Source organism: Cheilinus undulatus, linkage group 17, assembly GCF_018320785.1.
Source record: "Cheilinus undulatus linkage group 17, ASM1832078v1, whole genome shotgun sequence".
In the NCBI taxonomy this organism is placed as follows: domain Eukaryota; kingdom Metazoa; phylum Chordata; class Actinopteri; order Labriformes; family Labridae; genus Cheilinus; species Cheilinus undulatus.
Window position 1 is genome coordinate 6156678 of NC_054881.1, and position 144179 is coordinate 6300856.

The 144179-nt window shown below is 39.9% G+C and overlaps 4 protein-coding genes across 8 annotated transcripts; 2 read left to right on the forward strand and 2 right to left on the reverse strand.

Annotated features, from left to right (window-relative positions):
- Nucleotides 1-13496: 13496 nt before the first annotated feature.
- arhgef28a (Rho guanine nucleotide exchange factor (GEF) 28a) lies at nucleotides 13497-96651 on the reverse strand. Of its 4 annotated transcripts, XM_041810375.1 has the most exons (36): nucleotides 96475-96651; nucleotides 87584-87638; nucleotides 75754-75898; nucleotides 75279-75656; nucleotides 71297-71483; nucleotides 70298-70487; nucleotides 69008-69074; nucleotides 66397-66443; nucleotides 64836-64908; nucleotides 58789-58895; nucleotides 56101-56372; nucleotides 55814-55991; nucleotides 55588-55699; nucleotides 54959-55045; nucleotides 53820-53862; nucleotides 51618-51722; nucleotides 50897-51020; nucleotides 50229-50364; nucleotides 47012-47067; nucleotides 46829-46889; nucleotides 45823-45958; nucleotides 45627-45736; nucleotides 43225-43365; nucleotides 42784-43034; nucleotides 42582-42707; nucleotides 42370-42487; nucleotides 42030-42284; nucleotides 39156-39232; nucleotides 38872-39050; nucleotides 38674-38765; nucleotides 38381-38566; nucleotides 37875-38080; nucleotides 37095-37142; nucleotides 34466-34984; nucleotides 28292-28571; nucleotides 13497-18091 (listed from the first exon to the last, which is right to left on the reverse strand). In XM_041810375.1, exons 2-36 carry the CDS (start codon nucleotides 87614-87616, stop codon nucleotides 17916-17918), a joined length of 5301 nt encoding a protein of 1766 aa, XP_041666309.1. In that variant the 5' UTR covers nucleotides 87617-87638; nucleotides 96475-96651; the 3' UTR covers nucleotides 13497-17915. The 4 variants fall into 4 exon arrangements, with proteins under 4 accessions (XP_041666309.1, XP_041666310.1, XP_041666311.1 ...); XM_041810376.1 differs by lacking the exon at nucleotides 54959-55045; XM_041810377.1 differs by lacking the exon at nucleotides 51618-51722.
- Nucleotides 96652-104661: 8010 nt separating this feature from the next.
- ankra2 (ankyrin repeat, family A (RFXANK-like), 2) lies at nucleotides 104662-113003 on the forward strand. Its single transcript, XM_041810238.1, has 9 exons — nucleotides 104662-104760; nucleotides 105020-105364; nucleotides 107384-107542; nucleotides 107624-107689; nucleotides 109520-109617; nucleotides 109737-109862; nucleotides 109953-110019; nucleotides 110181-110261; nucleotides 112089-113003. The coding sequence occupies exons 2-9, from the start codon at nucleotides 105088-105090 to the stop codon at nucleotides 112142-112144; spliced, it is 930 nt and encodes a 309-aa protein (XP_041666172.1). The 5' UTR covers nucleotides 104662-104760; nucleotides 105020-105087; the 3' UTR covers nucleotides 112145-113003.
- A 2139-nt stretch (nucleotides 113004-115142) lies between these two features.
- btf3 (basic transcription factor 3) lies at nucleotides 115143-125263 on the reverse strand. 2 transcript variants are annotated; one of them, XM_041811651.1, is made up of 6 exons: nucleotides 125192-125263; nucleotides 121936-122004; nucleotides 121420-121533; nucleotides 121123-121324; nucleotides 119176-119232; nucleotides 115143-115650 (listed from the first exon to the last, which is right to left on the reverse strand). In XM_041811651.1, the coding sequence occupies exons 2-6, from the start codon at nucleotides 122002-122004 to the stop codon at nucleotides 115604-115606; spliced, it is 489 nt and encodes a 162-aa protein (XP_041667585.1). In that variant the 5' UTR covers nucleotides 125192-125263; the 3' UTR covers nucleotides 115143-115603. The 2 variants fall into 2 exon arrangements, with proteins under 2 accessions (XP_041667585.1, XP_041667586.1); XM_041811652.1 differs by having other exon boundaries at nucleotides 125129-125247.
- A 13109-nt stretch (nucleotides 125264-138372) lies between these two features.
- On the forward strand, nucleotides 138373-140398 carry foxd1 (forkhead box D1). Its single transcript, XM_041811302.1, has one exon. The coding sequence runs from the start codon at nucleotides 138603-138605 to the stop codon at nucleotides 139632-139634; it is 1032 nt and encodes a 343-aa protein (XP_041667236.1). The 5' UTR covers nucleotides 138373-138602; the 3' UTR covers nucleotides 139635-140398.
- The last annotated feature ends 3781 nt before the right edge of the window (nucleotides 140399-144179 follow it).

A 144179-nucleotide genomic window follows, 5' to 3' on the forward strand; every position in this document is an offset into this window, starting at 1 on the left:
GCTAATCATCCTCACTCACAGACTGACATGATACCCTCGTCCTCCATGTCTGCAGCATTGCTGGCATGCACCAGAGAGACCAGAGTGCATGCAGTGGAATTGAAAAGAGCAGTTTTCACTTCAGTGGGTGCGTGTTTGCTGCGTGACTCCTGCAGTGCGTGCTTACTTTGGCTTGCAACAGCTTTCACCGAGCATCCCAGCCAACATGCCCCCACATGGGTTATATGTGGGGGTCCCATGTGGGTTTATCCATGGGTTCCATGGTGGCCCCACCTGTGATTGCCCATGTGAACTGCAAGTGTGGATCAGCTTATATAGGCCCCATCTAGAGATCCTTGCAATAGCCTATGTTTACCAAAAGTGGAATTTATCTTGACATAAGAACTCATACATTTGTGCTAAAACAACATACAGTCATGGGGAATTTTTCCAGAAAATACACCATTTCCAGAAGTTGTTGCAATTACAAATGTTGTTGATATACATGTGTTGATTTCCTTTATGTGCATTGAAACAACACAAAAAAGCAGAAGAAAAAAGCAAAAATTGATGTAATTTTACACAAAACTCAAAAAATAGGCCAGACAAAATTGATGGCAACCCTTAACTTAATATCTGGTTGCACACCCTTGGGAAAAATAACTGAAACCAATCACTTCCTATAACCATCAAAAAGCTTCTCAGATTTGAAGGGTGCTTCTTGCAACAGCAGCTTTGAGATCTCTCCATAGGTGTTCAATGGGATTTAGATCCGGACTCACTGCTGGCCACTTCAGAACTTCAGCCTCTTCAGCTTTGTCTCCAACCATTTCTTGGTGCTTTTTGAGGTATGTTTGGAGTCATTGTCCTGCTGGAACACCCATGACCTCTGAAGCAGACCCAGCTTTCTGACACTAGGCCCTTCATTGCAGCCCTGCATCTTGTTAGAGTAAATATAAAACCCAGTGGCTGATACATTTAGAAGTTTAGGACATTTTACTCCAGGTCCACCTGCTTTATGATACTTTTTAACTTTAAGGGTGCTTTCACCCTAGGGGCCCGGCCCCGGATCCGAGTGCACTTGAGCCCAAAGTCCTGTTCGTTTGGGTAGTGTCAAGTGGACTCTGGCTCGGTTCGGATGAGACGCGAATACAACCGTGCCCGGATATGGGACAGAGTGCCAGATCAGCTTTATGACATAACTGTAACAGCTAAACTTCTTTCCACAGTGCAACAGTTTGTTCACATTTTTTCTTAATAAAGGCGAAGATCATCAGAATCCAGTCAATAAACGGTCTATTGTGACTCACCTTACAGATGAACACTAGTTGGAGTCAGTGAGAGGAGGTGCAAGGGCAATAAAGGTCTCCTGTCACCTAAAAAAACGCCGTATCTGCACAACGCGAGCCCATTTAATCCTCTGAGCTGCACGTAGATGTGCAGATACGAAGAGCGAAATTGCTGGCATCTTTAAAAGTGATTTTAAATCATCCATGGATGCAGGATGGACTTTTTGCCGGGTCAAAACAAAAACAATCTTCGCTCAGGTCATGACCCCAGTGGTTGCCATGGTAGCTTCTTCTTCTTTCTCCTCCTTGGCAGGGTTGTAAATCAGCTACATGCATACCGCCACCTGCTGTTTCAGACTGTTTGTAGTATTTAAGGTATTGCATCATAGTAGTTTTTGCCTAAGGCAAAGCTTCTAGAGGCTTCAAACGCACAAATTGATCTTCAAAGATCACAGTGGTTTTTTCAGAGAACCTTTATACCTCTGTATCTGTTAAACTAAAGTCCTTACAGAGCGGGGATAAGACTACACTACAGTTCAAGCTATTATCGACCTCTGCCGCACAGCTTGGAGTGTCAGAGACTATCAGCGATGGCACAGACAGTAGATTTATCTTTTTAATTCTACTTTTGTATGAGCTTGTGACAACTCTATTCTGCCGCGTGGCCAGAGGTCTCAGAAAGGCGCAGAAATGATCCTCTGTGAAGGTTGTTCCTCGTGTGACGGGGCTGCGGCGCTCCTCTCTTTATTTATCATGGTTGTCAGTGCGGCCGGCTAATAAAACAACTTGTGTGCGGTTCACACAAGGAGTGGATTTCAAAATGAGTGCCATGAAACTGCCTGAATTAAGCTCCACTGGAATAACATATATAAATCCTCCCAGCTGCTGCTTTTACAGCCTTAGGGGACGTTTTTTCTTGTGCGATTACATAAAGCAAGTTTCACTGTCGGGTTTGTGTTTACATGCCAGAAACTGTTTAAACACATTTATATGGAAAATGGGTTTTAATATGAAACACAAGCCGTTTAATTGGATGGTGTAATGTGTTTTTTTTTTAACAGTCGCGCTCTAAAGCTGATCTAACCCATGACTTCATTATCTCGATTCCAGCAATAAGCGTGGATGGTGCGGTGAGGTAATTTGCTGCAATATGGTCTTTATTTGCAGCTGAATTATTAAGACTGTACTGTCAAGCATCCCCAAAGAGACTGTCACACTAGTTCAAGAGAGAGAAGCAAACACCGACGTGTTGGAAATGATGGGTCAGCTCATGAAGTCACCAGATCTGTCAGCTCTCTCCGGGTGACTCGGTAAATGAATCATCCGCTGAGCTTATTTCACACTTTAAAATTTCTGAAACTCTCATGAAATATGGATGGATGGATGGATGGATGTATTTTCCACTCCAGCGCCGCCAGCCTCGGTGTCAGGAGGGACTTGTAAAATCCACGGTCAGAGAGCGAGCTGGTTAAGGTACCACTGCTGAGAGAGGCTGTTATGGATTGTCATTCAGAGAGGAGGATGAAGAAAGTGAGACCCCCCCTAGATAAAAAAAAAGCTCAGACAGTGAGACACGCAGAGATACAGGATGACCTTTCTCACAGTAAAGAGAAGGAGTCTGCAGCTTCTGAGTGACCTTCAAGCTATGCAGGGCTTCATTCATCTCTTTAGTTCTCTGTGTGTCTTTGAGAGGTTTGGTCTGTTCAGAGGAGTCGAGCTGGGTCACCTTCTTTATTTGACAGGAGAGATGAATAAATACATGAACTTGAGAAACCTTTACTCCCAGACAATCAAGGTTTGTGGAGGCAGGATTTATAAATGTAGAGATATTTCTTCTGAAGAATAAAGGGTGTTTTTACAACACTTCAAAATGGCTTAAAGAGAGCTATAAACTACCAGATAATCAGTCCAATCTGGGGCCTTGTTCCCTTTATTATGACCAAAGTCAGCAAACGTCTGATTATCTAACAAGAACAGGGATTTATTGCCAGATTTTCCTGTGGTGTGAGATGTAAGAATGATTTTACACGCTTGAGTTACACTTGAAACAGGCTGACTGAAGGAGGAAGCACAACAAACACAGCCATGGTAAAGTAAACATGAAGTATAAAGTTAAAGGATGTCAGAAATGGAGGAACATTCAATGATGGTAGCAGCAACCTCAGTGTTTATCAGTGTAACCTGTAGAACATGGACAGATGGACAATAAGCGCTCATACAAACAAGGTATCCATCGATAACGCTTGTTTTCAGACCAAGTACAAACACATGGGAACTCACTGGTACAAAATACTGATATGAGCTTAAAGCTGCAGTGTCTAATATTCAGCCTAGTAGCATATTGTTGAGCAAACTTGGTAAAAATAAAAAATTATATCCATTTATATGCCTTTCTGATTTAGCAATAATAATAAGCTTGTTTACTTACCAAAGATGTAGCAGGTAGCTAACAGCTAGCAGGTAGCTAAAAGGTAGCCACATTTAGCTTGTTTACTTATTAAGGATGTTGCAGGTAGCTAACAGTTAGCCATATGTAGTTATTTTACTCATTAATAATGTTGCAGGTAGGTAACAGGTAGCCACATTTAGCTTGTATACTCATCAAAGTTGTAGCAGGTAGTTAACGTTTAGCCACATGTAGCTTGTTTACTCATCTATAGTGTACTAGGTGGCTAACAGGTAGCCACATTTAGTTTGTATACTCATCAAAGTTGTAACAGGTAGTTAACGTTAAGCCACATGTAGCTTGTTTACTCATCAAAATCTAGCAGGTAGCTAACAAGCAGCCACATTTAGCTTGTGTACTCATCAAAAAACAGCAGGTAGCTCACAGCTAGCTACATTTAATTTACTTATTAAAGATGTTGCTGGTAGCTAACAGCTAGCCCCATTTAGCTTGTCATTTCATCATCAAGTGTTGTAGGTAGCTAATGGTTAGCCACATTCAGCTTGTGCACTCACCAAAGATGCAGCATATAGCTAACAGTTAGCCAAATTTAGCTTGTCTACTCATTAATAATTTTGCAGGTAGCTAACAGGTAGCCACTTTTAGCTTGTCTACTCACTGATGAATGTAGCCGGTAGACAACAGCTCACAAAATTTATCTTGTCCACTCATCAGTGAATATAGCTGGTAGATAACAGCTAGCTACATTTATGTCAAAGCACTTTGTAAACCCTTTTTTTAAAAGTTCTATATAAATAAAATTATTATTATTTTGCTTGTTTAGTCATCAGTGATGAAGCATATAGCTCATACATTTAGCTTGTTGACTCATCAATGGATTTCACTAGTAGATATAAGCTAGCCACATTTAGCTTGTGAACCAGATGAAGACGGTAGCTAAAAGCTAGCCAAATTTAGCCTTTTTTTTGTAAACTATAAAAATATTCAGCAGGTAGCTAACAACTAGCCACATGTAGCTTGTTTCTTAATCAACTGATGTAGCAAATAGCTTGTTTACTCATCAGTGAAAGTAGCAGATATCTACAACTAGCCAGATTTAGCTTGTTGACTCATTAATGGATGTAGCAGGTAGCAAACTTCTAGCCTCAATTAACTTGTCTACTTTAAGGATGAAAGCTTTGGAGTTTAGAGAGTGGAAACTCTGTCATCATATGTTGCACCTTTCAAATTTTCAGTGTCATTAAGATTTTGAAAATCTTTGGATACATGTCTGGCATAAATGTAGTTATTGCTGTAAACCACATTAGTAATATTATGACCACAAACACAGGTATTTTGGTGGATGTGAGGCTGACGGTGGTGTTAATTCATACATGAACAAACAACACAAACTCAGCAGCTTCTGTTGTTAAGTATCTAATCTATATTCCAGTTTTAATCAGCCCTCAGTTTCCATTTCCTTCAGTCCTAAAAGAGGAAAGCAGACCGCAGTGTTACATTTCCGAATACAGTCAGAGTTAACCGGGGTCTCCCACCCTTGACCTCAGGGGTCGCGGAGGACTGGTTGTACGTGCAACAGCTATTTATCAGTCCACCCTCTCACCCTTGTTGCTACGCACTCACAGGCTGTTTCCATCCTCCACGCCGGCACTCTTTGTTTGTTAGGAAATGTAATTCATGCAGGAGGAAGACGCTGTTAAGAGTGTGGGAGAGGAAGCTTATTGGGCCTGATGGATGAACTGAGAAGAGGAGGCTGACAGCCTTAGTTTACACACAGAATAACAGATGAACCTCCAATTTCACTTTAACACAGCTGATTTTTCAAAAATCAGATTTGACTCTCTCTTAAATGAAGTATGGGAGATTTTGGCTGAAAACTTGAATATTTTTTTTACTGAATTTATGACAGCGCTGAAGAGGAACTTCAAATCAATAGAAGTCCAGAATAATACAAATTACAGTCTCATATCTGTTCAGCTCGGCTGCTCAACCTTCACATCTTGTTAACTAGAAAACATCCACTTAACTGTCTTTTTCTTCACTCTGTGGAAATGTTTCATGTGATAAATGAGTGAAACCCACAAAAGCTGCGATATGAAAGTTTGATGAAAGACGTGTATTAAACAGCGGCTCTTTTCAGTCCATGCATCACGCATTTTTATGCCTCCATGCTGGCGGTAGCCAAGGCCGTCCAGGCCATTCTTCTGGACAGGATATCTACTGAACACTGTGAAGGATTTTCTCCAAACTTTGCACTCTGACTCAAGGAGGAAATTAATTGATTTTAGAGGTCGTCTGGCTTCTTTTTGATCACTTGCTTTAAAGATTTCTATGAGACACACGACCACAGAAACCACGTCAGCAAACTACTCTCGACCCAGCACTATTCTTTCACTGTCTGGTGAGCTTGCAGAGGCATATGATCATCAGGCTGTATGTTTAGTTCTGCTGTGCTACATGAAAGTTAGAGAGAACTTTAAACCAATTTTGCTCCATGCTTAGATCCAGCAGAAACTCACTATTCTCCTTGGTTCCGTCCCGGAACCCCAATTTGTACTGCACATGTGCAAACGCGTCTACATCCGCATGGCAGCCTACTTGTGCTACTTGCTTAGTTTAAGGTTAACTAAGATTAGTTTAGATAGGCCTTAATTAGCTTTAGGTTAGGTTCAGCTTTTTAATTTCCACTGGTTAGATTTAGGCTCATTGGGGTAGGTTTATACTTGACTTAATTAGCTTCCCGGGGTTAGGTTTAGCATTTATCTTCCACTGGTTAGGGTTAGGGTTAGAACTAATTTATGTAGACGTGTCTGCACATGCGCAGTACAAATCGGGTTTCTGGGATGGATCGGGTAGTGACAGTCACAGATGAACGGTCTGCACCCCTCTCCTGCTTTAGCAAGTAGCTCCTAGCATTAGCCAGGGGGCACTTTTAACCGCTTTTCTCCCTCATGTTAATTATCAACCATGAAATCAAAACATTGGCTTAACGTTTATACATCATGTGGAGTGCAGTTTTTTTTTATGAGCAAGGTCAACAATTCAAACAAAAGATAAGTTGTGAGATAGATGAAGCTAGGCTTGTGTTATCATTTTGATTGAGAGCCCCCTGGTGGCAGAATTTACTGTGCATTCAAACATGCTCAGAAGTTGCAGAAATCCTGTTTAGTGGGGCGAACAACAAAGACAGCCAAGCGGGCATAAGCAGGATTGTCATGTAGAATGTAGCAACAGCCAATCAGGAAGCAAGCTGACCAAAGGAGGAAGCACAACAAACCCAGCCATGGTGGCAATAGGAGACCTGAAGCATGAAGTCAGAATCCAACCTGTCACTGTTATAAGCGCTGTGACGCTCTGCTAATGAGACAGCGAGTCATTAGCATGTTGCTATATTCATGCTAATTAATGCAAAGCATCAAAAGTGGTGCACATGACCATTATTATTCCTGTGGTAGTTTAAGATTGCCGCTGCTGTTGATGGTCTATCACTGGATTGTGATGAGACAACCAGTTGCTGGCTCGATTACATTCTCACTGCAAAATGAACCTCTGGGTTTGATTGAGAGCAAGCTAAGACCACATGACCTCTCTGAAATGATCTATGCTTGTTTTTTTTGCTCTCATGTGTCCAAACGAACTGGGCCAAAGTGGGAACATCCCTTTCTTCCTGAACCACTTCTCCAAACAATCCAGGTGTGAAGCCCCCACATTTGTGCAAAATCCAGCTGTATTATTTTACCTTGTGGCTCCCCACACCATCCATATCCTCTCTTTCTAACAAAAGCTTGCTTTCTATGTGGACAGGGCTTTGTGTTTAGGACAGTTTAGCTCTCAGAGACCCTCTGTCGATGCCAAAGCTGCTTTAACCACCAAAAATAACTTGAAACCAATCATAAACCGGTCGAAGTTATCTTCATTGGCTTTACTTAATTGCCAACCCTTAAATCAGTTTTCTTTTTTCTTGTTTGGTATCTATTTGTTTGAAACTCTGAAATCACTGCAGCACCTCTCAAAAAATATCTTAATCTTTGACTTCAAACAAACCCACACAGCTCCTTGTTAAGACGTCAGATTGATGGCTCCTTTCAAGTTTGGGTAATTACATTTTTCACAAACACGCCGTCCTTTCACTGAGCATAAGCAGTGGAGGGAGTCACTGTGGCGTCTGTAGAGTTGGTTTATATCAAACAGCCTTTCATGGTGCTTCTAACAGAGTTTGGCTTCACTGTGTGCATTAAAATCCTCTGCCTCATTGACTTGAGTGGAGCTGATAAAGTGACGCTGTGTATGAATGTTACTTTGAAGAGTATCAGCACACCATCGCCTCCCTCCGTTACGCTCCGTCTGCATGTGAGTAAATGAACGTATGTCGCTGTATGTGCCATCTGTGTGCTGCAGAATACAGACTCTGTGCATGCTTCTCTGTAATCTTCAGGAATGAGCACAATATATCAAAGAGACTGCAATCTGTGCATTTACATACTTTTACATACATAAAGAACATGCACTCAAGTGTAAGTCAGGCTGTTTTTGCAGCTTGTACATGCAATAGGAGGACAAGGGTATTCAACTGCCTGACCATTACACTAACAGAGACCAAACTAAGAAAAACTCAAAGAGAGTTAGGCCATGGCACCCAAACCCTAAAGGTTTGGGTTAGGGTAAGAGGGAGGGGGATAAAATTGGAAATAACATGCCAAAATTAAGGAAAAACCCAACAAGGGTTAGGATTAGACTCCTGGACTCTAAAGGTTGGAGTTAAGGTCATGGGGAGGGGAAAAGAATTAAAAAAATAACATGCTAAAATACTAAGGAAAAAACCCAAAGAGGGTTCGGCTTAGGCATCTAACCCCTAAAGGTTAGGGCTAGGATAATGGGGAGGGGGACAAAATAAGAATAACATGCCAAAAACTAAGGAAAACCCAAAGAAGGCTAGGCTTTGACACCTGACACCTAAAGGTTAGGGTTAGGCTAAGGGGGCAGGGGATAAAATAAAAGATAACACACCAGAAACTAAGGAAAAACCTAATATGGGTTAATATGCCCCAGAGGTCTTCAACAGACGAGCCTGAAATGCCCCACCATAGAGGGCTGCAGCCAGATGCCTCTCACGAGGGGAGCAAGTTTGCACCAAATTATTGAATATTCCCTCACTTTCATGCATGTAAATGTGACACAGTTCTGTTTGCTCGGCTGAGCAGTTTGCATGCATTTTGTGTGCAGTTAGCGTTGATTTCCTCTTTGCATGTGCTAGTTCTCTTTTTGCACAGCATAAAATATTCTTCAGTGGATCTGCCCCTGAGTGTTTATTCTGTAAAACAGTGATGAGTAAATTAGCCATTTTATAAAAAACCTGCCAGACAACTGCCAGACCGCTTCCTGGCCGGACCTGGACGTTTCCCAGAGTCTGATTTGCCAGAAAAGCTGAGAGCCAGCGTGATCATGTGTTTGGATGTGCATGTTTTTGTTTTACCCTTGAGCGTGCCCATAAACCGCCTGGCCATGACTATAATATCTTATCGTGACCTTGCAGTCTCTTGGCAGCAGGTTGAGTTAGTGCTTCATTATGAAAACCAGCAGCAGCAGGTCCCTCAGTGTTACCCACACTGTCCACCCCGGAGTCTAAATCACCTGGGCCTATAGGAAAAGCATTTAAGCCGTCTTTAATAATGATTAATTCACCTCCACTGCTACACAAAATAGGCCTCCAAACACCACCATCCATCACATATATGAAACCCCATCCTCTACAACGCTTAAATTACATTCATTAGTGAGGCCTGCGGCGCGGCGGCTCCTGCTGCTGAGAGGTAGAGGGAGCGGGCTCGATCGTTCTTATATCAATCAGTGATGTGATTGGAAAATAAAGAAAAATAAATGAGAAAAAATGAGGGTGGGAGCTGCTTTTATGACAAATCCAATAAATTGAGCAGGGGGAGCACAAATAGTCTCATTTTCAGCAATAAAAACCCATGTTTCCAATTCGGAGCTGACCCATAAAAGAGCCTTTAACAGCATATCTGAAGTGATATCACAAGCTGTTATGTTGTCCAACAATGAATCTGTCAATGATCTTTATAACAAGACTGCCGTTCTGCTCACACTGTGATTAAAGGCCTTTATAACTTGGTCACATTCAACATTTATAGTTAAGAATAGAGGTAGACTTATAGAGGAGGACTTTAGAAAACTTGACTGAAGTGATAGTTGGTGCAGAATTTCCTCCAAGCTGTGGTAAACAGATAAATATTGATTTAGAAGAGGTTAGATTCCAGGGCAAACTTCAGAAGATTTTTCCAGATTTATTTTGCAGTGAAAAGGTTGAGACTGGTTTTTCACCGTGTTTTTCTTTAACCTTTCGAGGCCAAACAGTCTCCAGAGGGTTCAGAACATTGAAGCAGATTTTAGTGATTTGTTGCCTTGAGAAAATGTGAATAAAAAATACAGTGTAGAAAAAAAAGTATTTATGAGCAAACAAGTCCAAACTGCAAAAGCCAAAAAGTCATGGTTGATAATACTTTAAAATATCTTTAATTCCAAAATAGGTCTGTGTTATCTTCAGTTACAGATAATTTAATTTAATTTTAATTTTTTTTTTGGAAAAAAAAAAGTGGGAAAAACGTGACATCTTCCTTTAACCAAATGTTGAAGACACACATGCACACACACAAACACTATCTTAAAATAGCCTAATAAGCTAAATAACACAAGTGCAAAAACTAAGGAAATGACAGGTTTTTCATGCATGGGCCCATAATGGGGAAAAGGCTGATTTTAGTGATGAACAGTAAAAATGATAAATTTGACTATTTTTCTCAAAAATGAAACCATAACATTACAGAATGCATGATTATATCATGTAATGGCTATGAGATAAAAAAATTTGGTTTGAATGGGAGTCAATGGGACATTTTTGTCCTTAATGACTCGAAAGGGTAGTAAATTTTAAATCAGATGCTACACAGAAACTAATAATACATCAAAGTCAATACTTTGGCTAATGTTTGACATAACCAGGACATATTAAAAAAACACCCCCACCCCCCAACATTAGTTATCTGGAAAATAATCACTGTTTTGTGTGGTTTTGTTAGAAAAAAAAAAGAAGAAAAGAAAAAACATCCTGTAATCAAACTGGCATTTAAAGGGTTAAAATCCTGAAAATTGTTTTAATAATTGATTGTTTTGATTAGAATTGTAGTTGATTAAAAGATTTGACCAAAAAAAGCAGGAAAAAATATGAATGTATACGATTTTTACTGTCATTTTTGGAAGAGGACGTTTTTGTCCTTTATGACTCGAAATGGTAGTAAATTTTAAATTGGATGCTACACAAAAACTAATGATGCATCAAAAGTCAATATTTTGGCTAATCACTGACATGTCCAAGATGGATTTAGAAATAATGCCCCAGCCATCCAACATTTGGTTTGAGGAAGAAATCACATTTTTTTTGCATTTTTTCATAAAAAACAACATTGTGCTTAAGTAATCAAACTGGCATTTAAAGGGTTAAAATCCTAAAAATGATTGAATGTTTGGTAGTTTTGAACACAGCTGAAGTTGTTTAAGAGAATTATGCAAAAAAAGCAAAAAAATATGAATCTATTAAGTTTTTATAACAGCTTTTTGGAAGTGGACATTCTTGTCCTTAATGTCTTTAAAGGGTAGTAATTTTGTTTCACAGAGTTCTCCTGACCTATCAGAGCAATTGAAATTTGAATTCAAAAATTTGCAAAGAAAGAAACTTTGTTACAAAAAAAAGGCACCATATGCACTAACACAGCCAAAATGGTGAGCAGAGAAAGAGGAAACATTTGCCCAAATGGACAAAAATGTCCCTAGTGATGCCTAAGGGTTAAAAATACAAGCAGAAAAAAAATAGAAATGCAACAGTAAAAATCAACTGCACATTATATGTAAAATGCCATAAATATCATTAAAACTGCTGTTTTAAGCAAATGATAATGGTATTTTCAGTCTGTTAAAGGGAGGCTGTGTAGTTCCTTGTGGAAAAGGTTTTAATTTTGATTCTTGTCTGCCAAAGTATCAACAAAACAGTCTTTTTCAAAGCACTAAGTATAGAAAGCAGGAACTGAAAGATCACAAGAGGACCAAAACCAAAGCCCTGAGGAGCTCCATATGCTTGTTTTTAATGTAGTCATGATAAGTCATTTCAAAGTAAGCCATTTAGTGTTGTTGCTTCCTAATTTTAACGTCAATCTCTTAGTTGTGAGAAAATGTTTAAATCACTGGCCACCCTAGCATAGATCTTAAAACAAAGGAATTAGAAATATAAAAATAAGTGGTTTTTGGCAGGTGATGAGATTTTTAAAATTTGTTTAATTTGACTGTGGACTTCCTGGTCAAAAAAAAGAGAACAATTTTAATTTTTTAAATTAAACTTCGCATTTTTCATAGCTTTAACCTTTTGAGACCTGAGCTTTGTTTTGGAATGCATTTTTAATTTCTCCCAGTTCTTAAGGAGAAGTAGAGTCTGATGACTTAAAACATGTATTGTATGTATGTAATTCAAACTTTAAAAGGACTGCTACCCCCAAATTTTGATATAATTCCTCAAAACTTACAAATAAATTTCCCATGAAGATGTCAAAAAAGTTTCCCCAAATTTTCCAATGAAAGTCTACAAAATATGCAACATATCCCAGAAATTTCAGTGAAAATGCTAAATTATTTCCAAGCAAATTCCCCAAAATATCCAAACAGCAAATATCCCAACATTTAAAGGGAATTACTAACATTCTGAACAATTATCCCAGAAATCCTGACAGCAGAAATGATTACCATACAGTAGGAAAGCCAAAGTGTTGTGTCCTCATATGTACATGCGGGGTCTAAGGAGGTTTAGAAGTGGAAGTAAAGATAAAGTAAAATGAAGAGGGTCTAAAACTGATCCTTGAGTAACTCCAGACTTTTGTTTAGTTTCCTTTAGGTAAGAAAGATCTGAATTGAGTCAGAAACAAAACAGCTTCTTTAGCTCTACTGCCACTAACACGCTGGAGAAACACCGTCAGAAATGCTCGTTACTGAAGTGCCCTGTTAATGGTTAGTGGATGATCTAAATTAAAATGAGAGACATGTAAATGAAGCCCATCCAGATGATGTCTGCTTGTTCTGCTTAATTAAAGCGACTTCTTCACCTCTGCTCTCATTCACTCCAACCTTGTTCATTAGACTGAAGTGGGAGGGATTGATTAATCAAGATTAAGCTTTAATCAAGTTAAATTACAAATGAATACGTGGCAATCAAAACCGGAATAACACTCAATTTCCGAGCATATTATATTTGATGGAGGGAAATTTAATAAGCTGAGTAAAGATGGCTGCTGACAGGGAATGGAGTGGGCGTTTGTATGCAGCACCTCGGTGAACTATTAAGATGCTCGTGAGGTTTCAGATGGCCGGGGTGATTTAAGGGAAATGAAAAGGACAGAGGAGCCCAGGAGCTCAGAATGAGGTGTTTATTCTGACCCTTTTTCAGTGGCCATCATTATTAGATATTTAAAGATTATAAAGACCAACATGTGTTGTTTACAGGCGGTTAGCTGCATCCCAGCATCTTGTGCCTTCAGGCCATCCTGATGTGTTTTTGTGACTGAAAATCAGAGCTGCAGTCAGACAGGAGATCATTGACATTCACGCACCTGGTTCTACCACCTGTCACTGCTGGCAACCGACGCGAGCGCTTCACTCCAACATCTGTTCACACCGCGGGAGACGCTTCACACTCAGACCAGGACCGTAAAACTGAAGTAAAACCTGCACCCGAGCCGAGGGTTGTGTTTGTTTTTAGCCTGTTTTTATTGTCCTGGGCCTCAGTTTATAACTCAAAGAAGCACAAAACGCTGGTTCAAGTCCAGTAAAAGAAGTTTTATCAATACAACACAGAGGAACAAACACCTGGTCGTGTGTTTACACTGATTTTTTTTACACTCAACCCCTCATAAAAGCACAGGGAAACACTGAACCTCATCTGTACTGGAATAAATAAATAAAGCATAAAGTATGTACATGATAGTGAGTAAAATAACATCAGAAACACTGTCACTGCTTTAGGAAACAGTCATTAAACCTTTATAGATTCAAAAGCATTGGCACAGCGACCGTTTTTACATAAAATGTTCACAAGAGATAAATGTGAACAGACAGGATTATATACAGGTTTAATAGTTTAGCTTTTAGCATGACAGACTCAATAAGGACATCATGTTTGTTTCAGATATGAAAGAATGTAAAAGTCCACTGTTGACAGCTCAAAATGAAGGTGGAATTTAAATACAAAAAGATGAAGATTCACAAGAAACAATAAGAGGCGTGAGGCTGTAAGATTTTAGCAATTAGCGTGACCGAATCAATCAGAAATTTCATAAAGTTCTGGGTAGCAAAAAGCTAACTTATAAAAGCTTAAATAAAAATGGACATTATTCAAAAGATCAGGAGAAATAGCCAAACATAACAGATAAGTATGCTAGGGCAGAGTAGCGCTTTGTGCTAAGTCTAATATTAACATGCTAACTTGCAATCTACTCGCACATTTTAGGGGGGTTAGCACTTACAAAGATCACCTTGTTGAGTGTTTTGGAGGCTAGCATGCTATTGTCTGTACCTGAAGTACCATGCTGTCATGATATGCATATTTCAGGTTATTCAGGCATATCAGTGTTAAACCCTGGACTAAACTATGACTAAAAATTTTTATCCTTTTTTCCATGAGGAAGACTCAACTAAGACTAGCCAAACTGGGGATGTTCCAAAACTTTTTTTCCTTCCTGATGAGATTCCGATACCAAGGTGTTGGGTATCAGCTGATACCGAATACCGATCTGATACCAGTGTGGACTTTCTGGGCTGACTGTGCAGACTATCAAATTATTTTAGACCTATATTTGACTCAGAACAAGACTCAACTAATACAATCATAATGAACAGCATCATGACTCTCAAGTTGTTTTTCTGCTGATTATTGAGTTTTACTGATAAATATTAAAATAACAATAACACAGGGGGCTGGCTCACACAGGCTCCATCTCTCTCTTCATTATGCTCTATTAGACAGCATCACATGATTATGGAACAGCCTGCTATTGGCTGGCAGACCTTCACAGAGAGTAAACAAAATGAGGGTTATTATTCCAGCTAGTGGTAATGAATGATTGGAATTGAATTAAATATGATAAAAGCTGTTCAATATCTGGTTTACTGGTGTGGATTTTATCCTTAAAGTCCCTCAAAAGTCACATGAGGTCCAGGCTCACTGAAAATGCTGCTGCTCTAAAAACAGTAGCTCATGCATGCAGTGCTTTCCAGTTTACAGCGCTAACAGTTAGCATGGCTAAACAAAGCAAAATATAAAGTTAAACCAATCGCTATCGGATCAGTGCATAAACTGATAAACTTGCTGATACCAACACCTGCATTTTAAGCAGTATCAGACATATTTGTGATCCTGGTATCGGAATCAGAGCAGCTTTAGTCATGATGTGCATATTTTAAGTACATATACAGGTCTATTTATTTCGTCGACTAAAACTATGATTAAAAATGTTCAACTACCTTTTTTCAATGACAAAGACAAGACTGAGAATAGCTAAAAGTAGATCTTTAATGACTAAAACTAACTAAAAGTAAATTAAGTTTTCAAGATGACTAAAACTAGACTAAAATGTTATTTAGTTTTCGTCATCCATTCAAACCCAGTGATATTTCTCTATTTGTGTGTCAAAATACGATGCATCTGTAGCTATTCTGCCTCTCAGCTGTAGAAAGCAGGGACCCCAGGTTAGGCAGGGTGCTTAAAACACTCCACCATGATTGGTTCCAGATTCAGGCAAGAGAATAAATGCTTGGACTAAAAGTAAAATATGAGGACTTTTATGGACTAAAACTAGACTAAAAGGAATTAATCTAAAGACTGAGACTGGAATTAACACTGGTATATATACACTCAAAGGCCACTTTATTAAGTACACCTTGCTTGTATCAGGTTGGACCTTCTTTTGCCTTCAGAACTGCCTTAACTCTTCCTGGCATGGCTTCAACAAATGCTAAAACATTCCTCAGAGATTTTGGTCCATACTGACATGATAGCATCACGCAGTTCCTGCAGATTCGTCAGCTGCACATCCATGATGAAAATCTCCTGTTCCACCACATCCCAAAGGCACTTTCCTGGATTGAGATCTGGAGACTGTGCAGACCATTGGAGTACAGTTAACTCATTGTCCTGTTTGAGATGATTTGAGCTTTGGTGCATTATCCAGCTGGATGTAGTCGTGAGAGGATGGGTACACTGTGGTCATAAAAGCATGGCCATGGTCAGCAGCAATACACCAGAAGGCTGTGGTGTTCAAACAATGCTTAGTAAGAGGCCCAAAGTGTGCCAGGAAAATATCCCTGTACACCATTACACCACCACAAGCCTGAACCGTTGATACAAGGCAGGATGGACCCATGCTGTCATGTTGTCGACGCCAAATTCTGACCCTACCATCTGAATGTCAAAAATGAAATCCAGACTCATCAGACCAGACGTTTTCCAGTCTTCTTTTGTTGTTTTGGTGAGCCCGTGTGAAATGTGGCCTCAGTTTCCTGCTCTTAGCTGACAGGAGTGGCACCAGCGTGGTCTTCTGCTGCTGTAGCCCATCTGCTTCAAGGTTCTACATGTTCAGAGACGGTATTCTGCATTCCTTGGTTGAGTTTGTGTTGCCTCTCTGTCATCTCGAACCAGTGCACCCTTTCTCCTCTGACATCAATGAATTTTCGTTCACACATCTGCTCATGGGATGTTTTCTCTTTTTTGTGAAAATCCCAGACCAGCAGTTTCTCAAATACTCAGACAAGCAACCATGCCACGTTCAAAGTCACTTAAATCCCTTTCTTCCCCATTCTGATGCTTGGTTTGAACGCCAGGAAGTCGTCTTGACCTTGTCTAAATGCCTAAATGCGCTGAGTTGCTGCCATGTGATTGGCTGATTAGCTATTTGAGTTAACAAGCGGCTGATCATGTGCACCTAATAAAGTGGCCAGTGAGTGTACTTTAACAATTAGCATAACAGGAACAATAAGGTAACTTAATAATTTGTTAATCAAGCAAACAGCTCTGTAATGTGATAGTTAGGGAGGGTGATACTTCGATCTGAATGCTAATCTTAGCATGCTAGCTCGTCAGTGAAAGAAGGGTCAAAGTTCAACATCTACTTTCTTAGATTTCAGCATGCAAGTATTTCCTAATTGGCACTTAACACAAAGTTCTACATAGGCAATGGGAAATTTTTCAGGTATTTGGTCATAAAGAAGTGGACAATTAGCAGACCTTCACGTAAATATCTCTACTTATCATGAATGTTTAATTCCCTGGCTCTGAATTAGCTGCTTTCGCTGCAGCTTGTGTGACTAAAATTGAAAACGGATGAAAGGAAATCCAAAGTTTGGCTGTTGGAATGTGCAGAAATTCACAAATTAAATAATAGCTCTGATTGTTGACCACTTAGCTTCCTTTGTCCACTTTCCTGAATCAGATTTTACATTCAAGGTTGTGCAAAAACACGCCTTCATGTCTTTTTACAGGCTTATAAAAGTTATGCTAACAGCTGCATCATCTCCTTAAACAGCTTCTCTTTTCTAGAATAACATGCTTCAGACAGAGACAAATCAATGGCAGCTATAGGCGGCATGTCTGAAGAGCGTAGGGCTGACACTGTCACTGCTCATCTTTCAGTCCTCATATTTGGAGCTCCTTGGCTCTAATATAAACAGACTGATAAATCCAAGGACATTTTACTTCTTGAGAGGAGAGCTGATGTTTTATTGATATTGACTGTGCACTTTTCCCTCCGTTGTGGTAAATTTAATAAATACAGTGCCCTAGGGACCTGGAAAATAAAGAAAACAGTGAGGAAGGGCAGTAAGAAGAAAGAGAAAGGTTTTGCTGCAGGGACACAGTCAGTGAAGACCACACAGAGAGAGAAAAACAGACAATGAACATCCAGAGGTGCCTGAAGCTAAGGTGCATGACACGTGAGAGTGAAACAACCCTTTTCTTTATCTCCGAGTCTCTCTGTGTCCTCAGTAACTTTACACTTAACAAACTAAAAGACCACCAACATTTATAAAAGAGCACGACAGTGACAGGAAAAGGGAGAAATGCTTTCTGAGGCCAGCCTGAAAGTCTTCATCTTTGTCCAAGTGCTGGGTTGCTATTTTCTTTCGGAGTCCAATGCTCAGAGATACACAATGGTTTCCTCACTGCCCTCTTCTCCTCCGCTGTCAGTCTCCAGGGAAACCAGGGCACTGAGGTCCAGCTGAGCGTCACCAGGATGTGGCATCAGCGGATACGGGTCAGCCCTGCTCGCCGTTGATGACCAGCTCTCCCCGATGTAGCCGTGACTGTTGAGGTCTGAGAGGGAACAGGAGAGATAATTATTCTTCACTGTGTGCTGCAGAGGAAACGCAGCTTCTGAGGCTGATAGGACATCAAACCAAAACTTCAGAGCTGAAAATTGAGCCATTAATGACTAAAAGGAGGCTGGCCTGAAAAGTGAGCCTAACCTGAGTAGGACCTGTGTAAAAATGGCAAACCTAACAGCAGAAATCCACACATTTACAGATGCTTCTAGAACAATTACAGTCTCAGTAACTTGTTTCTCTTTTCCTGGACTTAATGGGGGATAGCTCTTTATAAAACAAACCAGTTTAAATGACTCCTAGACATAATGACAGTGTGTTTACTGGGTGTGTGACATAGTCTCAGTCTTTGGATTAAAATGTTTTTACAAAAATAGCTGAAGCAGCTTTGTAATTGACCAGATAGACACATAGGATAAATTTCACATTTATTGGAGAAACCCTCCATAGAAAGCGTTTGTAAAGTGCAGGAATTTAAAAAAATTCCTAGAGGATGATTGGGCGAACATTCTGTCTGTCACATTCACTGTGGGCCGATCAGAAGGACAAGAAAAGGCTGGTGCTGATGTAGTTTATTAAAGTTGGAGCTCTTTGGTGGATAAAACTCATGCATGGCCGGTTGAGAGAGATGCAAAAACAACATACCCGTAATTTCTACATACACCGCGGTTTTGCACCAACCGAAGGCAGGCGACCTTTCACACTGGAAGCATGTCTTTAACGCTGATCAGCTTGAGGGAAGAGGGCAGAGATTACAGGGGGACTGCAAGTTTACGCAACAGTCAACAGCAGATTATTTTGCCTTTTTAGGTTGATTTGCTTTTCATTTTAGTATGATTCTATGATTTTATCACTTTCAACTGGCCATCAGTTGTAGCTTAACCCATTTGTGCACTTCCATACTCATTTACACAAATTGTCAAATTGGACTATAAAGTGCCTTAGAGAGTTTTTGACTCTTATTTTGTTACCAGGCAAACATTCGCAAACACTCTGCCACAAATTTTCAGGTCCCAACCCACCTGAGAGAGCCAACTCCTTAAACTGAATTGAATGCATAAACTTCAGTCACGTCTTGATTGTTTTATTTCAAACCCTTTGTGGTTGGTAGAAGCAAAATTATAGAAACTGTTCGACCCAACTTAACCTAACTGTACCATAATTTTGTGGGAAATCTTTCCATCCGTCTGTCCACCCATGCTTTATTGTAAGCTACTTTTTCAACAAGATATAGTCCATATAAATATACAAATATATACCAAACATTCACGTATGTTAGAAAAATTAAATGAAAACCACGCTTGTTATCTATACTTTGTAATACATGGACTAAATTCTGATTAAAGCGCCCTCTTCTTTCCCTAACCACTGATAAATAATCACCAGAACAACCATGTAGCCGCTCGTTTAATGAGCTCAGCTTAATTGTTTTACCCTCTTATCTAATCACAAACTGCACACATATCGACCACAGCTGCTGCCGCTCCCGCCTTCACGAGACTGAAAAGTAAAACGATTTTGAAGCTATCCATCATCCCACCTCCCACTTAGAAACGTCACTTTTATTATTATCTTTGTCAGCGCCATCGGACGACACCTGCCTCCTCGCACTTGACGAGAAGAAATGAGGAAACGACGGGACCGGAAAGAAGGAAGGATGAGCAAATATGTCGGTGACAGCAGATAAAAAAGGTTCAAACCAGTGAGACGGCAAACAGACAGCCTGCAGGAGGGTGTGAGCATTACCTCCCTAGATTCATAATTCCACCTTCAAGGATCAATAACTTTATTATTCATTAAAACAATTCTCCGTTTGGGGGTTCTGCAGCCGAGTAAAGGCCAGTGATTTCTTAGATCTTTACATTCGTAGCATGCTGGGTGCTGTCTAACATTAGGGCAGGTGTGCTGTCATGGTAACAGATGGCGTGAACTATAAATTGCCTCATTGTGTCCCTGTAGGAAAGTGTCTCTGTTTGATTAATTATATAAGAGTCTGTTAGAGTAGCTCTGTTAGTCGCTGTATAGGCCTGTCGCTGATAGATGAGACATCAGTGTGCAGCCAGATGATAAAAACACTCCATCTCTGTCTGGAAGCTTTAGCTTTAAAGTGATAAGATTTTAGCATTATTAAGATGTTGGAGCACAGATGGCAGATGCAGCACATTTTAGTCCACACATGGACGCTCATACTGATCTTAAGAGGCTTTATCTGTCTATTTAACTTAAATAAAACATCAGGTATGGAATGTAGGAGTGCAGAAATGTTGATTATTTGCTTTTAATAGATCTATATTTAAGTAGAAGATTCCCAGCACCCGTAAGCAGACATGCACTCCTACTTCAGAAGGTAAGAAAGGACGTAAAAAGCTCACTGTCCATTTCTGTACTGTGTAAGACGAACAAAAGATGTTATTGAAGCAGCAGTTATTAACGCTATTATGGCAATTTCTGCTTTTATGCCACATATTATCCCCTCTGTGTGTTTAAAACTTCAATGGTGGCAAATAGGGCAGGGAATGCACTGGACTATGATTTCTCTTTGTGTTTGCTCTGGTATACAAAAGCTGATGTTTATCTTTTCTGAGAAGCTTAATTATCAGTTAATGTTTCATATTCTAGTGTATCATGTTAAATTTTGTCCTTTTAATGGCTGCAGCACCAGTGAAGAACCCAGGACATAATAATCCCTTTGTGGATCACTGTCTAGATCTTGATATTGGACCAAAATGTTCTTAAGTTTTATCTGATATTTGTTCTTGAGCTCACATGGCATGGATCCATGTCTCAGGCACACCCCTTTGTAAATTGCTTGGTAACTTTTGAACCACAAGTGATCGGCACCAACTTGTTTTTTTTCCCATGACAGCTCTTTGTTGTGCCTTTCTAATTATGTTCTCCAAGCATTCGTAGCTATTCCTCATTTTCTAGTGAGCCTGGAACTTTGCTGACTTTCCAGAGTCTCTGAGGACGTCATTGTCATTTACAACAAGAAGTGACAAGTTTATAAAACGTTGATAACTTTTGAACCATAAGTCATAGACACTCTTTTCCTCAGAAAGCTGACCTCTTCGTTGTTCATTTTCTACCCTTGATGTCTCAGTAGCCCTAAAGGACGCCATTCTAGCTTGCCTGGAACATCTGTGACTTTTCAGAGTCTTTAAAGATTAAATCTTTGCGTTAGATCCGATAATAAGCATCTTTTTATCAATTTTTACTCTATTTTAAGTCCTTTATTTTGTCTTTCTACTACAGGCATCACCATATTGTTTACCCGCAATGCATTGTGGGAGGGGCTGTCAACCAATTGCAAGCTGTTGCATCTCTACTGCTTTGAGGAATGGTATGGACTTTCTTTTGTATATATGTAGATATTTTGAAAACAGAATGTTTATTTTTCACTGTTTTGTCCACAAGAGATGGGAGAACGAGTCTATGCAAAGAAAAGGCTTAGTAATCACTGTGTGTTATCAATACAAATCTTAAAGGTACCAATTTGGATTAGTTTTTTCTTTTGTCTTTAAAGTCCTATAACCTTTTTTAAAAAAATTCAAGTGACATTACTGTAGTAGATTTATTCTTAAAGCCGAGGTTGTCCTGAAAAAAAGGATGTATAGAGCTTGACTGTGCATAACAGGGTTGATGTTTTACAAGCTTTTGAAGACAAAAAGTCCAGACAAGACATGATGGTGAGAAAAAAAGCTGCGGAAATTAAACAGTAAAAAATGATGACTAGATTTTTCTTTTTTTTTTTTCCACAAACTTGTTCTCACATCTCTTTGGGACCAAAGAATTAAAAAAATAACATTTGTATGACAAAATGTCTTCAAAATATTCACATTTTAACAAAAAGAACCATTGCACTTCTAGGAATGCAGTGACTCTGAATCACACATCACGGCCTCTCTGTGTCTCTTTCTCTCTATTATAAGTCATTCAGGCTCTCTTCTACAGTTTCAAAGTCTGTGCACATGCTGTTCAGCAAAGCATAATTTAACAGCGGACCACTCTGCCATTGGTTTTCACAGCCCAATCCCAATGCATTCTGGGATACAAGCAGACAATATGGCAGCAGGCTATCTGCAGGAAGAATCAAAAACTGGATTATAAAATGGATAAAAGATGTTCAACATTAGAGTTAATGGTGTGAGTTTAATCTTTAAAGACCCCAGACAGTCAGCCAAGTTCCAGGCTTGGTAGAAAATGTTCTGTGAGAGCTACGAAGGCTTGGAAAGCATCATTATAATGGCACAACAGAGAGCTTTCAAAGGAAAGAAGCAAGCATATGGCTAAATTTATGCTTCAAAAGCTATTTAGCTTTGAATAGCACGTGTCTCTCCTTGTTGATGGATGCCATGTCCTTGTAAACAGGAATCTCGCACATTTTTCCTGAAAAGCATTGAGAAATGCCCCTTTATGCACATATAAGGGCACAAGACTGCAGGGCTGTGTGCAAACACAGAAGGCTTGCAGGAGTGAGAGGAGAAGCAACAAGACGCCAGTCAAAAAAAACATGAACCATATAAACAAAAGCACTTACTTTGGAGGATAAGAAACACTTAAATAGCTCTAAAGTGGATGTGGTGCTGCTAAAGTTTTAACCGGAAAATGAATATGTTGTAGCATGATTTAGCATTTCACAAGAACTGCCAGGGTTCATTGTGTGCTAAAACAGTGTGTGATCTCAAAAATTCACTTTTTAAAAATCTTAGAATAAAAAGCATGCGTACTATTATTTTCTCTATTGATAAAAATCTACAGGGGGCCTTTTAAGCCTTCCAGAAACAACATAGCATCTCTGTAACACAAACACAGCTCTGTGTGCCACGTTGAATGAGTACAAACAACAAACCGCTCTAATATGTTCTGCAGTTTTTTGATCTTGATCAATGACAAACTTTTTGCTCTGATGGGAAAAATGTCTCTTTTATTCTGCTACTCTCCAGCTTTGATTGCAGTCCTAACCATAATAACCATTATGAAACTATGACTGTGCAGCCTTTGTTCAAAAGTCACAGATCAGGTTTGTGCATCATGCAGCGTTCTCTCCTACAGGTGTGAATTCATGTGCATTCCTCTAAGGGCGCTAGTTTCATCTCTCTCTTCTTTCTCACGGCCCTCTCATTCTCAGCACGAAAAGGTGAGCAACAACCTGATAGGACTCATCAGATGAAACGTCATTTCTGAGGACTGGTTCCCTGAGATTACATTGTGCAGGAGCAAATTATGGAAATCCACTGAATGAAAGAAAGGGTGTGTGTTTGAATGAACGTGTGTGAGAATGCACAGGAAGAAATGTTCACATGCTGAGGTGAGGATTGGAAGTGAGATCTTATTTTTGATTTATGTGACTGCCGGCACAAAAGAGAATTTGCATTTGAAAGAGATTCCTTTTTCCTTTCATGAGAAGAAAAAGAAACCAGGTTCTTCCAGATACCAGGCAAAGTTTAGTACAGTACGAGGATGCAAAGGAGGTCATCGGATCTGTGTTTTGCACATAAAGGTTAAAATGAGTCCTGAAGGGAAAGTTTGTTTGACACTTGCATGGCTCATGTTTGGAGGAGCTGTCTCCTTTGGGCCTTAAGCATCCGTTGCATGACTGACACATAAATTTGAGAGCTGCTGTGAAGCCTTCTGCACCACAATAAAATTTAAAATCTTGATTTATAGCCAATTTCACATTTTAGATTTATATTCACCCAACAAAAGCACAGCGCTGAGTGTAAGAGAATGTGGCTGCAGGTCATCCAGCAGGAGGATGCGTTTTGTTCAACTGTAAAATCCAGAATCAAGCACTTACTTGATTACATCTAACTTTAAAGTTATGTTCTCTCCTTATCCATGTAGTTTTAGATTGTCTCAGGGGTACCATAAAAATGGGATAAATTGATATTACGTACAGTTTCAGCACCAGTATTCACAGCCCATTTTCTACACTGGTAGAGCCCACAACCTCTTTTCAGAGTGCTTTTTACCAGCATTTGCTGTTGCTACTTAACAAAAGCCGACACTGGCGCTTCCGTCTGTATCCATTAGGTTTGTTTTGGATAACTCTGTGCTTAAAATATCCTCTAATCAATAAAAAATAATGGGGAAATTTTATATAATTAGCTGTTTTGAACTGAGAGTGCAGCAACAAAAAACAGCTGATGCTGATGCCGTTTTATCGCTCAGTATGCTGAGTGCTAAAATGCTAGATTGCATAAGGTTTATATTAAAAATGAGCACTGCCAAACTCTATAGGATGAGGCGTGATTTCATCCCTTACCATGTGATACAACCAGGCAGCTCTAGATATCTGAGTGGGATTCTGGTTCAATCTTTTATCAACATGGATGACAAACCGACCCTGTTCTGATAAGTTTATTTACGTATCATCCTTATTAAAGCATGGTATTAATTCAATGTAGGACATCATAGCTTGTAAGCATCAGCATTGGAGTGTAAAATCTGTGCATGTGCAGCCATGCAGGCCAGACGGGAGGATTCTTGTTCCTCAAAATGGGATGCTGACTATTTATACTTTCTTTTCCTTCCTCATATAAAGAGTGCCTGTGATGGTAACCTCATTTAATAGCAGATATTTACCTGCTGGGATCAAAGGTGTGTGATAGTATCATACATATGTGATATGTACAGCCGATATATTTTCAGTTTATATCAGCAGTATGAGTTGAATATCTGCCCTAAATATGACGGAAAATGTAAAACTGTACCATCAGACATAGGTGGTTTCCTAGGGCAGCACTTAAGATAGCCTACTGTGAGCTCTACACATTTTGTATGATCCTGAGCATAAAACATCTCCCAGATTGTCCACTTCCATGTTCCTCTCTCAGCTTCACTTTGCTCCGCTTCTCTTTGCACAGGAGGCACTTAGATGAATAAGGTTTATTGGTATTGGATCAAAATGGTATGGAAATGTCAGCATATCGGATGTCTGCAAAAATCCAAACTTGTGCAACCCTAATTGAGAAAGGCAGTTTCCTCTAACAATGATCTGTCAGTGTTATTGAGTTAATCATGATAAGCTAGATTAATTACAAAAGTAGCATATTTTATTTTTAAATCACATTAAATGCATGCTATTTTTGTCCTTTAGATGCATTGTAGTTAAAGGGATATTTCAGATGTTTTTTAAGTTGGGTTGTCAAAAGTTTTTGGTGATAGAAATTAAACACTCACCAGAGATATTAGACCATGCTGCCCCTTTAAAAAAGAGCGCTCAGAGTACTGCCATGGAGTATATAATGTGTGACTAATGGGTACAATTGTTCCATGTAGTTTGGTGCATAAAATGCAAAACTGGGCTATTGGCTTGAGTGTATGCTATACAACATTATTCTTTCCACTAGAAAGCACAACCTGGTCCTTTTGGAGCCAGGTTTTGATCTTAATATCTGGAAAAGAGATAAAATGTCAAAAGAAACAGTGAAAAGGTTGAGGATAATGTTTAAAAAACAATTCTGGGGTTTGCTTTATTCTCATCATTCCAACTTTTTCTAGGCATTCTGACTTTTTTGCTCAACTTTTTTTTTAATTCTAGCATTTTGTCTTTTTGAAACATTTGGTGCAGCATGCATCAAATGAGTGTCACAAAATTCCTTAATCTTCTCATTTTTTCCTTTTCTATGTCTGACCTTTATTCTAAAATTCGAATGCACACCTATAATTACATGCTTTATTTTGAAATACGGACTTTTTGAAGCTTAAATCTGATTTTTCTTGTGTCTCTGTCTGCTGTGGAGCAGTGTTCTAGTGCAAACTTTTCCTAACAGCCTCCTATTGACTGCTCTCTATCGATGAGTACCTCAAACAACCCCACTTTAAATAAACAGAACTATCTGTTAAATCCACGGGCGGGGGCGGGGGGGGGGGGGGGGGTTATTGAGTATCATCTCAGGCTGCTGCGGGACCCACAGAGAAATGCATTATGGGTATCTGTCAGTCTGAACGCACCCTGCCATGCAGAGTTTGCACCTCAGGCTTGTTAAACAAGTGACTCTGGCTCTGGCAGTGCTGGTGTGTGCTCAATAATGAGGAAAGGTTAATAAGCTGATCAATGAGGAGGAGATTATGCTGGAAAACTAAACAGGTCTGCAGATAACAGCCACACTGTTTGTTTGGCTTACAGTATGTACCCTGTAATTTCCCTTTGCTTGTGCATGAATGGATTAGCTAAACGTGACAGCTCTGAGAGTGAAACACAGATTAATTCATGTCTGCATCCCTCCCACCCCCCACCTTTCGCCTGATGTGATGACAAGTCATGCTGTAATGAGTTTTATAAAGATTTTTCTAGATCGATGTCCCAATCAGTCAGCCATCGCCTCTGAACTGTGATTCACATGCTGTTGTCTGCGCTGCCAGTCGATGGATAGAGGAACCATTGATTTTTCTTTTCCTTTCGCAGCACAGGGCCCACGGCATAGCTGCTGGTGGTGCAGGTGGAGGCAGGGGAGAGGAAGAGGAGGAGGAGGAGGGGGGTTTCTTTGTCATGAGACACTGATTAACAGAGAGGAAGGACAGACAAGGCCTCACCAGGGATTCAGCCTTGAGAGCGGATCGTGTGTATGTTGGTGTGCGTAGGTGAAACCAGTGCAGGCGGCTAGTTTGTTTACATTCTCACAGGTAGCACAGTTCTCATTTATGCTGAGCAGCAGAGACAGAGTGATAACAGAGCTCTGCTGTGAGATACGGGTGGTACTTCAGCTGTGGAACAACCAACCCTAGCACTCACATTTAGGATATTAAACATCAATGCACAAGAAAGTTGATAATTAAGCTAATTGATGCACTGATTAGAGATGTCATCTACTTCTCTATAGGGCGACTAGCCTAGTGGTTCTGTCTGTGCATCCAATGCCAGGCAGGAGGCCAGGGTTGGAGTCCTGCCTGAGCCTCCTTTTAGTTCCATCTCTAGTTTCTACCTGACACACCAGATAGACTGTTGTATATTTGCCTTACATGGGTGTATTTTAAAACTCTTTGGGAAACCTCCAAGACAAAGAGTTTGGGCAGGACTTTAAAAAATCCTCTATCACAACTATCAGAGCGACAAGGCAAAATGACATAGAAGGCATGCACAGCCACAGGAAGTAACTCGAGCTCATCAGTACGGTGCTGTTGTTTGGAAAGGATGGAGCTTGTTGGTGGATAAAACTCATGCCGAGGCCTGTAGTGAGGAGAGCAAAAACATCCTCCTTGCCAAGAGAAGCTTTCAGTTTGGCTCTCTGCTCCTCTTTAAAAAGAAACGCTGTCCAAATCTGATAAAAACTGTCACTAAAGCTACAGTCATCACTGCCAGCTGTAACTGTCACAAACTCATGCCAAGACAAGTCATGACAAGAGTGGAAACACCTTTTCTGCCAACAAAAGCTTTCTGTGTTTATTTTAGACTCCTTTGCTCTTGTTTAGAACCCTTTAAAACCTATGAAGCACCAGCATTCCCATTTGCATAACTTTTTTTAACCGCAGGTAGAATTGTAACCAAATAAAAGGCAGAGCAATAATTCTTTTTGCATATAAAACCAGAGGAGTAACACTATCACACATTCAATATGTTCCAGAGTTCTGTTTCCTTCTAGAAATATCCTTCCTGCTTTTGCAGAAATGTAGTTAAAAGTGCACACATCAAAAACAATATACAGTAATATAATATAATCCTGGCTATAATCATGTAGTTTTTTTGCAGGTCACGAGTTATTATTGTGTTAATGTTTTCAAAAGCAATCTCAAGACTTACCTTTTTCGTCTGGCTTTTACCTGAATTTAATATACCTATCTTAATCTGTTTAAGTAATTTAGGTTTTATCTTATTCTGTTTTGACTTCAGAATTATCTTTTAGTAGTTTATCCTCTTGTTTTATCATTTTTCTCATCATTACATTATTATCATTACAGCACCCTTTTATTTGTTTTTTGTTTTTTTTTACTTCAGTTTAATTTTTTTCTTGCTTTTACCCAGTACATACTCAACGAGGTAACTGATCATTTGAATTACTAAGGTAGTAGTCGATACACCAGACAGACCAACACATTGATAGAATCATCAATCATAGCAGGTTTCATAATGACAGGAAACAACAGGGGATGAAAATGTGATTGATCATGATCCCCATCAATCTATTTTGTTTTTCATTAGAGCCTTCCTCGATACCATGTTATAAATTATGACATTGGAGGTCATTCTTACCTGAAGGCGTGTGCTGCAGCCCGAGCCGTCCTGCAGAGCTGTACAGGTATCCTGCGCCCATCACCCACCCCTGGGAATCTAGGTGCTGATTGTTGGGGGTCTTCGTTAAGGGGGGCTGTCTGGATCTCGCCAGCAGGGTGTTGAGACAGTTGTGGGTGCTCGGGTCATTCCTCTTGTGGTTAATGTGACGATTGTTAAGGCTGCTGCTGGAGAAGGCCGCCTCGTTTACGAACACCGAGCCGTTACCAGCGTGGTCTCTGGACGGACTCGATGCTGAGTCCTAAGAAAGAAAGAAAACTTTATATTTAGTAACAGTTGAAGTCAAGTTCATGGTGAATGTAATAAGGCTTTGAAATGAAAAGTCAACATTCAGAGTAAAATTTCCACATATTGTACCTTTAACTGTGCAGGTTTAGTCCTGACTGTGCTGAATGCTTCAGGCACTAAAATTAATGATGTTTGCTTTGGTATGAAGGTAGAACTGTCAGGACAGGGTGTCTCAAACCCTGAGCAAATTAAACAAAATCTACATGACCAGATATAAATAGAGGCAAGTGGAAAAAATGTGAGGTCATTTGGGTGAACTGACCCTTTAACACACTGTGAAAGGTGTTGTTGCCCCAGCCCCTCCCCCTGTCCTCTCCTGATCCTCAGATGTCCCATCTTCACACCAACGTGGCCTTTCCTCTGCTGAGAGCAGGCTGCATGGCTAATTAGAAACAACCTGAGAGCTCATGTGTGTACGTCATCCGATCTGTCTCTGACCCCGTGAACTGCTGCCTCTGGCTAAAACATTAGCAGGGGAACATTAGGATTCAGGACCTCCACTGCCTCTGCATGGCTTTGTTAAAGCGCCGCTGTTAATGCTGCCTCCACACCGACTAAAATAGATGAATGGAAATAAATAAGGTCTGTGAAAAAAAAAAAAAAACATAGGAGAGCTCCATCACGTCTAGCCCGCAGGAGCTCAGAGCAGTGTGTAAATTAATGAGGGAGAGAGGGAATATGGTAACACGAGTCTGCTCATTTGTCTGTCCGTTGGACTGTGTGCGTCCCCTGAACTGTCACACTTGCTTGAGCCCAGCAGCACAGAGCCAAATGATGCTTAGGACTGGGCAATATGTCCAGATTTTAAGATGTACTGATACATTTTAAAAGCAGTGAGGGGGTGAGGGAATGTGAACACATTCTATGTTGATGTTTGCAGATGCTACGTGTTACACTCAGTATGTTTACAGAGAGAACCGGTTACAGAAAAATGCTTACTGACCACAAAATATTCTATATCTAAAAACACCGCTTTAGATATCTGCAAGTTAGAGACTTGACCCAGAAACATGTGCCGTCCTTCCTTACTGTCTCACTGGGGGACTGGGTGGAAGATTGTATTAACCTTAACCCCCATCAGAGGGGCTGTGTGTCTTTACAGTATGGTCCAGAACTTCTCTAACCCTTCTCTTGACTGCCTTAAAGGATCTTGGAGGGAAGAATTGGGAATGAGTTTATCTGGTAGGACCTGGCAATATGCAGCTGAAAATATCCATGCACTCTGACTGCAATCAGAAACCAATCCTACCTGCTGCCTTCTGGGATGTGACACTATTTCACACATGTACTGCGTTCTACCACTTAATCCTATAATGGCTTTGTTTGGCTTGGCACCAGAAGTCATCCCTTTCAAAATTCCAGTCAAACTCTCAGGCCTTTGATTCCCTTCTCACCCAATGACTCAGTCTTTTTAAATGGAAGGACCAGGCTCTGCCCTCACATGCCCAGTAGGTTAAAGATGTAATGTTACATTTTAAATCGGACCAGCTAAGGGTTAAAAATTATTTTATTAGTTTATAAAGCACTACATGGCCTTGCTCCAGACTACCTATCAAAGATGGTTTTGCATGGTGATTCTTCATTCAGCTTTTACGCTCCGAGACAGTGGAACAGCCTGCCAGAGGATCTGGGAATATCAAGATTTTTAAAAGCAAGCTAAAAACTCAATTATTCAGTTTGGCTTTTATGTATTACTTTATAATTTCAGGACTCTATGTGGCATCACAATCATTTTAAGCCTTAATTTAGTTTTTTTTAAATTTTATTTTATATAGCTCTAGTTATGATAATCTATGTTTTTATGACCAGTTTTATAGGTTTTGAATTATTTAGAAATGTTAAATCTTTATTTAAAGCTTTCATTGTTTTATTATTATTATTATGCTAATTTGAATGTTTCTTATTTTATAAATCATTTCCTTTATTGCTTTGTCTTTTATCGATGTCTTTTTTTTGATTGTCCATTTTTTTAACTATTTTATTAAATTATTTTGGTGTGCATTAGTCTCAACCTTTTTAACCATTTTACCTTTTTGTCAGTCATTTTTGTACAATCCTGTAAAGCACTTTGAACTGCATTTGAATTGGTATGAAAGGTGCTATATAAATAAAGTTTGCCTGATGGATTGATTCTATTGTGCAATACCATCAGATATGTCAACCCTTTCTGGATTACCTGGATACTGCCTTAAAATACTGCCTTAAAATACTTAAGATGTACTTCATCTCTCCATATCCAGCTCCTGAAATGCTTGTGTGGCTACATTTGTGCATGGGCATATGTAATGAGTGATCTGTCTGATTCCATAAAAAGTCATTAAAACTCTTTGATAAAATAATGCAGATTATATGGGTTCAAATTACACTGACTCCTAATTCAGAGAAAAAGTTATACATTGCTGTCAAAATGTACTTCAATTTAACCTAAAAAACCCCAAAGAAAATATGTCTTATAATTAAAGACTTTTGGATAATATTTTATAAAATGTTTTATCATGATTTTAGTTCATTTGCATGAATCTCATTTTGAAAATCTAGAGTAGACAAAGCCCAACACTTCCCTAAAATAACCCCAAGTTTGGGAATAATAGGTCTGTAACACTAAAAAGTATCAGAGTTTGTAGTTCTGGTACTGTGCAGCCTATCTATTTCTTTGCAGTAAAATATTTTGAGATATACATTGGGTTTTGATCATTCATCCTAAAAATTTTGTGACATGTTTGGTCGGTATTGCCCAGCCCTACCGAGATGTATGTGCTGCTGCACTAGCCTCCTGAGCTCCTGAGGTACAATGAACCTTAAAGGGCACAGAGAACAGTACACCCTTTATCCTCCATGCCTTCCAGCTGTGGGGGGACATTTCACTGTAGTGCTTTTCAAACAAAGTGTCGATAATTTAAGCCCACTCGGACGCAATTGATTAGTTTCTCGGGCCGCGAGCCTCTGGTTTTAATTATTTTGTCGGCGCTTTTATTTGCAACGGTTTAATTATCATCAATCATTAAGATGTTTATTGGTGAGAGGGGCTGCTCCGGCACTAAGACAAATGATGCTGAAATTGCTCTCATTATCGCAGGTCGTATATCAAGAGGCGATTGAGCTGCCCCGAGTAAATGAGTGAGCCGACGTAACTCAGGCTGATAGCTGCCTGGGAAAAAGCTTCTCATTAATGTCTTTAGCAGAGAAATACTCCATAAACACGGCATATCTGGTGTCAGGGTCAAGAGCTTTAGTCAGGGGGAACATGTCGCCATGTTTGTTACTAGAAAATATACAGGACAGGAGCTAAGAGTCACAACTAAGGGCGCCAAAGTGTAAAGATATTCCTCTGGCTCAAATTTACTTCTATAATTATGACTAAGGGAGGGGATACCAGATACAATATGATAGGTGACAAAGTAAGATACTGAATAACAACAGTAGCATAACACTAGGGCTGTCAGCTTCTAGAGGGTTGGTTGACAAGATAGTAGTAATGCAGGGTAATGCAGGTAGAGAGAGGCACAAAAAATGACACAGAATATGCTCTTTTAGGATTATTTCACTGCATCAATGCTTAAAATAACTTCAAAACACATTTTTAAGTCTACACTAGGATGCAGGATGTTTGTGTTGAAGTGGTGCTTCTGAGTGTCACTGTTTCTGCCCCTCCCCCTCACAGCATGTTTATTCCAGTGGTCAGCAAATCTAAGTATTAAGTCTCTTTATCATCTGATTAAAATGTTCACATTAGTGGAGATGTCTTCTGGTCTTTAGGCCCTGACCTGTGGACTTTTTCTCACTTCACCTCAGTCAATAAAAGCTTCATGTTGTCTGATATATGCTGGTAAATAAAATAGTAAGGGTTGGAACAAGTAAATCTGTTAATAGATTTCATTATAAATTAAGACAATTATCTGAGGTTACTTTGTAGGCTATATGAATCTAAAGAGTTTATGTGCTGTGATCACAAAAATCATATGGTGAAAGGCAGGTGCATGATGACCTTCTCTGAATCAACTGTTATTTCTATGCAACATACTGAGGTTATAAATGATTAATAATGCTTCAAAAAGCATCTTATTTTGATTATTATGTTCATTATTATTATGTTTCTCAACTGGTCTAGCATCAGAACCCACCATCTCCTTAACGTGACATCATGATCAAAAGTTCTTACTATTTCAATCATAAATGTTTTAAATGAAAAAGGTGCAGTTTTAATTAGAGATTTGTCTTGATTACTTTGGAAGCCGTCTCTGTGTGAAAATCTGTGTGTATTTATGCACTAATTAAACACTAAATCCTCACTGTGACTGCACAAAAATATTTAGCAGGAGCTGATTTAATCCACATAAGTTTTATTCTCCTAAGTCTGTGGGTAACATGACGCTTGAGCGAGCATGCGCGATTGTGTGGATACGTTATGATATAATAAGTTATGTTACAATACATTAAATTATGTTATGTTACGATATGCTACAATCAATGTGATGCGATCCGTTGGGTTACAATATGTTACGTTATAATACGATACGATACGAGAAGTTACATTACGTTATGTGACGATACAATAAGATATATTGCGATGCGTTGCGACACGATACGATACAATACAATACGTTGCATTAGTTTGCGTTGTGTTACGATACGATGCCTTACGATATGATGCGTTACAATACGGTACAATACTTATGACGAGTTATGTCACGATACGAAATGTGACGATACAATAGGTTACAATACATTATGCTGCGATGCGCTGCAATGTGTTGCGTTGTGTTGTGATGCGTTGCAATGCGTTGTGATACGGGACAATACGTTATGTCAGTTGCGTTATGTTACATTCCGTTACGCTACTTTACGATACAATACAGTATATTGTCCCCTTAGGGAAATTTCTCTTGGACTTCAGGAGCTGCACATCAGAAACTGCCAGATAACATTTAAGTAAAAAACTAGAACAATGTATTGCACGTACCCATGTTGCACAAGACTTTGATAGAAATAGTTTAAAAAAATGCTGGTAATAAATAACAATAAGAAAAAATATAATACAGCAAGATAAAATATAAGGCAAAAACATAAAAAGACACCATGACATTATTGCACAATTTGGCTACATCTTCAGGAAACATGATTCAAAACCCTAATTGAGGTGGGCACAATCGAGTTTTTAAAGCAGGTCTGTTTACATTTGGGGACTCTGTATTGCCTACCAGATGGTAAAAGTTCATACTCAGGGTAGAAAATGCAAGAAGGATCAGACAAAGCTCGCTGCATTTGCCTTAGAATAGAATGTTCATACATGGACTGAAGTTATGTGTCCTCCCTATAACCTTTACGGCGGTCCGCACAAGATGAGCAAGTTTAGAGGGGAGCAATAGCAGGTAGCTTTTCACTTAAAAAACACAACTTCATGGCAGCCTGTCTGGGACCATCGATAAGGAAAGTAAATCTCGTGAGACACTTTTCATCTTGACGAGAAATCTTGTGACGTTCTAGTCTCGCACGATCTCATGCCATGAGATCTCATCACACTTCTAGTTGCAGCCTGATGCTACAGGGAAGTTGGGAAACTGCAGTACAGTTGAAATTTGTTGTAGCCTTCTACAGATCTGTGCCTATCAACAAGCCTGTCTTAGGGCCCTGCAGGCATTTCGTTTGACCTCACGGCTTGGTTTTTGCTTTGATATGCATTGTTAGCTGTGAGGCCTTCTATATTGAGGTGTGTGCCTCAATCTTGTCCAATCACAAAATTGTGAAAAGATTTCTAAAATTCTGTTTTCACAATGTCATCATGGGGTACGAAGTGCAGATTATTCAGAATAAAAATGTTTTTTTTTTCACAGGCAGATGAAACTGTACCTGCGTCCCGTCTAAAGGGATGACCATGTGGGGGATCACGGCGGGCAGACTCCTCTGTCGGCTGTGCCTCCACGTCTGCAGCAGCCTTTCCTGGTTCTCCAGCTGCTCGCGTTCCCTCTCCACGCTCCTCTGACCCTCCCTGAGCCGCTCTAAACTCTGCTGATACTCCTCCCGCTGCTCCTCCAACTCCTCCCTCTCCCGCCTCAGCCTCTCGGCCTCCAGGTGGCACTGTCGCTCCCGCTCCTCCAGCCGGCTCTCCAGCTCCCCCTGCTGGCTCTCCCTGGCCTGGCACTCCCGCTCCCAGCGCTCCTTCTCCTGGCGTAGCTGCTCCTGGAGGCGGCGGGCAGACGCCACTTCCTCTTTCCTTTTTTCCAGGTTACGCTGCTTCTCCTGCTCCTGGAGGGAGTTGACGCGGACGCTGGGAAGGTGCGATCGCAGGGCGCGGGGCGAAGGGCGGCCAGACTCTTGGAGCAGGATCCTGTTGACCTCATAGCAGCTGTCCTGGACAGTCACTGCAGCCTGGCACAGAGATGGGTTCATAAAATGCAAAGTGTTACCAACCATTAAAACCACATGGCATCTGTGCAGCAGAAGATAGGGAAGGAGATTTGACTGGCAAAATAAGACAGGAAATTTGATCCGGCAACACAAGGGTGACCTGATTTTTCTCTTCCTTAATGGGTCAAGGCTACAGCGTCTCTTTATCAGGTGAAATGATCCCTCTGCTGCAGGCAAAACTGTGGCTTTCTGCTCTACATGCATGATGGGATCAAAACTTTGAATATGAAAATATCATTCTGATCACATTACATACACATACTGATGAGACAGTGCACAAACACCATGCAAACACATGTGCATACATATTTACATTTCATTCTAGAGGGATGTGTTTCTGTGTTTCTCTACAAAAGTAGAGAAAAAGATCAGAAGGATCCTTGCTACCTTTGGCTTCAAACAGCTGAGAGCTGTGTTCGCACTCTGTGTACTGAAGCCAGAGCGTGCAGCACATTAAAGCCTTCATCCTGACTGAGCTTGACATCAACATAACATGTACATGTTCTGTGGAAAAACATACAGTTTTCCTCATATCTTTACTCTAGTACAGCATTTTTTCAGACATTTTTTACTCTCATCTCAACACAAATATCTGTATTTTTTTCACTCCTTAGATATTCAAAATGTTCGCTTGCAAAAACATGTCAGGATTGGGAATCAAGTCTGCAACCAGTACAACAAGAGTGCAGGCTTTGTACATGTGGCGCCTGCTCCACCAACAGTACCACAGCGTCATAAAGTCACTCCGATGATCTCTCAACAGTCACAGAGTCATTCTGATGACCACTCAACAGTCACAGAGTGACTCTGATGACCACAAAACATTTACAGAGTGACTCTGATGACCACTCAACAGTCACAGTGTCACTCTGATGACCACTCAACAATCAGAGTCACTCTGATGACCACTCAACAGTCACAGTGTCACTCTGATGACCACTCAACAATCAGAGCCACTCTGATGACCACAAAACATTCACAGAGTGACTCTGATGACCAATCAACAGTCAGAGTGACTCTGATGACCACTCAACAGTCACAGAGTCATTCTGATGACCACTCAACGGTCAGAGTTACTCTGATGACCAGTCAACAGTCACAGAGTGACTCTGATGACCACAAAACATTTACAGAGTGACTCTGATGACCACTCAATAGTCAGAGTCACTCTGATGACCACTCAACAGTCACAGATTCATTCTGATAACCATTCAACAGTCACAGAGCCACTCTGATGACAACTTAACAGTCACATATTTTTCTTTGTTAGATTCATAACCTCTGTCAACCAGTGAAATGCTGGCCCCAGTTGGTTTTATAACTGAAGAAGCCCCAAAGTCAAATATCATGTTTTTGACTTTGTTGTCCTCCAGTCACACATTTTGGTAGGCTCGCTCTTCCCCACTTATGATTCTCTGCCCAAACATTATACTTTCCATAATAAAATGACTAAATTTCCCACCTTGAAACACTTAATATCACAGCTGGTCGGGGATTTTTTGTCTGTTGCGACCTAATTTCTCCATGCTAAAGAAGCATGGGTTACAAAAACACTGTTTTGATGACCTAGGATGAGCTATGAATGAAAGGATTAGCTGGGATTAAATCTTGTTCTATCATTACAATTCAAAAAGACTAGAGGCTGTAATTGCTGCAGACTAAGTACTGAGTTAAGAGTCTGAATACTTGTGTCAATGTGATGTGTCAGTGTTTTCTAGGACGTTCTGCACTGTATGATTATGTATTGATGAGTATGATGGAGGGGGGTGCTTGAAACTGTTCACCTGCCAAAGAGGGGGCTGACAGAAAAAGTTTTAGAATCACTCAAGTAACTTAACAAGCAGCTTTAAAAAGTCACATGTCCCTACTCGCCTTAAATATGACTTTTAGTGTTGCACATTAACAGCCAATAAAATGTCTTTAGGATGGGTAACTTTTGAGTTTTACTCATGCAGTTTTAATCGGATTACCTCTGTGAAGCACTGTTGAATTGTACGTGTATGAATACTGCTCTATGAATGTACTTGCAGGGAGGTCTGTGATTAATAGTCATGTTGAGTGGCACACTCACCTGAAGACTGTAGAGCAGCTGCATCAAGCTTTGGACACTCTGAGCAACCTGTAAAAGGACAAAATCAAACAAAAGATGCATTTCTGATTTGTTTTAATTTCTGATAATGTCAAAAACTTGCTGTTTAGCACACTCATTCACAAGGAGGTGAAATGTTTACTCTCATTTCCAGCGGAGAAATCCTTCTAGGTTTATTATCTGAGATTGCTTTTATGCTACAATGCTGCCCCCTTGAGGTTGCATGCTGCCCTACAGCAGGACTGTATTTCAGGGTTAAATTATCACGCAGGAGTCAACAATAAAATGATTCTCCTTAATCCAAGTCATTTACCTCACAGGTCACACAAAGCTGCAGACGTCAGCACAAACGGGGCTCTGTAATTGGAATAAGTCTCCATATCCATTTTTAATGTTGCAGCCCCTATGGGACCTAAATGGACTTCTTCCTTTATTATGAGCTTATCAATGATTCATCGCATTAAGACTGAAATGTAATTCTAATAGACGGTGCTGAATTATTGAAACAACTGTTGGCAATCTTGAACCACGCGTCTGAGGAGAAATGGAAAAGCGGAGACGTTCCGATGCAGCCTGTAAGAGGATTTAATGACCCATAATACCTCTGCAATACCGCTGTACCTGCACCATCACATCTACAGTAATGGGAAAACATCACATCATATAGCTGCATCAATATTTAACACCTATTTTACTCTAAATCCTGATTCATGCTAGAATGGCTGGAAGCTAGATTTTATATAGCAGACTTTGCTTTGGTACCTTCACGTTGAGGCCGCTTGTGTCTGTTTTTGCAAAGAAAGATGGGGATGGATGTGGGACAGGCTCTGTGCAGGTTTCGTCAGAGGTTTCAGGGTTTTCAGGTGGGGTCTCAGATTCAGAGCAGGGCTGCACAGGTGTGAACAAAGAGCCTGCATCGGAGTCCAACAGAGAGGTCCTTGACGACAGAGTGGCTTTCAGGTTCTCAGCTGGGAATGAAAACAAAGTGTTAGCAAAGTGTGCGGAATAGTCAGTAAGCACAAAACAAACCCCAACTCCAACTCCAACTCAAAAATATTGTTTATTGTTAAAAACTCTTTGAGAGATTCCAATATCTTCCTAAGACTGAAAATTTAACGATCTGTCTGTTCACCACTAAGACCCCCCACCTTTTGACAGGGAGAACTAAAGCAATATTTTCCAAACAAGGGGATAATATAAAGAAGAGTTCATATTAGATGTATCTGTTTGTTCACTACATGTTCAGTAATGGTATGAAAATCTTTCACCCTCTTGTAGAGCTGCAGCCAGTAACATGGCAGCCTGATGCGGCTCCTCTGACTGTGCCTGTACAAGCAGACGTGCCTCGACCAGCGAGGCCTCCGTCCTCCCATTCAGAGCGGAAAGCTCGGCGTAGAGCTGCAGCTTCTCCTCCAGGCTGGAGTAGATCTTCTGGTCCAGACTCAGCAGACTCTCTGATACATGAGGTCACAGGGGTCATGGATTATAATTTTAAACTCACAAAAACAGAAAAAGCTATCAAAAAGAAACTAATTGAATTCTGCTGAATGTTTCTTAACACCTTGAAACTTGTGGATCTTTTGATTTCGTGCCTCAGCTGCTCGCCTCTCCTCTTCAGACTCACTCATGTATTCCTCCTCTTCCTCTGGACAGCTGAGCAGAAAACACTGAAGGTTATTTGAATGTAGAAAGGTGAAGTCTGAATATTTGGTCCTACTATATATACACAGACTAACATAAAAGACAGACTGATCTGCACCTCTCTACAGCCTCTCTGATGAGCCTCATCCAGGTGTTCCTCTCCTCTTTGGACGACGTGTGGACTTCGTACATCTCCGGACCGGCCGCTGATGCACTGATCAAAAACATCCCTCTTTCTTCATTAGCTACTTCTCGCACGATTAACTTCTGCAGAGCTATAACCGGGGGTTTCTGATCCTTCAAACATACAAAATAAGAAACAAAAAGCATGTAAAAGCAACCAAAGATTAAAGAGAAAAGGTTTAGATAATTTTCATGGATTTATGATTTATTTGTACATACCACAGCAGCAAATGTAAACTTCTGGTCCTTTTCTTGCAGGAAGATGAGTGCATCTGTGAGCAGCAGCGCCAGGACATCTACAGACAAGGAGGGCAGAAAGCACAGCCTGATCAAGTCATGCTAATTGTTACAAATATGTCAATAAAGGTGGTTGAAATACAAAATTTAAACCTCTTATGAACCCCTTAAAGGCGCAGGATATTTGTTGAATACTTGTTTTTTTATTACAGCACAATCCTGCACATGCCAAAGTTCACTTCATCTTGACACAGGTAAAAAACAAACAATATCAACATTGATACCGCAGCAGTAAAGACAGAAGCCTCAGACACTTACCTAAAAAATAATTTCTTGTTTTTTAATTACCAAAACTAAAGATAAATTCTTGGACACTGTCTTAATTGCACAGGTCCATAGGCTAATTTTGGTGCCAAAAACAATGTCCTTAGAAAAACGTACACAGTTTCATCGCAAACTAAAACAGAATTTTGTATTTCTTTGGAGAAAAAAAAAACAAACAAAACTTAAGAAACAGAGCTCAGAGACAGGACTATTGCTAGCCTCCAGCTGCCTCCATGATTCTCAAATGGAAGAACTCTGGCCCAACCAGGACTCTTCCAAGAGCTAGTCACCAAGCCAAACTCAGCAATCAAGGGAGAAAAGCCTCAGTAAAAGAGGTGACCAGAGCCTGATGGTCACTCAGACTGAGCTCCGGAAATCCTGTGTGGAGATGGGACAAAGATCCAGAAGGACAACCATCACTGCAGCCCTCCATCGATCTGGGCCTTACGGCTGAGTGGCTAGATGGAAGCCTCTCCTCTGTGCAAAACAAATGAAATTCCACTCCAAGCGGGCCCTTCTCCCCCCATTCCTCAGTGTGGCTGGGTGACCAGGTCTTAAAAAAGAGTCCTGGGTGTGCCAAACTTCTTCCATCTTAGAATTATGGAGGCCACTGAGCTCTTGGGAACCTTCAGTACAGCAATTTTTTTTTTACTTAGTCTTTCTCAGATCTGTGCCTCAATAATCCTGTCATTAAACTCTGCAGGCAGTTCCTTTGACCTCATGGCTTCCTTCTTGCTCTGATATAATCGTGAGCTGTGAGGCCTTCAGTAGAGTGGTGTGTGCTTTTCCAAATCATGTCCAATCAGTTTGATTTACCACAGGTGGACTCCAATCAAGGTTTAAATCTCAGCAACGATCAAGAGGAACCTGAGCTATTTTTGCCAAGAGTGTGAATACTTGAAGTCAATGTCATATTTCTGTTTTTTATTTTTAATACATTTGTAAAAAAATACTACAGATGGTGATCGAAGATTAATGAGAGAAAAAAAAATTATTGACTATATCATGAGGCTGCGACGTAGATTACGAACAACCCATGTGAATGTAGATCTGCTAGCGAGGGCTCAGTGGATGAGGTACATGATTGAGAAGGAGGATGGTGCTAATCTTGATTTGATTGATGGTTTTGAAAATTCTAACTAACATAAGGGCAATGACAGTTATCGACAGTTAAAACCAAGGGTCTAAGCTTCCAAATGGTTTGGTTTCTTGTCTCCATCTGCAATTGAGGCTAAGAAAGAGAGATTTTTGCAAATGTTGGAGTTCCTCAAAACACTAAGCTTTATAGTGGCTGCTTTTAGACAATATTTCCGTTTACAGGGTCATGTTTCAGGAAGCTTTAGGTCTAAATGGGTTAAAGCAGCGTTACTCAACCCTGCTCAACAAAAGAGCCAAAATGTTGAAAAATACCTTTGCAAGAGCCACTATCAAAGCGGTGAAAGTGTCAAAAATGGCTTAAATTAGCAATAAAATTAAGTTAAAAGGGGAAAAATGGTCAAAAAGAGGCAAAAAGGGTGAAAAGGGCAAGCAGGCATAAAATGCCAAAAGCTGGGTGAAAAGGGACAAAAATTGGGAGAAAAGGTGGCAAAAAAGTGAAAATTTGGGTGAAAAGTGACAAAGAATAGTTACAGGTGGCAAAAACATGACAAAAAATGATTGAGAAGTGACTAAAATGTGCAAAAGGCAGCAAACGGTGGGAGAATGGGCAAAAAGCAGCAAGGCCTAGGAAAAATTGGGGAAAAATTTGGAAAAAAGTGACATTTAAAGGCAAAAGGCAGCTTTAATGGGTGAAAAGTGGCAAAAACAGCAAAAAGCATGACAAAAGAGTCAAAAACCAGGGAAAGGGGGGCAAAAACTGGATAATAGTGGCAAAAATGGGCAGAAAGTGGCAAAAAGAAGCAGCAAAAGTGGGCTTAAAGCAGTAAGAATGGATTAAAAGGGGCAAAAAAATGCAAATAAGGGCAATGGAAATATACAGACAAAAAATAAAGGTTGACAGTTAAAGCATATTGTATAAGTGTGGGAAACAAACTGATTAAAAGTGACCTGCAACAGGTCAAATTTTTAAGCTTTTTTGGGGAATAATATTCCAAATTAAGACATAGAAGAGCCACAAATCATTAAAAAAGAGCCACACGTTGACTATTGGGTTAAAGTTTTAACATTTTAAACCTTACTGTCTATCACAGAAATATGATTTGATCTGTGCTCACAGTGCCATTTAGGAAGTCATTCCCTCTTGCTTTTTTATTAATAAGAGAACTAAATGCAACTCTTCCATTTTTCTGAGATGCTTACTGGTAAAGTTAAGTATTTCTTATTTGCATATCTGAATACACCAGTGCTGCCCCTGTCTTTTCCTCAGCGCAGGTTGTGTTAATGAATGTTTAGGATTTTTGCTTCAAGCTTTGGTTCTTTTTGTTACAGCTGGTAACTGCAAAAGGAGTGTACCACTTTCCAAAATAGGGAAATAAAACAGGATTGAAGTAATGAATATTTGACAAAAAAAAAAAACGGAGTCTGAGTTGTCACCTTTGAGTCGACCCGTGGCTGTCTTCCACAGCAGCAGGCCCTGGTGTTTGAGCGTCTGTCCTGGCCTCATCATGTCCTGCTTACGAAATGTGTGGCCGTTCTTCAGCTTGGTGGAGCTGCGGTTCTCCATGCGGCTCCACACTTCCTGTAACCTCTGATGGCGCTCGTACTCGCTGACGCTCAGGTCCACAGCTGTGATCACGTCACGGATCTGAGTGAGCGCTTTGGAAATGTCTGTGTGTTCCTCGGTTTCCTCTGAAGGATCAGAGAGGAGAAAATGTCTCAGCTGAACTTCTGTATTGTGCACTGTTTAGCCAGCAGAGGGCAGCAGATGACTAACCTTGAGTGTACTGGAGAATCCTCTCCAGCAGCACCGGGTACTTTGTGATCCTTTGGGTTACCAGCAGGATGCATTCCGGGATCTCCCTCCGTTTTACCAGAGAATTCATACCTTGTTGCTTAAATTAATGAAATAAGCATACATTTAAACTGCCAGGTATGTTAAAAACATTTGCACTTGCACAGAAATTGTAGAAATTCCTCTTGACTTACCTTAATGAAGTTTTGAAACCTCTTATTATTCTGCTGCAGCTCTTTAAAGAAGCTGACCGCCTCATTGTGACGGCTGCAGAAATCACCGTACACCTGCTTCATCTTCTCGCTGTTCTCATCTGAAAACTGCAGAAGCGAACACAATCAGTGACGAAACGCGTCACAACTTTTCTTCCAGAACGACCATGACATTGTGGATCACCTGCTGGAGGAGGACGTCTCCTATTCTCTGGATGAGGTAGTTCCTGTGTCCCTGGGGTTCTGCCGAGCTGTGCCGCCGCTCCTTCATGGCGGAGAAGAAGGAGCGATGGAAGAGAAGCAGCTGATCCAGACAGGGAAAGACCCGCTCCACTGCCTCCGTGTCCAGCTGCACCTCCTCCTTCATACCTCGGCGGAAAACCTCGGCCATGATGTGGAGCGTCTGTAGGTGGTGGAGCTCCGTCTGCATCAGCTCTGCACATGCAAACAATTAGCACTCGTGTCAGAAAGAAACATGCATAACAACACCACAGAGAGCGGAGTATGTTACTAAATCAGAGAAATTTATGGTCGTAACCTGTAACGACAGTGATTTCATAGATGAAATACAGACACTGCGAAAGAGAAAGACACATTCCTGTGGGTTCCTTTCACATCTGCTCACCGTAGATAACGTCCTGCCTCTTGACAGCTCGTTTGTCGTGCTTCTTGCAGAACTTGTGCTCGACTGTCAGACTCCATGACTCCGCTTCAAAATCCACAGCATCACCCGACAAGTCGCTGTGGACAAACGTGTCCACACAGTCTACGGAGAGAGAAAATAGGGAACAAAATTCACAGAAATAAGATTCTTAACTTTCAATAATCCTGATTCACCTCTTTATTCATCTCTGAGCTGAAAAAATTAAGAAAAGTTATTCTCAAATATGCGACTTAAATTTGAGTAGTTTCAGAGTAGTTGTTTTTTTTCAAGGGGAACTAAAAGTTACGGAAATTGAGAATATTTTCTGAATAAATGGAACTTTCAGACTCATTAAAAATTTCTAGTATTAGTATTTGATCATCAACTTTTATACTTTCTAAATTTCCTAAATGTGTTGTTCTCTATTGAATTTATACATAGATGAAAAAATAGTCTGGAAAAAGAGCTCTCAAAAAATTCTTTGACTTTTAAGCTATATCAAAGAGACATCAGGAAATCTAAATGCAGGTTTTGAATATTGAATATACTGTTTGAAACTTTGGCCTCTTTTTTTTTTTAAGTATGTATGAGAAATTTTAAAGTTGGAGAATTGTTTTTTTTTATAAATAATGCTTTGATCAGATGAGAGTTCTACATAATCTGTGATCTACCTCATTTTATTTCAAAATAAATGCAGGTTTGTATCCAACAGGAAGTCAGTTACCCTTGGTTCAATTAGGACCACTTTGTCAACAAATGTGATTTGCAGTTCTAAATATTTTTTCTTTATTAGCAGTTATTATTTTGCACTTATTGCTTTTATTTGATATTTGGTGGTGTATCTGCTCTAAAATCCCCCCGGCCCTTCCAAGAGCCCACGTGGAAAGCATCAAGCAGGAACAGCACCCACTCCTGCTTTCTCTGTGCCTACAAGGAAAGCCTGAGGCAGGGAGAGAAGCAGCAAAAAACCCTAAAGCAGGCATCAGTGACAACAGAATGACACTGATTAAGCCAGAAGCATAATAAAGGAGGAGCTTGGGTGGAGGAGGGTTGCAAGAAGCAGCTTGCAGAGGGAGCAGCAAAGCGTAGCCAACCTTGACACAAGTGATTTGCAGTTATAAATATACTTCTTTATAAGGAGATATTAATTTGCACCTATTGCTGTTATTCATATTTGGCAGTGTGGCTGTTCTGGGATCCCCCTGCCCTTCCATGAGCCTAATTGAAAAGCATCAAGAAGGAATAGCAAACATTCCTGCCTTCCGAGTGCCAAAAAGAAGGCAGGGAGAGAAACAGCAAAAACCTAGAGCAAAGCAGGCATCAGTGACAACAGAATGACATTGATTAATCAGAAGTAGAATAAAGGAGGAGCTGGGGTGGAGGAGGCATGCAAAAAGTGGCTTGCAGAGGGAGCAGCAGAGTGTAGCAAGGCAACAGCAGCTGAAATATGGCATGAAAGTGATTAGCCAATAGCTGGCTTAGAGTTAATCAGCTGACCGTCAGCTGATGAGGGCTTGAGTGTGATCAGCTGATCTCGATTATATAGCAGCGCTTGACATAATGACCTGTCTGAACTAATGCTATAATCTTGATTTTAAGACCGTACAAAAAATATGAGAAAAAGGCAGATAAATAGCAATAATCTACAAAAATTCAGAGATAAATTTTGATTGGAAATTTTTCTTATTTGACAGCCATAGAAAAAATCCCCTCTAATACAAAATCAGCTGAAAAAAATTGTTAAAAAGATATGAAATTATAACTCATGATAAGAAAAGATACAAAACAGAACTAAACAATAGGAGACCAGAAAAGAAAGTCCAGGCAATCCATCATATGCGACACACAATAGTGATACTATAAAGATAGAACAATTCTTCAGGGAAACTTTAATGCCTGATTTTATATATTTTTGGTACCAGTTATTTGATAAATGTATAATATGAATCAGGGCGATGACAGATAGATATTTTGTCCTAACTCCAAACACTATAAACTCCTAACAGATTGTCATGCACCTTTGTAAACCCTTAATTTGTCTTCTAGAAGTTACCATGTCTGTTTTTATTCACTTCTGAAGTCTGTTTAGAATCATAATCTTCCTTTCAATGCAGCAGTTTGTTTTCCTACCTTTTCCATTTCCTGGTTTATATCTTACTGGACTTTGATGCATAGTCAGCAGCTCCCTGGCATTGTTCCCTGAGTTTTTCCTCTTCAGTTTCTATTACCATTGGACTTTTTAGCATGCTGCTTCTACGTTAACCCTGTGAGCTCGGTAACCTTTCATTCAGGACAATACAAAAAATGGAAACCAATCTTCTCTTTCAGTATTGCTCATTTAAATCTGTTAAAGCTGATAACATCGCACATTATTCATGTCATACCTTCTCCTATGGACGAGTCCGTAGAGGATGCGGGGGTCGGCAGGAGCTCTTCTGACCGGCTGATGACCTTCCAGGTTTCAGACTCTGTCTCTGAACTTTCACTGAGCCGGCTGTTTAAGCAAAACCACACATCAGTTAACCCAAAGTCAGACAAATATGCCAGAAGTTTAATGGGTAGTTCATAGAGTTTTAGGACCTGTCACTATTTGGGAAACTCCCAGAGAGAGTGCATGGCTGGCTGACAGCTTCCTTCCTCTCCTTTGGCGTCATGACGGGTTGAGAGGTGGAAACAGGGATCACGGGCTGTGGAGAGCTGTCTCTAACGGTGAAATCTGTGAGGAAGAGAAGAGTACTGAAGCTGTAGGTGATGAAGATTCCTTTGTAGCTTTGCTAACATCAGGATGAACAACAGCTGCACTGCTGACAACATGGTACTAATGACGAGATGTAGGATAACCCCAGTTCTAAAAAAGTGGGGGCATTGTGTAAAATGTAAATTAAAACAGATTGAAATGATTGCCAAATCTCATCAACAATTATTTTATTCACAACAGAACAAAAACATCATATTAGATGTTGAAACTGAGACATTTTACCATTTTGTAAAAAAAATATTAGCTCACTTTGAATTTGATGGCAGCAACACATCTAAAAAAAGGACGGGGAAAATAAGGCTGTAAAAACTAACTGGTACAACGGAAAAACAGCTGGAGGAGCATTTTGCAATTTGAAATATAGATTTGTGAGACTTGACAACCATTACATCCTGTTATTTACTTTTTACACAGTGCCCCCCAACTTTTTTGGAATTGGGGTTATATATACAAGATCCTGTGTTTCTCTTCTGTGGGGTCAAAGAAGAAGAGATTTTAAGACTGTTTTCAGAAATCTGATGACAAAAAAGCTTCATTCCAGGTCATCATGCTGTGTGCTAAGAGTTAGCTGTTCCTGGGTTACGTCCCGTCTTCATCCTGATTTCCACAGAAAAATTAAAGTGAATGATGTCAACCACATCATTGCTGCCTGCTCCCAGAAGCAAGCAGGAGTCATGTGCATATCTAGCACCACCGCACCCTGCACAGGCACCGATTAAACATCATCATTTCCAAGCAATCACATTAAAAAGAATTAAAACAAGAAACAAAGACGGTTAAGATAGCCAACAACAGATTAGTTGCCGACACTTGTGTTTAAAAACTCACTCTGTGGGAGAGATGCTGTCTTGTTCTTCACCATGGAAACAGCATACTTATCCTGAAGTTTCTAAGTAATACAAACGAGAGAGGCTGGTTTCAGCGAATAAACAATAGAGACGAGGACGGGCTCCAGCAGAGATGAGCACTTCAGACTTCATTTTCTGTTCCAATATTGAAAGACAAACTCACCTTCAGACACGGGGGGAGAGAGTCCTTACAGCTTTTGTGGACGAACGCAGTGCAACCTGGAAAAACAGTTATATGACTGTGTTTATCAATCATGGCTTTCCAGGAATTACCGGGGATGGAAAGATACACTCAACTCACAATCTGCCACAAAACGGAGATCACAGCATGATTAAAGAATGATTTTCTAATTCCTGCAGAGTCTTTAAAGAGATTCAAGTGAATTTATGAGGACAAAATCTAATTTATGAGGACAAAATATCAGTTCTTCTGTTTTCTTTGGGTGCACCACTTCCCATGAAAAGCCAGTGAGCTATCAAAAACAGACCTGACGGTAAAATGTGCAAACCTGAAAGCAAACTCCAGCATATAGCGATATTAACGGGCAAAATGTCTATCTGAAAATATGCAAATTACCAAATGAGTAAATAGTGGAAAACTACATATTAAATATTGTGTACCTAAATTTTATGTTGCAAGAATCCTTTGATTTTACTATGACCTACTTCCTGTTTAGTGGTGGGGTTATCTAGACAGGCAGCACAAGGCTAACTTAGGCAGTGCATATTTATAAGATCAACGTGGATGATGGCAAACAAAGCTAATCCTTGGGAGAGCTTAGAGCGACTGAAAACTCTGCAGGGAAATCAGTGCTATGGGAGGATATTGAGTTTGTCAGCAATGCAAGCAATGAAGAAGCTGAAGCAAAGAGACCTGCAGATAGCTGAGTGGCATGAAAATATGCAGACTTCAGCCTCAATTTTTGGCCCAAACATGCTTAAAAGTTCTGCACAGTACTGAATGTCTGGTACTTGTTTGAAATGGCTGGAATTCTGGAGGACTACCGGCCATTTTGGCCAGAGACAGAAAAGTCTAGCTTAAATTCTACTGCACAACTTTCAGGCTTATCAGAAATTATAAAGTTAATGTTAAGTGAAGATGTTGCACATTATGTTGCATGTCAATTTTGGGTTCTTGGTGCATGTGTAGTTTTACTATGGGTTTAATGCACTGTTTTATAAATCCAGATATTACTATTATTTGGTCGTAAGTGAGTTTACTCTCTATACCATCTCAATTTAGTCATAAAAAAGTTTTTAAATGAATTGTTCTTGTCAAAATGTTTGTTTACAGAACTAACACAGCAGCACCACCTAGTGTCAAAGCTAAGAACTTTTTTTTTTCATTATTTAAATGTATTCAACCAGGAAAACCTCACTGAGATTAAGAATCTCATTCACGAGAGTATCTCGGCCAAGACATGCAGCGGCACAAACAACAAAGACATAAAAATAGAGCAGTTACAATCACAAATCAACCAATCCTCAGTCACAAAGCAGAAAGTCATCAGTCAAAACATCCAAAACCTGAATCATCTTCCTCTGATGCCCTTAATCTACCTGTAAAAAGATTTAGAGACCAGCTTCTCAAGACAGATTCCAGACTGTAGTTCCTGTAACTCCTTTAACACATTTCAGTACTTTGAGAACAGATAGCAAAATTAAGTCTTGCAACTGAGTCAGGTAGTGAAGACTGTAGCTGCTAGAGCTTTCCATCCATCCATCCATGTTCTTTCACTTATCCGCGTAGCAGGCTAAACAAATCCACCCAGATGCCCCTTTCCCCAGCAACACTTTCCAACTCCTGCTGGGGGATCCTGAGGTGTTCCCAGCCCAGACAGGATGTGTAATCCCTCCAGCACATTCTGGGTATTCCCCGAGGTCTCTCCCAGCCAGACGTGCTTGGAAAATCTCTATGGGGAGGCCACCAGGAGGCATCCTTATCAGATGCCAGAACCACCTAAAATGGCTCCTTTCAATGCGAAGGAGCAGCGGCTCTACTCCTAGCTCCCTCCGGATGTCTGAAATCTCTAAGGCTGAGCCCAGCGCCCCTCCAGAGGAAACTAACTTCAGACACTTGCATCCTCGATCTCATCTAGTCATCATGGCTAGAACTTTTCACATGAATAAAATCATTCAAGTATGATGAAACCTGATTTAGTAAAGCCTTATAAATAAGGATATGCCAATGATTTAGGCTACGTGTGGCCAAAGAAGGATAACCAACTCGATCACACAGATGAGTTACGGACTTATGATTCGTCAAAAACCTCATTGCTCCATGGCAAACAGCATCCAAAGATTTAAGGCATTGGGAAGATGCATGCATATATAAAACATCACCATAATTAATCAGGAGCATAGAAGTGGCAGCAACAATCGTTTTCTTTGAACCACAAAACAAAACAAGTCCAATTTCTTAAATTAAAACCAGTTGTAGCTTTAACTTCTATACAAGTTTGCAATAATTATCAATCAAAAACCCAAGGTATTTATAAGATGATGCTGACTCGGTCACATCATCCTGAGGCGTGGTGATAGAAGGAAGGTTCAGCTCCTCTTCTTTGAGTTTGAAAACATGATGAGTTTTCTTTTGTGACTATCTAAGATCACATTTAACTCATGCAGAGTGTCCTGTGCAATATCACAGCGACAGAGAGATGACGCTGCTTAGGAACGGAGCAATAAATGACAGCGACGTCTGCATAGAAATGAAACTTTGCAATGAAGTCCAGCACAAGCTTCATATCCTAATGTAGGTCATATTTTGTTACATTTTAAATTTTCTGCAGGTGAGTTAAAAAGAAAACAAGGTGGCATTTTGCCCATGGAGCATACTTTGCTCACCCTTGGAAGATTAAAATGTTAAATCAATTGAAACCATCCTAAGGTCAGTGCAAGATCATCCAGTGTGTAGTCAGTCTGAGTGTGCCTGACACTGAGGGCTTACAAAAGACACCTAATTTTCCTCATTTTTTGTCTCCTAACATAAGTTTCAATTCACCTTTTTGAGGAATTGGGTCATTACAGCTGTCTCTAACATGTTAATCATTAGCTCAAACCCTTAAAACACTGCTGTTGGAATAATCTCTGAGGCTCTTTCTCATTTACATGAGTGATGTTTAAATCTGCTTCCTTATGTATGATATAGATATGCTTTGGAGTCTTGAACTGCCCAGTACTGCATCACTTTTACATGCTGCATCCTGTTTACTGTGCTCTCTGTGTCATCCACCAGTCTAAGGCCACTTTTTTGAACAGCTAGTTCCCACTAAAAGTATTGTAATATTCATTTTGTCAGCTTGATTTTAAATGTCCAGATTTGTGTTGATTTTAGAGGTATCTTTACATCCCACAGATTAAAGGCCCTTCCTCCTTACCAGAGCAGTGCAGCAGTTCCTTTCCAGACGCCGGTTTGTCACACACCACGCACACGGTCGGGCCCAAACAGGCTCCTGTGTTGAAGCGATGTCCATTCAGCTGCCGGTCCTTGGCCTCTCGGTCCTTCCCCTTCCCCTTGGAAAACCATGTCAGAGACATAGGTGTTAATAAGGAGGCCATGCAGACAGAGAAACAGCCAAACAGGAGTTAACTCATGCCTACATAAACCAGGGTTAGCATTATGTCTAAGCAGAGTACAGTCATGGATGTAAGCGTCTAGAAGGAATCCCCGCCTTCATCTAAACCGTCAGGAAGTCCACTGACGAGGAAATGGAGCGCAGCGTAAACAACAGATGCAGGTCGGGGAGGGCTTCCAGTCGGCGTGCTGACTCAACAACTGGATTAATCATTAAAAGGAAAGAAGCTGGACACTATGTTTGGTCTGACGCTCTGTCCTTGTGCTTTTCCCAGAAATGTTTCCTGGTTTGTTCTCCCACAGAGCAGAAGCCCAGACTCACATAGTCCAGTCCTCAGTCTTAATCTAAGATTGTGACCTTTACAAAAACATCCTTTTATTCTTTGAATATCAGCTCATTCATTCCTGTCTCAATGCTTTATGTAATGTCTGCTGGGTGTAGCAGCAGAGGCGTGGACCGTCTGTGTTTACCTTGGTTTTATTACGTGTGCTGGACATCCTGCTCTTGAGAAAACTGAAGGTGCGAATCACTTTGTATTTCTCCGACTCCACCTTTGTCGGGATGTTGTATTTATCCAGCTCCTCCTCTTCAATCCTGCAGGATGATGAGAATCACATCAGTTAGAGTCCTTGTTTCTGCATTTTATCACTTATGATGGTTAAAATGTTAGGGGGAGACAATCTGTTAGACAAAAATGTGCTTTTGTTCTCTGCAACTGTGAGCTGTGAAGGAAAAAAAAAATTAGCAGATTTGTTAGAAGGATGGATCCATGCAGAACAAGGATGACAAACTGGGTGTGCATTGTTAAAACAAGGTTAATTATCATTCTGGTGTAAGAAGAGGAAGAGGGGAATGAAAGGAGGAGTCAGAAGAGGAAGAGAGGAGAAAGAAAAGGAAAATTACAGAAAAAGGTGGGAATAAAAAGATGAGAAAAGACAAATGGGAGCAAAGGAAAGAAAGAAAAAAAATAAGAAAAAAGAAAGAGATGGAGGATCAGAACAGAAATTAGTCAGAAGGAGAGACAAGAAAAGGAAATAAGGAGACTAGGAAAAAGGACATCAAACGAGGACATGAGAAGGCATAGCGTCGTGGTCAGGCGTTAGACGTGCTGTAGGTTTTCATTAGGGTTAGTTTTAGTTGACGTGGACGGTTTTAGATGCCGGACACGGACTCTAACCGCCTCAAACATACTCTTTGAGAAACTCTGACAGCGTGAGATGTTGGAGCGACTCGGTCAGCTCCATGCCGCCCTCGTCATCATCGGCTGACTGGACTCGCCTACGGAAATTAACATCTCTGCAGAGAGTCACCCAAAAACAAAACAGACAAACGTTGGCATTTTTAACACTGATGAGAAGATGCAAAGGATAAGAAGACACCCTGTTATTTGGTATTAAAAACACTAACCTGGTTATTTGTTGCATTTACATCAAAATAGAACAATAAAGGAAGAATACCACGACTTTTATCCCTACTTACAACTGCTATCTTCTACAAATCTCCATAAGATTCCATATTAAACTGTTCATTTTCACAGCAGAAATAAAGGTGTTTATAGCCAGGCTAGGGGTTGGTGATATGGAAAAAAAATCATATCACAATTCATTTTATGGCAAACTCAATTTTTTCACAAATATGTAAGTCAATAACCAGAAAAAACATCCTTTTTCTCTGTATAATTTTTCAAATACTGTGTCATCAAGTCAGGGTTTTCCCTAAATGTTTGTTGCACACTGCATCGTATAAGACAGTTAGAAAGGACTAAGTCTTAAGTTTCACTTTGATTGCAGTGTGAGTCACCACTGCATCGGGAAGCAGAAGGGGAGGGGGAGAGGGAGCAAAGAGCTTGAAGTAAGAAAGCAGATTCTACAATAGAACAGCGTCAGCAGATCCCCGATATATTCTATTTCTTCAAGATCTGAGATTGTCCTATCACACATCCCTAAGCCAGGCATAAAATCAGTTTTGGTCGACAGCTTAATAGCTCAATTAATAGCTTGATAGCTGTGGCAAGAGATCTTGAAACAAGAGGTCTTGAGACAAGAGGTCTCCAGGCTGCAGCCATACATTCTTGCTAGCACTGGAAAGAAGATTAAAAGTTTTGTCAAACCAAGGTTATACTCTCCTTTATATTATAAACCCATGGCCCAAAGATGAGAAAAATAAAGGTCATTTTTAATTGGAGGCTTTCACATTACACTGGATCAAACGAGTCCAACCATCTGGATAATGTGAAGCACTTGTACGTTTTTTTAACCTGACACGCCAGATGGATTTGTTTCACACATCCATCTGGGAAAGCTTCATTAGGAAACATCTGAGAAAAGGCAGAGGATTTGAAAAAAACTCAGAGTGTGATTGGATGAACATTCTGTCTATCACATCTCTACGGGCCAATCAGAGCAACAAAACACGTGACGTAGCAGCTATTGAGCTGCGCGTGCACAGCTACTAGGGAACAACGCGAAACATGGCGACTACAGACATGTAAGTACTCGACTTTCGTCGTTTTTGAAAAGAAAACAACTCACTGCTGTTCTTTGTTCTTCTTTTAAGAAGAACTGTTGTCAAGTTCTAATAAAACTGGCGCTTTAGCAGCATCCATGCTAATGTCTTCCTCCATAACTGCACCAGCTCTAGCTGCTGCCAACGTGTCAACGTCACGACTCTGCTGCGCCTGAAAGTGCTGCCCCTCGTCGCTGATTGGTCCTGTCACTTTCTAATTGGGCCCAAACGTTTCAGATGGATGCTTAACAAGATGGATTCCCCCGTGAAAAACAAGGAAACGGGCGTGTTGTATCTGCTTTGCAAGGTTAACGTTTTTTGGCACTGTCGTCCCAAATGGTGACGAAGAAGAAAAGAACATGAAGAGGAAGATGAAATGGCTCATCTTTTGGCCAAACAATGGAGCAGCACCAAATTTATGCTGTCTTTGGATTTCTGCGTTTGCTCTGGTATTCATATAAAAATACATGATGAGCAGCAAGCTGTCCAGCATGTTATTCTTTACATGACATGAATAAATCAGTACTGAAGGCGAGTCAAAATAAGAGTGAGAGACAACGGCATGTTGCCATGGTTACTGAGACACTGAGCTAGGCAATAACATGTATTTGAATGTATTAAATAACATATATATCCACAAATAATATGTCACTTCCTGCCTTTGGTTCACAAGTTGGCTTTCACACCACAAAGAAAGTGCACCACAACCCGCTTGGAAGCAAACAGAGACTCCCGTTTTTAAGCAGAGCAGAGTTTACTGCACACCAGAGTTTACTCTGAGCTTTCAAACCACTCCAAACAAACCAGAATATCCATGGAAAACAAAATTGCATCTGGTAACCCAAATATTACTCTCATTACTCATTAGATAGTTCATGATATTTTTACCTTTTTTCATGAGACTGCTCTGACATAGTCGGGGTTCTTTGCTCTGTGAACAAAAAGAAGAAGAAAAGATTTTAAAAACTTAAATGATGGATTAAACTTTAAAGACTAAAAAGTTGGGATGCAAAATATTATTGGCAGGATATCAGCATTTGCGGATATTAGCTTATAAAGTTAGAAGTTGGCACCAGAAAATCAGAAAATGTTGTCCTATATTTATACTGTATATCAGCAGTAAAATTCAAAGACAGGCTTTATATATCTGCAAATGTCACACTGTAGCATCAGGTTTAGGTGGTTGCTTAGGGTGCTACACACTCAAGGAGGCCCATCAGTATCAATAAACATTTTAGAATGAAGCCTCAAACGTGAAACTACCAGACTGATGTCCTCTCAGCTCGAGTTGACTCAGCCTCTCTTTGCACAGGAAAAACATTGTGTTCTTTACAGCACAAAAGGTGTGCATATAATGGTTTTAAGTAAAATGAGTTTGGAAATATGTGCTTATTGTGTAACAGCAAAATTCCAATATTGTGCATCCCTACTTTCAGATGCTGCATCAGATTAAAAATAAGCAAAAAAATTAAATGATTAACACCAAAAATAAAGTCAGCCAAAGCCCCTCCTAAAACATTCAATACTTAGCATTAAAATTGGTAAACTTACACTTAACTCTGAACTGATTACAAGGAATATAATTGTTTTACATGTTTTTGGCATAGAGAAGCTTGTCAGATTGCATTTGCATGCCTGAGCAGCCCTTTGTCACTGAACAGGTTCACATGAAAGAATCTGAGTACGATATGCAAATGAAGAGAGACAAAACAGTACGAATAAAAGCTGCAGCACAGACGGTTATCAAATACAGACCCCACAGAGACATGTCATACATCGTACATCACAGAGAATATGGATTCATCTTGCACTCTTTGGGAAGTCCAGATTGCAGTGAGCCTGTGATGATTGGGAAAGCTATCCACATACATGCAGACACACCACAAAAGAAGGTTTTCACAGCCTAACAATTCCTCTGTGAAGCTCCATCTCCCCTTAACACAAGCACAGAGAAGCAGAGACACTGACAGCAGTGTTTGAGCCATGCTCGGCCTGCAGGGCGACGGCTGCAGGCGTCCAGTACTTACTGCCCGGGTGGAGCAGAGACAGAGATTTAGACAGAGAGAGGGCCTGAAGGAGAGATCGGCTGTGGCTGACGCTGTGGAGAACGGCATCTACGGAGCACAGTGGACACAGCGCTGCTCACACTACCACCAGAAATCATTAGCCTTACATTTACGCCTATATAAGACCCTGACACATCCAGGAGACGCTCCAATAAAAACAAAACAAACCCTTTCCTGCTACATCTTTTTTAAATTAACTATCAGATTAGCCTACCAGGTTGGCTCCCTGTCTTAAAGCTAAGCTACGTAACTTACCTGCAGTCTCCATACAAACAAGACAGAGGCTTTAATTTTCCAAGAACAAAAATGGGCTTTTTGCTTGTCAAGGCAACAAACTATCTCTTGAAAAGCATATATTTATTGTGAACTGTAAAGGTGCTAACCCAGACTTTTCTGACTGGCGGCAGTTTATCCTATCAGTGAGTCCACACATCATTAAAAGTGAGGTCAAACTAAAAGAGCTTGCAGTAAGCTTGCCAAACTTCCTTTTTAATGACACAACACACAAATAGTTAGTAAGTTGAAACATTAGTAACATGTTAGACTACATTTTAACAGAAAAAGGAAGAAAATAGTTCGAATTTACTGACCAGAGCTGATATCTGCAGCGTGGTTTTCCCGGTTCAAGCGAGAAGGACGTAAACCGATTTTGGGTGAGGAGTATGAATATGAACGCAGCCGGATTCCCAGGTCACCCATATCCTACGCGGGGACAAAAAAAGCTTTAAAAGGAAGCCTTTATGCAACATTTCCCATGAAATAAGAAGAAGTGAAAGCATTTGACAAAAGTGTGAGAAATTGAAGTGGTTTTCTTACTTTTGTGGGGGTTTCACTTGCTGAGGAGGCAGACTGAGTACGAGTGCATGCTAGATTAGGAGAGGGTCGACAGGTTTCGCTTTTGTCGTCACTATTATCGACATGCGACGAGACTGGTGGGAGCAGAGGCTTTGGTTCAGGGCTTTCCTCCTCGCTGTCCAGCTCCAGAGCAACTAGACTGGAAAAGGAGAAATAAAGGACTAGATAAACACAAAGGCACAAGAGAAACAAGCTTTCTTCTGACAGGGGAAGATATGAAAAAAAACATTGTAATTTCTCTTTATTACCTGAGGTCACAGGAGTCCATGGTCAGATTTTCTCTCTGATTGAGCGGCTCAGAGAAAAGGGGACGGTTCAGTCTGGCGAGCGCCTGGTCAGCAGGTGAGAGCAGGAGAGACTCGGGTAAATATGGAGGCTGGAAATCCTCTGAATGTGGCGGAGGAGTGTCCGTGGCAGGATGTAGATCTTCTGAGTCCACAGTGTCCCATAAAACACCGTCAGTCCCCGTGCTGTCACTCGTCACTCCACCGATGCTGAATTTGATGTCTACATCTTCCGGCTGAAAATAACAACACAAGACACAAGAAGAAGAGCAATGAATTGAAAGGAATGGTATTATGTTACTCCAAAATATACGGATGATACTGAAAGTGGAGGAGGAGGGCAGATCACTCAGTAGAAAGTGGGTTAGTTGGAAGGCTTCATAAGACGGTACCTAAAATTGTAATAGACTGTCTATTAAGACTGATGGAGGGCCAACTATCTGGAGGTGATATTAAAACATTCAGACCTTCATCCCCTGAATGACTGTAGTATTCATCAGTCTCATGTTATGTCATTCTAATGGCGGGCCAGAATGGCTTCTTACTGCAGTACAATATAGAGAAGCTAATTGTCTCGGTTGCAACCAGCATTATATGTTGAATTTCATATCTGCTTTTTGCAGATGATGCGGTTCTTTTGCGGGGAACCTCCAGCAGGCATTGGAGTGGTTTGTTGCTTAGTGCAAAGTAGTTAGAATGAGGGTCAAGTCTGAAGCTATGGCTCTCTACCAGAAAACGGTGGACTGCTCCCTCCAGGTGGGGATAAAGCTTTAGCACTGCATCGGTTTTACTAGAACTGGACCAAGTTTCTGTATGAAATACAGAATAAAAACAACACTATAAACATTTCATGTTGGGCAACATGTTTTCGCTCTTCTGCTGACCGAAAATGGGACAGGGGAAAGGGTTACTTGTGCGAATGCTTGAATACAATGGCTGCTAGTGAAGTGATTAGTTCAGAATTAGCCACAGTGGCACTTTGTCAGAACTGAATTTATTTAATTTATTTCCATGACAGAAAAGGTGTTTCTGCTCTTCTGCAGACCGGCTTCAGCGTGAGTTGTGGGAGTTACAGGGAAAGGGTTAGTCATTGTATACAATGGCTGCTAGTGGAGTGATTGGCTTAGACTTAGCCACAGCAGCGGTTTTGTCAGAACTCAACAATGTGTCCATTAAAACAAGGGCTGAGAGCAACACTGAAAGCTTTCATGTGACAGAAACAGCTCTATTCCCGCTCTGCTTCAGCATAGGTTTGTGATCATTGCGGTGGGGTTATCCGGTGTATCCAGGGGCTGCTGCTGCTGTAGTCGTTAGCTTGAATGTGGCTGAAGGAAAATAGCAGTTTAATCAGTAGTGAACCATATTCCTTTTTAAAACCAGAGCAGAGAGCCACACCAAAAGCTTGTCTTGGCAGAGAAGATGTTTTTGCAAGTCTCCTGCCCGGCCTTGGCACCAATTTTAGATGAACCTCGGTAGCTAGATAAAGCAGCTGCACCCTGCACAAGAGTAGCGCATGCACGAAATGAAATTTATAGCTCTTATTGGCCTGTCGTGAATGTTAAAGACAGAATGTTCCTCCAATCACCTTTTTCTGAAAAGTCTTGCCCTTCCCAAACGCTTTCTATGGGATTTTTCCCGGATGAATGTCAAATATATTCATGCAGTGGATATGAGTCGATCAGTGTGTCAGGTTAGCTGTTTCCTGCCGACAGGGATTTGTGTTTTAAACTTTTAGGGTCCTTCAATTCTCAACCCACAGACATAAGGGACAGCACAATTACACACCTCAAAAAACTAATCACTCTGCCAGAACACATGATTCAGTCTGGCATATCAACAGGCCTCCCAGAAAGCTGCCATATACTAGGTATAGTGGCTAAATCTTAAAACCACTGAAGGCTACATAGACGGACTACTTCACTGATTGACGCGCTCACCATGCACAGTCCAATATCCTCGGAACGGAAGACTTATTTGTAATCCAACAATGGTCCTGCGATGCTCTTCACACGCAAGATTCCAATAAATCCAAAAATTCCCATTGAAAGATTCACAGTTATCACTCTGTTTCCTGGCGTGGCGGTCAAAAAACTGTATGTGCTCCTCCGTCTAGCAACACCTGACACCTCAATGAAGGCTCCAACCTTAAAGTGATCCACCTGTACCCAACGGTGACACCTTCTAGACAGATCTGTGAATTACACCTTATGGCCTCTCAGTATGGCTCCTGCACTAGGTTTTAACTTGGTCTTGTTCTGAGGGGTTCTGTTTTAGTTAGTTAGATGCTAGGAAGAGAAATCGTGTCGTGATTGGCAGCTCTGTTGAAAAGTGGCTCCTTACAGCATTCTTACCTGGATTAGCAAAGAGGAGGAACGGTGAGAGAAGACACAATGGAAACTAACAATAAGGTCATTGAACTTTCCATAACCGTGAGTGTCTGCTTTAAAACAACACAGGAATCTGCTCTGCTGTGGATGGAAACCACCGAAGGAAACGCTGACGTTTTAATGTTGAGTGTAATAAGTGCTGCTGTTAACACTGTGAACAGTATGAATGTCTAAATTCTGGTGTGAGGATCATATGGCTCATTAAAAAGCACAATATAAACAATAAAGAAATGATTCTAGGGTTAAAATGATAATAAAGTATTACCTGAGTGATCGTCTCCTCGCTGCTGTTGATCATGGAGAGCTGAAGGTCTGAAGCTTGCTGGTTGAACTGGTCCTCAACTCTACTGGATGGCATGGATGTCCCATTTACTGTGATAAACACCCAACATAAGATCAGTTTAACTTTATAATAGTATGCAATAATGAAAGCAGACTACTTCTCTTGTCTCCCTTCCCCTTCCAAGTCCAGATAATATTACCATCAGTGTTTACAAGGAAGATGAATGATCGATCATCACAAATCAGAAAAACAAACATCAGCCAGGTGTGCAGCTCATAACAGAAACCAGATCTCAGCATAGTGTGACATAACCTGATACCTTCGCCAAATAAAAACTCCTTTCAAAATAGAGTCTGATAAGTCTTAAGTGGGATCAACACTCACTGATGTTTGATCGCTTAAATGTCACAGGATTAAAGAAGAGAAAGGGAAATGTGATGACCCTGAATATCTACCTGCTGTTTGTCTTTTACAGGTTTGTTTTCATAGAAACCTCCAGATTTAATGTTTACCAGCATCAGCAAAAGGTGTTTGTAAGAAAATGGATTACTGATTTGTGTTGGGTTAAAGTCTGTTATTTACCTCCCCTGGTGAATAATAATTTTCACTGCCCTGTTTTTATGATGCTGAGAGCGTAGACCTGGACGTTTAGCACTAACATGTTCAGTTCTGAAGCTCCCCTCCCCTTCTTTCATAACCTCAACTCAAAAATGTACTTCTATTCAGGGCTTCAGTAAATGTTTCCAGTACATGCCTAATCATAACACCAGCTCTGGTGTGATTACATATCAACTAAAGTGGTGGAAAATGAGCTCTCCTGATGAGGAGCCATTTTCATTGCTCCCTGTTGCACTTTCCTCCCAGACTTTGAAGTCTGGCCCAGCTGTGCCTGTGCTAATGTAAAGGAAATCCTGGGCATCACAGAGGCATTTCCTCCCTGCTGCTCTCACACAGAGAGGACAATTCTGTACAGAGCTTAAACGCACAAGGTAGAACTCCTATATCCCACATATCTGTCCTTTTTTGTCTTTTTTTTGGTGTCTGTTCACATAAATTTAATATGAAGCTTTAAAAAAAACAGACACAGAAAAATCAAATCAGTGAAATTCAAAGGATGACGGCAGATTTCTGCAGTAGTAGACTAATAACGCCGAGTAAGGTCACCACCACATCAAACTTTTTAAATTCAGAATGAAACTAGCAAAAACCTAACAATTTTTAGATACCATACCAGAAGAATAAAAGTTCTGCACATGCAATACTGGGTAAGTTGTTGCTTTCAAACAGCAAAACTTGCAGCCAGTCTTCTGAGCACTATAGCCTTTTCTTGTGGGCACTAGGGATGTGTGCAATTAAACAGTTAAATTCATTAATCAAATTAGCTGGTGCAAGATTTACGAGTCAGTTAGACTAATTGCCTAAAATTTGTATGAAGACAGGCTTAAAATACTGATCTATAAATGCTCTTTTAAACTGTGATAAACCTCCCGCCACTAGAGGCTGCTGTAGCCTCAGTTAGTGGTCGCTGCCTTCCTGTCTAAGCGTTCCTCCTGCACTTCACCTGATGTAAATATGAGAAGCTTGGCAGTTAGCGTGTAGTAGGAACAGTGCAGTATGCCAGATTTTTAAGTAAAAATGGAAATACAGTGGTATGTAGACTGCTGAGGGTTGAACTCAACCGAAGTCAAAAGGCCACATATCAAAGGACGATATTAATCTGCAAAGAGGAGCGAAAGCTGAGCTAGCTGCTAATGTTAGCAGGTGTGATGTAGCCTGATATACTCTGTAAAGTGTGGCTAACACCGTGATCCTGTGATTTTTATTTCTTTGGACTAGTCGGTTAAACGCAGTTTAAATGAGCGTTCAGCCAAATGGGGAAAAAGACACATAGGAACATCCTTACTGGGCACCTGCTCCTCCCACTGAGCTACACTGGCTCTCAATAGCGTGTTTTTCTATTTCCTTTTTCCCAAACACCGCTGGCTGTCAAACCCACAAACCTATATGACTGAGGACGTTTTACCTTTTCAGCTCTCTGGCTCATTAGATTGCATGCTGTAGTTCCCTCAGCTCTTCACTTGAATTAAAGTGAGAGCTGTTTTGATTTTATTTTAGTCATTCTTTTCATAATAATTCAGCTGTTCTGTTAGCTTGTGCTAAGTGCCAAATTACTGATTTCCCATCCCCAGAATTCTCAAAATGACTTCTTTTACACTCTGGGCAATATTCATATTCATATTCTATATTATATTATGTTCTTTTGTGAATAAAATATGAATCAATGAGATTTCAACTGCATTTTGTTTTTTATTCACATTTTACACACTGCCCCAACTTTTTTGGAACTAGGGTTGTATTTGAATTTCCCTGTTTTCAAGTTTATATCATAAGCCAGTAGAACCCCATGACTTTCTCTACCAATCAGCAGAGATCAGTCTACATCACACTTAGTGCTACCACAGCAAACAAACAATCAGCAGTGACCCAGGGCGTATCAAACTTCCTGTTTCCTTCAGAACTCTCGAAGTACAGTTTAACATCCCTCCCCAGTCCTACAGCAAAGTCTGTAACATCATAACTACCCATGGTAAGATGGTGAAACTCACACAATAGCACGGTGATCAGTGGTGCTAAATGTCAAGATAGTTGTCGTCTGCAACTTTAGCGAGAAAATAGAGGTACCATACTTGACCATATGCTCTTTTAGGGTGATGTTTTTGGTCAGTTGTACAACCTTGTAACAAGTTTATCATACTTAAATGGCATTTATCAGTTTTCTTACTGCCGAAATCCTCTGGTAATTTAATATTTGTGACCTCTTGGGAGTTTTCTGAAGGAATATGAGGATAAATAAGAGGCACCACCATTACTTATACAACAGCCAAAAGCCTGTCACATCTAACTTTTCAAAAGAGCTCCAAAGTTTGCAGAGAAACAGAAAAATCTACTGCCTGCTTTAGAGAAAAACATCAAGATAAATATCTTACTCGTCATTACTGAAGAAGTCTTATATATACCCATAAAAAAGTCAACTTTTATAGATACCATGTTTGCAGGCTCCATTCAGCAGTCTCTACAAAGTTTACAACAAACTCTTCATTCTTCACAACAACATGCAGGAAATTAGCATTCACCGTAACCACGGCAACACCTTAAGCTTCCTCCTTTAAAGTCTTTACAAGCCAGGATGTGTTTAAACATTCTGAGCTCTGACAAGCTTAATGGAAACGTGAAGTTTAAGAGAACTGAAGGTTAATGCAGCTAAAATGTCAGCTTTTGTAAACCTATGACATCGGAGCTTGTTAACATTCCCCCTCCTCTCAACTAATCACGGAGATCCACTGTCCCGTCAAAGAGGTAGTCAGAGGAGGGGGGGCAGAGGGGATGGCAGCGCAGAGCGACAGCCCAGAAGAGGGGGGAGGCATCTCCCAGCTCAGACAGACAAAGTTTTAGAGTGGGACCAGCCTGACCCCATTCCTGTCTTTGTCCCAGTGACACGGCAGATTCCTGGACGATCACACAGAGGCGTTGTGGACAGAGACGCTCTGATAGGAATGTTTCCTGCATGATGCTGTCTCTTAGACCTAGATATGATTGTTGGCTGATAAAGAGCCCCCCTTTAGGACCACTACTATAAAAAAAGACATAATCACTTTTTAGTAACTGTATGATGTGCTGGACAACCATCACTATTACTGTTTCCCCCCCACCATGGAAACAAGATAAATTATTGATTTATGGCACTCATTTTGTCCATAGGTTTTGTCACATGTGGTACAGCATGTGCTCCAACCCTCCCACCAAAAGAGCTCTCACTTTAATTTAAGTGAGGAGCAGAGGGAGTCATGGCGGTTGGTTTGGAAAGCCTTAGTGCTAAAGAAGATGACAGATAGGCAGCTGTTGGCTAACAAAAACACTAAAAACGAGACTTCTGGTGATGCAGGCACCTAGAATCTATGCTCTGTTGTAGCTTTGGCACAATATCCTGCAATATTAAATGTTTTTTTTTCTTCTCACAAGAAATTTTTTCTTGATTCTGGAGCATATCTGCAGGCAAATAAATTGGATGTAGCTATAGTATAGCGTCAGTTTTATCAGAACTGGGCTGACACAAGACCAAACGGCCACATTGAAAGCTTTTCGTTGCAGAGAAGATGGGTTTTTTTTTGCACTCCTCCCAACTGGCCTTGGCTTGATTTTTATCCAACAACAAGCTTAAGGCTATGGCAGCACTTGCCTCCCAAGGTTCAAAACGTAAATGATCTTAATATTGAGCATAGTAATCATAATTTATTTTTTCCATCATCAAGCAACCCTACTGTAAACTAATACCCATGAATGTGATTTAGGCCTTCCAAGATGGATATGCATTTTTACTTGGCAGAGAAGAATCTGCTCTAAAGATGCTCCCTGGGTTAGTCAAGCACCATGCTTTGACTTTAAAGGGAATGCATGGCTAGAAACCCCCATATGGATGGATACATGAATGACAATGTGTCATGAAAACAATGAAATTATTTCAGAAGCAATTATCCTTAGTAGCATGAATCTGAATATGAGGGTGCAACAGGCTTGAAGCTATAAAGGAGGAGGCTGGGGTGGAGGAGGTGAAGCTTTGCCAGCAGCAGCGTGGTGCATCAGCATTGATGCAAGCAGGGATTAGTGAGAAGTACATCATATTAAATGACTGCTGTATTGCAACTTCTGGGATTTGTAAATTGCAGCAGCCATATTGGGATTTAATCTTTTATCTAATTGCTCTGCCCTAATGTGATATGACCAACAGGTGGCCAATGATGACATTGGCCACATTTGAAATCCGACTGCCAACACCATGGGTCACTCCAAAATCCTCAGTTGTGATTGGCTATTTGCCTAGGCAGATCTAAGAGACTAAGTTATATTTTTGGGGTGCTTGGTATAATGGTTAAGTCACACACCATGTATGGAAGCTAGAATTCTCCAAGTGGTAATGTGGACCTGTAGCCCCTTTCCTGAATGCCACTCCACACTCCCTCTTTCTCTGATTTTCCTGACCATCTAAAACAATACAAGCAGAAGAGGAAGAAGGAGACAGCCCTGAGATCTTGTTCATCTGAGAAATGCTGAATGTTAAGTTAATAACTGCTACATAAGGAAGCCTGAACTGCTTCTGGAGCAGCCGTTCTGTTGCTGTATCTCTCTTGTGTTTTGAGCTGCTTGCTTGTGATTGATCCTGTTTGTTCCCTGTCATCAGCTGATTAGATCCCCAAGCCTCACCTATTTGTCTTGGCTTTGTCAGTTTGGAGTTAGTTTTTTATCCGAAGGCGGTCGCTATCCTGGATGTCATCTTTTGTTATTGTTTAGATTGAGGCCCCCTGGCTGTGAGATGTACATGCTGTGTTTAAACAGCAGTATTTGATCAGTGCATTAACTCCAGACTGATACTCGACGCCTTATTTAGGCTGCACTGGAGACAGGATTGTCAAACAACCACTGTAAAGTAAAGAGCAGCAACCTGCACAGCCTGATGACAGACTCAGCAGGATAACACATGTATTAAATCAAACAAAACAGGTCAGACAGAAGCTAATCCCTACCTGTGTATTGATTTCTAATGATGGGATCCAAACACAGCTCTGCGTATTGTTCTAGCAACACATCAGAAATCCTCTTAAAACCAGGGTATAACTCACGTCCCAGCAGCCTGCAGCCCAGTACAGCCATTAAAATGTTTCTATAACTAATTATTCTTTTATTACCTAAGCCACATAGAGCTTCAAACAAAAACAAGCAGAAGTCAATACATGACATGCTAAACTCCTCTTCTTCCCAAGAAAAGTTGATGACAGGACAACAACTCGACTATCAAGCAATGAAAGCCAGATGCTGACGTCTAAATGCCAAAATATTCAACTAAAAACAGCAGTTTGATGTGGGAAATTTGCTCTGTCTTATTGAGCAAGTAGGCTCAGTATTGTCCTTATGCAAGTAAATCCCAGCGGAATAAAAACAGACTGACAATGACATTAGAAGAAGAGACGACCCACCGGATAATGAGGACGGGTACTCTTCCTCTTCATCATCATCATCCAAAGACAGAACAAGCTGTTCTTCAAAAACCTTAAAAATAAAAAGATTAAAAAAAAAACATATAAATAAGTTTGTTTACTGTAATTACAAACAGATCCACAGGGTTTCATGGCAAAAGTCTGAGGATTGGGCAAGAAAACGAAAACATGATAGAAAAGGATGGTTTGGTTTTTATTGTGCAAGAAATGTTTAGCTACTTTAGGCAGAGGAAAGTCAAAATGGTGAGAAAGAAACTTCAGCATGTCAAGAAATAAGACAAAGTGCTGAGAAAAGAAGTAATGAAAAATGTAAATGAAAAAAGTCAAATGTCATGGATAAAAGTCTAAATGTATATAAAAAGGTTCAAATGTTGGGGATAAAGTCAATCTTTTAAGAACAAAAGGTTGAGAGAAGTTGAAATATTAAGAAACAAAAATATCGAAAAAGTCTAAAAATGAAAATATTTAAGTAATAGACTGAAAATGTTGAGAAAAAGGAAGTTTGTTATATTAAAAACAGCAAAGTCAGGAAAAGTAAAAATATCAGGATCAGGACAAAAGTCTAAATGTTAAGGAAGAGTCAAAAAGTCAAAGGAATATTTGAAATACTGAGAAACAAGATGCAAATAATAGTCATGGCAAAAGTTTAGAATAAATCACGGAAAAAAATGAAAACAAGTCCCCCCCCCAACAAAAGATAGAAAATGCAAGGGAAAAACAATAAATGGCAAAATATAAATAGATTGAAATATTAAAGAAATTGACAACATTTGAGAAAAATTCAAAAAATGTTGAAAAGAAAATGATGAGGAAAAAAGCCAAATGTTGAATGTATTGATATATATACTGATTTTTATAAATGGTTTCAAAAATCATGAAAACACTCAAAATGAAAAGAAAAAGTGCAAAGGTCAATAAGTGTCATACATGTAAGAACAAAAAAGTCAAAATGATTGGGAAAAAAAAATTAAGAAAAAAGGCAAAATACTGAGAAAAAAATATCATTGGGGGCAAAAAGCAAAATAGTGAATACTCATATAAAACTTTTAAAAAGTCAAGAAAAAATGCTCTAAATTAAAAATAAACTCTGAATATTTAACAATAAAAGGTCAAAATTATGTGAAAATAATTAAAATATTGAGGGGAAAAAGCCAAATAATAACAAAAAACTTTTTTAAGAAATCATGAAAAACTCAAAATATTAGGAAAAAGTCTAAATGTCAGTAAAATAGTCAAACATGCAACAAACAATGCAAAAAACAACTGACAAATTTGATCTAAACGTTGTGAAAAGCAAAATGATGATGACAAATTAAACTCTGAAATTGTGTTTCAACATTGTTTTCAACCTTTGACTTCTTTCTTAACATTTGAACTTAGAAGTACACGATGAGAAAATATTCTTCCTCTTGTTTTTCTTTCCCATGCCTGACCCTAAAACTCCTCTGTAGTTTCTGCATCAATCCTGACATGCAGCTCCATAAACATGAACAGAACCCACAGACTAACCTGAACTGTATGGATCTAAATGTTTACTCACGTTTTCCCCCAATGCAGGCGCCTCCACTCGGAGCTCCTCTCTGATCCCTGTGCAGAATAAAAATATTACATGTTGATGCATGTCACACTAGCGCTCTCCTCCTCCTCCTCCTCCTGAGGACGTTCAGCTCCTCTGGATGTGACTCCTCTGTCCAGGAAAGGGAAAAAAAACCTGGCAGAGGAGATGTTGTGCTCGTGCGAAGCAGCAGGTCCAGAGGAAGAGCACATACTCCCCGCTGTTCAGTTGTTATTTGGAGAGGATTAACGAGCGACTGCAGAAGCCGGGACGGGGTTAAGGTCAATACTGAGGTTCACTTCCTGCTTCTCTTTACGGGTCGATACTGCCGTCTACCGTCGCTATGGTTACTGGAAACAGAAGCTACAGGTTAAACGAGAGCTGCCTGGTGTTTGTGTGTTATTGTGGGGAGAGGCAGTGGCACAGGTCTCCCTCTGTGTGGCTGCATGCCAGTCTGAACATGTCACCTCAGGAAAAAACAACAATCTGGCCCTGAAGGTTTCACCGTACGCTCAGAGGAAGGACAAACACACGTGGGATGGAGAGGGAGCCTTTTATGGCTGTTGGAAGTGTTTTCTTAGGTTGCTGGTGATGGATGTATGAGGGTAGAAATATTTGCCTGAGTGGATCTGTGAAGGTTCTTTATGGACAGATTTATTAAAAGCCACAAACACAAACTATGAAGGAGCTGTTTGTCCATGCAGAAATACTGTGATGGCAAAACTGAGGCTGCAACTAATGACTGCTTTTAGTCCTGGGTATTAATCAGTTGTGAGCATAGAGAAAAAGAACAGCATTTGGCATTGATTATCTGTATCAGGGTTTCAAAAACATCCATGTGCTCACTGTGTCAGTGGCACCAGCTGTGCAACTATTCACTGTTGAGTAGAAAGGTTTTACAGCTGTAGAGATGATTTGTCGAAGTTTGCACATGTGAAAGATATTTTCCAGCTCGAGAAATATGTTTTTTCCTGAGATTTTAAGATGTATTTTCAACTTTTTCTTCATAAATGGCTCATAAGGTAAAATAATCTAGTGTATTTTTCTGCACATATCATGGCTAGATCTGTCAAATTGTGGCTGTTTCATCATCTGTGTGCATCGTATGTGTGACGTTTGTATTGGTGTTCAGCTGCTCGTGTTTCACAGTCGGTGAACCCATGTGAGAGCTATCCTGTGGCACATCAGGAGACACATGTAATCCACATGTTTAGCTGGAGTTTGGTACACGTGGTGAGTTACAATCAATCAAACACATCTGATTGCAAGATTTTTACTGAATTTTTGTTGCTAAATTCAGATGCAGGTCTGCAATTTACATGGGAAGGATAATGGTTCAAACATCTTGTGATGTATAAGACACATCTGAGAGTCATTAATAAACATCTACAAAGCAAACTGCACTAGAAACAACAGTTTCTCATTAGGAGAAACAGGCTGCATATTTAAAAACACTTGCAAAAGTCCAGAGCAAATACAGAAATACTCAGTCCATGACAGAACAGACTTGCCACAAGCTAGAAACCAAGCCATGAGGTCAGAGGAACTGCCTGCAGAGCTCAGAGACAGGTTTGTTAACAGGCACAGATCTGGGGAAGGCTACACAAATCTTCTGCTCTGGAGGTTCCTTAGAGCACAGTGGCCTCTATAATTCTCAAATGAAAGAAGTGTGGCTCAACCAGAACTCTTCACAGAGCTGGATTCCCAGCCAAACTAGCCAGACGGGAGAAAAGGGGGAGAAGGGACTCTCACGTGTTTTGCACTGAGGAGAGGCTTCCATCTTGCCACTCTGCCATAAACTCTAGATCAGTGGAGGGCTGCAGTGATGGTTGTCCTTCTGAAACTTTGTCCCTTCTCCACACAGGATCTCTGGAGCTCAGTCAGAGTGAACATCAGGTTCTTTGTCACCTCTCTTTCTAAGGCCCTTTTCCCCTGATTGCTCTGTCTGGCCTGGCAACCAGCTCTTAGAAGAGTCCTGGTTGTGCCAAACTTCTTCCAGTTGAGAATTATGGAGGCCTCTGTGCTCTTGAAAACTTTCAGTGAAGCAGACATTTTTATTGTAGCCCTCCCCAAATCTGTGCCTGTCAACAGTCCTGTCTCTGAGCTCTGCAGGCAGTTCCTTTGAACTCATGGCTTGGTTTTTGCTCTGATATCACTGTCAGCTGTGAGGCCTCTCATAGAGATGTGTGTGCCTATACATTTACAGTGTCGTTGCAAAGGGTCTGAATGCTTATGCCAATGTGACAATTCAGTTTTTCTTTTTCAATAAATTTGAAAAAAAGCTTCTGCCTTAAAAATCCCATATCTACCAATAGTCACCAACAGTCATTTTGTGTTCTTCTTTTGTATCACAGATATGTGGGATGATTATATAAATTACTTTTTGAGAAAAAAACATGCAGCTTTGTTTCTGCATGTTTTGTAGAGAATAAATTGTTGTATAAGTACCCATATTATTAAACATACACAATTTGCCATAACTCTGTGATAAACATTTATCAGTCAATAATATGCTGAATGTAATCTCAGTCCAGCTTTAACAAAAGGCAACTACCAACACCAGTTTCAAGTTCAGATTTGTATAAGATCATCTTACCTTCATCTCTCAGTAGGATCTCATCTTTGCATTTATCTTCCTTATTTTTAGTTTTGAGCTCATTGATCTAAAACAAAACAGATCTTATGTTAGCATGCAACACTATTAAAGCCTTGTTTATACTTCTGCAATTAATTCTACAGCCTACTGTAGATTCTACTTGCAATACACCCCCCCAACACATTTGCAATACAAATTGCAATACAATTTTTATGCCAGTTCCTGGTCCTGCTGTCACATTTCCTGTCTGTTCGTGTACAGGACACTATGGCAACAAAATCCTAATGGTTGTTGGGGCTGGTAAATTCTGAGCGGTAGCAGATTTTACAGCAGTTTTTACAAAAAAAAAATTAAGGAGATGGAGAGTGCAGGTGCTCAATCAATCCATTTTTTTCAATCCATCTGCACTCATTGCGGTCAGTCGGTGCAACTAAGTTGACCAGTCACAGCCTTTTCAATGCATAGTAGAGGCTGTCAGCTAAGTGCAAAAGCCTCTAAACAGAGTTCAAGGCTACCCAGGCCTACAGTTTATGTTGATGTAGATCTGATGCAGGTCACACACTCCTTATCATGCAAATTAACATGTTAGCACCATTAGCCTTTATATAATAAATATGCATGATTTATGAAAATGTTCACCCATCATACGGCTTAAAATGATTAAAAAAACAAACTAAAAAGACCAAAACCAGTGCTGGAACAAGACTTTAAACATGACTATTTCTGCAGTAAAATTTGACGTTTCAATAGGGTGCTAAATGGAATGTATTTTCTTTTGGTTCCAGCCTCTAGTGGACACTTGAAGAACTGCTTTTTTTTTTTTTTTGCACTCCAACATTAGTTTTATTTTTTAACACCAGATTATATCACTCAGTTGATAGAGTCACCCAATAAAATTTAGAAGAGAATCACCTTATCATAGCTAGAAGCAGAATATATATTCACTGTCAGTTTTATGTTCAAAGTGTCCTTAATACTGACGACTACCACTGCATACTGACTCATCTGTTCATTCCATGGTACTCCCTTGTCCCGTCTGATCTACAAGCTGTAAAAGCTCCACTTTTCACCATAATCTGTTACTCAAGTCTTATCTCACTGTCAGAGTTAAAGGGTGTGAGAGTCAAGGGCTCGAAGTTTACACAAGCCTGGACAAAACCGCTCAGACAGCCTTATCGCAACACCATCTACACAAAATGTCAAGGGGATATTTACCTACCATTAAGTTACTGTGTTTTATCTCAGAAGTGATAGCTTAAAAGGTAAAAGGTAAGGGTGGTTTGGACTCACCAGTTTCAGGATACTGAAGTCTCTGAGTCTCTCTCTCAGGATCATGATGCCATCCTGAGGACAGCTGTTGGATGAGTTTCTTACAGTCAGGGTCAGAGAGTTTGTCCTGGGATGGAACCTTAGCATGCAGGAGCTGTCAGAACAAATGCAATGCACCCCTGGGATGGGACAGACTGCAGGATCTGGAGAACTGAGGAAGAGAAATAAAAGTGAAGACAAACACAATTAGAGAGAAAGGCTAATATAAGGTTTGGATGGAAGTTACTGAAAACAGAGAGGAAGCAGGCACAGGAGCCCGCCCAAGTTTTCAACCTCTAATTGCCCAGCTTGTTTCAGGCAGGAATATCCTTTCAAGGGACCAAAGGACACCTTACATCATGGTAAATGGACCTGCAAAATAGCCAGTGCATGCGCAGAATGTCAGGTTGTCCTGTTGCTCTGATTGGCCCGTCATGAATGTGACAGATAGAACATTCATCCAATCACATTGCAAGAGATTTTTAAGAAGTCCTGCCCTTCCCAAATGTTTTCTATGGGAGCTTTTCTAGATGAATGTGAAATGTATCCAAGCAAAGAAGGTATTAAACAGTCTATCTGGCATGTAAGGTTATATTTTTATGACATACTTAATAAAACACATTTTAAGTGTTTTATTAAGAATAGTGCATACATTTCTCTCTTATCAGAGAAGTGTTTGGGTTCCCTGAGCTGATAATTAAGTCTGAATACTTACTAACATGGTCTTAGATCATGTGTGGTTTCTAGCAGCATGTTGGTTTTTATTAAAAAGTAATAACTTGACCTTCATTTTGGAATAAAAACAGGTCTTTAAACACCTCATAAAGCAAGAGAAATTCCATTAAAAAGGTATCGGGAAGTGTCTTAAAGTGAGAGCCAGAATTTGGTCCTTTCTCTATATGCTAATGCTTAGCCATAGCACTCTCAACACTATTAAGTAATAAAGTTTTTATGGGGAAACGGATGGAAATAAAGCCTTACCCTGCCAACATCCTGAACATGTCATGCTGTTCGTCCCTCTGAGCCAGCTGTAAGGGTGTGTCTCCATCCTGATTGGGTAAGGTTAATAACCTGTGACCCCTCGGTTGGTGTATTAAGAAGTGGGCGAGATGGACCAAACCCAAACGCACTGCAAGGTGAAGGAGGGTTTCTTTGGGTTGAAGATCATCTAGAAGAAAAGCAGAAAAACGACAGAACAAGAAACTTAAAGAATGCTACATTTGTAAAGAGAATAAATAAAGGAACTGCATGCACTCAGGGGTAATTCTACACATGCTCGCTCCACTCAGAGCATACGTACAGAACAGCTGCTGCATCTGAAGGAATGTAAAATGACAGCAAAACGTGGAGATGAAAGAATGAAAAGGTTATGTAAGGCCTGCTGTATATCAACAGTATTACTACCTAGAAAAACTGGATGCCAACACCTGCTTTTTAACAGTCAATGTCTTTTTCCTCTTTATGCACTGGAGCATGAGGGCGTGTAAACAACAGATGTAACGGCATAAACAATCCCCTTCCACTGCAGCTCTGAATGGTGTTTTAACACTAAATATCAGGGATATTATGACACAGCAGCACACCTTGGAATAATTGTGCTGATCACAGCTCCTAAGAAATCCTCCATATACACCCTGGTTGTTTTGTAAGCAAATCATAAAAGCCTGCTTTAAGGAGGACTGTAGGTACAGTATGTTTAGGGAAGCTGATGGATTCTGTGATCTGTCGTTCCCAGCATAGAAACAGCATGCAGAAGAATTTACCTCTCTTCTTTCTAGCTTCTTTCAGAGCCCTGAGATGAACCCAAATGCCCGGTCACCTCCACAATGGGGCCGCTAATTGTGACCCAGTTTCAATCGACTGAGAGGAGAGAATGCTGAACATGCTCTTCAAACAAAGTTCAGCAAACAAGAATGTCATTGTGGGGTATGACGGTAAACCAAGGGGCCGACGACTACTTTGCGTTCTCACCTCACCCATGTTTTGCATGGACATTTGCTTTATCTGAGCAAGCGATAGATAGAAACTGTGCCACTGTTAAATAAAAACAAGACACAAAGGACCTTAGACTAAGCACTGTGGCTTCAGGTGTAACTTTCTGTCTCTTGTCTTGATAAATAACAACTGTTTTATTCTCTTCAGTTAAAGGTGGTAGGGTTAAATGCAGATAACATCAAGAAGCCAACAATAATTAGCATAGTAAGCCCCCAAAAATAAAAAAAAAAATAAAACATATAGGGGAGAAGGGCCTTCGTAAGAGAGGCGATGGTCACTCTGACTAAGCTCCAGTGATCCTGTGTGGAGATGGGACAAAGTTCCAGAAGGACAACCATCACTGCAGCCCTCCACTGATCTGGGCTTTATGGCAGAGTGGCTAGACGGAAGTCTCTCCTCAGTGCAAAACACACAAAGACACCTGAAGGACTCTCAGTCGATGAGAAACAAGATTCTCTGGTCTGATGAAACCAAGATTGAACTGTTGAAATGTTATGTCTGGAGAAAACCAGGCACTGCTTATCACCTGCCCAGTAGCATCCCAACAGTGAAGCATGGTGGTGGCAGCATCATGCTGTTGGGGTGCTTTTCAGCAGCAGGGACTGAGAGACTGGTCAGGGTTGAGGGAAGGCTGAATTGAGCAAAGTAGAGAGATATCCTCTATGAAAACCTGTTCTGCAGCACTCAGGACCTCAGACTGGGCGGAAGGTTCACCTCCCAACATGACAATGACCCTAAGCACACAGCCAAGACTATATAGGAGTTGATTAGAGACAAAACTGTGAAAGTCCTAGAGTGACCTCACCAGAGCCCTGATTTAAACCCAATCCAGCATCTCTGGAGAGACCTGAAAATGGCTGTCCACTGATGGTCCCCATCCAACGTGGATGAGCTTGAGAGGATTTGCAAAGAAGAATGGCAGAAGACTTCCCATTTCAGGCGTGCAAACTTGTAACATCATATTCAAAAAGACTCGAGGCTGGAATTGCTGCCAGAGGTGCTTCAACTAAGTACTGATTAGAGGGTCTGAATACTTATGTCAGTGTGATATTTCAGGGTTCTCCTTTTTAATAAATTTGCAAATAATTACAAAATTCAGTTTCACTTGGTCATTAAGGGGTACTGGGTATAGATTAAGAAGAGAAAAAGGGAATTTAAATGACTGTAGCATTAGGCTGCAACATATAAAAATGAAAAAGGGAAGGGGATCTGATAACTTGTTATTATTAAGATTTTTAAGTTTTACGCACGTTTGGGCCAAACAGTGATGCTGAAGTAAGGGGTAGATTGTGCAAGTAAGCCCACCTGAGGGCACCATTGAGCAATAAGGAGGATTACCACAACCCCAGTTGTGCTCTGGATGTCCTTGCATATTACCAGAAGCATGGGGAAATAATCTGTTGAAAAATTAATACAATCCACACCTTTAGGGCAGAGTAATGGGTGGATGTAGTGGGTAAGCATGGCCTAGAGCAGTCGTTCTTAACAGGTGGGCTGGGACCTAAAAGTGGGTCACAGAGCAGTTTTTCATGGGTTGAAAATGTGTGTCTGGAAAAAAATGGTGGCAAAGAACATGCATCCATATCTTTTATTTTATTCTGTTTTGTTGTGATAATGGGTAAATGTAAATGCTTTATTATTATTTAGACTCATCTATCTCCTTTTCTTGCAATAAATAGCTGCTTTTACCAAAACAATTTCTCAAGATCTCTGGCAAATATGGAAAACATGTCAGTTTTCTCCTGTGTCTTTTTCCTATCATAAATTCTGTTCCTGATCACCAGAGGGCCCAAGAACCATTGGTGGTCTCGGGGCGTATCACAGGGGGTGAAATGCCGTCGAGCTTGACCTAGGCTGACAAGCTGCATGCCCAAAACTTCTGCTCATGACTGTAAATATGCCAGAATAAGAGCAACAGCTAAATTTCATCCGTTGTCCAAAGGCAGGTCAGGAAATTACATAAACATATAGTGGAAGATTTACCATTACAGGATAACTCAGAAGACAGCCTACAAGAAAGATGGACAAATTTTGAACATAACAAATGCTCACTGTGCTGCATTACTCTCACTGTTAAGATACTTCAATAGGAATCAATGTAATCAATCTGATTTCACATGTAGTTAGACACGGTTTTAAAATTTCTTAATCATTTGTTGGGTGAATATTTGTCTTTTTTCATAAGCTTACTCAACCTTCACCCTTGAACACAGTCATTTAATATAAAGACAGAATTAAAGCTACTTCCTGTGAACACAGTGATTTTCATCTCTGCAAATATAATCACTCAAAACTACTATAAATTTACCCATCAGTAATAAAGATTAACATCTCGGCATACTGTTTCACCCTCAGATAATAAAGACTTAGGTCACCGCTTTGAAATAATTAGATATCATAGAAAAACAAATCTGAGGCAAAACGCCAGAAACAACTGAAGGAGGGGTGCAGTGCAGAAGAGGATTGTGGGAGTTGATTTAATAGACACAGAGGTCTGCAGACAACTCTAATCTGACTGGAAAGGAATAATGGCAGTAATTACTCCGTCTTTGGAGAACACCGGCTTCTGCTCTGCTGGCTGGTCCTGCACATCATGTGATGAAGAGTTTGGCTGCACAGTCTGATCTCATGTTGGGCTTCACACCAAAACACCACAGCAGTGACATTAACCTCAGAGGAAAGCCGTTTCTGTTTAACAGTTGATGCATTTTTTGTGCAGGGTTTGAGATGTAGTGGGAATCTTTGAATTTGTGAAAGGATTTTTCAGCAAAGCTGTGGTATTTACTCTGGGGCAGAGGTTCTTTACTGGTCTTGTCTTAGAAGCTGTCACCCACTTAATGAAAACTCAAGACCTCAAAATTTTTAATCACGTAAGGTTATCAAATGAAAAATGCCACAGTTTGGGCTTGGAATGCAATTATGTATTTGCTGCTTCGGCTCAGCTTTTTCCCTCCCTTTTTTTCCTTACCTTCTCCAGAGTGGTCGTCCTTGTTTTTCCACCGCTGAAGGTAATCCATATTAGCCATAGCTACCACCATCTTCTCATCCAGCTGTCTCAAAAAAACGTTATCACCTGATCTTTGCATTAGCGTCTTGTCAATCTCATTATGGTCAAACCCTCCAGGTGAAAACTCCTCGTCAGCTACTTGTGCTGATGTGGAAAACCTCTTTAGGACTTCCAGGTAGCTCTGAGGTCCAAGCTGGTGCCTGTTCGCTCTCAGATACTCTGCAGCCTCCTGGGCAACATCCCTGAGGTACTTAAGAGATGTTTCACCCTCACATGGCCTGACAGTGTCTTCTGTGTAAACACAGGAAGTCACAGAGACGTCTTCAACGTGGTCATGACCTGTGGAGGATAAAGAAATCTGTTAGAGAAAGCAGTGAGACAATGAGAAGAGAGGAGAGACATTTAAGCACTGTTTAAGACAGAGTGGAGGTCGTACCAGGGACAGTAAAACAAAGTGTCAGGCCGTCATTTCCTCTTTTTGCTGTCATTATGTGAGTGAGTTCAGAGCCTTGTACAGCGACATAAAAATCAGCGTCTTCAGGAGCAGGTGCTTGAAGCTTCACATGGCCCTCCACCTGTCCCTGAAATGAGACAAGGAAAAACATTTAATAAAGAAGAAGAGATGCAAAGACTACAGGTTTAAAAGGATAAAAATGCCAAGGTATTTGAATAACCAATGGCTCAACAAAAGATTCAATATTTGCCTGTTTCAGATCCTTTAAAGTTTGAGTTTAATTTTAATGGATTTAAGGCTTGTTTTGTTTTTTATATTTCAAGTTTTGGTAATTAGATTGATTTCTAAGGAGGTTCCATCAACCTATACATCATCCATCCATTTTCCTATTGAGCCATGCTTCCATCTGTGCTTTCATCCATCCATCCACTTTCCTATTCATCCATGTATCCATCCGTGCATTCACCCATCATCCCGTTAATCCATGTATCCATCCCTGTATCCAGTCATCCATCCATTTTCCAATTGACCCATGCATCCATTCTCTATTCCATCTATAATCCATCCATGCATGCTTTCATCCTTCCATTCATCCATGCATTAATCAATATCCATCCATCCATCCATCCATCCATCTTTCCCCTTATCTTGCTGCAATACCCAAGAAGCCAAGCATTGTTTCATGTGTCATTGTGGTCCACCATCGTTATGTTTTTCCTCTATTTTAAACATGAGCTGGATTCACATCTTTCATAATTGAAAACATAGGGATCTGAAGAATGGGATGGCAAAAGAAGCAATTTCAAGACCTTACTTGACTCATTGTCATTGTTTCAGGGCATTTTATAGACTTACTTATGCATCTATTCATTGTTAGAAAGGCAAGATTAAATAATTGCTAGTTAAACTGAAAGTTATATTTAAACTATGTCAACATGTCCTGACAAATCAACTCTAAGTCAATGCAGAAAGAGTTGAGCAATATTCAATAAGAAATCCTTTTTACAGCCTTTCCACTCATGCACAAAGCTCCTTAGAATCCTATGAATTTGTATATTAAAAATGCTGCAAGTTTGGGCTCAAATGGCCACATTTTTCACTCTGATATATCCAGACTTTTTCCTGCTAGTCCTCTGGTAAAATTTTTGCAGGTTGGGTGAGCAGTGATGTGAGCGCAGCAGGATATATTCAGGGAAATTCAACACAAGTGGGGTGGTGGTTGGCCTGGCAGTTAGGGTCCATGAGGAGGTAAAAGCCTTGAATCAGGAGGCAGAGGTTTCAATCAGACCTGCAGCTTGACTCATGTCATTTCCCCTGATTATATCCACTGTCCTCCAAGTAAAGGCACAAAAGTCCAAGACAGTATCCTGGATATGTTGAAAACATTTCACAATGACTTCTGCGTCACTGTTTTTACCCCATGTTGTTCCTTCTGAGGTCACCCTACCATCTCCCAGGGAACATCTCTGCTGTAAGGGACATGTGAAAGGGCTTCTGAGATAAAAACGTCTACTAATCTCCCCGCTGACAAGTTCAAGTCAGTCCTGATTGAATAAGATTCAAAGAGCAAAACTGGGCAGCACAGAAAAAAGCCAAAAGACTGACCATGGTTATTTTCTCACAACGGGAGTTTAGTGCACCCAGCTGAGTGTCTTCTTCATGATCCACCGTCATGATGAGATTCATTATTTCTGTTAGGTTGACCCTGTTTGTTCTTTGACCTCAACTAAACTCTGCTCACTCACCCCAAAAACTGATCTCTCATGATCAGCCATGAGTGACTGAAGACGTGTAGGGAAGGAGAAGCAGACAGATTTTAGTCAGGAGAGAAGATCGGACCAAAACACAGACGGGATTTGCTCAATAACATCATCAAAACAAACAGGCCTTTTTAAAATACAGTGGTTCTGATCACAGAAACCAGAAGATTTATTTTCTTAAACTTTCAAAGAGCCAAAGAGTGAAACTACAAGTTCAAGAGGAAGCACATAGTTGGAGTTCCATGCTTGTGAAACGTCCTTATCTTCTGTTTTCTTGTCCTCTGCTGTGGTTTTATCTGGTGATTAATGGAGCCATCCTTCATTAATCCTCATTGTTAATACTTACCGCCAAGACTTCCATCATGTTTAAAAGTATTTTCAGGGCCTCGGTCGGCTAGACTTTAGATTTTAAGACTGGAACCAACTCCTATGAGCCACACAATCCTACCTTTGGCTTTTCACAACAATTCTTAAGATGTTTAAGTAGGAAAACCTTTAAATACATATCTGAAGCTGTCAAAAATGGCTCTTAGAATGTATATGGATTAATCTACATCACTGTCATTGACCTTTAAAAGCCTGTGAAATTTTATACCATTAAGAGCCCCGAAGGACCAAAACGCTCACCTCATAAATGAGGCTATAAAATTATTAGACATTCAAATTTTCAAAAAGATTTTTGGTTGGCTATTAAATAGTCATGAAGTTCAAGATATTTAACCCTTTAAGTGCCAGGTTCTGTCAGTGTGCCCCCCGATGTTTTTGATGGGAAAAAATGGGAAAAAACAAAATATTGTCAATATAATCCATGCAATTTTTTTTTCTTTAGTCATGTCATTGGCTAAAAATATAAGTCTCTAGGTGATAATGTCAGCAGGCTAACTTTTCTATAAACATAATGTTAATCCGTCCATCCATCCATCCATCCATGGTCCATAATTACTCATGTGACGTCTGAGTCTACCCCAAGGTCTCCTCCCAGCCTCCATCCCTCCATCCCTCCATTTTCATATTCACCCGTGCATACATCCATTATTTCATCCATGCATCATCTGTGCATGAGTTCATCCATCCATCCATCCATCCATCCATCCATCCATCCATCCATCCAGGGTCAATAATCCTTCATGTGACGTCTAAGTCTCCTCCCAGCCTCCAGCCATCATGAATATATATTCATATTTTTCAAAAGTTTTTTCATCGGTTTCTTTAACCAATTCCCCCTCTACTCATACAAATAAAGTAATCATAACTTTTAAGAAATTTAACCCTAAAAATGCCAGGTTCTGTCAGAGTGCCTTTGTTTTAGATGGGGAAAAAGTGAAAATAAACAGTTATTTTCAAAATAGCACATGCAAAATAGATTATTTTCTTTCTGGTCATCAGAGCCTTATATATTTTTTTCCAACGTTGATTTTTATGCATTATTTTCCATTTTGGCTTTAGGGGTAAATGTGTTACTATTTTTGTACACAATACATTCTAGGCACTTGGTACAAAGTGGAACAAAATTTGTCAAAATACCATAAAAATAAATCAAATGACCAATATCATTCCAGAGACCTAAAAACTCTTGTGCCAAAATGGCCCAAATGGTACCTGAAGATTAAACAAGATAGGATAGTCATGTCAGTGGCTACAAAGATAAGGCCACAGGTGATAATGTCAGCAGGCTTACTTTTCTATAAACATTATGTGGCAGGTAAAAAACCCAGTAAGACTCTTGGAAGACAAGCTAGTAGGAGGATTCAAGCATCGGGATGCCTCCTTAGGAGAACATAAGGTGGCATTTCTAGTCATAGATCAACTCTTGAGGCTTTTTAGAGGGGTTTAACATTAGGGACCCAAGCATGGATCTAAGTACACTTGACCCAAAAGTTCAGTTCATTTCATCAGTGTGAACACCATGCATCTGGCTGGTGGTACAATTCATGTGCACTCAGACACAATAGGTGGAAGATGTGAAAGCAACCATGAATACAGGTACAAAAAAAAAAGTTCCTTTTTCCTGTAAATCTATTCAAAGGGATAACTTCCATGTATTCTAAATTTACCACACACCAAATAAGATATCCCAAAGGTTTTTTGTGCTTGATTATGGCTAACAGCTAAAGGTATCTAAAAATACTAGAATATTTTGGAAAATTCAAGTTTCTTGTCAGTTATTTCAGTCCTGTAAAGACAGCTAAACAGCAAATCACCTTAGAAGACCTGCAAAGGTTTCCTGAGTCTTCACTCTCTCACTTTGGTTCAGTTTACACAACCGCAGTCACGGGGAAGACTGCTGACTTGACAAATGTCCAGAAGACAATCACTGGCATCCCATTTTGTCTTAGGTGTCATGACTAGAAAATATTTGATTATTAGATGCATTACATATTGAGAAAAAAGTGAACTTTTCCACCATATTGATTTTTAGATGCACCTCAGAAATTCATCTTGTTAGTCTTCTCTGGTGGTTCAATCATAAAGTACAGACTTATTTTTCATTATCGTTTTTTTATTTTCAGTTACAGGAAGAAAAAAACTCCTCCTGGGACCATGAATGTCTCAATTAAAAGCACACCATGCCATCATTTTCTATCCTTTGATTTGGCCCTCTAAGTTTATTCAGGCCTATGGTGAGGTAGCAGGGTGCTGCAGTAAGACAGATCAAGTCTACGTTATGTTTTTTTAAAATGCATCATGTTTCTAGAATAATACCTAAAAGGTTTTCCACAGAGCCCTGTAAGGACAGAACATCTCGTCCTGGGCTCACAGATCAATAATTACACTCTCCTAAAGTCTTTATCAGCCTGATATCAGCCTGCCTGTTTTCCAGAGTTATCTAAACTCTTGGCGCTTTAAGAGCTGCTATTAGTCCATGGACTGATAATCGAGGTCTGAGTCATAAAGCGGTGTCTCAGCTTGTTGTGTGCTCTCAGTGAGCAGAGGACCACTTAGAGCACTCTCAGCTCTGTTAATGTTAGCGCTGATTGTTTGTCCACCTTAACCTACTAAGAGCCTGCATGTACATGTAGCGTATCACACTTTAGCTTTCCTGCAACATAGCAATCATTTCTGCCATTAGACATTTTGAGATTATTGGTTTGAAATTTTTATGTATTTTCATGGTCTGTTTGAGGCTATGTTTGTAGTTTTTGGGGGATATTCATAAGGAAATTTTGCTTTGGATATTTTGGGGCATTTTCATGGAAATTCAGAAAATGTATTTGTCATTTTTGGGATTTTTTGTGAGAGAGGATTTGTTTGAATCTTTCATTTATTTACAAGAAGTTTGGGAAATGTATTTGTTACTTTTTGGTAATTCTATTGGGCCTTTGTTTGGTGTTCTTTAATGTTGTAAAATTTTAAGACCGTTGGGGGGGGGGGGGGGGGGCATTTTTCATCATTTTCATGGAAATTTTAGAAATTTATTTTTAGTTTTTTGGGGAAATTGGATTTGACCTTCTTGGAGGGGGGTTCTTTTAAACTTTCAATATTTTAAAAGATAGATGAGGGTGAATTTGGGGAAATAATCCATTATTTTTATGGAATTCTGGGGAATGCATTTGTACATATTGGGAATTTGATTAGAAATTTTAGAGGGAATTTGTTTTAAAAAAATCTGTAATTTTGGGGCAAATTTTAGAAAATCTGTTTTGATATTTTGGGAAATTTTGTTAAAGTTTTTTTTTAAATAATTTTCATGTTAATTTGGGGGAAAAAAGTAGTTTTTGGAGAAATTCATTTGTCATTTGGGGAATTCATTTGTCATTTTTGGGAATTTGATTTGAATTTTCTGTGAGAGGAATTTAAAGTATTTTCATGGAAATTTGGGAAATTTAATTGTTGATTTGGGGGAAATGTATATTGGTCCATTGAAATTTCAATAATTTTCAAAGACATTTTAGGTAGCATTTGCTAATAGGATTAGAAATTTTAGGGTGACTTTGCTTATAAATTCTAAGTTATCTTTGGGGAAATTTTAGAAAAATTGTTTGGACATTTGGGGAGTTTTTAATTGTAAGAATAGGGGAATTTTAGAAATGTGTTTGGATGTAATTTATTTGTTTTGTATTTAGGGGGGATTTGCTTTTAAAATTATGGGTAATTTCCTCGAAAATTTTCAGAAAACTTTCCCCCAGTGGGAAAAGGTCTTTATCCTCAAAGTGTCAGCCTGTGCCGTGTTAGAGACTTTTAATTGTTCTTAAAATGATTTGACATGATATCTTAAGGTTTTGAAAAGTTAAACAGAAATTGCACCACTTTTGAAATGTAGCATTTTTTCTATGCCAAGTTCTGGATGAAAATGCTTTTGACTTACAAAAATCCTAAATTAATATTCTAATAAGTCAAATAAACATGCAGGAACTAAAACAGTCACATAGCTGTGGACTAGAGGACACAAAAACCTCCTTTATTTGTAATATCTTTGGATTTAACTTCCATTGAATCGTCTAAATAACCTGCAGCAGCCTCAGCAGATATATCTCCACACAGGTAGGGTCTGATCCCACAGACTTTGTTTGATTTTAGCTTTATCTCTGCCTCAGGTAGAAAAGGAAGAAGGCTTACTGGCTGCTGGTGAGACGTCAGACTGATGTGATCTATGGCCTTTTCTCCAGGGCTTTATCATGACTAGTGCTGATCCTGTGGCAATGAAATATTCAACACCTTGTGCTCTGAGCTCATGCTTTCCATATGGGCGCTTCTCATCAGGGATTATGGGTTAATTATGGAATATAAACACAAAGAAGCTATCAGATAAGTTTCATACAGATACAGGACAACCTGGGTGCGATGTGAGGACTGGCTGGAGTAAAAGTAGTTTAAAGTGGTACGTAAAATCAGAGCATACATATGTGGCATGTTTTTATAATCTCCTGGTGGTGTTGTCTGTTCAGAGGGGAAAAACATCGGATCCGCTGCCTGTTGTCTCCAGGAAACCAGCAGCTTTGGAGCTCTTTGCAGTGATCTCCTGAGTGTAACAGGTAGGTGACGTCAGGGGAGCATGATCTCTGCAACAACAACAACAACAGCTCCAATAACAGACGGCTCTTCTAGGGAGATGAGAAGCAGACGTCAGCGAGGACGCAGTAAATTATCAATGAATTAATAACAATATCCTAGAATTTTAGAAAATAAATCTAAGACGCTAATTTCCATCTCTGCCACAGTCTAAGTGAGAAGGAGAGTGGCATTAAAGGTCCTGTAACGGAACCTAATGGAGCAGATTTCTATTGAAGTCTTGGTTGTGTTAGTTAACTGGGCTGGAGGGCTTTTCTCATACTCAGCTGAGACACATACCTCTGATTTAATCTGCTGTGCAAATGAGATACTAATAACCAGTCTGCATGTCAGAGAGAGCTGTCAGTAGAACTGGAGCGCTGCCACACACTTCTCATTTCAAAGAACAGGGCAGCCCGGTACGCTCTTATTGTTACATAATTAAAGAAAAACAGAGGAGAACGGCCAGTACGAGCAAAATGTTGACTGAAATGAATCCTTACTGAGGCCAATGTTGATCTAATGAGAGAACAGCTCAGGGGTTTTTCTGTTCTTCTTTTACAACTGACCGGCCAATCAGACGCCAGCATCCAGCAGGTTGAGTCTTTTCTGTTGGTTTGACATGTTCGTTAAAAAGCAATCACACCCACTGCCACAGCACTTAAAGGGAGAAAACATAAAACACAGCACACTAGCTCAAAGAGCACTGAGATAACTGATGCTATCTCACCAAGCTAGCATAAAAACAAACATGCTATGACTAGAAAAGAGCTCATCCATCACCGTTTGTGAACATGAAGTTTTGTATGCTGAGCTAATAGCTGCCATAAAGGAGCAAGTGTCAACAAACCGTCATGCTAGAGACTTTACTGAGGGACAGTGCTGCTTTAGGCTGTGGTGGAGTGCAGTGTATTCACAGGTATATGGCATATATCCACCTGGTTTATTGTCTCCATCAGGGATACAAACTTCTAAATCCCCTTTTCCCCAAAATTAAGGTGCCAGAGACCCGGGACCCCCACTGTACATGAAGATGGTTGAAAACAGCCATGCACATTCAAGAACAGTCAGACAAGGCCATCCATGAGGGGGGAAAAAGGGCGGAGCTTTCTGAGGCCCAGCCAAACTGGGGGCTCATGCTCCATCATAAAGTTAAGCTGTGATATCCATATTTTATATTTAACCTGAATAATAACAACTCCAATGAATGCAACAAATATATTTTCTATTATTCATTTGTGCCATAGGCATCTTAAAATTTAATGAAAATAGGTTAAAAATGGCAAAACTGGCAGAAAAGGTGGTAAAATGGGATTTAAAAGTGGGGAAAAAATTAAACTGGCAGAAATTGGTTAATTGAGGCAGAAAAATGGGCAGAAAGAGGCAGAAATGGGCCGAATTGTGGTTAAAATGGGTGCCAAAAGTGGTGAAAAGGAGTTAATAGCAGCAATAATGGGTTAACAGAGGCAACAATTGGCAAAAAGTGGCAAGAATTGGTTTGGATGTGGCAAATATGGGCAGAGAGAGAGCGGGGGAAAGGGTTTGCAAGTAACAAAATGGCTTAAAAGTGGAAGAAATGGGCAGAAAAGGTGGTGAATTAGGATTAACAAGTGGTAGAAATGGGTTTAAAGTAGGGCTGCAATAAATTATTATTTTTTATGTTGACTAATCTGGTGATTATTTTTACGATTGGTGACTAATCATGGCTATTTGGCATACTATTTTGGATCCCCGTTTTACCTTGCTTCCTTATGCATGCACACCTGTGAAAACTTAATGGTTTAGCAAATTGACATGACATGTCAAGTTGCTACATCTTTAAGGTTTGTTTTTCCTCTAATATAAAAGTATTGAACTGATAACTAAAGTAAATTGCACACTAAATAGCGTTACTGAAAAAAACGTTACCCTAACAAATATTAAAAGTGGTTTTCTGACTGATTAACGTACGGCACCAACGTTATAAGTAGGCTACTGGAATTAATCCTTGTGCCTGAAGCACAAAGGGCTCAGTAACTAAATGCAAAAGACCTAAAAGATATTCATGCAACTTGCAAACTTGCCCACTTGCGGTATTTGAAGACGCGGCAGCTACAGTGTGTTTACGTTTTCAGGTGTTCGTGCATGGCTGTAGTGCTGACATGGTACAAGAGTTTGACTTGACTCAGTTTGCAGTTGACTTGTTTCGCCAATTTGTTTTCTGTAAAATGTTCCCAAACTTTAGAAGCTTTGGGTCGGCTTTTTGGTGCGTTCTCCGTGCTTTCCGCCATGCCTAACTTCTTCTTCTTAGTTTCTGTGAATAATGTAAACAGTGGGAGCAATACTGCCCCCACCACTTCCTGTAGTGAACTGCAAGTACAGATAAGTCCTTACCGGCCGGTACTAGATTTTACCAATATAAAAAACAATAACATGACGCATCGACACTTGAATTTCCGCGTCGACAAATTTTCATAGTCAACACAAACGATTATGTCGACAAATGGTTGCAGCCCTAGTTTAAAGTAGCAAAAATGTTAGAGTGGCAAAAAATTAGCGAGAAAAAGTGATAAAAACAGGTTTAAAATGCAGCAAAATTGATGTCATGTGGCAAAAATTGGTAAAAAAAAAAAAAAGAGGCAAAAAGCAGGAAAATTGTGTAAAATCAATGAAAAGTGGCAGAAAATATTAGCAAAATTGGGTGGGGAAAAGCAGTTAAAAAGCGGCACAAATTAAAACATTAAAACTCAATGATAGACACACTTTTCAGCTCAAAAATGAGGAAGCTATTAGCCAGGATGCTAACATCAATGCTACTGAGTAAACAAACATTTATTAGAACCATCATATGATATAATTTCGTTAGCAGACCTGTGTGCAGTCATACTTTATACGGATTTTTAAAAAGTATTTATTTGATTTTGGCATAATTCTCACCAAATGACCATGTTTTTATTCTATGTTTAACTAATTTTATACTGAATTTTCATAAAAAGGGGTAAAATATACAGTTTGGAATCATTTAAAAATTCTTTTTTCATGCATCTGGCAACCCCCTCAGTGTCTCATGACCCCCAAGGGGATCCTGACTTGAAAACCCCTGCCCTAGAGGACTGAATCTCAAAATTCAATTTGATTCAATTTGATCTGATTTCTCTAACCACAGGGATTATAGAATCCAGTCAAGATGGGAAGGACTGAATGCCTAACTGCACTACAGACAGTAAAAGTATGAACAAAATAACTACCAATGGCTACTTAGTACAAACAGCTGATCAGCTCAGCTGAGATGATGCACTGAGGTGGCAGAACACATAGCTTAAAACTGCACCACAAAATAGTGTCAAACATGAAAGCTTAATAATAAAACTTTTTTTTTTCAATATACGGTACATTTGAGCCAAAATGTCTGGCCTCTTTTTGCCTAAAGCTCATAAAATTACACAGAGGAACCGCACTCTTAGCCTAATGCTAACGAATCTGCTCACACTCCCTCAACAACTCATGAATGTAGCTTTTACAAGGGCATTGTGGACGTGTGTCTCCTCCAAATTTGTTAGTATTTCCTTCAGAGTGCCCCCTACTTACACAGTGGAAAAGCAGGTATTCAGCGTGGCGGATGTGAAAGCTTGACAGGCATAGCAACAGTAACCAAGGGGGGCGGGGCGTAGAAATGGGTCAATTTTAACTGTTTTCCCTGACAAAACCCCAACATAACAGGCTGGAAACCACTGCTATAGAACATTTGCCTCATGTCATCCCCACTTTAAAGTCTCTGTTTGTGACCCTTTCCATTTTCCCTCCCTATCATTAGAGCCACAGAAAGTTTTAATCATTTGATAAGATATGTGATATTCAATGAAGTGAATAGCACTTCCCATGTGTCTAGCAGCAGATTCAAACTTTTGTCATTAAAGACAGCAGAACTAAGAGCACAGTCTTCTATATTTGAGCCTGATTTGACTCTCACATCTGGATGAACAAAGTCACTTTGACTTTAAGTCCAACTCTGGAGTCCAATAAAACCTCTTCAAACACAGGAAGTCCAACACTTTCTGCCTCCAGCTCAATGAAACCATTTATCCATTGATCCAACCTAACAGTGTCTGCTTTTGGCGTGCACAGTGCTGTATGCGTGGAGGTGCACCATCACACTTAACTAAAGGTGTTACAATAACAGGCTTTATATCACAGCACCGTGCCTTGGCTCGCCTACACAAAGCTCGGCATTGAAATCTGGATCTCATTCAGCGGTGAGAGTTGCTCCTGTTGAGTCGCGACTTCGAGGGTGGAGACGCCACTTCCTCTTAATGGAGAGGTGTGCGTGAGCCCGTAATGGTTCACATGCCCGGGTTCAGACCGGTCCTCAATCAGCCTCTATGAGGCAGTGAAGGTTTTGGAGCAAGCGTCCCCTCCCCCATCTGAAACTGGTGACACAGCAAAACAAGCAGCCACTCTGCTTACCAGAAATCTGGCAATGCTTCAGCAAACGGCCCACCCAGGCTAAAACACTCACGGGAAAATGAGGGCAGGGAGACGGCGGATATGGAGGACTGGAGGAAGAGAGCAGTCCAGACGGAAGAAATGGAAGTAAGTGAGAGAAACAGAGTGTTACTACGTCAAAAAAAAAATAATTTAAAGCACCTGCACTCTGAGTAAGAATTTACTGAAATTCAGAGAGCAGTGAATAAAGTATCTAACAGATGCAGTGTGGAAATGGAGTGCATTGCAAGAAAGCTAAAAACTGAGTAAATTCTCTAGTTGTGGCCTCCACTTTGGGAGTAATGCTTTCATTTGTCTAAGGCCTGACTTCCCCAGGGACTGAAACCCTCCTGGCTTAAGTTTCACCTGCGATACAAGGCGTGTAAGTCAACAATCACACAGGGAGAGTCAGGGCTGAAAAAGAGAAAAGGGAATGGCTGGAGGGAAAGGCGGGAGTCGTCTAATTCTGGTAAAGAGAAAAAGGAATCAGAGGTTAAATGTGGGAAACCAGCCACACCTATAAAATAACCAAACAAACCTATTTGTAAGACCACCAACGCATCAGACGTACACAGACGAGAGTGAGACATATGGTCACTTACATAAAGAGGCACCTCTCTGCTGTTCACCTCCATTTTCTCCCCATCCGCCAGATGCCTGCAAGAAAGAAAGAAAGTCATGTTACCAAAATGACCTGTTGGAACAATGCAGGATCAAGTGTTTCAACACATGGCATGGCAGTGAATCTGGTTAGTGCACAATGTTATAAAAAATGGAAAAAATAAAAGCAAAAATGACAAAAATCTGAGGAAAAACAAACACACTGTAACCAGAAAAGCTGTTCAGATAATAGCTGAGATTCGGTTTTAAACACTTAATACAACACTGGCATTTTAGTGAAGCAGGACAGTTGATCATGAAGTAAACTGGGTAGAAAAAGAGTGGGGAATGACATGTGGCAAAGGCGCCACAGGGCAGATTCAAACACAGGCCACCTGCATTGAAGAGAACAGCCAGAACCACATGGACACACAGATGGATAACGGTGTCCAGGCAGCACTCTTTTTCGATAAAATCAGTGTTGTTCAGCATTCACAGTGCAAAACTTAACACCTGAACACCCTTAGTTCAACTTAGTTCAAACTGCCACGCTCGTCAACACAGCTTCCTTACTGACAATCAAATCCAGAATGACTGGACCTCTGATGTCAGCTTTTTCGATAACAATAATGGAAGAATACTAGTCTTATTTTTTCTGTTTCTAGGGCAAAATTTCCAGGTATAGAGCTGCCAATAATGTCAGGACAGAAGTCTTTTATATTGGTTTATGCTTCATTTGTGAAATTTCTTGCATAAAAACAAGTATTTGGCACAGGGGTGACTACACTATAGTTTTCATTGGCCTACAGCACATTTAAAAATAAACTGAAATATGTCCCATATTAGAACATTAAGCTCTTGTTTTATTGGATTGTACGTCTTAGTTTCAGCACAAGCCTGAGCTACCATGCTAACTCTGTAAAAAAAAAAACATTCTGACAAGGAGAATGCACTGATGTTTTTGTAGAAGGTAGAAGAACTGTAGAAGGTAAACATATTGGCAACCAAAATAACAGCAATATATTTGTAACGCACTGATTGATTGTTGCAGCAAATGGCAGTACCAATAGCGTCCCAGGGGTGGAGGCAGTGGTAGCCAGGGGAACCAGGGCCCTCTCAAATCTGATTGGCCACCCCAAAATCCATTTATCATTTGCTATTTGCCTTTTCAGGCATTAACAAGCCATTTGAGCATAATTGATCAGGATGTAATAAAACCAATCTAATGTATAACATACATTAGATTGATTTTACTAACTTAAATATGAAAATGTCTCCACCATCCATATATATTTCTTTAAGTGGCCCTCAGTGGAAAAAGTGTGGACACCCCTGATTTAGCATATGGGGCTATTTAAAACACTAGAAATGGTGGCTCAGCCTGACACCCAGATAGACTGTTTCATAAATCCATTGCATCTGGAAAACCTTCAACACAAAGTGTTTAGGACGGGCAAGACTTTTCAAAAAAGTTCTTGGAAAGTGATTGGCCAAACAGGCAGGCAGGTGCTGTTGTAGTTTACAAAAGGTGGAGGTTGTTGGTGGATAAACCTCATGCTTAGGCCGGTTGGACGAAGGGCAAAAACATCATCTGTGGTGGTTCTTTGCTTCTTGTTCAATAAAGAAATGCTGCTAATAACGCCAGTTGTGGACACAGACCCTAACTAAACTGATACTGAAGCAGAGCAGGGGAAGAGTGAAAACATCTTACCCATCGTGAAAAGCTTTCAGCCCGGTTCATTGCATCAGCAGTCACTGCATTTACCGGCGTACAGTGCAAAACTACCCCACCAGTAGCTACCGCCTCATCTCCTGAAATGACGCCAATTGGTCAGATATGGAATCTTGCTTTGATACCAAGGGAAGCAGAGGTGCTGACGCTAGCAAGCATTGGTAAGTTAAGATCTTAAGCACTGCCAGCAAATTTATGGTGTGTCTCTTGGTTCAGTAGACAGAACAAAGCATTGACCATAGTCGCATTGTTTGTGCATCACTGCTAAAATAGATCAGAGGAGTGTATTATCAGGAAACATTCATTATATCATTCAAGAAAACAGATAAAGCATTACAGAAGATATTAAATTGTTTTACCCTTGCACTTGATTTTAGTCACTTTCCCCTGCAACCTCATGACTTTAATAATTTCACTGAATGACACACGCTCATCCATTAGATCAATTTGAAACAAAGCCCTTACTTTCAATTTACAAACTTGTCTGCTAAGATTATGGCCATGATAGCAAGGATAAGAAAACAAGTCAGTATAAGAAAAGAAAATGTGATATTTTCTGTATCTCCGCTGACCAGGCTGCTTTAACTTCGACCCCAGAGTCAGACTCTGCAGGCAGGATGCAGCAGTGAGGTGAAGGGTAACTGTGTCATCAGTGAACACCTGATCGGCTGTGACTTCACTGTGAGCTGTGAATAGTGCATGATTTCAAAGCTGCTGGCTGGTGTCGTCTCTGCAGGCTGCTCTTTGTCCACAAACTCATTTACATGAGCTGGTGCCACACCGACCAGCTGGGACTGATTTTATCCTGTAGTTCAGAGAAGACACGCTCTGAAGATAAGGCAGCAGAACTACCCTCTCACCTCTTTCATGTCAAAATTAGGAGTAAAGTCATTGTTGAGACAGTCCAAAACTTTCAATACTTTACTGTCATATTAAAGTTGAGAATTTTAAAAATTAGGGATGTTCCGATATCAATTTTTTCCTTCCCGATACGAATCACTTACTAAGGTGTTGGGTATCGGCCAATACTGAGTACCCATCTGATACCAGTGGGAACTTTCCGGACTGACTGCGCAGCTAGTAAATTATTTTAGACCTCAGAACATGGCTCTATAAATAGTACCATAATGTAAAGCATCTCTGCCTAAAGTTTTTTTTCTGCTGATTTTTGAGTGTTAGTGCTAAATGTTAAAATAACAATAATACAAGGGCTGTGTCACAGGCTCTCTCTATTATGCTCTATTCAGGCAGCATGACATGATCATGGAACAGCCTGCCACTGGCTGACAGACCCTCACTAAGGGTAAACAACATGGTGGTTAGCATTTGAGCTAGTGGTAATAAATGATCGTAATCCGATTAAAATGGATGAAGAGACGTTCAGCGTCGGGTTTACTGGTGTGGATTTGATCATTAAAGTCCCAAAAAGTCACACGAGCTCAAGACTCGCTGAAAAGGCTGCCGCAAGGGATTTAAAGGCACCGATAGTGTCAATGGGATGGCTCAACAGCTAGCTTCAAGAGAAAAAACAAGTAAGAGGCAGTGATTTATGGTTCAAAGGTTATTTAACTTTTGATAAACTGTGTCACTTCTTGATGTGTACGAGAGTGCCGGTCTGGAAGGCATTTTAACAGTAACATTCAGAGAACAACTGTCACACAGCCTCTGTGCTTTGCTGCTGCAGTGGGTCCTTTGGTTCTTCTTTGCTGCTCTAAAAACACAGTAGCAATACAGTGGTACTCAGCCCGTGCATGCAGCGCTTTCCGGCAGCGAAGAAGAATTGATTTCCAGTTTATGCAAACATTTAGCACAAAGCAAAATATAAAGCTGAACCAAACGGCATCGGATCGGTGCATAAACTCGTGTACCCGCCGATACCAATACCTGCATTTTAAGCGGAATCTGACGTATTTCTGATCCTAGTATCGGAATTGGAACAACCCTAGTACTCACCCTACTCAGGAGCCACGCTGATGAAAAAACAGCTTTTTGCTAGTCCCACAACTGTGCCTTTTGTCACACCTGGCCTCTTTCCATAGTTTGCTTTTGGGTTTCTGCTCTTTTATAATACCAGTTACAGTAGACGCTCAAATAAAATAGCCAATGTTTTGATATTTCTTGCCTTGTTAGTCCATTATCGCATCAGGTGATCTGTGTATGTGGCGGCTTGTTGGTGTTGATGAATCACAATAATCATAAAGTGTAAGAGCACAACAGCATCAACAACAATCAGCTGTTTTTCATTTTTTTAATAAAGGCATGAGAAGCTTCAGCTTTAGCATAAGTCTCTCTTTCGTTCTCTTTTTCTTGCTTCCTCTGGCTCTCTCATGAACAGCCTACATGCAAAGCCAATAACACATGGTTTAAAGGCAGGTTGGCAATTTTACTTGGCCTACCTGCTTGTGTCTTCTAGACTTAAAAGAGCAAAAACTTGTCACGAAAGAGCATGTGGCTCTGAAGCCACAGGTTGAGTACCACTGTATTGCATCGTATCATGTCATATTGTATTATATCCAGTGGTATTATGGTTAATCATTATCTTATAGTATTGTATCATATCACGTCAGAACTGCGCACTGTGCAGGCAGACTCTGTGCTTCTTCTGCATGTACAAACATACAGGTAATGTTGCTGCCATCACAGATACACCGGCATGATGCTCCAGGCAGACACTACAGTACACGAAGCTGGACTTAAGTGAGTATATAATATGGGGCCTGTTAACAGCACAGACCTTTCAGCTTCATGTTACCCTGTGATTCCCACTCCTGCTTAATATTTAGGATTTGTAAGGTCAGCTACTTTAAATCCATGAGTCTAGTAGGCTGCAGGCCTTTCTGTGAATTTGGGTCAAACCCAACATTACCTCATGTTATTTTATGAAAACAAAACTACTGTGTGACGCAGCGGACCCGCATCAACACCAGGATCCAATATCTAACAGTAATCAGGCCCAGTCACATGATCCAGAAATACAGCAGCAGATGTCCTTTGGGTTTATATAACAATAATATCGCTATCACGTTTGCGTGCTCTAATATTGTTTCCAGAGGACCTCTCATCAATGAAGGATAACCATGCCACAGGCCTGGGCGTCTGAACCCTACACATGCATGGGAAAACACTGCTGTAAAGTGAAACTACAGAAAGATAAAGCGTCATGATGCAGAGTAAACACCGTCCAAGGTTGGCAGGCTGCGCCCCTTAACGTCAACAGCTCTGAATATCCCGGTACACTTGTGTTTATGCAAGGTTTGAAAAAATAATCTGAAAGGAAAGGATCCATTTTTATCCAACCTTTTGAGTTAAGAAACAACTTTTGAGCAAAAATAGCCACAAAGACCAAAATAAGGCTCCACATTTTCAGGCTAAGAATGGATCTTAAGTCCTGATGTCTTGTTTTTCTGGTCCGTAGAGGATTTGTGTCAGTCATTGTCCTCACTCAGCCTGACTTCAGCGGCCTCCTGCATGTTCAACGTGAAGCAGAAACCTGAGCTGGCTGCAGGCCACGCACTCCGGAGCAGAGCGTGAGAAAAGAGATTACACATAACAACAGAACGCGCGCTGTCTTAAAGCATTTAGGAAGCTCGCTTTGACATCTAAATATGTGATGAAAATATTTTTAAGATGCAGGAGGGTTGATCCTGTTGTCCTGAACATTTTTACAAGAGATGCATGATTGAATAATCAAATTCCTCTCACATGACAAACTGCAATCAGTTACAAGCTGCAGGAAAAGGAGGAAATGATCCGCTTACATACCAGGGTCTTCAAAAACTCAATGCATGTGTTAAAAACAATAAAATCTATGTAGTTTCCTGAGTGGTTGTGTGGGAAACACCAAAACTTTACAAAAACAGCAATAATTTTATAAAAGAGGTGCAGAGGAGGGGAATAAACCCATCAAAAAGGCAGGCAAATTCCTGCTAGATAGCAGAAAAATATTGATGCTCAGCATAAGTTGCAAATGTTTTAATTGACATAGCAATATACTGTCATGTACACCTTGCCAATGTATGTATCAACAGATTTTGCAGAATACATAAGGCCGTAAATGCTGAGGCAGCAGTTTTAAAATATATTTTTCTAAATATACATCTCCCTTGATAACCTTGCAAAGCAGATGGATTCACCCGTTTCCGTGTTTCTCACTGGTGAATCCATCTTGCAAAGCTCCCGTCTGAACCGTTTGGGCCCGGTTAGAAAGTGACAGGACCAATAAGCAATGAGGGGCAGTATTTTCAGGCGCAGCGGAGTCGTGACCTAAGCAAGTAGCAACAAGATGTCATGTGTTTTGTTGCTCTGATTGGCCCATAAAGATGTGACAGACAAAACGTTCATCGAATCACCCCCGTTTTTTTTCAAAGGCTCTGCCCTTTCCCAAAAGTTGTATATCAAAGGTTTCCCATCCATCTGGCATATCAGGTTACTCCCTTGATGCAAGCACCAGAACATCCAGCAGATGGCAACAGCCATTAAACTGCATGATTCATTGCATGTCTGACACAAAAATAAGTTGATGCTCACTCCAGTAACAGTGTCTATTTTACTCAGACTAAAAGCAAAGATACTGGATATTTCAAGTTTCTTCAAACATCAAAAAGTCGGGAGCTGGACATGAGTCATGTAAGCTTTTGCAGTAAATAAGGTAAAACACTACAGCAACACCAATCTTCATTGACACATGAGCAAGGCTAAATAGCACTTACCAGCTAGGCTCACCAGGCTAATATGCATCATCCCAACCAGCAGTGAATAACATTGTAAAGTCAGAATTTCCCTCAACGTCTAAGAGATTACAAGCAGCACTGATAACAACAGCTTCAAGCAGCTGCTTCAGGCTGTGTGTCTGTCAATTAAAGAAAAAAGGACATATGATGCAGATGAGTTTGCATGTTTTCCCCGTGCATGCGTGGGTTTTCTCTGGGTACTCCAGCTTCCTCCTACCACCAAAAACGTGCTCATCAGGTTAACTGGTGACTCTAAATTGGCCGTAGGTGTGAATGTGAGAGCGCCTGGTTGTCTGTCTCTATATTTCAGCCCCACAATTGACTGACAACCAGTCCAGGGTGTACTCCACCTCTCGCCCAATGACAGCTGGGATAGGCTCCATCCCCCCCGCAACCCACAACATGATAAGCGGTACAGAAAATGGATGGATATGGAGATGTAAAGCAAAAAGATATTCTTGCTAATGTAAGTGGTCCTTCATTAAAGTCAAACCTGAATTTTACATGAAAAGTATGGAAAACAACAGCAAGAGAGACAGCAAAGGGGGCATTTTAAGTTTTAAAAGTTAAATATTATTGTGTATGCATTTATTAATAGCCAAGTGATTATAAACAAACCAATTTTAATTTACTTGGATCTATGAGGATCTAAATTAAAGCATTTTAAAGTGTAAGGACCTTTAAACTATACCTCTTTTGTTGCCATCTACAATAAACACAGCCTGCTGAAGTGAAATCAGTGTAGGGTGTATTTATTAGCACGTTTATTAAGAAGGATGCACTAGTCATACCAGCAGGGAAGCTAATAGGTCAACAGATGAGTACAGTTCCTCCACTATATTTAGAGATTATTAAGTAAAAATGGGCCAAACATACACGCTATTGAAAATTTCCATTGAAGCCCACATGCCAAGGCAACACAGCTGATCAGGAGATGATGATACACTGTGGCGGAAGAACACAGAGCCATAAGTTGCATTGCAAAATAGAGCCAAACATGCAGGCTTTCTGAGTGAAATGCATCAAAAAATTTTCAACAGAGCATACGTTTGAGCAAACATTGATTCTTGGCCCATTTTTACTTTAAACTGTCAAAATGCTGCAGAGAAACTGTACCCATCTGTTATGGTGTAGCTTCTCTGTCTGTGTCACTAGAGAGTCCTCCTTAAAGGGCCAACATGCAGTGAAATCACTTTAGTGCCACTTCTACTGCCCAGCACCTCATATGACCCAACTTCAAAAGAACCAAAACATTGCTTTAAGATCCATAGCAAGTTCCTTTTTCTGTTGTCAAGTCCATGCTATAATATCAAACTACTCATAAAAGCTGCATCCAGACAGGAAGTCAATTACCCTTAGTTGAAGACAGTGGAAAGATCAAAAATAAAATAACTACTTTAAATGTAAAAAAGCATGTTTTTAAAATGCAATAAAGGATGTGATTAATCATGATTAAAAATGTAAATCATTTGACAGCCCTTGTACGATTGTTTCTTATATTATTACGGGCATTACACTACAAAAATCTACAAACTGCACCTTTAAGTATCTTTCCATAAGTGTATGCACATGTTTAATAAGCTGAATGATGCTCATTCATAGACTCTGTTTATTTTGGCCTGTTTGTTGGACTCCTTTGAGAATGCAATATTGGATATCTAGTATTTGTTTTTGATTCCATGGTTTTATCACTATTTTAATTAGTACCATATGAACCTTCACCATGCTGCTGCTGTGTAAGTTATTATACTTTCACAGCACATTTTTAGAGATAATGGAGAAAAACATAGAGATATTTTTGATTATAGCTTCACAAAGAGAATCTTAGGGGTATGCTATCATTAACAAACATCATATTTACACAGTAGTGTCATTGTAATATGATAAATCAGAATGAAAACTCACTTGAATTGATCATTTCAGTAATAGCAACGGTTAAATTAGAGAAGAAACCTTAGTGAGCAAGGTAAACAAGACACTAAAGGCACCTTTCTCAGGTTTTTTTGGGTAAAATAAACATATATATCGATCAAAAAAATGAAAATAACCTTCCTGCAAAGCAACCGTGGGTAATTTTCCATACAAAGAAGTGAGGTCAGGGTTTAAAATTCAAGAACAGACATTGTAAACTACAAATGAACTCTATTGTTTTTCAGAGGGAAGTCAAAAGTTTGAAGTAAAAGTCCAAAATATTACACTTAGAAGCCCAGAAAACCAGAGTGTGTATGGCATTAGTGTTTGAATGAGTGAGCTATATGACGTTTTTACGGTTTACCTGTGAGCACACCACACGTTTTATCGTCTATTTACCAATAAATCACAAAGATGCTAAGTAAAAATCATCGTGTTAGCCTCTTTACGTATTGCTATTCAGGCTAAACTAGCTTATTTGGAAGTTTTTCATCCTGAAGATGATTCAGGTTGCCATTACCTGCTGTCGTCCGTCACCGCTCTCCCTCCGAACCGTCGTAAAACCCCTTCGACTTTTCTTTCCTTTCTATCTTGCTCTTGAATGAAAACTATCCCGTTTTATAGCCGTGTTATTCCGCATTACTCCACGTCTCAGCCTCGTGTGTCTGCTAGCTGCTGTGAGTTTGTGTGCAGGTGCCGTCAGAGCTCTGTCTCCTCTCCGCAGCTCTCTCCTCTGGTCCAGCCCCTTCACCAATCACACAGTGGTGTAAGGGTTGAAAAAGTGACCGTGTTAACTGGCGACTTTCAGCCGAATGCGTCTGAGGTTGCCATAGTTACAAGGGACGTTAAAGACCGTGTTCGGACGGTGTCAATTTAAAAGCTCTATTTAATGTACATTACCCAACAGAACACTTATGTAACTAAGAAGCAGTTGTGAGGATTGTTTGAGTTTTTCACGTCAACAGGAACTGTGACAACCAGAGGCGAATTCGGCTAAAACTCACCATTTAACACGGTCGCTCTTTCAACGGTTACACCAAGTTTTACGAGAGAAATTTCTAGTAAAACCATGAAACTTCGTCCATCTCTGTACTATACAGTGCTGTGAAAAACTATTTCCAGTCTTCCCCAATTCTATTTCTTTTTTGCATATTTATTTAAACAAAAAATAATATGAAATGAAGATTAACAGACTTAATAGAGAATGCAGTTTTTAAAATAATGATTACAACTGTGAAGGGGAAAAGCCATCTAAACCTGCCAGGGCCGAGTGATAAAGTCACTGACATTTGTCAGTCTGGAAAGGGTTACAAAGTCATTTTTCAAGGCCACTGGACTCCAACGAACCACAGTGAGAGCAATTATCTACAAATGGAGAAAACTTGGAACAGTGCTGAACCTTCCCAGGAGTGGCCAGCCTACCAAAAGGACTCCAGGGGTCGATCGACGACTCATCCAGGCAGGTTGCCTGGCTGCAGACTGTTCATCTGAAATGCCCTATATCTCAGAATGTAAACACGGTCTAAAACTTCATAAGTCTATAAGTTTAGGGTTAGGGTAAGGGTTACCGTAACAAATGTTAATAGTCAAAAACCTAATCTAGAAAACCTGATTACAAAACCTTTAATGAAGCAGAGTAAACAGTCTGCTGAAAGGAAAACAGTTATCCTTCACGGAAACATTCTAGTATAGCAAGCGTAGCTTACATAACTCTGTTCCCTGCCTATTTAAGTAGCTAACATAGCTAAAGCTAAGCCCACAAAGCAGCTACATTAGCTTAGTTAGCTTTAGCTTCACTGACATCTATCAGTTGGGAAGGGGTTACAAAGACATTTCTAAGGCTTTGGGATGCCAGCAAACCACATTGAGAGCCATTATCCACAGATGGAGAAAACTCGGAACAGTGGAGAACCTTCCCAGGACTTGCCGGCCTATCAAAAAGACTCCAAGAGCACATCGACAGCTCATTCAGGAGGTCACAAAAGACAGAACCCAGAAACCCAGAACAGCATCTAAAGACCTGCAGGCCTCACTGGACTCAGTTAAGGTCAGAGTTCATGATTCAACAATAAGAAAGAGAACAGGCAAAAATGGCAACCATGGGAGAGTTCCATAAAAAAATCGTCTGAGTATTTTCCTCTCAAACAGGGGTTGTTTGTGTTTTAAATGCTACATTTAGTTCGAAAGACTTCAAATCAAGGGAAAGGGAAATCAAAGGAAAACACACAGTTGGTGCATAATTGATGCATTAAGGAAAAAGGACAGCATTACTTCATATCAGTGTCTAATTTGCGCATGTAATACTTCTCTTCCTGGTTCCCTTCTGTTGTGAAGATATAAATCCTTCATGTCTCTTAATCACTCACAGAAGAGAGAAGCTCACATGGATTTATGACAGTAAGAGGAAGACTTTCCCACCATCCCCGCTCCCAGACTTATCGCTCTCACTGATAATGACAAACAGATTACAACTCTGAATGTAGGTCACGGCTCAAAGTTAAAAACAATATTGACTTATTTTTGATGCAGTGAGAAGTCTGACTTTATTTAGCATATCTTCTGTCTTGTTTAATTGGAAAGATAAGAGGATTAAAGACCAGTTTTGAGAGGGATAAATCTAATCAGTCTATTATTCTGCAGTGCCTATTCATGATCTACTAAACACTGCTGCCCTCTGTTGGGAAAATTAGATCAGTAAGGAAAAAGTGAAAGCTCTTGCAATACTGCCATCATGTGCAGAGTTTCACACATTACATTCCACGGGTATTAGTTTGCTTCAAAGGGACCCTGATTTTCTCAAAAGGGAGAAATTAGTCACAAAGCTGTTAAAAATGAAGAATAATCCTCCAGATTGTCTTGTTGTCAGATGGTAAAAGCAGCAGACCTCGGTCCTCCAATAAAAGGCCGATAAGAGATAAGACCTGATAAGATATGTCCAGAGGGGGAATAATGCAGATAAAGACAGTCTTATCAATAAAGTCATTGTAATAAAAAGTGTTGATAGCATGAATGAGAATGAGATACAAACACACTGCGAGAAAGGAAAATAGGATTAATAACAGCAGAAAGTAGTGTAACTGGCAGACTTCCTGGGGACTTCTTTCACCCACATGACCCAGCTGGTGTTGATCCGGTCTTGGCTTTTTCTGAGGCTTTGGTGATGGAGCAATGGCTCTCCTTCAGTCACTACCGTCACCATCAAAGCTTTGCAAAGAGAGCAACCTAAGAAAGTCTCAACAAGCTTCACCAGCATGACAGCATGTCCGCCAAGTACGGCTTCTGCACTCCACCATGACTTCCTTTTACCTCCATGGATCCATTTGCTTATCCCGTTTATTCCGTTTCCAACATGGGCATTCTCCTTATATTGCACCTTGAGTTCACATGGGATCATGTGGAGTCTGAGACGTCAGATGTGGTAAGGGCGATGTGTGATCTACCCTCTTGGTCGAGTATAAGAGCACCTTATCAGACTTCTGATTCCAGGTCTAGTTAATCTAAAACACCGAGAACTTTTAGTTCCATAGCTTCTCTTCAAGGAGCTAAAAGTTCCCATGGACCTCTGTTTTTTCTGTTCCATCTGCAAAAATAAAGATTAACTTCTGTTTTCACTTCATCAAGATGGGACTGAGTGTAGATTAATGAGATTTTTTTTTTTTGGACTGTAACATCAAGTCTCAACATCCATCCATACATCCATCCATATATCCATCCATCCATGCATCCATCCATTAATCCATCCATCCATCCATCCATGCATCCATCCATCTATCTATCCATGCATGCCTGTATCCATCCATCCATCCATGCATGCATGTATCCATCCATCCATGCATCTATGCATCCATCCATCCAGCCAGCCATCCATCCATGCATGCCTGTATCCATCCATCCATCCATCCATCCATGCATGCCTGTATCCATCCATCCATCCATCTATCCATCCATCCATCCATTCATGCATCTATGCATCCATCCATCCATCCATCCATCCATCCATGCATGCCTGTATCCATCCATCCATCCATTTTCTTCCACTCATCCAGGCTCAGGTGACAGCAGATGAATTAGGTCAACCCAGAAGTCTGTCTTCTTTCCGTCTCCAACGTTTTCCAGTTCCTCCTGAGGAAGGGTTAGGGATCCCTCCAACGAGTTCTGGGTCCTACCTGGAGACTTCCCACAGCTGGACACCCACAAGGAGGTGCCCAGGAGGCACCCTGATCAGATGCCTTGGATCATTGCTTCCCAACGTGGGGTCTGGGACCCCCTTGGGTGGGCACCAGAGATTTCAGGGGGGCGCAGGCTTTGGCTGCTTTAAGGTTGTTAAAATTAGATTTACTCATAGTTAATACAAGCAGCCTTTTGATAAAAACACTTGTGTGTGTTGGCTATTTTGTTTTTATTTAAGAGGAAAAACAATTGAAATTACCATTTTTTGATAGAAACATATCCCTTTTTTCCATGTGGGTCTAAGGGGCCACAGTTCCTCTTAGATACATGTTGAGGGGCTCAGAGGATAAAACTTAAGAACCACTGCCTCAGATGAATCATGTGTACAAAGTGGCCTCCGGAAACACATGTCTCTTGTGTCTTTTTCCAAATCATCCCAGCATAACAAATGAATCATAAACCCTCATAAAAAGTTTATAAGTTTCCGTGTGTGGTAATTTTTACTCAGATAAATCAAGGCTGAAATTTTCCTCCAACCTCTCAAATAGCAGTTACCATTAAATAGGTTGAGGACCAAGGATTCAAATTTTACATCATTCTTAAGTTAAACAAATTCTCTCTTCATTCATAATTTCCATCTTTTCTTTGCACAATAGTTAATTTGAATGTTTTTGCTGCACAGTTTAAGTGATCCTAAGATGTTTAAAGATTGCTAATTGTATAAAAGTGGATGAGGACATTTGTGCACCATCAGCATATCATAAAATAGTAGGAATTCAGCATCAGGCTGTAAAAATATCATGAATAGACATGCAGACAGTCTGCATAAAAATCAGGATGCTGTAGAGGACTAATGACTAGGATAAACATTCTCAGGGGCTTGACACTGTTTACCCTGTAAATCCTAATGAAACCAGCAGAAAATCCCTACTTTACAGCTTTTCAGGCTCTGATAGCCATAACAAAAACAAACGGAGAAAGTCAAAACACCTGACGGGGTAAACAGAAGTAAATGTAGATATTTCTTAGATGAATTATACACACAGAGCACAGAGAGCACCCACACCTCTGCTCTCCAAAAGAAGACTTATTCCATGTTTATACCTCTGGATGGAGAGGGTTGACAGCCTCTGAAGACTTATTCCATGTGTAAAGTCTAAATCAGATTAATACGATTGAACTTTGAGCAAAGATAATGAGCACGGCTGGAAATGATTTGTAATTCATCGTCATTAATGAGGTAAACTGATCTAAAAGAATATTAAACAAGCTTGCTGCTTTGTTGAACTTTCCTTATCCAGTCCACTTTCTCAAGGATACAGGCTCATTATTTGATTATTATGAGAAACATGTGTCCAACAGTGATGTCAGGATGTTCCTCCCCATTGTGGTAAATTCATAGCAACCACATTCAACACTTCCTTTACTATAAACGCAACAGCAGGAAGCACATGTGTGCAGGTGCAATTGATTTGAGGTTATGGTGAGTTTCTAAAAGTTTTGACATCTTCATGAAGGTTAACATCAACACAAATTTAGAAAGAATGAGTGCAGCTATTTGGACAAAAGTTTGTGATCCTAAATGGGTCGTCCTGAAGAGCTCAGTGACTTCAAGCGTGCTACTCTGATGGATGCCACCTTTGCAGTAAGACGGTTTGTCTTCCCTGCTGGATATTCCACAGTCATCTGTGAGTGATTTTATTAGAACGTGGAAGCATTCAGGAAAAACAGCAACGCAGCCACAAAGCGGAGGACGATGTAAAATCAGAGTTGGGTCATCGACTGCTAAGATGCATGGTGCGTGAAAGTCGCCGTGCATCATGAATGGGTTTCCATGGCTGAGCAGCTGCATGCAAGCCTCACATCACCAAGTCCAGTGCTAAGCATAGGATGAAGTGGTTCAAAGCCCTCCAACACTAGACTGTGGAACAATCGAGACATGTTCAGTGGAGTGACGATTTAATTTTTCTGTTTCTGTTTTAGCAGTCAGCCCTTCTTTTCAGGAAAGTCGTCTCTTTCTCTAGGGCCTCCTTTCGCTCCTCTGCCAGCTTCAGATCCCTTTCAGCTGTCTCGAGGAGTTCACTGCCTTTCTGCACTTCTTCTTTCAAGGCTTTAGCACCTGACGTGACTTCCACTTGGATTGGATTGATTTTCTTCAGGAGATCTTCTGTGGCATCCTCCATATCCGCCACTTTGGAGGACAGTTTCAGGTTTTCTGCGATTTTCTGGATCACCTAAATCTTTAAGTCCTCAACCTGCCTCTTGTGTTCAAAGTTTTTGTTGGCAGCCCGTTCCTCCGGGATCTTATTCCTCTCCTTTTTCTTACTCATCGTCCTCTGGTGGTTTCGGACCTTTTCTAATGTTTTTCCGAGGACATCAGAACCTGACATTTCCTCCTGCAGTTTGGAGTTTTGGGCTCTGATGACTGCAAGGAGTTCTTCTTTGGATTTGTTGATGAAATTTGGCAAATCCTGGGGTGAGCAGGAGATCAAATTCAGACGCTCTAACTCCTCTTTGAGTTCCTTGTTCTCTTCCTCGCACTCAAATCTTCAGCTGAGCTGTTTTTGCATACTTGTTTCTGCCTGCTCCAGCTTGATCTGGTTCAGTTTGCTCTGGTCTTCTGCCCACTCTCTCAGCTGCCTTTCTTGCTGCAGTTCAGACAACGCTTCATCCAGGCAACCTTGGAGATCTTGCCCTGCAACCGAGGTTTGTGGTTGGTCGCAAGGCAGTTCATAAGTGGGGGACTGAGGTTGTCCAAAGTACTGCACATTTGGGTATTGCCAAATTATGAAGGGAGCCTGCATGTCTCTAGAGTTTTAAGGGTATGGAAGCTGCCAATAACCATGGGGGGCCTCAGTCTGACCAAAGTCTTGTGGGTATTAGAGCTGCCAATAACCATGGCAGGCCTCAGTCTGACCAAAGTAATGTGGGTATTGGAGCTGCCAGTCACCATCTGAGGCCTCGGTTCGACCAATGTCATGCCCATCTGGCTGCTGGCAATCCACGTTTGGGACCTGGGTTTGAAAGCTCTGTAATAAGCTCCACTTTGGTCCCGTTGGTGGATTCGACCTCTGTGTTGTCTTCCATCGCTAATATTTGTGGAATCAGTTTCTGGGTTGTAAAATGTAGGTAGTTGTTTAAATATCTTGATTTTAGACTCAGTATTAAATAGTATCTTGTATTCAATATAAACATTTTCATTTTGAGAGAATGAGCTTTTTGCCTTTTGGCAAATCTGGCCTGAAATCGGGCTTAAAATTGTGCAGTGTGTGGCCAGCCCATTGCTTCTTCTGGAATGGGTAACTTTGGTTACCAGTAAGGCCAAAATTATTTTTTTCAATGGATATTCTTAATTTAACCATTATGATAACTAAGAATGTATGAAAAGACAGAATGACAACCTATCTTGATTATTTCAAACCAATATTTTAGTTTTCAACTCAAACATAAATATAGTTTAATGATCTAAACTCAGAATTAAATCAATTATCAGATTTTTAAAGATGTTTTTAGTGAGTTACATATAAAAGTATACGTAGTGGTTAATGGTCTTTGAGGTGTCAAATTATTAGGAATTAATGGACAACTCCGCAAAGTCCATTAATCCCTGATAATTGGACACCTCAAAGGGCATTAACCACTACATAATGTATCTATGAATTTGGTTACAAATAGAGAAATGCACAATATTGTGAATTATTTTGCAATATTATTGAATTATTATATCTTTATTGAAAGAACACACATTCTGTATGTAAAAGCAATCTTAAAAGCTTTTTAAAATCATATCTATTTTCTTATATTTTTTCAGTCGTGAAAAATTTGTAAGACAAAATAATTTTTAAAAACTGTAAAAATATAAATCAAGACTTAAGTGGAAATAGGTTTAAAAATGTTCACCATGAATGTTAGCAACATGTAGTCACAAACACATTTAGGGTATGAAATCTTTTCTCCTTTCTGGATATTTTTAACTTTTACCAGTTTGGTAGAACTGCCATGATGCCTTTACTATGTTACAAAGTCAGACCCACTGTCTTCATACGAGGGCATCGGTTAAAAAAATACCTATCTGCTGGTGAGACAGAATCCTTATTCATTATACTTATTAGGTCTTACCAATCCAAAATAAGTAGGGAAAATAAAAAAAAATGCATTACAACTCTCCTGAGTTTAAAAAACTCATTAAAGGAGTTTCAAAAATGTATTTATTACACTAGAAATAAGCCAATGATAAAACAATGTAAAAAAAGAAAAAAAACAAGCTATGGCTTTTACTATCAGGATCCTCTTGTCCTACTAGGGTTCTTTTCGTACACACAACTAACATAAGTAATAATTTTTTTATTATTTCATTGTAAAAGACGTGTTCTTCAAAATCACATGTAACCATGGTGTAAAAACACCAGTCGACAAATAAAATCCAAATTTGGTATCTGGGTGCATTTTTGCCTTTTATTTCAACAAGTTAAATGCGTTTCCCGAGGAACATAATGTTGTAAAGGCTCCGGAACAAAATAGAGGGAGGTAAATATTGGATGCACCCGGCACGCCAGCAGTTGCGCATGCGTTCGTGTATCAAAACAGAATGAAGATTGCCGCATGAGGATATCGGAGTAAAACAATGCCTTTTGTTGTAAGAAATGTATTTATTTGATTTTAAAATAATATTTCTTAGCGTAGGGTTCTTTTGTGATCAACTTTTTAGGTAGCTACTAAGTATAATTAGTTAAAATACGATATTAATACCTAGCATGCTAACCGATAGCTAACAGACAGTTGTTGGGTATTTAAAATATTGGCCTGATTTCTTTCGGTAGCTTTGCGTATAACGTTACATTAGCGTGTATGATAACTGACCCGTCGTATTAATGTAATTTCATTTCTCTTCACAGATGTGCAGTTTCCTCGGTGTTACCTCCCTGTGACAGCTCGGTATTTGTTGGGCAGTGTTAACGGAACCATGTCGGCCTCAGACGGGACAGCAGACTGCCCTCAGGACATGGACGGGATCTGCGTGATGCCTGATTTAAGTACCATTAAGACTGAACCTTCAGTAGGCGGAAGCCCAGACGACACAAACACTCAAAATGTGGCCATGGGCATCAAATTTATTCTGCCAAACCGCTTTGACATGAACGTGTGTTCAAGATTTGTTAAGTCTTTGAATGAAGAGGACAGCAAGAACATCCAGGACCAGGTCAACTCTGATCTGGAGGTGGCTTCTGTTTTATTCAAAGGTAAGACACGCCATGGTTATGGATATACACTGTTGAGACATAACAATAAAACCACCTGTGCTATAAAATACAACCCTATTCAACTATTTTAACAGATATTCTACTCTTAATATGCTTTGAAAAGCTTTGTTGGTGTATTCAATGGAAATGTCTTCCTTATAACTGATTAATGATCACTCCAGAATCCTAACACTGCCACCCTCCTCCTTTAATTGATCTAAGTTCAAAGTTATATTTGTGTAGATTTTATGGTATTGTGTAGTATTAAGTATCATTATTTTATTTATATAGTTCCTGTAAAAACAATTGTTTACAGAGTGTTTTAACAGACGTAAACACAAAATGGAAAAAGAAGGAGCAATGAAAATAAATGATCATTTAAAGGAGACATCACATAATAGCAAGTAGGTTTTAAGTAGTGATTTAACAGATCTTACTAAATCTGTGAGCCGTACCTCTTCAAGGTTGTCGTTCCAAAGACGAGGGGTCAGCATTTTACAAATAGAGCCCGGGGAAAAAGACCCATAAGAGCTAAAGTGGTCGGTTAATTCTCTAAACCAGGGGTTTTCAAAGTGTGTGAGAGTGGGCCTCCCCTAAGAGAAAATTATTCATTCGGTGGACCCCCATTCACATAAAGATTCATATTGAAAAAAACCTTAACCATATTTTCAAACATTTATGTTTAATTTTGAATATTATTAACATTTTTATATCTTTGATATTTTGGTCTGCAAATGTTCTTGAACATCCGTCTTTGCCAGGTAATCAGTTATTTGGTTTCAGTAAGGAATTTAATGCCAATACTACCTGATTATTCTGCTCTGATAATCCTTAAAGCGGCGTTACTCAACCTTGCTCAACCAAAGACCCAAACTGTTGAAAAATACCTTTGTGAGAGTCATATAAAGGGCGAAAAGTGGCTAAAACAGCTTGAAGTAGCAATAAAAATAAGTTAAAGATGGCAAAAATGGTCAAAAAGCAGCAAAAATGGGAGGAAATGGGCAAAAATGGGGATAAAAGTGAAAAAAGATAGATGAGAAGTGACAAAAAATGAGTAACAGGTGGCAAAAACAAGGGGAAAAAATGAGTAAAAAATGGGTATATAGCAGTCAAGAGCGGCAAAAATGAGCTAAAAGTAAAAAAAACTGGTATTTAATGACAAAATGTTGCCTAAATGGGGGAAAATTGGCAAAAAAAAGGGAAAAAAGGGAAAAAATTGGAAAAAAGTAGCAAAAAGAAGTGGCAAAAATGGGCAAAAAGTAGGAAAAAAGTGGTATTTAATGACCAAAGGTAGCATAAATGGATGAAAAGTGTCAAAAATGGTATAAAGGGGCAAAAAAGTTTCCCTTTTTAAAGGTTTTTTAGAGGAATAATATTTAAAATTAAGACATCAAAGAGCCACTAATAATCACAAATCACACGTTGAGTATCACTGCCTTAAAGTAACTATAAGTCTATTCATTTTGCTCCATGCACAGCAGAAGTTAGCAAAGCACATCACTTTTGTTTTTTGTTTTTTTCTGGTTTATGGTTCCGCGCCTCCCCTGAAGTTCTGTGGCGCCCCCCAGGGGAGGCCCGCCTCACACTTTGAAAACCGCTGCTCTAAACCAATTATAAAAGTGACAGAGAGCCAGTGGAGAGGGGAGGATAGATGTGATGTTGTCAGTTAAAACCAGTTAAAAATCATATTTACCTTCGCCAAGGAGGTTATGTGATCGGGTGGGTTTGTTCTTTTGTTAGTTTGTTTGTTAGTTAGCAACATAACTCAAAAAGTCACGGACGGATTTTAATGAAATTTTCAGGAAATGTCAGAAATGGGAAGAATAAATCAGGAAGAACTGATTAGATTTTGGGAGTGATCCGGATCACCGTCTGGATCCAGGAATTTTTTAAAGGATTCTGTGCTATTAGGAGATAGGGCTATAGCGGAGGTCTGCGCTCTCGGAGTGCTTTTCTAGTTGTGTAAGATACATTTCTGACTCTGACAAACTTAACTGATGTCATCTTCCTTCTTTCTAGCTGAGTGTAACATCCAGACCTCTCCTTCTCCTGGCATTCAAGTCCGTCATGTTTACACTCCTTCCACAACCAAACATTTCTCCCCCATCAAGCAGTCCACCACACTCACCAACAAACACAGAGGCAACGAGGTTTCTTCTACGCCTCTTCTTGTTCATTGTAAGTAACACAGTTCTTCACTTGTTTCTTATCTGAACCCATTATAAACAAATTTTAATCAGTATGCATTTTTCTTTTTAGCTCTGTCCATCCATCAGCTAGCAGCCCAAGGGGAAATGGTGTTTCTAGCCAGCAGGATTGAACAAGGTACAATGGGCACACCTCAGCCCTTTAACTGATGTTAAAGGGCTGCAACAACTGTCAGTAATCTGCACTATAGGCTTTTGTTTGTAGATGAGTTTACAGATAACTGTTGGAATTATAAATTGTCATAAAATCCCCAATTTTGGAGAGGTCAGCAACATATCTTCAGGACCTCTTTTGTGAGACAGACCTTTATTAAAGCAAACATATGGACTTATATTTCATATTGGAACAAAATAGGCACCACACCTTCACATTTAAGGATTGACCTTCACTAGGTGTGCCATTGCCTATACAAATAACATGTATCTGTGCCAGTACTAGAGATGAAGTGGTTATGGGTATTAATAATAACCATGATAAAATTTCCCCATGGTTATCATACCATTCATATTTAAATTATTATAATAACTTTTAGTGATAACAGTGCTTTAATATCATGAGCAATAATGTCCAGATGGCATGCTACATTGGTTTGTTAACTGAGGCAAATGGGATAAAAACATCCATGGGTCAGCCAAAGAAATGTTAAACACATTAGAAAGGAGGAGATATTCCTGTGTCTCCTCTCTCTTGCATAGATAGATCACTGTGTCTGAGTGTAGAGGCACTGACAAGACAATTAGGCCTAAAGAGTACATTAGCCATTAGCTTAACCAAAATGCAGTAACCTACCTTCAACTGAGGGCTTGATGAAAAACCCCAAAGTTGGAGTAACATACACTCACTGGCTTTTGCAGCTCCATTTCTGCAAAAAAATCAATGAAAAGCTCTCCTTAACTTTAGAGCAGCTCTGTTTAATTAGAAATAACAATCCAATGTTGAAATCTGCAGAACAGAAGATAGAATAGATGGAGAAACTAAATCCTGCTTTCCTGTGTAGAATCTGTTATGCTGTTTTAAAATAGCTCTGTGTGCTTCATATTTATGCATATGAAGGAAATATCACACAGAGGACATGCAGACTATGTAAAGGAATGCTGTCCTGACACAGGCAGCAGCTGCAGACCTGAAAACTACCCTCGAAAAAGACGAAGAGAGTCAGATTTGTTTCTCTTCTGCCAGAAGTCCTGCCTCTTCTTGATTTTGATTGGCAATTGCAGAAGAAGTGACACTGACGAGGGCAGTGCTGTTTCAAAAGATGAACCGTTTTCAAGCGAGAGTGCTTCAGCTGATGCTGATGGTGTTTTTTCTGCCAAGGGCGTTGAAGGCTCATAACACTGGGCTGCACTGGTTAAAAATAAGCGCTTGAAAAAAAAAAATCCAGCTATGGACACAGGCCCTCAACAAGCCGACAACAGTTAAAATATGAGGTGTTCAAGAACAGTAGGATTATGTGTATGTAGCAGGATGTGTATAAAAAGTCATAATGTGTACATGTGTAACATCAAGAATAAGTCCAGTTGTGAGGAAAAGAAATGTGCTTGCTTTAACTCTAGTACAAAATAGATGTAAAAGATGGAATAATTACCTTTTAACTAAAATCTTCTTATCTTACACCGCTTTTGGTAAAAAACAGATTGCTGTTTTTCTTTCCATCAGACAGAAAAGTATCAATATTGGTATTGATATGGACTTGGATTAATCAGATTTAGATTGAAAATGTGACCTGTATATCTGTTTTTCTTTGGTAACTTTGGTTCTTTTCTGTCCCATGGAGCATAAAAACAATAAATAATATCTTGTAATCATACCACAGCACAGTGACAGCCTACCCTAATGTTGGTCTGCTCTAACAAACAGGAACAAGTTAATATTTTGCACTAATCTTAACACTGGATGGTGATAATAGATGTGCAAATGCTGTATTTATTTTCATTTATTCCTTCACAGAGACTGTGATCAATCTCCAAGACGAGGAAGGCTTCACTCCTCTGATGTGGGCCGCTGCACACGGACAGATCGCTGTCGTCGAGTTTCTGCTTCAGAATGTACGTAAACACGAACATTATTACTTATAAACTTTGTGCAGACCTCATGGTTATATTGTAGTTGATCGTGCCTTCTTTATTAATTAAACAGTTAGTTTGTATGTAATTCTTCGTTGCAGGGTGCTGACCCAAACCTCCTGGCTAAAGGAAGAGAGAGTGCGTTGTCTCTGGCCTGCAGTAAAGGATACACTGATATAGTGAAGATGCTCATTGACTGTGGGGTTGATGTAAATGAATATGACTGGGTAAGAACCCTTTATTTTTATTATATATTAAAAAACAGAATCTACCAGTCTGTGTGGCCTCTTTTGATGGTTTTATTCTGCTGGATCCAGAACGGAGGAGCTCCTCTGCTGTACGCTGTCCATGGGAATCATGTGCGCTGTGTTGAGATCTTGTTAGGTGAGAACATCTTTAACTTTAAGTAGCATTGGTAAATCTCTTTTTTTAATAATACATTCTTAAGAGGATAAACAAAGCAATTCTTAATGTTTCAGGAAATCTAATGTGTTAAATGAACTGGAAACCTGTACAGTAATGAAGTTTTGGTGTTGGTCTTCCAGAGAGTGGAGCTGATCCTACCATTGAGTCGGACTCTGGGTTCAATGCCATGGACATGGCTGTGGCGATGGGCCACCGGAACGGTAAGTGTCAATAAAACAGTCTGCATTTAATGCTGACATTTTCCTGATAAGGTTTGGATCAGTGGCTCCCAACCTTTTTTTCCTAAAGTCCAACTCATATCTGAGAAAAGCAAAGTCCCCCACGAGACCCACTTGGAAAATTCAACATCAATTTTCCTCGTTTTCATTGAGAAAAATCCCAACATAATAGGCCTACATACATTTGTTCTTGACAAATATTTATGTATAAACTGTCCATTATTAGGAAGTATAATAAAGATGATCTGTAAGTTTTTAAGAAGAAACTCAAAATTCCTTAGTCTAAAAAGTTACTTACAAGAACAAAATACTTTTTTAACTTTAAAGGTCACATATTATTTTGTTCACAATCATAAAAAGCCCCACCCCCTTCCTCCACCTTTGAGAAAATGTGCTGAAACAAGCTGGTTTCAGATTTCCCCCTCATGATGTCATGCAGGGAGTTAGCCCCACTTCCTGGATCGGTTGACCCTCCACCCTTGGAAGAAAGTTATGCTCTCCTTTCCTGATCCTCAGCTGAGAGGGAGATCAGGAGAGCCACATCCATTAAGCCACATTCATTTCCTGAGAGGGGCGGAGTCAGACAGCTCATTAAAATTTAAAGCCACAGACACAGAAACAGCTTGTGCTGAGGAGGGCTGAAACAGAGGGGGTTTTAGACATACAAAAATCCTATTCTACAGTGTTTTTTCAGCAATAAACTTAACAGGCATGTTTTGGGGACCTTTGACACCAATATGAACTTGTCTTAAAGGGGTAAAATATGTGACCTTTAAAAGTTGAAGGTGTACTTTCACCAAAACATAGAATTTTTGAGACTATAAAGTCACAAATCAAACTGCTGTTGTAAATTTTCTTGTAAAACTTTTACTTTAAAATATTGTAAATGTAAGGTTTTCAACTAGGGCTGGGCATTGATAAAAAAAATGATTAAATCGCTTTTTTTGCTGCATGACATATCACACAATCATCCAGGTGCTATTTGCCATTTTTTTAAAATAGTCTACAAAAAATCCTATCTTCTTTATTTTATTTATTTATTTTTTTTCTTATTAAATGTAATGACAAAAACCGTTCAATTTAACAATTCATGTTCAATTTGCAATACAAGTCAAATCACCTGAATTAGACACTTTTAAAGAATTGTTCAAACCTAGTTTAGGAATAAAAGAAAGTTAAGGAACAATCGCAATTGCAATATTGGGGAAAAAAAATCTCAATTAGATTATTTTCCAAAACCGTTCAGTCCTATTTTCAACTTGACATTTTAGTGTTTCTAGTGTCAGAATTTAAGACTTTTCTAACTTGGAAAATTCAACGTTTTTTTTGTAAATGTACAACTTTTCAAACCCTGAAATTCTGAGTTTGATTGCTTGTAAATATACAACTTTATTATCTATACATATGTTTTTTCCTGAAAAGTTTTTATGTTTTTTGCACAAAATTTATCAGATTTTCTTCATTTGTTCATCTTTTAGGTTGGCCCTTAACGTTCTGTTTCTAATCACTGTTTTGAAATAATGTATATTTACATCTAATTTTGACAACCTTAGAGCAGAGAGGGCCCTGCTCCCCCCTAGGGGTGCCCAGACCCCTGGTTGGGAACCATTTGTTGAGATTACCTCAAAGTGTTTCTCACATAAAATCAGTGTTAGGGAAGGAGAATTCCCTTCAGCCATGAATCACATCACTGTTATAATCTCCATGAAATAATTCCAGTAGGATTGTTTTCATGTACCGAATTCTTTTGTTTATTTTGAAGTTAAACCAAACTCTGTTTAATAAATCTCTGCATGTTTCTGTGTTCAGTCCAACAAGTGATGGAGGCTCACCTTCTGAAGTTACTGATGGGAATCAGAGAATAAGCTGATATCAGGAAAACCTCCAGAGAGACCGAGCTCTGGACAATCATGTAGCACGATGAGGCTGTCGACAACAGGAAGAGTTTGGTCCTTTAAAGCGAAGCGTCATGTTAGCATTGTTCTGTTGGATTGAGGCGGTTTTTCTGTAGAAAATTTCAATTGTAACCAATTTCATGCCATTTTTACCTTGAATGTGGATTGAAAAAGCTGCAGTGCTAAAAAGGCACCAGTGCAGGGTTGATTTACGCTCACCAGGCATGGATGTTTGAGTTGAGGTAATTTTTTAATCGAGTACCACATTTCAACGCCACGGTTGGCTGTGTCATAGTTCTTCTGTCATTGGAAGTGTTTTTAAACTAACTTATTAACCATGATGATAAAAGACTGTTTTTAATTGTATAATAAATAATACTGTGGAATAAAAGCCCTCACTGTTCGGTCTTTACTGTGAGCAGAGACTCGACTAAAGGCCTCAGTGAATGAATTTAAAATATGTTGTAACTGATTTTTGTGCTTTTAAAATGCTGCCAAGCTGTCTGTTGGTCCTGAGGATTTTTGTGTTGGTTGTATTTAGTTTATTTATTTTGACGTTTTCCTGTGATGTGATAATTCTCTCTTATTGAGGTTCTGTTTGTATTGTGATACTGTCCTCTGGCGTGTTGTGAATTTTTAACGACCTCAAACCTTTTAAATGTCTGTTTACCTCTGAATGAAGGTCATTGTGTTTTATACCATAATTCATAACTTGTACTGACCTCTGCATCAGTCATCACTCTGTACAGACTGTACATCAGAGAGGTCAAAGCGCTATTTATAGTTGTGAAATGAAGCTGTTATTTAATAAAGAATGATTTAAAAGCTGCTTTCAGCTCAGTCTGAATCTTTTAAGGCGCTCAACTCAAGATAGGACACATATTGCAATGCTGGGTGCATATTAGTCACCACAATAATTTATGGTTTTACAATTTTTACAAAAACAAGTAAATGTATGACTTTATTATCTCTAAAAATAATGCAAAAGCCAAACTCCTTATTTGTCTTTATAAATATAAGTTTTGCCTTTTGATTGAGCTTTTACAGATACTGAATATTTTCTCTGGACACCAATCTGTGCAGCTGCCTCAGCTTATTTTTGGTCTGTAGAAACAATAAATTAACATTGGGAGCTTCATACACTTTATGGATAAAAGTATTTGTGTTTCAGTTACCATAGGTGTATAGCATCAAGCACCTAGCCATGCAGTGTCTCTGACTTCAAGTGTGGGACTGTAACAGATGCCACCTTTGCAATAAGACGGTTCTTCGAATTTCATCCCACAATCAGCTGTAGGTTAAATTAAGTTTAAAAAAATGGAAGCGTTTAGGAACAGCAGCCACGAAACTGAAGAGCACGAAAAATCCCAGAGCGGAGTCGACGACTGCCAAGGTACATGGTGCTTAAAAGTCGCCAACTCTTCTGATTCCATAGCTGGAGAGTTCTGAACTTCCACTGGCATTAACATAAGCACCAGAACTGTGTGGGAGGAGCTTCATGGAGCCAGTCTTGATGGCTGAGTCTGGGTTTGGTGGATGCTGGGAGAACGTTACCTGCCTGACTTTAACTGTGAAGTTTGGTAGAGGAGGGATAATGGTATGAGGCTGTTTTTCAGGGTTTGGTTTAGGTCCCTTTTCTCTAGTGAAGGCCAATCTTAATGCTTCAGCTTACAAAGACATTTTGGACAATGCTACACTTCCAACTGTGTGGCAACAGTTACAGGAAGGCCCTTTTCTATTCGATTGTTGCTGTTTCTCAAAGCCAAAGAAAGATCAGGTCGTCGACTGCAATCTGGGGACTGTTCCAGTGAGGGTCCTCAAAATTTTGCCAAGGACTCAGTCCTTTCAACAGAGCATTCCCAAGGATGCACATGTGCATCCTCCACTCCCAGGAATTACCTAAAATCTTCAAAAAAAAAACCCCCAAACAGTGCAATATCAAGAGGAAGCTGCGTCTTCAAGCACTAAATACATTTTAAAATGTCCTGTTTCCACCGTAAATGTTATCATTTTTTGTTATCAAAGTAAAACTGCACAGATAAAAGCAGCACCATAGAATATGATTATATCCTTGGTTCCCAACCTTGGGTCCAGGAAGATTTCAAGGGGGGCGTGAGGCTCTGTCTACTCAGGTTGTTAAATTGCATCTGCACATACTAACTAAAATCATGATTTAACACCTATAAATAGTTCATACAAAGTTCAATATTTGTCTTTCCACCTGTTTTCTTCCAATTTAAATAGAAAAATAATTAAAATTGCTATCATATATATTATTTATAATCTGATAGCATATAAGACAGCACTGGGTAAAAGTTGTACAAGCTATTGTTAGTGCCCCTCCCATTTTTATTTCTGGGCATGACCACTCCCATGACGCTATCAGGCCCATTCGCTGGCTTCCAAGCGTGTTCAAGAGCTGCCAACCTCTGGCCTTTCCTTAGAGGGTTGAGACTCGGGAGGATCCCTCCTATTAAGGAAAGATCTTGGACTTTAAGAAACAACTTGTGCCTTAGTGGTCAAAGCAAGGACTATAAAGACATGGTTTATGAGTTGGGTTTGGAGGATCTTGACTGCCCCGCACAGAGCCCTGACCTTAACCACATCCAGCACCTTCGGGATGAACTGGGATGGAGCCTGCGAGTCAGGCCTTCTTGTCCAACATCAGTGCCTGACCTCATAAATGCTTAATAGAATAAAGGGGCACAAATTCCCACAGAAACACTCCAAAATCTTGTGGAAAGACTTCAAAGAAGAGTGGAGGCTGCCCTGTGACGCTACAGAAGTCATCCTAAAACTGGCAAGATAATTTAAGACCTTAATCTCATCCTGATCAACAGAGAAACACTGACAGCCTTTGTGATAAAATTAACAGGTCATCTAGCAAATTTAAGTATGAAAACCAATTAAAACAGTAGTTCAGAAGTGGAAACAGACCCTGAGGAGTAAAATGAAAATAGAAAAGCTGTTTGTATTGACAGTAGCAAAGGTTTATTCCAGATATGGTGGTTTGAGCGAGGCCACAGAGAGTTAAGGTTCAGTAACATGGAGGAAACAGATGTACAACAGGAGCACACGACACAATCTCTCTCTTTAGAACCGGACGAACAGACCACAGAGCACAACAAGCATTTACACAGTCTGATGGACAAGAAGAGGTGGAGTGATCTCTAAAATACCTCACTCTTTAATACTCCTATCTCTGCTTTTAATACTGCAGAGGATATGATCTCCTCAAAAATGATCCATTTAAGAGTAAGCAGTATTTCGTTCAGGTGTTGTACACGTCACAGACGCTCACTGCCACGTCGACTGATTCTTCTTTCAGGTATTTTAACGTTCCACCTCCTGATATAGAAAGAAAAAAACATCTTGTTCCCCTCATGGTCCTGTCAAGTTTTGACACTCAGAGGAGTCCCCTTGTTTCCTTTAGTTGGCCTCGTCCTTGGACGCCTCATCGAAGTTCTCCACCAGATCTGAAAAGACAAATGGGACAGTGATGGTGAGCTGTTACACGGTGAAGGGGGCAGCATCATGCTCTGGGGATGTTTTTGTATTTCAGTTAAGGTTAAAAGAGGCCAGGAAATCACAGCCGGGATCACGAGGATGACAGTAATTATTCATTTTGAGACCAAATATTCAATAAAAACTAGGGATGCATGATATTGGATTTTTGCAGACATACGATATGCTGACATTTTAAAACTCATTTTGGCCAATACCAATATCTAATTACATTTTTTCCACTGTAAAAAACACCAATTCCACCCTGTACTAAAAATATATATATTTTTAAATATTGGTAGTCTATTTCTTTTAGAAACTGACAAAACATTTGATTTCTTATCAGAAATGAAGGATGTAATGTTAATTTTTTTTTCAAATACAGCCATACAGTAATGAAAAATCTACAGTAATGTCCTTGGGTTACATGTGCATTACATGCTACATGTATTTTTAACAGTACAGCCAAAGTCATCTGCATCTTTGAGGGCAATAAACAGCAGCAAAAGAACCTGCTGACACTGAGCTCCACTATACATTTAGACTGATTCTCCTTATTACACAGCCAGTTTGCATGATGGCTCCCTGAGATATTCCTGACTAAGTGCTTTGACCCTTTACCTGCAGAGCCAGTGCCGGTGATGTGTTTTATATGTCTGGAGTATTATTACCGTAACTCTGTCAAAGTTTGTCCGATTTGAAAAATTCCAACGGTGTTGGAAAGCTGAGAATTGTGGACACATATATGGTTCATTACGGTACTCACATCCATATAATGTGGGCATTCATAACAATACATCAGAAGCCTGGAGAGACAGTACATGGATTCTCGACACCTTAACTCCTCGAAAGTTTGCCCAATTTAAAAAATTCCAACGCTGACAGAGAGCTGGGAATCTGTGCTTTCTGGCAATATATGATGTGTGGTATATATATTACAGTAATGTCGAACAGCACCGTGAAAACGGCAGCTTTGGCAGAAGACGAGTGAGAAAGGAGAGTGAAGGAAGAAAGTAAAAGTAGAGCGAGCGAGAGCGGTGTTTTGTTTTCAAAAAATAGCGTTGGATAGTGGCATTTGTGCGTGTCTTTTATAATGTCGGGAAGCCCATCAAGAACGGTAAAACAGCCGCTACGGTTCATGGAGGAGGACAGGGATTTGGAGGATGCATCTTCTGAACTGAGGTATGTGAAGAGCATATATAGTTCTCTTTTGCACGCCCAGAGTCCTAGACTCAAAAAATGACTGGTGATTGTTCTAAACATGTATAGGTTCACATTTCAAATGTCCAATCAAAACTTCATGAGCAACAACAAAATTTCTTCTCATAAAAGCCATGAAAAACAAATCAGTTTTTCTTGTTTTTCTTCTTTTAAACTGCTGACAATTCCATATAATGTGCAATAATCATTAACCAGATTTTGAAAAGTTAAGTTCAAGTACTCCTGGGAAAAGGGACCAAAGCTCTCAGACTTTGGGCATTTCCTGACTATTTTACAGCCATAATAACAAAATATGTCCAAATCACCATTTTTAGACTCAGTAGGTAAAGGGTTGAATATCAACAACAAAAAGACAGATTCTTAAATGCAAAAAAATCTAGCTATAGTTCAGAGCTTAAATATGCTATTACATTTTTGAGACTCAAGACGAAAAAAAGAAAAAAACTTGCTGGAGACAGGACACCTGCAGAGTGTGTGCCATGCATGGGAGAATTGGCACACAGAAGTCCGTCGTTGCTTTTGCCATGTTTCGCGCACTGTCACATAGCACGACATGCATGTTCTTTTTCTCTATTTTCCATATCCCAAACATGTTATCGAAAGTGAGACGGGACAGGCTTTTGAGTGAAATCCTCATCTATCCACTGAGGCAGTGAGGCTCAACATGCTAACAGGACGAACATTTGATGTCCATATGTCCGTGGTGAAGCTAATATGTTTAGCTTTAACAAGAAGCTTCTCTACATGACTGGAGTTTTGCAGGTCAGGTAGGCTATAAGCGCCTGCTAGGTATAATGTAACGGGGCTTTAAATGCATCATTAGCCCACAGAAGCCCGTATATACCACCACGCTGAAAAACTGATTATCAAGAGCTATAAATTCAATGATTTTCCTGTTCAGCTTCTTACCTTTGAGTGATCGCAGCTGTATATTTTAGTTTTGTCAAATGACTTAAGTAGACACTACTGATGAGTTTTCCCTGGCACTAAGTTTTGCCATTATTTTTCTTAAGAAAGTTCTTGTAGTCATCAGGGTGCCGGTTTTGTAGATGCAAAATAAAGGCGTGTTGTCGAGGCCTCCTCGCATCACATGTACTTCACAAGCGATGCGAACAGCTACTTTGCTGTCTTGTTCCCACACCTCAAACTTCTTCTATACAGCCGACATGTTGAGTTTGTTGTTGGCGCACGTCCAGCGTCATCGCGTGCACTTTATTAGGACGTCACATTTTCAGCTGTACAGATCGTTGTGTTAATATCAGCCGATAGCAATATACCACTGATAATATCATGCATCCCTAATAAAAACGAAAGAAATTATTCTTTGTCTGGATCCCGGTGATTCATTTGGATCCTGTTTAAAACCCACTTTCCCTCCGGCTGCTTTGATTTTGAGTTTAGGTTTTCTATAAACAAACAGGTCAAGGTCAAATGACCACTGAATGTTCGTTGCAGCCAAAGTTTGAGGTTAAAGAAACATTCATAAGCATATAGTAATTTTCTGAGGTGCCAGAGAACAATTCAAAGTTTTTATCTGAAACCCGATAACAGTTATAATGCAAACCCTATTCTTTTCTCATCTTTCCTCACTGCAATCTGCTCCACACATGAGGCCGTCATAACCACTGAAAGCAGCTGTAAAAATGACGGCGTGAAGCATCAAAAAGTTGGCTTCAAATGCTCTGTGAAATGTGAGAAATCTGCCCGTCCACGCTCTGTCTCAGAGGGGTCGAGGGGGTTAAAATGGAAACAATCGAAGAGGTCTGAGTAAACATGTTCCTCCGGCTGGAGAACAAAAAGGAAACTGAACTCCAATAACAACATGATGGCAGAAAGCTGTTAACCCCGCGCCATCAGCCTTCAACTGCTCCCATCGCTGACGGCATGTGTAATCGTTTGTTACATTGGAGAGAAGTCCTGGGAAAGGAGCAGGAGTGCCGTAATGGTAACCTCATGTGTTCAGCTCACAAAGAAAAGCAAACTGGATCTGAAGAGCTTATAAACAGTGGATGTGATTCAAACTGAAAAAACCTGCGCTGCACCATCGACTGAGGCCGGTGATGAATCTCCTCTTTATGACCCCGTACACAGGCCAAAAGAAAACAAACCTGTCATGCTTATTTAACAGAAAGAGAGAGGGGGAAAATGTCTGATAGTGGAGGGGAAAGTTTCTAAATCAGACGGAGAAGCAGTTCAACAAACAGCAGAAGGCTTGAAAAAGATGAACAGGCAATAGTCCATGTTCTCTGGTCAAAACAAGGCGTTTAAGGACTCACCTGGAACATCATCATCCTCTTCTTCTACTGTTGCAATTGGTGCTTTTCCATCTCCAGCTGGAAGAACAAAAAGATCTGTGAGAAGCTTGTAGAGTAGTTTAAATATCCAGAAACAATAAATCCTGAAAGGGAAGATCCCTGTCTGACTAAACAGACCTGGAGACGTGAACTGGGGCTGCAGTGGTCGTATCTGTTACCCTTATATATGACAGATTGGTGCATGAACTGCTAACACTGCCTACCCTCTGCAGCAGCTTTTGTTAGTCTAATTTTTAGACAAGTTCATTTTGAGTATGAGCTTGTTTCTGTCATCCTTTATTGATATTTACATTACATGGGTTACAACTGCAAGGACAAGCGTTGATCTGGTTTAAGAGCAGCAGCACATAAGCCCTTCACCAAATGCACAAAGACTTATAACGACCATTTTTTCTGCCTTTTTGCGCACTGACAAGAATTAACTATGCCACAATATGCTTGTTGTAAGGGGTCAATGAGCTAGTGGCACCTCGATACAAATTTTAATGTTTTATCTCTTAATTTTGTTTTATTTCGAAACAATGTAGTTACTGCTGTGGTTTAAGCTCTAGGCTATATTGCTCAGCTCTAAGTAACATGCAAGAAAACATTCCACCTCAAGTTGTCTGCAGCTGCAGATCTACGGTGAACTAAATGTAGATTTTCTATAGTTTATTCCCTAATAGGACATTTTTGTTACCCGATACTACAAGGCTGTGTTTTCCCTGACTGCATCTCGATTAAACTGGGCATGGAGTCTGTGTGATATTTGCCAGAGCAGACCAAAAGAAATCTGAGAGAAACAGCAGTTAATAAGCCAACCACAGCCCACTCATCATGTATAGATAAGGAGAGTTAGTGGATAACTTAACGGCTAGGAAATTAAGGATCTCTACAGCTACAGAACTGTTATGAACATAACTGCTTAAATATTTAGGGCAATCTATAAGACTGATGCTGTGCAAGTGTGAAAATGTCCTCAGTATATATCTATAGCAGTGTTACTCAACCCTGCTCAACCAAGGCCAAATTGTTGGAAAAAAAAAAAAAACCTTTACAAGAGCCACAATCAAAGTGGTCGAAAGTGGGTAAAAGGGGCAATAAAAATAAGTAAAGGCTGGCAAAATAGGAGAAAAAGCTGCAAAAAAAAAAGTGGCCAAAAATGGGTGAACAGGGGTAAAATAGGCAGAAAATGACAAACTGGGAGAAAAGTGAAAAGAATTGTGGAGAAAAAGTGGCAGAAATGGGTAAAACATGACAGAAAAATAACTTTAAAAAATAACTAAAAGCAGCAAAAACTTGGCAAAAAATGAGTGAAAAGTAACTAAAATTGGCAACAAACAGCAAAAAGGTGAGGGAAAAATGAGCAAAAAATCACTAAAAATCTGCAAAAAGCAGCAAAAAGGTGGGGGTAAATGAGGAAAAAATACCTGAAATTGGCAAAAAGCAGCAGAAAGGTGGGGGGAAAATGGGAAAAAGTGACAAGTAATGGCAAGAGGCACCTAAAATGGGCTAAAAGCAGCAAAAAAGCAAAAAAAATGCAATTTGCAAAAAGCAGGATAAAATTGGCAAAAAAAGGCAAAAGTGGGATTAAAGTGTCAAAAAGGGTAAAAAAGGTCAAAAAGCGCACATAAGGGCAATGGAAATATATAAACAAAAAATAAAGGTTGACAATTAAGTTTGACAATTAAAGCCTGCTGTATAGGTGTGGGAAACAAATTGTAATGGATAATTCTGAGGTCAAAGTTTTCCTTTTTATGGTTTTCCAGGAGAAAATATTTACATTTAGACATAAAAGAACCACAAATCCTCACAAAAGAGCCACATGTGGCTCCAGAACCACACGGTGAGTGTCACTGATCTATAGTGTTCTACTTTAGGACTTAATTCTTCATGATTTACTGATTTTTAGTGTCAGAGGTGACTGACCCTGTTTGGGAAGAGCCTCAGCCAGTCTCCGAAGGCTCGTCAGGCTGTCGGCTCCCAGCTGGTTCAGGATGCCTGGCAGCATCTCGGTCAGCTGTTTGGTCTCAGCGTGGCCGGTGATGGTGAAGGTGTTGGCGGCGAGGGAGGCCTGGACTTTGGGGTTGTTGAAATGGATGACTGTTCCTTGATTTGTAAACATGTTAACCTGAAACACACCACAGAATTATGCTTTTAACAACAAATTTAACAGAAGAAAAAAGTCGCAGTGGAGATAAAAACGAGGTGAGAGTTTGAGCGTACCTCCTCAATACCAGATATGTTGTTGACACCGAGTTTCTTTAAGGAGAACTGGAGCTTCTTGTCGTCTGCGGTGGCTGTTCTGTGTACGACCTTCTTCTTTCTGCGAGCACTGCCCTGTAGGGACGTTCATATTTCTGTGTAAACCGCTTTTCTTTTATGACCTTGAAAGAAAACATCATCCATACCCAGCTACGATGGATTATTTATTGAAGCCTCACATTACTGCTTTACAAAGCAAAGCTAAAATTGTACAGTCTTACTTAAAGGACTTTTTCAAAGCTTTAAATACAGCTTCACTGAATGACATTGAAGACTTGTGTTACAGTGTCAACAAGCATCTAAATTCTTAGTATCATGTACAGTATGTACAGTCATCTCTTTCGAGGCAGAGTTTTTCTTTTCCAACATCTTTTTTCTTTGTTGTAGGGAAATTTGAAAAGCAGAGGAGATGAAGTTTGCAGCAGTAAACTGGGCATTTCATGCAGCCTGTGATTATATAGTTACGCCATCATTTACCTTTCCGCCGATGCGGACTTGCGCCTGCAGTTTTGCAAGTTTTTCTTGATTCATTATGGATTCTTTCATCTGGAAAAAGAAAGAAGATTTCAGACGATTATGTGATCATTAACGGCACAGCCTCTGGACCTTTAAAACACCTTTCAGATAATCCCATATCACATCTGTCACAAACTAAATATATACTACACACTCAAAGGTGAAGACAGGAAAAGCTTGAATATCACACCCAAAACTTCTACAAGGACACAGCAGACCATGCAACTTAATGGGCAGAAAGGTCAGACACCACCACATAGAAAACACTAAAGTTACATCATTGTTCGCTTTTGTGAAGCATTATATGTTATGAGTTATTTGCTTGATTTTTTTTCAGTGAGTGATAAAATCCTATAGAGTCAATTTAACATTCTTTCAGTATATAAACTGTGTTTTTCCTGCATATGAAATAATGAGGCGGCCGTCCCCAGCTCTCACAGCTCTGCAGTCATTAAAACTGTTACTTCTGACAATCACTGCACTAGGTAGATGCCCTTTTCAACTGCAATTGCGGTATCACACCGATGTGGTGGCACTGTCATTGTCTAATTGGCCAAATTGAGTGCACAGCACCAATGAATGCTGTGCTGTGTGTGAGAGCTAAAGATGCTCACAAGTTAGAGGAGACTGCAAGCATTCAAAGATAAACACAGAGCTTTCTTTGCACTTGTCTTCACTTAATGCCATAGGACTGGTGTATGTAGGCTAAGCTCGCTGCCTCTATATATGCACGCACTTCCGTCTGTCACATGTCATGTGCATGAGCTGAATAGCGTGCTGAGTATGTTTAGCCAATATTTAGGTAAGATCCTTTTCTTAAATGTTAAAACCTCAGTGTGAGAGTGTGTGGTCACAAAGACTGAGCATCAATCAGACATATAACGAAACATAGATAACTACTGATAAGTCCAAAACTTCCCTAAACAGCTTAATGAAACAGTCACTGATTATATGTGTTAGATATTTCATCCAGTCAGAAGCTGCGGTAAACTTCTCAGTCTCTAAGATTTTCTTTATCGAAGAGTTCTAATAAACAAAGAGGGATAAACGGAATGACAAGCTCGCTTGGCAGCTATGGTCTAGCTCAATGTCACTTCTTTGGTCCTGCTAAGATGCCCAGAGACCGCCAGGCCCCTGGGACATCCAGAGCACAACCAAAGGCTCAAGGCAACCCTTCTACCCACAATTCCATTACCCTAACACAGTGATACTCAACGTGTGGCTCATTTGTGATTATCTGTGGCTCTTTTATGTCTTAAATTTGAATATTATTCCCTGAAAAACCTTAAAAAAGGAAAACTTTTTTGCCCTTTTCAATATTTTTTTGCAACTTTCCACCCATTTTAGATATCTTAAGCCATTAGATAAATACCACTTTTTCCTATTTTTTGCCAGTTTATGCCACTTCTGTTTGCCACTTTTATCCCATTTTAGCCCTTTTTCAATTTTTTGCCACTTTTCGCCGATAGAAGCCATTAAATACCACTTTTTCCCAATTTTTGTGCCTATTTTTGCCACTCTGGACTGCTTTTTACCCATTTCAGTCACTTCTCACTTTTTTTTTGCTATGTTTTTGCCACATTTGGACCATTTGTTGCCACCTGTGACTCCTTTTTTGTCACTTTTCACCCATTTATGCTACTTTCTGACCCTTTTCCAACTTTATCTCCCCATTTTTGCTCCTTTTCATCCAATTTTGCTACATCAAACTTTTTTTATTGCTACTTCATGCCATTTTTGCCACTTTTCACCGCTTAGATTGTGGCTCTTGCAAAGGTATTTTTCAACAACTTGGCTCTTTGGTTGAGCAGGGTTGAGTAACACTGCCCGAACACCACAGGTAAAATGCAAAGACATCCAGAGGATGACTGGGGTTTGTGTCATTCCTCTTTCCGACCCAATTCCAGCTTATTTGCCACACCTACGCCTTACTTCAGCCTCAATTATTGGCCCAAACATGCCTAAAGGTTCTTCACAGTATGTCAGGGGAAAGTTCATTCAGTCAGTAACTGTAAAAGAGATAGTAAGCCTCAGTGCAACCACAATCACAGTTGTAGCATCTACTTCATTTTGCAGCAGATCTTTTTTTCCCAATGTAATGGGGGATGCCTGGCCACCCTAGACTATGAATTAGATGTTAGATTAAAGTTGTAATTTCTATCGTCATTGGCATTATCAGTTGGTTTAACACCTGTAAATGTTAGCCATGTATTATCCACACTCTAAAGTAAAATTCAACTTAAACCAGACTAAGTTTAAACTGGCTTAGAGGAAATGTAACCCAGTGCAAACATATTTTAATCAGTCCATGTCACTTTAAGGACTTCTTAGGACGCAAAATTCCCGCTAAGCATTTAAGGCCCTCTCTAGAGCCCCTGCGTTTGGTTTGTCCGCTCTAGGCTACTGTACAACATGGCGGCGCTTTCGCGGACTCAGAAAGACGAACTACCTGTGTGAATGTGGAGCTGATCTTAAGGTAGGAAAACACAACTATTCCTACTGTTAGATGGTTGACGCTGGTCAATCAGACTCTCAAACTTGTATTCATTATGAGAGTCCCTTATCACAACACCGAACCTTTAAACATTTTAAGTCATTTATGAATGATGTTGGTGGGTAGTTGAATCCAAAGCTGACAGAAATGAAACTAAAGTCAGCGCATGCTAATGGTATTAACAAGACGCAAACAACACTGAAATATAAACACACACACACAGCAGGGAAGCTGTAGTTATGTTTGGGTGTGGTTGTCGAGGGTGAAGCTGTTCAAACATTGAGCAGACCACAAAAGTCAGGAGTTTTTAATTCAACAACCAGGCGAGCAGAGGTGAGCTAACTAGCCACCAAATGCTTACGGTTGTTATACAGACAACAAACGGAGACAGCTAGATAACAGGAGACAGTGACAGAACAGGTAACAAGCCTAAAACAAAGCAGGTAACGTCAGATGTCTAACGGTTCCTGGTTAATTAAGCCGAACATGACCACCGAAACAAGGTGTGGTTTGGCGTATGAGTGGTAACTTGTAGGCTAACCGTAGCTAGCATCTGTGCTAACACGGAGACAGAGAAGCGGACGGCCACAGCCACACACGACCGTTAGCTTCAAACCAGCGCAGATTTCAGCCACCAGGACAGAAAAGGCTCTAGTTTACCTCTTTCCGTGGGATCGAGGGGAAACAGTGCAGGGAAGAAGGTATTTAAAGCTCCTCACTGACCTGTAAACTAACAGCAGACACATGCGGGAGCAAGATGGAAGCGAGAGAGAGGAAGGAGGAAGTGACGTAAAGGGAAAGGGAAGCGTTGTGGGTTTTTGGTGCCCTGAGTTCAGATTTGAAGGTAACTCATTAAAAATCATACCGTATATAAAGTATATGGTTCTTTTTTCCCCCCAATAAAACCGAAAGCCCACATGGAAATGTTTCTACACATTATATTCTATTGATTGCTGCGGTACTGAGTTAATTTTTATAGTAATAACATCTTTTTTTACTATTTTCTCCCTACTTTGACTTCTCAAACACCCTAGCTTCTCTTTTTATTTATCTTTTAGAAGCCGTTCTTTACATTTTGACTCTTTGATTTATATTCTGAACAGTTTCACTGAGCCTATTACTTTAATTATTGTGTATTGCAGGGATTTTCAAACTTTTTTCGGCCAAGACACACCTAAGGTTAATATAAAATCCCAAGGCACACCATGTTTATATCAATACAAAATAGACTTTTTAAATAATGTTACAGTCAAGGTGGCCTACAAGGGGGGATAAAGGGGAGAGCTTTCTGGGGCCCAGCCATCTGGGGGATCATGGAGATATCAAAAGTGGGCAAAAGGTGGCAAAAATTGGTTAAAAATGATGGAAAAAACATGGCTAAACTGGGAAAAAGTGGCAAAACAAAGTCCTAAATGGGTGAAAATTGGTAAAAAGTAGGCAAACAATGGGTTGAAATTGGCAAAAACTTGTTGAAAGTGTTAAAATAGTGGCAAAAATGGGTTACAGGTGGTCAAAAAGGGTTAAATGTTGTAAAAAGGTGAAAATTGATTTAAAAAAGAGCAAAATTAAGAAAAAAAGTGGTCAGACAAAGGCAAAAGTGGGCAAAAAATGGCAAAGAGATGGCAATTCGATCACAAGTGGCAAAGAAAAGGGTTAGAGTTGCTAGAAGGTGGTAAAAAGCGTTTAAAAGTGATGGGGAAAATGGTTAAAAATGGCCAAACAATAGCAAAAGTGAGCGAAAAGTGGCATAAAGGTAGCCAAAATAGGTTAAATGTGGCAAAAAGTTTTACGTCGTAACAATAAGTGGCAAAAATGTTAAAAAGCAGCAAAATGGTTGAAGTTGTCAAAAGAAGTGTCAAAAAAGGGGTAGAACACCAATTTCAAACCAATAATAGCTTGCCACACTTTTTAGCTCTAAATTAGGTAGCTGTTAGCCAGGATGCTAGCACCATTGCTACTGATCCAACCCATTTGTATTTGTATTTGCGGGATGGTGTCAATGCACGTGTTGTCATACATTTGTAGTAAAATAGTTAGAAACCCTGGTTGAGATTAAAGGGTTTTATATTATGTGGTTATACCAGTTACATCCCTCTATCAAACCAGACACGGCTACTAAAATGGGTAAGGGTTTGGAGCTTGTGTGAAAGAAAACAGTTGGATTTTTCACTCTGACTTTACCTACACAGACAACTTTTCCACAATAAGATAAAGTAAGCTGATGAGCTGATGACATTTACAGCATGTAATCAGTGCTTGTGTTCATTTTTACCACTCATTTGTTGCATTTAGCATAGCTACAAAGACAGAAACTGGACTCTAACTTTGTCCACCTTTCATGCATTAATCTTTTCACATCGTGTCCTACCATGAGACCCCTCCCCGCCCATCCTGAACATCCTCTGCTGTGAAGAGCATGTGTGCACAGGTAAATCAGGCAGATTAAGGGCTCACGCAGTCTAGGACAAGTTGCCCTGTACCTTGCTGAATCACGCTTGTCCCCCATCACCAATCCCCTGCCAGCCTGCTCTCACACTGCAGGATTGAGCGTGGATACATCATGTCATAATATGACAAACACAGTTCCTTAAAGCGTCAGCACAGTGGAGAAATACACAGACAACATGATGGGAAACGTACTCACTTAGAGGCTTATTTTGAGTCGTTCTGATCTCATATGACCCTCTAACACTCTGCCTTTGTTTAACATGATTACTGAGACAAACAGCTGTGTCAGCTGTGCATCATGTCCACATTTTACATCATACTTGTGAATCCACCACTAAACTCACCATAACGGAGCCCAACTTTACCGTCCATGTCAGTACCATAAAAAGTGTACGGTGCCTGAGCGCTGTACGGAGCACTCACATTAGACAGACAAAACTGAAGGCTCATTCAGCCTTCAGCATTCAGTTGCAAGATTTGGTTTAGAAGTGGCAAAAACAGGCAGAAGAAAGTGGTGGAAAGGGTTTAAAATTGACAAAAAATGGGTTTTAAGTTGCAAAAATATGTTAAAATTGGCAAAATTGCAGGGGGAAAAGTGATAAACATGGGTTACAACTAGGCCAAATTGGTGAAAAGTGGAAACAGTGTCATTCAAAAATGTTCTTAGTTTTTTTTAAGGCATCTGGAGACCCTCTCTCTGTGTCTCACAACCCCAAATGGGGTCCCGACCCCAATGTTGAGAACCCCTGGTCTCGTGTGTGTGTGCTCTTAGTTAAGGGGCAGACATTCATAGAACTTTTGGGGCTGCATCTGCGACAAAGGCTTGCTTAAAAAAATTAAATTTCTGTTCTACAGTGCCAATAAAGTATTCACCCTCATGGATGTTTTAACCTTTTATTGATTTTATAGATCAGTTGTGGTCAGTATAATTTTCCTCTTTAATGTCAAAGTTAAAACAGATGCTAAAATAAAATAGAAAAAAAAAAGAAGTGGCTGTATGAATATTAACCCCTTTCAAGTCAGGATTTAGAAGTTGCAACTTTGTCTGTAATCACAGCACTGAGTCTGCGTGGATAGGTCTCAGTCAGGCTTGCATATTTAGACTCTGCAATTCTTTTTTTGCATCAGGTTGCATGGGGATCAGGTGTGAACAGCCTTTTTAAATTCCAGCCACAAATTCTCTATTGAATTAAGGCCTGGGCTTTGACTCGGCCACTTCAGAATATTCACATTGTTGTCTTTAAACCATTTCTGTGTAGCTTTCACTTTATGCTCCAGGTCATTGTCTTGCTGGAAAATAAATCTTCTCCCAAACCGTAGTTATCTTGCAGACTGAAGAGTGCCCACCATGATTTTCCTATTTTTTCACCATATTAATTCTCTGGGGCCAGTTTGCCAAGAAGCATCCCCACAGCATGATGCTGCCACCACCGTACTTCACAGTGGGGATGTAGTATTTGTGGTGATGTGATGGTGTCCACAAAAAAAGGACCATTTTGGTCTCATCACACTGAAAAACTTTCTCCCTCTTGACCATGGAGTCTCCCACATGCCTTTTGGTGAACTCTAGTCCAGATTGAATCTGAGTTTTCTTCAACAGTGTCTTTCTCTCTGACTGGTGAAGAACCCGGCCAACAGCTGTAGTCTGAAGTCTCTCCCATCTCAGCAGCTGAAGCTTGGAACTCCTTCAGAGTAGTCATAGGTGTCTTGGTGGCCTCTCTCACTAGTCTCTAGGCAGATTTACACAGGTGACATAGTCCTTCATTTCTTGATAATAAATCTAAATGAACTCTGGAGGATGTTCAGTGCCTTGTATTTTTTTTTTTGCATCCATCCTGTGACTTCTACTTTTCATAACCATTTCTCTGGGTTGTTTGGAGTGTTCTTTTGTCTTCGTGGTGTAATGGTAGCCATGAATATTGATAAACTAGTGACTGGACCTTCCAAACACAGGTGTCTTTATACTACAATCACTTAAGTAGATAATTGACGCTACTTTGTAGAAATCTGGTTTCCCTTTGACCTTGTATTTCTTTTGTCAAACCATTGTTAACCATTATTGATTTATTATTTGGTTTAAGGATGTCTTCACTGAGCACCTATCCTTAAAGTAGGGAATAAGTCTCTTGAGTTTACTGCAAATTTCCACTTTTGTGAGGGAATATTAATAGATATGGTCTTGGCTGCATCCTAACATCATTCTCCCTGCTGCAGCATAGCAGGAGATAAAATCTGCACACCAAGGTCTTCTAATGGTCTCGACTGATTTCAAAAGCCACTTATTACTTGATGTACTTTATGGTGTTTAGTCTTAGCTCCATGTGATAGCCCTCATAATGAATCTCATGTTCGGTCTGCGTATCTGTGATGCTGTTGGGTTTTCTGTCAGATCAGGAGGCAGTCATCAATCAAGCTGAAAACAGTTAAGTGCTTTTTGTGCTGCCTGGTGGCACAGAAACACTCCCAGTCCACAGCGAGGTCTTTCAGAAGCTCTTTAACACACACAAGAGAGTTAGTTTCATAAAAACTCCCGGTTTTTGGGAGGAGAGGTGAGCGCCAAATCTGAAGGGCCCATCCAAAACTACACTATATTGCCAAAAGTATTTGCTCGCATATGAACTTAAGTGACTAAAGTGACATCCTACTCTTAATTCATTAATAAGGGTTTAATATGACCTCAGTCCACCCTTTGCAGCTATAACAGCTTCAACTCTTCTGGGAAGGCTTTCCACAAAGTTTAGGAGTGTGTTTATGGGAATTTCTGACCATTCAGAAGCGCATTTGTGAGGTCACACACTGATGTTGGACGAGAAGGTCTGGCTCTCAGTCTCCGCTCTAATTCATCCCAAAGGTGTTCTATGGGGTTGAGGTCAGGACTCTGTGCAGGCCAGTCAAGTTGATCCACACCAAACTCTCTCATCCATGTCTTTATGGACCTTGCTTTGTGCACTGGTGCACAGTCATGTTGGAACAGGAAGGGGCCATCCCCAAACTGTTCCCACAAAGTTGGGAGAATGGAATTGTCCAAAATCTCTTGGTATGCTGAAGAATTCAGAGTTCCTTTCACTGGAACTAAGGGGCCAAGCCCAGCTCCTGAAAAACAAGCCCACACCACAAACTCCCCTCCACCAAACTTTACACCTGGCACAATGCAGTCAGACAAGTACCGTTCTCCTGGCAACCGCCAAACCCAGACTCATCCATCAGATTGCCAGATGGTGAAGCGTGATTGGTCACTCAAGAGAATGCGTCTCCACTGCTCTAGAGTCCAGTGGTGGCATGCTTGGTGGCTGAGTTGCTGTCGCTCCCAATCGCTTCCACTTTGTTATAATACCACTGACAGTTGACTGTAGAATATTTAGGAGCAAGGAAATTTCACCACTGGACTTGTTGCACAGGTGGCATCCTATCACAGTACCACGGTGGAATTCACTGAGCTCCTGAGAGCGAGCCATTCTTTCACAAATGTTTGTAGAAACAGTCTGCATGCCTAGGTGCTTGATTTTTTACACCTGTGTAGGATGAATATGTAGGATGTAAATAAAATATCATTGAATTAGAGTTTGATAGACCAAAATACTCCCCTGAACCCCTTACAGAGTTCACCCCCCCCCCCCCCCTCCCAAATCCACCATGACTTTACATGCAAATTATAGTAAGATGGACTGATATACACAGGTTAATAGAATAGTGGATAACTGAGTGATGAAATGATGATTTCTAACAGATGAACATTTAGGCTACTGGTTATAACATCCCCTTCTCCTAACACAGGTTAAACTACTGAGATATGGAGGCTTCCAGTCCTGTTGTTACTCATATTAGAGGTGATGCATGAGCATGGTTTATGAACCAAAGGGAGGTATCTGAGTCTCATATTGTGGTTTGGGTTTAGGCCTTAAGCAGGGGTGTCAAATTCAACTACAGCAGGGATTTAGGTTTAACCTGAGGGCCTAACAGGGCCAACATTTAACCATAACTGTCACCCTCATTTTCACCTGTAATAAAATATAAAATTAGAAAACAGCACTGATGATAAATCATTTGGAAATTCAAAAAGATGATGAGTTTAATGGCTCAAATCTGAGATAAAAATACCAACTTGTCAGTTCAAGAGATCAGAACATAGTAATAAAAATAGAAAAAAAAAGTTTTTAAAAAGCAAATATATGAGGAGAAAGTTGAAATCATAAGTTTGAAAGGTCAAAGTATGAGATCAAATTTAAAGTCATGAGTTAAAAGTCAAAATAAGAATTAAAATTTTAAATTGTGAGTCTGACATGTCAAAATATGGGATTAAAAAGCCACAATCATTAGTTAAAAATGTCAAATATGAGCTATATTTCAAAATGATGACCTAAAAGTTAAACATTTGACTTAAATTTCAAATTGGGAGTTTAAAAGGTCAAAATATGATATAAAAAGTAAAAAATTATTAATTTTAAAGGTCAAATTATGAGAAAAAATTGAAATCATGAGTTTAAAAGTCAAAATATGGGATTAAAAAGCCAAAGTAAAGAGTTGAAAAGGTCAAAATTTGACATGAAATTTAAAACTGGGAACATAAAAATGTGACATATAAAGTCCAAATCATGGGATGAAAACGTCAAAATCATAAGTTTGAGTCGTGATCTTAAGATGCAAAACTGAAAATATGATGTAATAGCACAAATTAATTCTTCCCCCACATTCTTGACTTTTTATGAAATCTTGACCTAAAAAAGTAAAGAGTACTTTTCATGGCTTAACAAGGATATTTTCAAATAATCAGGTTGAAGTTTGAATTTTTATACTGGAGAAAATCAGCAGACCTCATACTGGTGGGCCAGTTAAAATACAAACATGAGATGATCTTGCGGGACGGATATAATTGTTCCACGGGCCGGCTTTGGTCCCCGGGCCTTGATTTTGACACCCCCTGCCCCAGAGATTTTCAGGCCTCAGATTGGGCCACAGCATGCTGAAGTTTGGGAAAGGCTGGCCAACACAAACGTCTCCTAATCCAGAGTGATTGGTTTATGTAAGCCTCAGTGAAATCGATGAAAATGGATCCATTAAAGCATCACATTTAACTTGAATCATCATCACTGTCACCTTATCAAGGCCGCCCTTTTAGGGGGGATAAGGGGAGAGCTCTCTGGGGCCCATGGAGGTCAGGAAAATCATGGTCCATTGTAATGTTCAGCTAGGATAACCTTATATATATATATACATTTTTTAAACCTGAATCATAACCACTCTAATCAAAGCAACAAAACATAAATTTCATTTATTTATGTTGTAGTACAAATCTACACGTTTTGAAACAGTAAACTCCTTTTCTTAAAATTGAATTGAGTGGGTTGGTAATGGCAAAATGTGGCAATAATGAACGTAAAGCAGGAAAATGGGTAAAAAAGTGGCATAAAAGAAGTGGTAAAACTGAGTGGAAAGCAGCAAAATGAGTTGGGTGTGGCAAAAATGGATGCAAAGCAGCAAAAGTGGGTAAAACCTGGTTAAAAAAGAAAACGTCCAGATGGCAGCAAAGGGGGCTGACAGTGGAAAAAGTGGGAAAAAATGGACGCAAATAAATGGAAAAGCAAGAATGGGTTGAAAGCACCAAAAGTGGCAAAAATTGGATAAAGTGCCAAATAAAAGTGGCATAAAGAGTGGTAAGCAGCAAAAATGGGGTAAAAGTTGCAAAAATAAATCGCAATTTTGGGCCTCGGCGTGGCAAAAAAGGATGCAAAGAAGCAAAGATGTGTAAAATGTGGTTAAAGTGACCAGAAAGAGGCAGAACATTTGCTAAAAGTAGGAAAAAATGGCCGAAAAGGGCAAAAATAGCAAGAATGTGTTAAAAGTGGCTAATATTGGCAAAGACTGGCTAAAGTGCAAAATAGAAAATGGCAAAAATGAGCAGAAAGAGGAAAAAAATGGGTTAGAAGTGAAAAAAGAAGTAGTATATATGGGTTTGCAATGGCAAATAAGTGTCAAAAATGGATGAAAATGAGCAAAACTGGGGAAAAAACATGGTGAAAAGGGGTTTAAAATTTGCATGAATTCACCAACAATTTCAGAACCGAGTCAAAGTTTGACACACTTCTAAGCTAACTGATCCAACACACATCTCTAGATTTGTCAGGAGTCCATTGAGTTTATCAGGATCAATTCTGGGTTTATCAGGGGTTTATCATTCATACTGAATATCTCCACACATGCACATGTCATGATCAAGCCTATATGCTAATTATTTTTTTGAGTGCATGTTTAGAGGGTGTTGAGGCTGTTTTGCTGCATTTTGGATCATTTTTTGTTTTATTTTTTGTCACTTCCTGATGCCAGTATGCAGCGCTATGATGTGATGTTTGCATGTGAGCATGCTCAGTGTGATGCTGGTGTCTTGCCAGAAACAGAAGAACGCAGAAGAAAAGTTACGATAGGTTAAAGCCATTTTGCATCACCAAAAATGCCTTATTTTGAAATTGAGAGGAAGCTGGTGGGCTTCCTGTTTGTAGCTGTCATGATGATCTATAAGCAGACCCAGAATTATAACCCTGGGCTGGTCTGGGGGGCTGAATGATAAAAAAAAAAATCATTTATGATAAAAAATACAGCAAGAAATGTTCGACTGGCAGAAGGGGGCGCTGTGACAAAGTGGTGATATTGCTGCATGTATGCGAGATCAGTGTGATCATCCCTGTCAGGTTGGAGATGACTGAAAAAAGAGCCAAAGAGTTATTGCAAAATAATTGTAGGGAAAGTGTTCCAGCTTTGGCCTCTGTTTACAGCCTCACCCAATGGCAAAAACTCCTCATAACTTTTGACCTCCAACTCAGCTAGTTTGACCCAAAAAAACTGAGTCAATCTGATAAAATCCCTCAGTAGAGTATGATGAAAAACAGTCATAGGAGACTTTTTTGTTTTGACCTAAAACATATGTACCACTTTTCATGCCTGTACCTCTGACCCAGTCCCCCATCTCACATTTGGGGCTCCGGCACAACAGACTGGGATGAAACCACCAAAATAGGAACATTTCCACCGAGGGACAATTTTCTGTAATATTTTGGTGAGCTTTAAGGTGTGTTAAAGACTCCATATTAGCAGATCTTTTGCCAGAATAATAATTTTAAAAAATCCTTGCATTTCAGTAGGGTACTCGCTCTGAGGTTGTTGCTCATATTCAAAGCTGTGATAATCCCCTTTATGGGAATCCAATTAACATGTAGTATAAGAAAAAAAAATATTTTTGTGTTTTTACAGTACAGATATCTTTTTTTAACTTAAACTGGCATCTATAAGTATACATTTCTTTAAAATTTAATGTGTAGTATTTCTATTACTATTTATGTGTGGTGAACATTTGTGACATCAAACATCCGGCATGTAACGACTGGTTAAAATCTTAAGATTTAAAAAAATTATGATGCAAGAAAATCAAAGTTGTTCCTCATTATAAACAAATTTTATGCCTCCTTTATGTCGTTCACATTATATTTATATGGGTTTCAAACTTAACCTGACATTTAAAGGGTTAAATTACCCCAGATGAATAAATATTTGAATGATATGATCAGACTGGGTTAAAAACAATGCTATAGAAGTTTAGAAAAAACTAATTTTTATTAATTTTATTGTTATTTTTATATGCTGCTGGTTTTGGTCAGCCTCAGTGTGAGAATGAGTTTGACACCGCCGGAGTGAAGAAACTCCAGCTACCATACAGCAGTAAATTACACTGTCCTTGGTGTGCCCTCATGGCTTAATTTCACGGCAGTACGTGACGTAAAATACGACAAAAATACTACAAAGAAGTCTTTATCAATACAGGAAGGCCTGGTGCCTCTCAGGTCAGGTCTGGATAATCAATATTCACGCTCTACTACAAAGGTTTCACTCAGATTCATCCCAATCTTTATCTCTGCCTGAGACGCATCAGGATTTAATGGCTTTAAATGTTTGAACGCTAGATGGCGCTGCTCCAATGGCAAACATTGAAAAAGTTACCAAGAGGGCCTCAAAACATCCATAAGAGTATGAAGCCAGGTTTAAAGAAGGCCTAAGTCAACGTATTTATTTTTAAATCACGTTTTTAGTTATTCGTTTTTTTCTGTAAACTAAATATTTAAGTCTTGAGGAATATTTTTTATTTTAAAAATAGAAAAGTGAGATATTAAATGTGAAGAGTTTGTTAAAGTTACTAAACTATGTAGTTAAACTCGAGTATTTCAGTCAAAGTGCTGCTGTGTTTAATTGTGTCTGCTAAAAGGTGAAATATATGAGCGAACAAACAGAGGAAGTCTCAAATATTTCCTTTAAAACATAAAGAAACGACGTAAATATCTGCCCAAAACAACAAAGGGGCACTTTTGACTTCACATGTAGTCCAGAGCGAACTATGGCCTCATAAATCCTCATCAGTGGTCTAAATTAAATAAAAGCATGTCATTCTGATTTGTCATCATCTTTGTTAATAATGACATAAAAACGTAAACCACCATGGAATCATCAGACCAGGGCAGATGAGGAAACGTGGTCTAAGCGCGCATTATGACGTGAAATTAACTCCAAAGTCAAAGTTTTGGTCTGTTAAAAATGTTCAGTTTCTCCCTACTGCACGTTTTTTTCCAAAAGGCAGACACCTCTCGCTGTTTGTTTGTACCCAGCTAAAACCGGAACCACCTTGCTCCGCCGTGACTCCAGCCCTCCGTGGCTCCATAACTCGCAGTAAAATGAGCAGAGATGTCTTCAGCCCTCCCTCTCAGCTCCGTGCTGCAGACGCACGGCAGAGGCCTTATATCTGGGGCTTGCATGCTCTGCGTGACCCGTGACTGATTCGAGTTAACAGCTGACTCTTTTCCATTACAAATGGCTCGCGGATAATCTAGATAACTACCGGATCACGCAAACCGAGCTCACCAGTCCCCGGCACTGTTTTACACGGTATTCACATTAAATATCACGGGTTGTTTTAGGTGTCGTTTTTAGAGAAACTTACCACAGGTATTATCTGATTAAGTCTGTCTTCATTGGTTTAAAGAGACTCTTAAAATACGCACGTGCTTAGTTAATTTATTCTCCAAGTACGGTGGCCCTGAAGGTCAAATGCAAAAACATTTAATTGAGCGCACAACTATTTAATCAATGACTAAAACATTTTATGAAATGCAAAAAGTTTTGTGATTGTGAAAATATTTCAGGAAACATGAAACATTTTATGGAGTTCAAAATTATTCTGAAAAAGAAAAAATGTTAATGAAACACAAAATAATTTTGTGAAACAAAAACATTCCAGGAATATTTCTCAGCATTTTAAATTTTCCTCGACATTATGACTTTTTCTTGACTTTGATTTTTCAAACATTACATTTTTCTTGTCAGTGTGTTTTTTTCTTACCTTTCCCCCCCTTACTTATCCAACTATTTTTCTCAACCATCTGACTAATTCAGTTTTCCAATTTTTATCTATTCTACACTTTTCATTCTGACTTTATGTTTCTACTTTTTACCCTCAACATTTCTACTTTGTTTAGGAGACACTAAAACTTTCAACTATTAAAATGTTTAGATTTTTTTGTTAAAAGTTTGGTTTGGGCCTTTTGAAACCTTAATTTATAGACGAAGATGGTGGAGAGTTGAGGAATGACATGCAGGAAATGAGCCACGAACCAGAGTTTTTAACTTTTCGACAGTTTTCCTATTTCTATTTTTCCTCATCATTTAGACTTTTGTATATTCTCTCAACATTTCAAACATTTTTCCTCTGAAGTTAAAATTTCAACTTTTCCTGACATCATTGCTTTTCCCTCAATATTTAGTCTATTATTCCCCTTTTTAACTTTTTTCCTCAACTTTCAGACTGTTTTTCCTCATTGTCAAACCTATTTGTCCACAATGTTTTGACTATTTTTCCACAGTGTTTTGTATATTTTTCCTCCATAATTTGACTCTTTTTTCCACGGTATTTAGACTCTTTTTCCTCAGTGTTTTGATTATTTATCCTGATGTTTTGACTATTTTTCCACAATTTTTGGACTAATTTTTCCCACAACATTTTGACTATTTTTCCATAACATTTTGACTATTTATCCCTGATGTTTTGACTATTTTTCTACAATGTTTAGACTGTTTTTCCACAACATTTTGACTATTTTTCCCTGATGTTTTGACTATTTTTCTACAATGTTTAGACTGTTTTTCCACAACATTTTGACTATTTTTCCCACAGTGTTTACGCTATTTTTCCACTATGCTTTGACTATTTTTCTACAATGTTTAGACTATTTTTCCTCAATATTTTGACTATTTTTCCTCAGTGTTTACGCTATTTTTCCAGAATGTTTTGACTATTTTTCCACAGTGTTTTGACTGTTTTTCTTCAATGTTTTCTTCTTTGTTCTGATTATCATCCCTCATTGTTTTGATATCCTCAACTTTTCAGCATTGATCTGTTTCCAACATCTCAAACATTTTGGCTATTTTTGACATTATTCCACAGAAATTTGAATCATTTTGAATTTTCTTGACATTTTTGCCTTTTTCCTCATCATCTAGATTATTTGTCCTCATTATTTCAACCACATTTTACTAATAATACTCGTCATTGTGACTATTTCTTACTCCATATTTTGACTTTTTACAGCTTCGATCTTTTCTGTTGTTTCCATCATTTTAACCTTTTTCCTCAACATTTTGTCTTTAATCTCTTCTCAACATTTCAAACTTTTCCTCCAGAAATTTGGTCATTTTAACTTTCCTAAACATTGTTTTTTGTTTTATTAACATCTTGACTATTTTCTAAAAATTTCCACTGTTTTTCAGATATTGTGTTTCAACTTTTCTGTTCTAGACTTTTTGACTATTATTTTGACTATCATCATTTTAACCTTTTTTTTCATAACATTGCCACTTTTTTCTTTCTTTTTTAAAAAAAAATATTTCAGCTTTTTCCCTTTAACAATTACCTTTTTCTGTTATGTTTTCATATATAGATGTCGACTTTTGGGCTATTTCCTCAACATTTAGGTTTTTGTCTTTTTTCTATTTTCCCTCAACATTAGATTTTTTTCTTGACATTTGGTCTTTCATCTCAACATTTGAATATGTTTATTTCTTGTATAAAATTTTAAATCTTTTTTAACATTAAAACTTTCTTTTCATATATTCTAAACTTTTTCTTGAAGTGCATAATAAAAAAAAACATCGTCCTCTGCTCAGTTCTTCCTCCTCAGGCCTGACCCTAATAGGCTTCCGTAGCCAGGCCGCTGAGACTGACCACTAAAAAGGATGTAGGCCACACCAAACTTTTTCCTTTTTTCAAACCCACTCTCGGTTAATTTTCAAAGAGTTTTTTTCTAACGTAAAATAATTTCTCTCTTTTCATTCGCGTCGGTGACGTCTCGCACCACGTGACCAGCGCAGCGGTATAAATGAGCAGAGAAGGTCCGCCCCCTCCGTGATTCAGGTTTGGACCTTTCGCAGGTTCCTCGGCGCATTTCTCAGCCTGACAACCACGGGGACCGTCCGCTAGTGTGCCGTATTTGACCAAAAACCCAAACCTATGGAAACAGCGCGAAAACAAAGGGGACACCTCTGACACGTGCTCCTTCCTCTGAGGAGTTGTTGAGAGGGAGGGAGGCCAGGGCAGATCATCGTGCTCCTCATCTGCTGTCGGAGGGGCTCCAGCGGCGGAGTCAGCGTCTGAGCCATGACTCTGAGCTCCGAGATGTCGGATGCCTCCATCCTGTCCGAAGAGACCGACATAGACGTGGTGGGAGAGGGGGAGGATGGGGACAACCACACGCGCTCCTACGTGGATGAAGTGGCACAGATGCACGACGGCATCCTCCTAGCCGGCTCTCCTCCTCCTCCGTGCCTGGACGGCTCCACCTCCTCCAGGGAGAGCTACAAGCCGGCGGGCAAGAACACCCTGGTGAAGCCCCCTTACTCCTACATCGCCTTAATCACCATGGCCATCCTGCAGAGCCCCAAGAAGAGGCTCACCCTCAGCGAGATCTGCGACTTCATCAGCAACCGCTTCCCTTACTACCGGGAGAAGTTCCCCGCGTGGCAGAACTCCATCAGACACAACTTATCCCTCAATGACTGCTTCGTGAAGATCCCACGAGAGCCCGGGAACCCCGGCAAAGGCAACTACTGGACCTTGGACCCTGAGTCTGCAGATATGTTTGACAACGGGAGCTTTCTGAGGCGCAGGAAACGCTTCAAGCGGCAGCAGGCGCAGGACTTACTGCGGGAACACAACAGCTTCATCCCGGCCGCTGCTGCCGCCGCGTACGGCTACGGTCCGTACGGCTGCGGAGGATACGGCATCCAGCTCCAGTCCTACCACACTCACTCTGCACTTTTCGCTTTCCAGCAGCAGCACAGGCATTCCCACTCACACATCCCGGCTCCCTCTTTGATGCCCACCTCCACGGACTTAGCTCGGACTCGCTTTTACCCCCAGCTCAGCTCCAGTCTGGGCGCAGGGAGCGCGCAGGCTGCAGCAGCCCCCACACAGAAATCCAGCTCCCCGGTGCAGCGGTCCCCCTTCTCCATAGAGAGCATCATCGGCGGCTCTCTGAGCCCGTCACGGACTTCTCCAGTCGTTGTGCCGGTTTTACCCTCCTCTTTGGGGGCTCCAGCTGTCAACCAGCCACCGAGCCACCACCCTGGAGCGGTTTTACACCCGGTGGAAAACTTTCCGAGCAGAGTCACCGGCTCCAGCGGGTGCTAAACGAAAAGTGCCAGGACTCTCGGAGCTCTTTTCCTCCTTTTTTTTACACCCAGCTGAAAACTTAAGCGACTCCTTTGGGTGTTATTAATAAAAGTGCCGGTGCAGCAGCGGTGATCCCCACTCCAGGACTCCTTCCTGGGCCCTCCACAGCATCCAAACCCTGGAGCGGTTTATTCCCCCCTCTCTGTTGAAATCTTTCCGAGTGTTAAATGAAAACTTTTAACAGCATCAAAAACAAAAAACAACCCCCATTTGAAGGTAGGATTATTTTTGTACGTTTATTTGCTCGCACGCAGCTGAATGACGGACATAAAGCAAACACTATTTGTGCCTATATTCATGCTGTTAAAAAGAGATATTTATGTGCGTTTGTTTCGGTGTGAATCAAACTTTTTTAAAGCACGAACTTTATCCCCCTTGTATCAGGGGGTGGGCAACTTGCGGCCTGGGGGCCACATGAGGCCCAAATCCTCACTCATAGAGGCCAATTTTAAAAATGACAACTTTTACGCACGGACTTTTACGCACGGTGCAAAGAGACCAAACACTCCAGAGCTGTGGTTCTCACTAGGGGCCCACTCCCACCTTCATAGTGACAATCTCACACTCTTATTTTGAAAAATTAACCTCTCCAGCTCATGTAATGAATCATATTTTTTACTGAGCAAAAGTTTAATATTGGTGCATGCACATCAGTGTTAATTTTGGCAGCTATTTTTAATTTCAGTTTTAGTTTTAATCTAGTTTTAGTCCATAAAAAGTCCTCACATTTTAGTCCAAGCATTTATTTTCTTGCCTAAATCTGCTACCAAATCATGGTAGTGTGTTCTCTTCCAAACCTGGGGTCCCTGCTTTCTACAGCTGCATTGTTTTTTGACAGATTTACCCACACTGGAGAAAAATCACAGATTTTGAATGTCTGACAAACCTGCATTACATTTTAGTCCAGTTTTAGTCATCTTGATGAAAACTAAACTTACTTTTTGTCAGTTTTAGTCATCACAGATCTGTTTTTGTTAGTCAAGTTTTTGTCATGGAAGAAAAGGCTGTCGACGAATAGTTTTAGTCGATGAAATTAACACTGATGCAAATGCCACTATTCCCTCTATGTCACCCAAAAAATGTTGGTGCAACTACACAGCTTTCTGTGGCAACACCTTATCAGTTGCTGCAACTCCACAGCATTGCATTATAAATAACAATCAATCAGATTTCCATGCACCAGGTGAGAACCACTACTGCAGATCATTCGCATGCTAATCTTTCATTTCTGTTGCATATTTTGCTTTTTAACCCCTTAAAGCCTGTTGTATCATATTTGATACATACTTTGATACCTCTATCTAATCAAAATGATCATAAATGACTAAAAAAACTTCCGGATATGGTTTAATAAATGATAAAAATGCCCTCAAGTGGATTATCAGTTACCAAAAACACCTAATGCATCATATGAGATACAAAAATAGATGTACAGTGCTTAACAAATGTATTAGACCACCTGTCACATTTGTCTCAGAGACCATCCAGCATCATGAAGTGCTCTAATGCGGACTCTTTCATTTTCAGTCAGCTCTCCACGTTTTACCATTTTGAACAGGAATGAGGGATTTCAAACTGAATTCACCCAAATTTGAGCCGGCTCACTGGGCTTCTCTGAGAAGTCAGAAATGAATCAAGCATAACATTCAAGCACTAAAACTCATTTTTCTGTTCAGAAATGCAAGTAAATAACTATAATTTGAAATATTAATCAAGAAATAATAATGTGCTTTACTATTTTTTCAGTTTTTTTTGTGAATCAGTAAATTTTAAAATTCATGGATAACAACAATAATTATATTTTAGCATTAAAAATATCATTTGGGTTAAAGAGCTTCTACATATTGGTGTATTAACCATTGCAGAAACATTAAAATGATTTTGGTAATTACCAGTGCTGTTAATTTGGGGCAGCTGTGGCATAAACCTTACTCTGGGTGGTGGTCTAATACATTTGTTAAGCTCTGTGTGTTAAATTTGATGGAAATTTAGATTTTTTTGTATTTCATTAGAAGGTGAAATAAACAGTTCAGCTCCAAATTAAATAGAATTTTCTGGCTGTAATTTGTGTTTTCAGGCTTTAAGGGGTTAAAGGTAATTAGCAATGCAATTGGCTGCACATGTTGCATGCACTTGAGGAAAATTAGCTCATCTTTTTTAAGCACAAATATTTGGATTTACTTTCAAAGTATAATACTGGCATAATTAATGCCATTAAAAGTAAATCACAGCATTCAAAGTGACCTAAACATGTCATATTTTGGCCCTTTGGCGGTGAGAATCTCACTAAAGTGGCCCTCCTGGTAGCCAAAGTTGCCCATCCCTGCTTTGTATGAAGTAATTCAGTCACTTAGGGCGTCTCAGGACTTTTATGGACAGGTTATAAATGATCACATGTTTATAAAAATAGGCTAATAATGTATTTGTGTCAAACACATCCATGTTTGTTTTGATTAGTTTGTCAAATCAAACCATTTTCTACGGTTCTGATTTGTATTAAAGACACAGAGAGCAGTCATACATTTATAATAATAATAATAATATGCAGTGTGTGTTTTATTTCAGTAATTAAAACATTGTACATTTTTTGGGCAAGTATTGTGTAATTGAAGTGTGATATTTTTACACGGTTTGTTTTTTCAACAAGAATAAATTCGTTTTGCAAAAAAACAAAGGGAATTTGTTTGGATCTAAATTTGTGAACTTATTTGGCCTTTTAGGAAAAATTAGGCTTTTATTTTGAAAGTGTTAATGTTGCAGCGTTCCAACAGTCCAAAATGAGCCATAAAATACAGCTGGGGGTGTTTTGAACAGTGTTTCCATTTCAGAGAGCCTCCTCACAAACAAGAAGTGCGTGTCATGTTGTGTTGTTGTATCACCCTCTGAACATGCGCACACGAGGCCTGCGTGTCCATCTGACCTCTCTCACACTCATCCTCGTAATTACGGTGCTCGGACATGAAGGTGTCAGCGGGGTGAGGCAGGAGGCTGTGGGTTTTTTTCTCCTGCTTCAGGTCGGTGATTAAACCGCCACTGGTGTGGACAGATGTGCGAGCTCTCGAGAGAAAAAAAACAACACTCCTCTTCCTGTATTTCATTATCTGCTCTTATTTGGCGCATGTTTTCCCAGAGAGAAAATGAAATGTTGCTCATGGGGTCTTGCGTGCTTGAGTCTTTATCCACCCTCTAATTTTTACTGCATTTATTTTGCCCCTTTTTTTGCCTTTTATCGTGCGTTATAAAGGCCAAAAAGCGTGCCAGCTGTGCGTTAAAGCACGTAGACACTTCTTTCATTATCTGCTCCTATTTTTCGCATGCTTTCCACGAGAGAAAATAAGCTTTCTTGTATTTATTTAGCCCCATGTCTTGTCTTTTAATACGTGATATAAGGACCATAAAGCGTGCCAAATGTGCCAGTCACTTCTGTCATTATCTGCCTCTATTTGGCGCATGCTTTCCACGAGAGATGTTACGCATGTCTTGCGTGCTTTAGCCTGTATCCACCCATTACTTTTCACTTGCTTTCTCACATTTATTTGCCCCCCTTTCTCCCTTTTGATTTGTGACATAAAGGCCAAATATCGCGCGAGCTGTGTGCTAAATGTGCCAGTCACTTCTGTTATTATCTGCTCGTATTTGGCGCATGCTTTCCACGAGATAAAACAAGATATTACGCATGAGATCTTACGTGCTTTTGCCTGTATCCAACCTTTATTTGTACTTGCTTTCTCACATTTATTTTGCCCCCTTTCTTGTCTTGTAATACAGGCCAAATAGCGTGCGAGTGGTGCGTAAAAGCGCATATAAATGTGCCAATCACTGTAAGGCGATATGATAAACATAGAGCCCTGAGTAGATTACTTAAAAGGCTATTTATAATCTCCAAAAACACGCGTTTCCAAACTGATTTCAAGTCCTCGAGCTTTTGTGTGCAGCACCTATGTTACCGTGATGCTGCTGCATTAATCTTTCACGAGCTCTCTGTGCAGACCTCTACTGTACAAGCCCGCTGCTTCCGTGACTGGATGTGTTCGCCCGTCGACTGCGTGTGCCTGCCTCCCGTGATTCAAAGCAACGTGTGTGTATGTGTGTAGTAGATAGCTAAATTGGTGCAGCGCTTAGAGCCAGTTCACTAGGCCACGGGAGGACAGCTATTGCGTGATGATGTAACACGCAATGAGAGACAGACAGGCACACAAACACACCACGGAAGAGAGAGAGGGGGGGGGGGGAGAGAGTAGCAGGAAGGAGGTCAGTTGTATGGACGTGTTTACACATGGAGGAGGTTAAAAAGATAATCAATGCATTAACACACCTCAACTTGGCTTGTGTAGTCGCGCGGGATTTTTCAATTAGTCCAATCAAAGCTCTATAGGAATTTTAATCGAGTCTAATCAGTTATGACCCGTCATGGGTGCATTTATGACAGAGATCCATACGTTTGAGTGCGTATTTTGCGCAATTTGAACGCCTAAATGTAAATTATGTGTTTGGATAAAATAA

Bases quoted from the DNA above. Each gene is read 5' to 3' on its own strand.
- arhgef28a (XM_041810375.1), bottom strand. From the start codon at position 87,616: ATGGAGGTGAACAGCAGAGAGGTGCCTCTTTAT. The intron at 42,708-42,783 runs GTGATCCACAAT...TCGCTTCTGCAG, and splicing joins GAGACGTCCTCCTCCAGCAG to TTTTCAGATGAGAACAGCGA. The intron at 38,567-38,673 runs GTGTTAAGAAAC...CTCATGTATCAG, and splicing joins AAAGATCCACAAGTTTCAAG to AGAGTCTGCTGAGTCTGGAC.
- ankra2 (XM_041810238.1), top strand. From the start codon at position 105,088: ATGTCGGCCTCAGACGGGACAGCAGACTGCCCTCAGGACATGGACGGG. The intron at 109,618-109,736 runs GTACGTAAACAC...TCTTCGTTGCAG, and splicing joins TCGAGTTTCTGCTTCAGAAT to GGTGCTGACCCAAACCTCCT. The intron at 110,262-112,088 runs GTAAGTGTCAAT...TTCTGTGTTCAG, and splicing joins GGCGATGGGCCACCGGAACG to TCCAACAAGTGATGGAGGCT.
- btf3 (XM_041811651.1), bottom strand. From the start codon at position 122,004: ATGAAAGAATCCATAATGAATCAAGAAAAACTTGCAAAACTGCAGGCG. The intron at 121,534-121,935 runs GTAAATGATGGC...ACGTCCCTACAG, and splicing joins AAGTCCGCATCGGCGGAAAG to GGCAGTGCTCGCAGAAAGAA. The intron at 115,651-119,175 runs GTGAGTCCTTAA...TTGTCTTTTCAG, and splicing joins AGAGGATGATGATGTTCCAG to ATCTGGTGGAGAACTTCGAT.
- foxd1 (XM_041811302.1), top strand. From the start codon at position 138,603: ATGACTCTGAGCTCCGAGATGTCGGATGCCTCCATCCTGTCCGAAGAG.